The sequence below is a fragment of the Zea mays genome, chromosome 9 (assembly GCF_902167145.1).
Source record: "Zea mays cultivar B73 chromosome 9, Zm-B73-REFERENCE-NAM-5.0, whole genome shotgun sequence".
NCBI classification, from domain to species: domain Eukaryota; kingdom Viridiplantae; phylum Streptophyta; class Magnoliopsida; order Poales; family Poaceae; genus Zea; species Zea mays.
This window is the reverse complement of record NC_050104.1, coordinates 17868003-18011763: the sequence shown is the minus strand read 5'-3', so window position 1 is coordinate 18011763 and position 143761 is coordinate 17868003. Positions and strand designations below refer to the sequence as shown.

At 46.3% G+C, this 143761-nt stretch overlaps 7 protein-coding genes across 12 annotated transcripts; 4 read left to right on the top strand and 3 right to left on the bottom strand.

Annotated features, from left to right (window-relative positions):
- The first annotated feature begins 43149 nt into the window (after positions 1–43149).
- Positions 43150–43769, top strand: LOC542132 (cl4939_2(660)). Its single transcript, NM_001111763.2, has one exon. The coding sequence runs from the start codon at positions 43230–43232 to the stop codon at positions 43590–43592; it is 363 nt and encodes a 120-aa protein (NP_001105233.1). The 5' UTR covers positions 43150–43229; the 3' UTR covers positions 43593–43769.
- A 764-nt stretch (positions 43770–44533) lies between these two features.
- LOC100279167 (uncharacterized) lies at positions 44534–45916 on the top strand. The gene has a single exon (NM_001152195.2). It carries the CDS (start codon positions 44607–44609, stop codon positions 45753–45755), a length of 1149 nt encoding a protein of 382 aa, NP_001145667.1. The 5' UTR covers positions 44534–44606; the 3' UTR covers positions 45756–45916.
- A 568-nt stretch (positions 45917–46484) lies between these two features.
- Positions 46485–49198, bottom strand: LOC103638018 (putative receptor protein kinase ZmPK1). Its single transcript, NM_001354363.1, has one exon. The coding sequence runs from the start codon at positions 49042–49044 to the stop codon at positions 46675–46677; it is 2370 nt and encodes a 789-aa protein (NP_001341292.1). The 5' UTR covers positions 49045–49198; the 3' UTR covers positions 46485–46674.
- A 1930-nt stretch (positions 49199–51128) lies between these two features.
- On the top strand, positions 51129–52988 carry CCOAOMT2 (Caffeoyl-CoA O-methyltransferase 2). 3 transcript variants are annotated; one of them, XM_023300961.2, is made up of 4 exons: positions 51129–51727; positions 51795–51886; positions 51995–52139; positions 52253–52988. In XM_023300961.2, exons 1-4 carry the CDS (start codon positions 51587–51589, stop codon positions 52676–52678), a joined length of 804 nt encoding a protein of 267 aa, XP_023156729.1. In that variant the 5' UTR covers positions 51129–51586; the 3' UTR covers positions 52679–52988. The 3 variants fall into 3 exon arrangements, with proteins under 3 accessions (XP_023156729.1, XP_035818046.1, NP_001337196.1); NM_001350267.1 differs by having other exon boundaries at positions 51496–51727; positions 51807–51886; positions 52253–52905; XM_035962153.1 differs by having other exon boundaries at positions 51807–52139.
- A 945-nt stretch (positions 52989–53933) lies between these two features.
- LOC100281105 (F-box domain containing protein) lies at positions 53934–87674 on the bottom strand. Of its 4 annotated transcripts, XM_035962240.1 has the most exons (6): positions 87316–87674; positions 87067–87213; positions 86826–86961; positions 86037–86135; positions 77848–78071; positions 53934–54221 (listed from the first exon to the last, which is right to left on the bottom strand). In XM_035962240.1, the coding sequence occupies exons 1-5, from the start codon at positions 87651–87653 to the stop codon at positions 77859–77861; spliced, it is 933 nt and encodes a 310-aa protein (XP_035818133.1). In that variant the 5' UTR covers positions 87654–87674; the 3' UTR covers positions 53934–54221; positions 77848–77858. The 4 variants fall into 4 exon arrangements, with proteins under 4 accessions (XP_035818133.1, XP_035818132.1, XP_035818134.1 ...); XM_035962241.1 differs by lacking the exon at positions 53934–54221 and having other exon boundaries at positions 77560–78071; positions 86826–86952; NM_001353133.1 differs by lacking the exon at positions 53934–54221 and having other exon boundaries at positions 77588–78071; positions 87316–87470.
- A 43527-nt stretch (positions 87675–131201) lies between these two features.
- Positions 131202–133476, top strand: LOC103638017 (uncharacterized). The gene has a single exon (XM_008661025.4). The coding sequence runs from the start codon at positions 132483–132485 to the stop codon at positions 133056–133058; it is 576 nt and encodes a 191-aa protein (XP_008659247.1). The 5' UTR covers positions 131202–132482; the 3' UTR covers positions 133059–133476.
- A 1599-nt stretch (positions 133477–135075) lies between these two features.
- LOC107522023 (Auxin-responsive protein IAA29) lies at positions 135076–136212 on the bottom strand. The gene is made up of 4 exons (NM_001322037.1): positions 135861–136212; positions 135544–135734; positions 135258–135414; positions 135076–135159 (listed from the first exon to the last, which is right to left on the bottom strand). Exons 1-4 carry the CDS (start codon positions 136085–136087, stop codon positions 135084–135086), a joined length of 651 nt encoding a protein of 216 aa, NP_001308966.1. The 5' UTR covers positions 136088–136212; the 3' UTR covers positions 135076–135083.
- Between the last annotated feature and the right edge of the window lie 7549 nt (positions 136213–143761).

The window sequence follows — 143761 nt, the reverse complement described above, 5'->3', positions numbered from 1 at the left end:
ATTAAGTCAAAGGTAGACCCCTTTGGATACCAAATCCCGAAACAAGGCGTAGAAACTAAATACCTAAGAATTCGCTTAACGGCCACAAGGTGACACTCCTTGGGGTCGGATTGAAATCTAGCACACATGCATACACTAAGCATAATGTCCGGTCTACTAGCACAAAGATAAAGTAATGAACCTATCATAGACCGGTATGTCTTTTGATCAACGGACTTACCTCCTGTGTTGAGGTCGAGATGTCCGTCAGTCCCCATTGGTGTCTTCATGGGCTTAGCATCCTTCATTCCAAACCTCTTGAGAAGATCTTGGGTATACTTCATTTGGGAGATGAAGGTGTCATCTTTGAGTTGCTTCACTTGGAATCCAAGAAAGTAAGTCAACTCGCCCATCATGGACATCTCGAACTTTTGCATCATAACCCAGCTAAACTCCTCACAAGACTTTGTAAAAAGAGTGGGATCGGCTTTCCCAACCTTGAAAGCATTAGCAATTAGAAAATCTCTAAGGCATTCATACCATGCTCTTGGGGCTTGCTTAAGTCCATAGAGCGCCTTAGAGAGATTATATACATGGTCGGGATACCTGTCATCCTCAAAGTCAGGGGGTTGTTCCACGTATACCTCCTCCTTGATTGGCCCATTGAGGAAAGCGCTCTTCACGTCCATTTGAAACAGCCTAAAGGAATGGTGAGCGGCATAGGCTAATAAAATTTCGAATTGACTCTAGCCTAGCCACAGGAGCAAAAGTCTCCTCGAAATCCAAACCTGCGACTTGAGCATAACCTTTTGCCACAAGTCGAGCCTTGTTTCTTCTCACCACCCCGTGCTCGTCTTTCTTGTTGCGGAACACCCACTTGGTTCCCACAACGTTTTGCTTTGGACGTGGCACCAGGCTCCAGACTTCATTCCTTTTGAAGTTGTTGAGCTCTTCCTGCATGGCCAACATCCAGTCCGGATCCTACAAGGCTTCTTCTACCCTGAAAGGCTCAATAGAAGAGACAAACGAGTAATGCTCACAAAAAGTAGCTAATCGTGAGCGAGTGGTTACTCCCTTGCTGATGTCACTCAAAATTTGATCAACGGGGTGATGTTTTTGGATCGACACTCGGACTTGAGTTGGAGGGATCCGTGGTGCCTCTTCCTCCACAACTTGTTCTTCATGTGCTCCCCCTTGATCATGCCCCTCTTCTTGAGGTACCTGTACATCATCTTGAGTTGGGGGATGCACCAGTGTTGAGTAAGAGGGTTGATCTTGTTCCTGCAGTTCCAGGTCGCACATCTCCTATCGCCATCGTGCGCATTGCGGCCTTCGGAATTTCATCTTCATCTATGTCATCAAGATCAACTTGCTCTCTTGGAGAGCCATTAGTATCATCAAATACAATGTCGCTAGAGACTTCAACTAATCCCGATGATTTGTTGAAGACCCTATACGCCTTTGTATTTTAGTCATATCCTAGTAAAAACCCTTCTACAGCCTTGGAAGCAAATTTAGAATGTCTACCTTCACCAGAATGCAACATTTGCTCCCAAATACACGAAAGTAAGAGACGTTGGGTTTGTTACCGGTAAGGAGTTCGTAGGAGGTCTTCTTGAGGAGGCGATGCAGATAGAGCCGGTTTGTGGTGTGGCAAGCTGTGTTCACAGCTTCCGACCAAAACTGCTCGGGCGTCTTGAACCTCCAAGCATCGTTCTTGCCATGTCGATTAGTGTCCTGTTCTTCCTCTCTACCACACCATTTTGCTATGGTGTGTAGGGAGCGGAGAACTCGTGCTTGATGCCTTCCTCCTCAAGAAACTCTTCTACTTGTAGATTTTTGAACTCGGACCCATTTTCGCTTCTTATCTTCTTCACCTTTAGCTCAAATTCATTTTGAGCTCTCCTTAAGAAGCACTTTAGAGTCCCTTGGGTTTCTGACTTATCCTGTAGAAAGAATACCCAAGTGAAGCAGGAAAAATCATCAACAATTACAAGACCATACTTAGTTCCCCCAATGCTGAGGTTGGCAACGGGTCCGAAGAGATCCATGTGAAGAAGCTCCGGTGGTCTTGATGTAATCATCACATTTTTGCTGTGATGAGTGCTTCCCACCTGTTTCCCTGCCTGACATGCTGCACAAGGTCTGTCTTTCTCAAAACAGACATCGGTTAGTCCTAACACATGATCTCCCTTTAGAAGCTTATGAAGGTTCTTCATCCCAACATGTGCTAGATGGTGATGCCAAAGCCAGCCCATATTCGTCTTAGCTATTAAGCATGCATCTAGATCGGCATTCTCTTTCGAAAAATCAACTAAGTAGAGCTTGTCGTCTAATACACCCTTAAAAGCTAATGAACCATCACTCCTTCTAAAGACAGATACATCTACATTTGTGAATAAACAATTATAACCCATGTTACATAATTGACTCACAGATAACAAATTATACCCGAGCGATTCAACTAAAAACACATTAGAGATAGAATGCTCGGATGTGATGGCTATCTTTCCCAATCCTTTTACCTTGCCTTGGTTCTCATCTCCAAAGATGATCGAATCCTGGGAATCCTTGTTTTTGACGTAGGAGGTGAACATTTTCTTCTCCCTCGTCATGTGGTTCGTGCATCCGCTGTCGATAATCTAGCTTGAGCCCCCGGATGCATAAACCTGCAAGGCAAATTAAGCTTGGGTTTTAGGTACCCAACTCTTGTTGGGTCCTACAAGGTTAGTCACAATAACTTTTGACATCCAAATAAAAGTCTTGTCTCCCTTGCATTTGGATCCCAATTTTCTAGCTACTACTTTTGCATTTTTACATGAAAGTACAAAGGAAGTATCGCAAGTATGGTAAACAGTAGTAGGACCATTGCAAACTCTCCTAGGCGCATGAGACACAACATGATTACGCCTGGGCCTATTTCTACCATAATCATAAGTGGAGCTAGAAGCAATCATAGCATGAGAAGAATGATAACCAGGTAGAACAGCATGATCATAGCATCTATCATTATGAGCATGCCTAGTAAATTTTCTATCATAAATATAAGCATGATTCTTTTGAGAACTACTAGTCATAGGAGCCTTCCCTTTCTCCTTGTTGAGAACGAGAGTCCTTTGGCTTGTTAAGTTCTTGGTTTCCTTTCAAAAACCAAGCCCATCCTTAATTGAGGGGTGTCTACCAACAGTGTAGGCATCCCTAGCAAATTTTAGTTTATCATAATCCATTTTGCAAGTTTTAAGTTGAGCATTAAGACTTGCCACCTCATTGTTTAATTTAGCAATAGAAGCAAGATGTTCATCACAGGCATTAACATCAAAGTCCTTACATCTATTGCAAATAACTACATATTCTACACATGATCTAGTTGCATTTGCTTCCTCTAGTTTAGCATTTAATTCATCATTTAAATCCTTTAGACTAGAGACAGATTCATGACAAGCAGACAACTCAGAGGATAGCATTTCATTTCTTTTAATTTCTAAAGCAAGAGATTTTTGAACACTAACAAATTTATCATGTTCCTCATACAAGATATCTTCTTGCTTTTCTAGTAATCTATCCTTTTCATTAAGGGCATCAATTAATTCGTTAATTTTGTCTAATTTAGCTCTATCTAATCTCTTAAACAAATCAGTGTAATCTACTTCATCATCAGATGATTCCTCATCGCTAGAAGAAGAGTATTTGGGGGTATCTCGAATGTGTACCTTCTTTTCCTTAGCCATAAGGCAAGTATGGCGTTTGAAAGTTGCCTAGAGGGGGGTGAATAGGCAAATCTGAAATTTATAAACTTTAAGCACAACTATAAGTCGGGTTAGCGTTAGAAATAAAACCGAGTCCGAAACAGAGGGCGAAAACAAATCAACCAAGAAATAAGCGAGTGACACATTGATTTGTTTTACCGAGGTTCGGTTCTTGCAAACCTACTCCCCATTGAGGTGGTCACAAAGACCGGGTCTCTTTCAACCCTTTCCCTCTCTCTCAAACGGTCACCTAGACCGAGTGAGCTTTTCTCCTCAATCAAATGGGTCACTTAGACCCCACAAGGACCACCACACAATTGGTGTCTCTTGCTTTGATTACAAGTGTCTTGGGAACAAGAATGGGGAAGAAGAAAAGCGATCCTAGCGACAAGAACTAAAATGAACACGAAAATCTCTCTCTCACTAGTCACTAAGTGTTTGGAGTGATTTTGGACTTGGGAGAGGATTTGATCTCTTGTTTTTGTCTTGGAGTGAAGTCTAGAGATCTTGTATTGAATGCAATTGCTGAAAACTTGGATGCCTTGAATAGAGGTGGTTGGGGGTATTTATAGTCCCAACCACCAAAACAGCCGTTGGGGAGGGCTACTGTCGATGGGCGCACCGGACAGTCCGGTGCGCCACCAGACACTATCCGGTGCGCCAGCCACGTCACCCAATCGTTAGGGTTATGACGGTTTCGACCGTTTGAGCTCTGACATCTTGGTGCCCCGGACAGTCCGGTGCTGCACCGGACAAGAACTGTTCACTGTTCGGTGCGCCTTCTGGTGCCTGCTCTGACTCTGCGCGAATAGTCCACGCACTATAGCGCTTTTGCAGGTGTCCGTTGGAGTCGACCGTTGCGCTGGAGTCGTTCCTCCGCTGGCACACCGGACAGTCCGGTGGTACACCGGACAGTCCGGTGAATTATAGCGGAGTGGCTTTTCCAGAAACCCGAAGGTGAAAGGTTTGAAGTCGATCCACCCTGGTGCACCGGACAATCCGGTGCGCCAGACCAGGGTTCTCTTTGGTTTCTTTTGCTCCTTTCTTTTGAACCCTAACTCGTATCTTTTTATTGGTTTGTGTTGAACCTTTGGCACCTGTAGAACATATAATCTAGAGCAAACTAGTTAGTCCAATTATTTGTGTTGGGCATTTCAACTGCCAAAATCATTTAGGAAATGGTTTAACCCTATTTCCCTTTCAATCTCCCCCTTTTTGGTGATTGATGCCAACACAAACCAAAGCAAATATATAAGTGCATAATTGAACTAGTTTGCATAAGGTAAGTGCAAAGGTTGCTTGGAATTAAACCAATTTATACTTTCATTAGATATGCATGGATTGCTTTCTTTCTTTTAATATTTTGGACCACTTTGCACCACTTGTTTTGTTTTTGCAAATCTTTTTGGAAATTCTTTTCAAAGTCTTTTTGCAAATAGTCAAAGGTATATGAATAAGATTTCGGGGAGCATTTTCAAGATTTGAAATTTTCTCCCCCTGTTTCAAATGCTTTTCCTTTGACTAAACAAAACTCCCCTTTCATGAAATTCTCCTCTTAGTGTTCAAGAGGGTTTTTTACCATTTGAAAGAAGATCAAATATTTTAGATACCAATTTTGAAAAACTCCTCCTTAAAATATAGATACCAATTGAGATAGAATTTCTTAGAGGAATCCTAATTTTAAAGATACCAATTGAAAACTAGATTTCGAATTTTTTTGAAATTGGTGTGGTGGTATGGTCCTTTTGCTTTGGGCTAATACTCTCTCCCCTTTTGACATTAATCACCAAAAACGGAGTCTTTAGAGCCCTTTTACTTTCTCCCCAATTGTATGAGTAATAAGAGTGAAGATTATACCAAAGTGGAGAGCGGTTCGGAGTGACGGTGAAGGGTAAATAATACCGATAGAGTGGAGTGGAAGCCTTGTCTTCGCCGGAGACTCCATTTCCCTTTCAATTTATGACTTAGCATAAGAATTTACTTGAAAACACATTAGTCATAGCACATGAAAGAGATATGGTCAAAGGTACATAAATGAGCTATATGTGCAAAGTATCAATCAAAGTTCCTAGAATCAAGAATGTTGAGCTCATTCCTAAGTTTGGTAAAGGTTTTCTCATCTAATGGTTTGATAAAGATATCGGCTAATTGTTCTTTGGTGCTAACATAAGCAATCTCGATATCCCCCTTTGTTGGTGATCCCTCAAAAAGTGATACCGAATGGCTATGTGCTTAGTGCGGCTGTGCTCAACGGGATTATCCGCCATGCGGATTGCACTCTCATTATCACATAGGAGAGGGACTTTGGTTAATTTTTAGCCATAGTCCCTAAGGGTTTGCCTCATCCAAAGCAATTACGCGCAACAATGGCCTGCGGCAATATACTCGGCTTCGGTGGTAGAAAGAGCTACTGAGTTTTGTTTCTTTGAAGCCCAAGACACCAGGGATCTTCCCAGAAACTGACAAGTCCCTGATGTGCTCTTCCTATCAATTTTACACCCTGCCCAATCAGCATCGGAATAGCCTATTAAATAAAAAGTGGATCCCTTGGGGTACCAAACACCAAACTTAGGTGTATGAACTAAATATCTCAAGATTCTTTTCACGGCCCTAAGGTGAACTTCCTTAGGATCGGCTTGGAACCTTGCACACATGCATACAGAAAGCATAATATCCGGTCGAGATGTACATAAATAGAGTAGAGATCCTATCATCGACCGGTATACCTTTTGATCTACGGATTTACCTACCGTGTCGAGGTCGAGATGCCCATTGGTTCCCATGGGTGTCTTGATGGGCTTGACATCCTTCATTCTAAACTTAGTGAGTATGTCTTGAATGTACTTCGTTTGGCTAATGAAGGTGCCCTCTTGGAGTTGCTTCACTTGAAATCCTAGGAAATACTTCAACTCCCCCATCATAGACATCTCTAATTTTTGAATCATTATCCTACTAAACTCTTCACAAGTAGATTTGTTAGTAGACCCAAACATGATATCTTCAACGTAAATTTGGCATACAAACAAATCATTTGCAATAGTTTTAGTAAAGAGTGTAGGATCGGCTTTACCGACTTTGAAGCCATTAGTGATAAGGAAATCTCTTAGGCATTCATACCATGCTCTTGGGGGCTTGCTTGAGCCTATAAAGCGCCTTAGAGAGTTTGTAAACATGATTAGGGTACTCACTATCTTCAAAGCCGGGAGGTTGCTCAACATAGACCTCTTCCTTGATTGGTCCATTGAGGAAGACACTTTTCACGTCCATTTGGTAAAGCTTAAAGCTATGGTAAGTAGCAAAGGCAAGTAATATACGAATTGACTCAAGCCTAGCTACAGGTGCATAGGTTTCACCGAAATCCAAACCTTCGACTTGTGAATAGCCCTTGGCTAGAAGTCGGGCTTTGTTCCTTGTCACCACACCATGCTCATCTTGCTTGTTGCGGAAGACCCACTTGGTTCCTATAACATTTTGATTAGGATGTGGAACAAGATGCCATACCTCATTTCTCGTGAAGTTGTTGAGTTCCACTTGCATTGCCAGCACCCAATCCGAATCCCTTAATGTGTCTTCCATCCTGTATGGCTCAATAGAAGACACAAAAGAGTAATGTTCACAAAAATGAGCGACACGAGATCGAGTGGTTACCCCCTTATGAATATCTCCGAGGATGGAGTTCATGGGGTGATCTCGTTGTATCGCTTGGTGGACTCTTGGGTGTGGCGGTCTTGGACCCTGATCATCTTCCTTGTCTTGATCATTGACATCTCCCCCTTGATCATTGTCCTCCTCTTGAGGTGGCTCTTCTTGATCTTCATTTTCATTATCTTGAGCTTGATCCTCATTTTGGGTTGGTGGAGATGCTTGCATGGAAGATGACGATTGATCTTGTGCTTGTGGAGGCTCTTCGGATTCCTTAGGGCACACATCCCCAATGGACATGTTCTTTAGTGCGACGCACGGAACCTCTTCATCATCTAGCTCATCAAGATCAACTTGCTCTACTTGAGAGCCATTAGTCTCATCAAACACAATGTCACAAGAAACCTCAACTAATCCAGTGGATTTGTTGAAGACTCTATATGCCCTTGTGTTTGAGTCATAACCAAGTAAAAAGCCTTCTACAGCCTTAGGAGCAAATTTAGATTTTCTACCTCTTTTAACAAGAATAAAATATTTGCTACCAAAGACTCTAAAATATGAAACATTGGGCTTTTTACCGGTTAGGAGTTCATATGATGTCTTCTTGAGGATTCGGTGAAGGAAGAGTCGGTTGATGGAGTAGCAAGCAGTATTGATTGCTTCCGCCCAAAACCGGTCCGAAGTCTTGTACTCATCAAGCATGGTCCTCGCCATGTCAAGTAGAGTTCTATTCTTCCTCTCCACTACACCATTTTGTTGAGGTGTGTATGGAGAAGAGAACTCATGCTTGATGCCCTCTTTCTCAAGAAAGCCTTCAATTTGAGAATTCTTGAACTCCGTCCCGTTGTCGCTTCTTATCTTCTTGATCCTTAATCCGAACTCGTTCTGAGCCCGTCTCAAGAATCTCTTTAAGGTCTCTTGGGTTTGTGGTTTTTCCTGCAAAAAGAACACCCAAGTGAAGCGAGAATAATCATCCACAATTACAAGACAATACTTACTCCCGCTGATGCTTATGTAAGCTATCGGGCCAAATAGATCCATGTGGAGTAGCTCAAGCGGCATGTCGGTCGTCATGATGTTCTTGTGTGGATGGTCAGCACCAACTTGCTTCCCTGCTTGACATGCGCTACAAACCCTGTCTTTCTCAAAATGAACATTGGTTAGTCCCAAAATGTGTTCTCCCTTTAGAAGTTTGTGAAGATTCTTCATTCCAACATGGGCTAGTCGGCGATGCCAGAGCCAACCCATATTAGTCTTAGCAATTAAGCAAGTATCGAGTTCAGCTCTATTGAAATCAACTAAGTATAGCTGACCCTCGAGTACTCCCTTAAATGCTACTGAATCATCACTTCTTCTAAAGACAGTAACACCTAAATCTGTAAAAAGACAGTTGTAGCCCATTTTGCATAATTGAGAACTAAAAGCAAGTTATAATCTAGAGAACCTACAAGAAAAACATTGGAAATAGAATGGTCAGGTGATATAGTAATTTTACCAAGTCCTTTGACCAAACCTTGGTTTCCATCCCCGAATGTGATAGCTCTTTGGGGATCATCTTTTTTCTCGTAGGAGGAGAACATCCTTTTCTCCCCTGTCATGTGATTTGTGCATCCTCTATCAATGATCCAACTTGAGCCCCCGGATGCATAAACCTACAAAACAAGTTTAGGCCTTGTTCTTAGGTACCCAAACGGTCTTGGGTCCTTTCACATTAGAAACAAGCACCTTGGGTACCCAAACACAAGTCTTGGAGCCCTTGTGTTTGCCCCCAACATATTTGGCAACTAATTTGCCTGATTTGTTAGTTAAAACATATGAAGCATCAAGAGTCTTAAATGAAATAATAGATTCATTTGATGCAACAGGATATTTCTTTTTAGGCATTTTAATATGAGTGGTATGCCTAGAACTAGATGTCTCATTCTTATACATAAAAGCATGATGAGAACCAGAATGAGACTTCCTATAATGAATTCTCCTAATTTTATGCTCAGTATAACCAGCAGGATATAAAATGTAACCCTCGTTATCCTGAGGCATGGGAGCCTTACCCTTAACAAAATTAGATAATTTTTTGGGGGCATTAAGCTTGACATTATCTCCCTGTTGGAAGCCAATGCCATCCTTAATGCTAGGGCGTCTCCCATTATAAAGCATGCTACGAGCAAATTTAAATTTTTCATTTTCTAATTCATGCTCGACAATTTTAGTATCTAGTTTAGTTATATGATCATTTTGTTGTTTAATCATAGAAATGTGATCATGGATAGCATCAACATTAATATTTCTACATCTCATGCAAATAGAAACATGATCGCCAGTCGATGTAGAGGGTTTGCAAGCATTTAATTCATGAATCTTAGCATGTAACATGGCATTCTCATTTCTAAGATTAGAAATAGAAACATTGCAAACATTTACATCTTTAGCCTTAGAAATTAGTTTATCATTCTCAATCTTAAGGCTAGACATTGATTCATTCAACTTGTCAATCTTAGCAATCAAACTAGCATTATCATTTTAAAGTTGACAAGAGAATCATCACAAACATTTAATTTCTCAACCTTAGCAATTAATTTGGCATTTTCAATTCTAAGGTTAGAGATAGTGTCATGGCAAATGTTAAGCTCACTAAATAAGTGTTCATTTTTCTCTACTTCCTGAGCATATGCATTTTTTACCTTAACATGTTTTTTATTTTCTTTAATAAGGAATTCCTCTTGGCTATCCAAGAGTTCATCCTTCTCATGATTGGCACCTATCAATGAATTCAATTTTTCCTTTTGTTGCATGTTTAGGTTGGCAAAAAGGGCAAGCAAATTATCCTCATCATCGCTAGAGATATCCTCATCACTAGATGTTGCATATTTAGTGGAGGCTCTAGATTTTACCTTCTTCTTTTTGCCGTCCTTTGCCATGAGGCACTTGTGGCCGACGTTGGGGAAGAGGAGGCCTTTGATGACGGCTAAGTTGGTGGTGTCCTCGTCGGAGGAGGAGTCGGTGGAGCTCTCATCGGAGTCCCATTCCCGACACACGTGGGCATCGCCGCCCTTCTTTTTGTAGTACTTCTTCTTTTCCTTCCTCCTTCCCTTCTTGTCGTCGCCCCTGTCACTATCACTTGATAATGAACATTTAGCAATAAATGACCGGGCTTACCACACTTGTAGCGCACTTTCTTGGAGCGGGGCTTGTAGTCTTTCCCCCTCCTTTGTTTGAGGATTTGGCGAAAACTCTTGATGATGAGCGCCATTTCCTCGTTGTCGAGCTTGGAGGCGTCGATGGGGAGCCTACTTGACGTAGACTCTTCTTTCTTTTCCTCCGTCGCTTTGAATGCGACAGGTTGCACCTCGGGTGTGGAGGTGGCGCCTCGCTCGATGATTTGTTTGGAGCCTTTGATCATCAATTCAAAGCTCACAAACTTTCCTATAACCTCCTCGGGAGACATTAGCTTGTATCTAGGATCACCACGAATTAATTGAACTTGTGTAGGATTAAGAAAAACAAGTGATCTTAGAATAACCTTGACAATTTCATGGTCATCCCATTTTGTGCTCCCGAGGTTGCGCACTTGATTCACCAAGGTCTTGAGCCGCTTGTACGTGGCTTGTGGCCCCTCTCCTTGGTTGAGGACGAACCAACCGAGCTCCCCCTCGATCGTATTTCGCTTGGTGATCTTTGTCACCTCATCCCCTTCGTGCACGGTCTTGAGCACGTCCCAAATCTGTTTGGCACTCTTCAACCCTTGCACCTTATTATACTCCTCTCGACTTAGAGAGGCGAGGAGTATAGTAGTGGCTTGGGAGTTGAAGTGTCGGATTTGGGCAACTTCGTCCGAATCATATCCTTCATCCCCTACGGATGGTACATTCGCTCCAAACTCAATAATGTCCCAAATGCTAGAGTGAAGTGAGGTTAGGTGATGCCTCATTTTATCACTTCACATATAATAATCTTCACCGTCAAAACCGGTGGTTTGCCTAATGGGACGGAAAGTAATGGAGTATGTTTAGAAATGCGAGGATAGCGTAAGGGGATCTTACTAAACTTCTTGCGCTCATGGTGCTTAGAAGTGACGAACAGAGCGTCGGAGCCAGAGGTGGATGGCGACGAAGAGTCGGTCTCGTAGTAGACCACTTTCTTCATCTTCTTCTTCTTCTTGTCGCCACTCCGATGTGACTTGATGCGGGGAGGTGATTCGTCCCTTCCTTTGGCACCGGACTCCTTCAATGGAGCTTTCTCGTGGCTTGTGTTTGTTTCCATCTCCCTCTTGGCGGATCCTCCCGACATCACTTCGAGTGGTTAGACTCTAATGAAGTATCGGCTCTGATACCAATTGAAAGTCGCCTAGAGGGGGTGAATAGGAAAATCTGAAATTTATAAACTTTAAGCACAACTACAAGCTGGGTTAGCGTTAGAAATAAAACCGAGTCCAAAAGAGAGGGCGAAAACAAATCAACCAAGAAATAAGCGAGTGACACGGTGATTTGTTTTACCGAGGTTCGGTTCTTGCAAACCTACTCCCCGTTGAGGTGGTCACAAAGACCGGGTCTCTTTCAACCCTTTCCCTCTCTCAAACGGTCACCTAGACCGAGTGAGCTTTTCTCCTCAATCAAATGGGTCACTTTGACCCCACAAGGACCACCACACAATTGGTGTCTCTTGCTTTGATTACAAGTGTCTTGGGAACAAGAATGGGGAAGAAGAAAAGCGATCCAAGCGACAAGAACTAAAATGAACACGAAAATCTCTCTCTCACTAGTCACTAAGTGTTTGGAGTGATTTTGGACTTGGGAGAGGATTTGATCTCTTGTTTGTGTCTTGGAGTGAAGTCTAGAGCTCTTGTATTGAATGCAACGGCTGACAACTTGGATGCCTTGAATAGAGGTGGTTGGGGGTATTTATAGCCCCAACCACCAAAACAACCGTTGGGGAGGGCTGCTGTCGATGGGCGCATCGGACGGTCCGGTGCGCTAGTCATGTCACCCAACCGTTAGGGTTCTGACGGTTTCGATCGTTGGAGCTCTGACATCTTGGTGCACCGGACAGTCTAGTGCCGCACCGGACGGGTACTGTTCATTGTTCGGTGCGCCTTCTGGCGCCTGCTCTGACTCTATGTAACTGTCCGCGCACTATAGCGCTTTTGCAGGTGTCCGTTGGAGTCGACCGTTGCGCTGGAGTCGTTGCTCCGCTGGCACACCGGACAGTCCGGTGGTACACCGGACAGTCCGGTGAATTATAGCGGAGTGGCTTTTCTAGAAACCCGAAGGTGAAAGGTTTGAAGTCGATCCACCCTGGTGCACCGAACACTGTCTGGTGGCACACCGGACAGTCCGGTGCGCCAGACCAGGGTTCTCTTCGGTTTCCTTTGCTCCTTTCTTTTGAACCCTAACTCGTATCTTTTTATTGGTTTGTGTTGAACCTTTGGCACCCGTAGAACATATAATCTAGAGCAAACTAGTTAGTCCAATTATTTGTGTTGGGCATTTCAACCACCAAAATCATTTAGGAAAAGGTTTGACCCTATTTCCCTTTCAATGTTCATTGGGGAAGAGCGAAGATTTGTCGAAGGCTGAGGCAGCCAATCCTTCATCATCGGAGTCGGATGAAGAGCAGTCAGAATCCCATTCCTTTCCAAGGTGCGCCTCGCCCTTCGCCTTCCTATTGTTCTTCTTCTTCTCCCTCTTCCCGTGCTTTTCTTGTCACTGGTCATTATCATTATCGGGGCATTATGCTATGAAATGACCAGTCTTACCGCATTTGAAGCAGGAGCGCTTTCCCCTTGTTTTATTCTTGTTGGGGTATTCCTTGCGTCCTTTCAAGGTGGTTTTGAAGCACTTGATGATGAGCGCCATTTCGTCCTCGTTGAGCCTGACAACCTCCACTTGTGCTACCTTGCTTGGTAGTGCCTCCCTGCTGCCCGTTGCTTTGAGAGCAACGGGCTGCGGCTCGTAGACGGGTAGTGGACCATTTAGTGCATCGTCCACGTATCGCGCCTCCTTCACCATCATGCGCTTTCTCACAAATTTTCCAAGGATCTCCTCGGGCGTCATCTTGGTGTACCTGGGGTTTTCACAAATAAGGTTGACAAGATGGGGGTCAATAACGGTAAATGACCTGAGCATGAGTCGGACAACGTCATGATCCGTCCATCTGGTGCTCCTGTAGCTTCGGATTTTGTTGACCAGGGTCTTGAGTCTGTTGTAGGTCTATGTTGGCTCCTCTCCCCTGATCATCGCGAACCTCCCCAGCTCGCCTTCCACTAGTTCCATCTTGGTGATCATAGTGGCGTCGTTTCCCTCATGAGATATCTTGAGGGTTTCTTAGATTTGCTTAGCATTGTCCAGGCCACTCACTTTATTATACTCATCCCTGTAAAGTGACGCTAGTAGTAGTAGCTTGGGCATTTTATGAATTTGTTCATTAATAAGCACAGGATTATCCGTACTATCAAAATGCATCCCATTTTCCATAATTTCCCAAATGCTAGGATGGAGAGAAAATAGTTGACTACGCATTTTATGGCTCCAAAATGAGTAATCATCTCCATCAAAGTGTGGGGGTTTTCCAAGAGGAATAGAAAGTAAATGGGCATTCAAATTATACGGAATACGGGAATAATCAAGGAATAGTTTTGATTAACCGTCTTTTCTTGGACGAGGAGTTGTTGTCCCTTGGTGAAGAGGAAGATGCATCGATGTCGTAGTAGATGATCTTCTTGATGTGTCTCTTCTTCTTCTCATCCCTCTTCTTGTGACTCGAGCCTGAGTCAGTGGGTGTCACACCCGGTTTTAGAAGGTAAACCGAATGCGAACCATGTACGTGCCAGGATCAGTTATTCACGTACACAGCGATTACATAAATGACTCATCATAGCACAATGCTTCGAATTACAATAAAGAGTAAGTAATAATATTACAGACTAGAGCCATTTACATAATATAAATCAAAGTACACAGAATCGAAACGTAGCCAACGTAAACAACCCACCACAGGCAGCTGACTGGGGGAGGTCGCTAGCCTAATCCTCGGACTCGTCGAAGTCCTGGAACTCCTGGAGATCCGCCTCGACGACTTCTTCTTTACCTGAGCATAGATTACACCAAAGGCAACCTGGTGTTTTGTGAAAGCAAGGGTGAGTACACATCAACGTACTCAGCAAATGTCCCGTTTGGCTGTAGTGGACTAGCTTTATGCGGGGTTAAGCTCAAGCAGTTGCTTTTAGTTGGTCAGATATTTATTATTAGTGGAAGCCAAGTTTTAGTAATAGCCAACCCGTGAACCATTTCCTCCTCGAGGAACATCATTATCATCATCGAGCCAAAACCATAAATAGAACCATTGTATATTGAACCATCTGTATCTCTAATCAAAGAGGATCCCAAGGCCGCTCTTAACCATGAGCACGGCTGATATATCAGTTTCACTACCCTCTGCAGAGGTCGCACACTTTACCCATGAGCCGTGATTCCCGTTTTGCCCGGGGATCATGACTCCCCATTGATCACTTCCTAGGTGGTCCGGCAGGGTATCACTACGTAGCTTTTACAAAGATTCCCTAGAGGTCATAGCCGCCCGTTAGGTTTCTCCAGTTTGATAAACACAGTACTCCTCCCCGCAGGAGGGTGACTAACAAAAGCAAAACGAAAGGACCTCGGCACCCCGCCTCGGCAGAGCAAGCACTGTGCCTGGACCCCATTAACGGCACGACGGCGAAGCGACTACACCTCTAGTTCCTCTAATTAATTAGCTAAGGGCACCCCATTCCACCCTCATGGTTGCACTGTTATCCCGGGTGGTCTCTCAACGAACAGGTCCTTACGGAGAGGCACTCGAGAAACCGCTCGAGCCCCCTTAAATGTCACAAGTAAATCATCATATCCAGAATAAAACCATAGTATCATCATTGTATCTCATCATGTTCATTGATTAAAGTAAAGCGCTAGCATGAAGCTAACCATAGTAGCCCAAAAGGTAATCAAGGACCAGGTAAATAGAAAGCTAGTAAATCCTTAGGTTGTTCATAGTATGCGGGACAGTGTATTATAAAGTAAATGGGACATAATGGGTCAGAGGACACTTGCCTTCACCAAACAGATGCTCAGGGTCTTCGATCTCGTTGGACTCGAAGAGCTTGATCTCAGGACCGGTGGTTCACCAAATCTTGATCGTCGATTCCTCGAAGCTCGGGAATAGATTGCAATCTATTCGCGACGCGCAGCGAATACGAACAGACATAGACAAACAAACATATACTGGCATAAGAACATTACACCATACAATGGAAACCATTATGAAAACGTGTACTATGAAATAGAGATCGCTTCTACAGTCACGCGAGGAAATAAACACTAAAATCGAAACTATGGTTGAGACGGTATGGTTGTCAGAAGGTTTGCATAATAAACGTGTAATCTATGTTCTAGGCCGATTCTAATTAGTATAGATCGTTTACGGAGGATACTCTAAAGAAATATCTAATGTGGCATTAATTGGGATTGTAATTTGATCGGAAACCACATTTTAAACTGGTCAGATTATATTTATGAACACGATGCATAGGACTCACTATATTTAAACATATACTAAATTTATAAACGACACGACATACGGGTACCACTAAATTATATTGTTTTATATTAATCAGATATTGAATATAACGTCTAAGTCGGCATAATCGCTTAACAGGTTCGATCGAACTATTATTTTAACTAACCGGCGCTAAAGAAGAAATTAATTATTTAACATGAACAATGCGGCAAAACGATTTTATCAAAGCGTCTGAATAGCAATTTATGTGAGCGGCGACGCGAGCGAACAGTGTGAATTCGCACACGCGACGACAAGTGAAACAACCCTGCGGCACGCGCGAAGGAGCACACGGACCGCGCACACGGCAACACGTGACCATGTGACTAACGACGCGCGCGAACAGCGCGCGACAACACGTGAACCATACGCGTGGCGCGATCGCGCGAAGGTATGACGATGACGAGTAAACGGCATGCGAACAACGTGCAACGACTTGCGCGAACAGCACGTGCGCCACAAGAACATCATGCGCGAACATCACACAGATAGTGCGACGACGCGTGATAATCGCTAACAAATAATGTGATTACACTACCAATTATTGAATCGAAATATTTGAGTTGGTATTAATCAAGTTAATGCATAAAGCTATGAATTAGTTTTAGTCAAATGGCTACTTTAATAAACAACGTACAAACCAAAAATTAATTAATTAATTGAACTTATGTCGCGACAAAATAATGTTATTAACACGTAATCGACATGGTTACAAACTTAACGCATCCGAACCAAGTCGAAAATAATTTAGGACGTAAAATATATTAATTGCTTATGATTTGCGAACTTGATTGACGTGATGTAAATCTATTGGCTAGGCAACGGAGCTGCGCAAAGGGTCACATGGGTTACGGTCACAAAAGATCCTGCAGGTCGGATCCTGTGTGGCCACACATGTCTTCAACCTCACGGTTACAGGAAAATGGAGGGGGGATGGGGGAAGTTGCTGCCGCAGAGGGAGGGTGTTGGTCGCGGCCCAGGGCGAGCTCGCCCATGGGAGAAGGACGACGGCCGGCCAGGGAGGAGCTCGGCAAGGGTGGGCTCATGGAAGGGGATTAGCGGTCGCGCCGATGGCCACCATGGATGACCTGGGACTGCTGCTGCCGTGCCCAAGGGAGAAGGGAGAGGGAAGAAGTGGGAGAGGGGCGGCTGGATCTTGAGGGGGCACTGCGAGAGGGAGGTTGGGGCGTGCCCTGGCGCTGGCCGGGCCAGGCTTGGCTGCGTCGCTTGCAGGGATGCCGGGCTGGCCGCGGCTCGCCATGGTCGCCCCCTGCTGAGCATCGCAGGCACTGTGAGGAACGGCGAGGGCTGGGACGCGCGGACGTCGGCCATGGCCTGGGATCATGCTTGAACGAGGAGCTTCGACGAAGTGAGGGCATGAGGCTACGGATGGTTTGGCTGGACGGATTCGTCGGCGATAGGCTTCGAGATAGTGTGTCGCTGGGAAGAGGAGAAAGCTTACGTGCGTCGCCGGGATGAGGAGCATGCTCGGGTGATCTGGGTCTCGGGAAATCGGAGGCAATTTGGCAATGGGAAACAAGAAGAGGGATGCCTGCGTACCTGGTAACAGCTGCCCTCCACGCCTGCGTTCTGGATCTGGGCGAGACGAGGGGTTATGCGATGACGGGTGGATTTATATATAAAAAAACGGGCACATGAGATGGTTGCTCAATTCGTCGCAAATTGCGTCGCGACCGAGCGGAAAATACAATTGCGCGAGACAGTGTAGGACAGAGACTGACTTATGCGGGTTAGACCAAATTAGACGAAGGCGACCAGAGCTGGCATGTGGACCTAAAATGACGAGGATAGCCGACGCGGGCAGCATGCTGTTCGCGAGAAGACGTGATTCGGTGATCTCGCGAAAAAGGTAGGAGGTTTGGAGCAGGTTCGACGAGAGGAAGAAATATATATATTATCGTGTTTCCAAGATTTTTGTAGTTTTCGCAAATACAAAAATTTAGGTACTTAATTAATAATTAGAGAGACTGAAATTCATATTAATACTCGAAGGAACGTTTCGAAGGTTCCTGAAAGCCTTCAGAAACAAGATCAAGATTATTCGATGTAGTTTTGAAAAACCTTTACACTCATAAACACTTTGCAACGACTTGAATGCAATAATCAAAGTTTCTCTAGGATTTTATTTTACTACGCCAAAAACTCACATATAAATATATAATAAAATAACTCTCCATTATTTTGAAACAACAAAGAGAGAAGAAAAGCAAGTGATTTAGAGGGTAACACCTGAATTTGGTGGATATTAGAAAAGAAATTTTATACCCCCAAATTCAGGGTGTTACAAATCTAACCCCCTTAACAGGAATCTCGCCCCGAGATTCAAGAAGAAGATAGCAAGAAAAACAAGGTCGGTTCATGGGTGGTTCACTACTTTTTTTGAGTTAACTTTGACTCTGCTAGTTTAACTTGCGGACTGGTTGCTTTGACCTTTAGATGCTTGAGACCGATGGATGCAATTCTTGAGGATCTCTTAGACCTGTGGGTTAGGACCCCACACACGCTTCCGCTGCGCCACTTTGATCTTGTTGGCTGATGTTGATCGCATTGTCTTCATTGGGGTTAGCGGCTAACCCCCTTAATAGGAGTGTTGATATGCACTTGGTGAAGATGCTGCCGACTCTGATCTTGACTGATTTGGAGGAGTTGGAGGTTGCCAAATGGACAGGTGCAAGAGGAAAGAATAGCGAGAAAAGGTAGGTATAGACGGATTAGAGAGAGCAGGGGGAGAACCCAAATACTTAACTCTATGGCATTCACCTAGTAAACAGATTCCATTGTGGACCAAGGGCCACAACACACCAACACTCATCACGAAGAAGCAAATCAGTCATAACACAAAGACAAACAACACAAGCATACAACAACAAACATCTCGTTGCTATACGTAACTTTTAATTAAATGGTGGTCTTTCCTTACCAAGGGGAAACTATTCTAAGGCCATCGAAAGGCAAGGGGAATAATAAGAAATGTATGATAGGGGCATGAGCATAATAAAGGATGGAGCTAAAGCAAGGATTGGAACCGACAGGGAGAGAATGCAACCAAGGTCAGGATAGGTAAAACACAATTCTCAAATCGAGATGGGAAAGATGATGAGTCAAATGGTAGGCATAATATAAGCATCATGGAAAGATCTAGATATTACAAAGGTAAGGGTGATATCGAGCAAAAGCTAATACTTGCAACGCGACAGAGGAAAAGGGAAAGAAAAAGAGCGGGATGGGTAAGACATCACTCTTGAAATGAAATTGGAGAGGCGGCCTTAAAATGCAGGTACAAGATAAGCATCAAGGTAACGATCGAGGGATGACAAGGGTTAAGGTGATAATGAACAAACACACAATAAAAGATGTATTTTAGACAAGACTTGCAAGGTGTCAAAGAAGGGGGAGCAGTCAATGGTGAAATAGATTAGGCATTATCCTTGAACAGTGATGGAAAAGAGAGGGCTTCAAAGGGTAGGTTCAAGGTAAGCAGGAAGGCAAGGGCATAGATATCACGAGGGTTTTAAAGGTAATAACGGACAAGGATGTATGAGAGGAGGTAAATAGGCATAAGACGGAGGATATAAGTACCATAAATAAAGAAGTTAAGACCGGACCATCAAATGGAAAAGGAGAGGGTACGTCGAAGGGCCAGATAGGTGAATTGTCGCTCTCAAATTGAGGTGGAAGAGAGGAGATTTTTGAAGAGTATTAATAAAGATGAGTATCAAGGCAAGATCGATGGATGACAAGGTGATGGTGGTAGCAAATAAAAACACCGCAAAGGATGGAATTAACACAAAACTTGTAAGGCGACAAGAAGTGAGAAGAAATCAAGGGAGAGATAGGTAACTCGCAACTCTCAAACTTTCTCAAAATAAAGGAGAGGATTTTAAAGGATAAGTTTAAGGTAAGCATTTAGGTAGATGACATAAATATCGCAAGGGTCAAAGGCAATAACAGACAAGAGTATAGGAGAAAAGGTGAAGGCATATAAGAGCTAGTGGTATAAGTACAATAAAGAATGGAGGTATGTCATGGCTTACACGCGGTAAAGAATAGGATATTGCCAAGGATGAGATAAGTAAAACACCGTTCTCAAATTGGGATAGGAGATTGGAGATTTTAGATAACAAAAAATAATGTAATCACCAAGGTAAGATTGAGAGATGGGATAGGTGGATGCAGTAACAAACAAAAGCACAGCAAAGGACGAAGTTACAAACTCGCAAGCCAAAGAAGAGGATGTGACCAAGGTAAAGATAGGTAAAGTATAGCTCTCAGAATAAGACGGGAGAGAGGTGATTTTAAAGGGCAGGTATGAGACAAACATCAAGTAAGATATAGAGGTGTCAAAGGTTAAGGTGATAATAATGAAAAGCACAAGGATAGAGTTCAGGCAAGACTCGCTAGGTGGCGAAGTGGAGAAAACAGTCAAGGGTAAGATAGGTAAGGTTGCAACAGAATGGTTGAAGTAAAGAAAATTAATTACCAAGTGGAGTTACAAGGAGACAACAAGATTACCAAGGATATGCAAAATAAAATGACCGCTCATGGATCATGAAGAAACAAAGGTGGTCAAGGGCATATTAACTGAAGTGTTTATAAACAAACATTAGGGTATAAAGATAAGCAGATCTAGAAAGACAAGAGTATGCAATACCCTAAGGGTACAGGCATACCAGGACAAGGGAATAGAAAAGGCAAAGGATAACAATCTTAACAACGGAATAAGAAGGGATTTCAGAGGACAAGAAATTCATGGACATATAAACTGGAATGTTTAAATAGACAATAGAGTTTTCAGAGGTAAGTATTTGAAACAAGAGTATTGAAGAATCTAGGGGTACAATCATGTCAATACCAAGGGAATAGGGATGGTCAAATGGTAGCACTTTAATACTGGAAGAGGATAGAATCCCAAAATACAAAGGCTATGGTCAGGGGTCATCTACAAAGATGTCGCAAGCACAAGGGTGAGATCAGATCTAATAGAATGAATGAGTAAAGCATTGATGATACTGGAATAAAATACATTTAGCAAGGTGATATATAGAATCATAACGTAGAATTAGTCGAGGTGACTAATATTTTGAAGCAGAATCAAGGATGAGGTGAAGTAATAATCAATAAGTCCTTAAAACGGCCAATGCTACTCTAGGCTAGCGGTCCTACAGTCAGCACGGCTTTGATACCACTTATGTCACACCCGGTTTTAGAAGGTAAACCGAATGCGAACCATGTACGTGCCAGGATCAGTTATTCACGTACACAGCGATTACATAAATGACTCATCATAGCACAATGCTTCGAATTACAATAAAGAGTAAGTAATAATATTACAGACTAGAGCCATTTACATAATATAAATCAAAGTACACAGAATCGAAACGTAGCCAACGTAAACAACCCACCACAGGCAGCTGACTGGGGGAGGTCGCTAGCCTAATCCTCGGACTCGTCGAAGTCCTGGAACTCCTGGAGATCCGCCTCGACGACTTCTTCTTTACCTGAGCATAGATTACACCAAAGGCAACCTGGTGTTTTGTGAAAGCAAGGGTGAGTACACATCAACGTACTCAGCAAATGTCCCGTTTGGCTGTAGTGGACTAGCTTTATGCGGGGTTAAGCTCAAGCAGTTGCTTTTAGTTGGTCAGATATTTATTATTAGTGGAAGCCAAGTTTTAGTAATAGCCAACCCGTGAACCATTTCCTCCTCGAGGAACATCATTATCATCATCGAGCCAAAACCATAAATAGAACCATTGTATATTGAACCATCTGTATCTCTAATCAAAGAGGATCCCAAGGCCGCTCTTAACCGTGAGCACGGCTGATATATCAGTTTCACTACCCTCTGCAGAGGTCGCACACTTTACCCATGAGCCGTGATTCCCATTTTGCCCGGGGATCATGACTCCCCATTGATCACTTCCTAGGTGGTCCGGCAGGGTATCACTACGTAGCTTTTACAAAGATTCCCTAGAGGTCATAGCCGCCCGTTAGGTTTCTCCAGTTTGATAAACACAGTACTCCTCCCTGCAGGAGGGTGACTAACAAAAGCAAAACGAAAGGACCTCGGCACCCCGCCTCGGCAGAGCAAGCACTGTGCCTGGACCCCATTAACGGCACGACGGCGAAGCGACTACACCTCTAGTTCCTCTAATTAATTAGCTAAGGGCACCCCATTCCACCCTCATGGTTGCACTATTATCCCGGGTGGTCTCTCAACGAACAGGTCCTTACGGAGAGGCACTCGAGAAACCGCTCGAGCCCCCTTAAATGTCACAAGTAAATCATCATATCCAGAATAAAACCATAGTATCATCATTGTATCTCATCATGTTCATTGATTAAAGTAAAGCGCTAGCATGAAGCTAACCATAGTAGCCCAAAAGGTAATCAAGGACCAGGTAAATAGAAAGCTAGTAAATCCTTAGGTTGTTCATAGTATGCGGGACAGTGTATTATAAAGTAAATGGGACATAATGGGTCAGAGGACACTTGCCTTCACCAAACAGATGCTCAGGGTCTTCGATCTCATTGGACTCGAAGAGCTTGATCTCAGGACCGGTGGTTCACCAAATCTTGATCGTCGATTCCTCGAAGCTCGGGAATAGATTGCAATCTATTCGCGACGCGCAGCGAATACGAACAGACATAGACAAACAAACATATACTGGCATAAGAACATTACACCATACAATGGAAACCATTATGAAAACGTGTACTATGAAATAGAGATCGCTTCTACAGTCACGCGAGGAAATAAACACTAAAATCGAAACTATGGTTGAGACGGTATGGTTGTCAGAAGGTTTGCATAATAAACGTGTAATCTATGTTCTAGGCCGATTCTAATTAGTATAGATCGTTTACGGAGGATACTCTAAAGAAATATCTAATGTGGCATTAATTGGGATTGTAATTTGATCGGAAACCACATTTTAAACTGGTCAGATTATATTTATGAACACGATGCATAGGACTCACTATATTTAAACATATACTAAATTTATAAACGACACGACATACGGGTACCACTAAATTATATTGTTTTATATTAATCAGATATTGAATATAACGTCTAAGTCGGCATAATCGCTTAACAGGTTCGATCGAACTATTATTTTAACTAACCGGCGCTAAAGAAGAAATTAATTATTTAACATGAACAATGCGGCAAAACGATTTTATCAAAGCGTCTGAATAGCAATTTATGTGAGCGGCGACGCGAGCGAACAGTGTGAATTCGCACACGCGACGACAAGTGAAACAACCCTGCGGCACGCGCGAAGGAGCACACGGACCGCGAACACGGCAACACGTGACCATGTGACTAACGACGCGCGCGAACAGCGCGCGACAACACGTGAACCATACTCGTGGCGCGATCGCGCGAAGGTATGACGATGACGAGTAAACGACATGCGAACAACGTGCAACGACTTGCGCGAACAGCACGTGCGCCACAAGAACATCATGCGCGAACATCACACAGATAGTGCGACGACGCGTGATAATCGCTAACAAATAATGTGATTACACTACCAATTATTGAATCGAAATATTTGAGTTGGTATTAATCAAGTTAATGCATAAAGCTATGAATTAGTTTTAGTCAAATGGCTACTTTAATAAACAACGTACAAACCAAAAATTAATTAATTAATTGAACTTATGTCGCGACAAAATAATGTTATTAACACGTAATCGACATGGTTACAAACTTAACGCATCCGAACCAAGTCGAAAATAATTTAGGACGTAAAATATATTAATTGCTTATGATTTGCGAACTTGATTGACGTGATGTAAATCTATTGGCTAGGCAACGGAGCTGCGCAAAGGGTCACATGGGTTACGGTCACAAAAGATCCTGCAGGTCGGATCCTGTGTGGCCACACATGTCTTCAACCTCACGGTTACAGGAAAATGGAGGGGGGATGGGGGAAGTTGCTGCCGCAGAGGGAGGGTGTTGGTCGCGGCCCAGGGCGAGCTCGCCCATGGGAGAAGGACGACGGCCGGCCAGGGAGGAGCTCGGCAAGGGTGGGCTCATGGAAGGGGATTAGCGGTCGCGCCGATGGCCACCATGGATGACCTGGGACTGCTGCTGCCGTGCCCAAGGGAGAAGGGAGAGGGAAGAAGTGGGAGAGGGGTGGCTGGATCTTGAGGGGGCACTGCGAGAGGGAGGTTGGGGCGTGCCCTGGCGCTGGCCGGGCCAGGCTTGGCTGCGTCGCTTGCAGGGATGCCGGGCTGGCCGCGGCTCGCCATGGTCGCCCCCTGCTGAGCATCGCAGGCACTGTGAGGAACGGCGAGGGCTGGGACGCGCGGACGTCGGCCATGGCCTGGGATCATGCTTGAACGAGGAGCTTCGACGAAGTGAGGGCATGAGGCTACGGATGGTTTGGCTGGACGGATTCGTCGGCGATAGGCTTCGAGATAGTGTGTCGCTGGGAAGAGGAGAAAGCTTACGTGCGTCGCCGGGATGAGGAGCATGCTCGGGTGATCTGGGTCTCGGGAAATCGGAGGCAATTTGGCAATGGGAAACAAGAAGAGGGATGCCTGCGTACCTGGTAACAGCTGCCCTCCACGCCTGCGTTCTGGATCTGGGCGAGACGAGGGGTTATGCGATGACGGGTGGATTTATATATAAAAAAACAGGCACATGAGATGGTTGCTCAATTCGTCGCAAATTGCGTCGCGACCGAGCGGAAAATACAATTGCGCGAGACAGTGTAGGACAGAGACTGACTTATGCGGGTTAGACCAAATTAGACGAAGGCGACCAGAGCTGGCATGTGGACCTAAAATGACGAGGATAGCCGACGCGGGCAGCATGCTGTTCGCGAGAAGACGTGATTCGGTGATCTCGCGAAAAAGGTAGGAGGTTTGGAACAGGTTCGACGAGAGGAAGAAATATATATATTATCGTGTTTCCAAGATTTTTGTAGTTTTCGCAAATACAAAAATTTAGGTACTTAATTAATAATTAGAGAGACTGAAATTCATATTAATACTCGAAGGAACGTTTCGAAGGTTCCTGAAAGCCTTCAGAAACAAGATCAAGATTATTCGATGTAGTTTTGAAAAACCTTTACACTCATAAACACTTTGCAACGACTTGAATGCAATAATCAAAGTTTCTCTAGGATTTTATTTTACTACGCCAAAAACTCACATATAAATATATAATAAAATAACTCTCCATTATTTTGAAACAACAAAGAGAGAAGAAAAGCAAGTGATTTAGAGGGTAACACCTGAATTTGGTGGATATTAGAAAAGAAATTTTATACCCCCAAATTCAGGGTGTTACAGTGGGCTTGTCGTCTCTTGGCTCATTGAAGATGGACTCCTTTTCCTTGTCGTTGACCACCATCCCCTTTCCCTTAGGATCCATCTCTTCGGGCGGTTAGTCCCTTAGATGAAGAGTATGGCTCCGATACCAATTGAGAGCACCTAGAGGGGGATGAATAGGTGATCCTGTAAAATCAAACACTAAATAGCCACAAACTTGATTATTAAAGTGTTAGTGTAACCAAGTGGCTATGGACTGAGCTCGTGCGAACAAAACAATCATAGAAAAGTAACACACGAGACATGCGATTTTTATCCCGTGGTTCGGCCAAGTAACACTTGCCTACTTCCACGTTGTGCCATCCCTATGGACGAGGGTTGCACTCAACCCCTTTCAAGTGATCCATTGATCGACTTGAATACCACAGTCTTTTATCTTGAGTATTCTTCCCATTTGCGAGGAATCTCCACAAGTTTGAGCCTCTCGCCCTTACAAAGTTATGATCACAAAGAAAGCACAAGAGTAAGGATGGGAGTGCAACACACGCAAGACCCAAATCCGCAGCACACACACGCACACAAGTGAAGAGGTGAGCACACAAACACAGCTCAAGGAGTTTACAACTCGAACAGTGCTCAAATCTCAAGAACGATTATCTGATTGCCTGAATGCATAATATAGGTGTCTTAGGATGTCTCTTGTAAGCTTGGTGGTCTGCTCCATGCTCCTAGGGGTCTCTTTTTATCCCTAAGGCAGCTAGGAGCCGTTGGACATCAATTTGGTAGGCAATTCTTGCCTTCTCTCGAGTGGTGCACCGGACAGTCCGGTGCACCACCGGACAACCACTGTAGCAGTCCGGTGCTCAATTTCCTTCCATACCGGGTGCAACCGACCGTTGGTCCATGGGACCGGTTGGCGCACCGGACGCACTGGACAGTCCGGTGTGCCCAACCGACCGTTGGCGCGGACCACATGTCACGCGTTGATCGCGCGAACGATCGTTGGCTGCTGGCGCCGTTGACTCACTGGACAGTCCGGTGAATTATAGCCACGTCGCCTTTCTCTTTTCCCGAGAGCAGCCGGTTCACTGTTGACCAGTCTGGGGCACCGGACACTGTCCGATGCACCACCGTACAGTCCGGTGTGCTAGACCCGAGCTGGTGTTGGTTGTACTTTGCCAACTCTTCTCCAATACAAATCTTCTTTTCTTGGCACTGTTTCTAGCACTTAGATAGCCATGTTAGTATTCAAAAACAATTCACTAAGTCTAGAAACATACCTTGTTCTTGATTTCACACTTCTCACTCATTTGGCACATAAGAACTTACTCAATGTGTGTTGGACATCTAATCACCAGAATACTTATAGAAATGGTCCAAGGGCACATTTCCCTTTCAGGCACATCTGAGAATGTATTGATGGTCGTGTTTGACAGAGGTCCCTTTGGCTCAGTTCCCATGACCCGAACGTGGTTTGGTGATAGTCTACCTTGTCGTGCTGACATTGCTCATTGGTACTGGGTCAGTGCCCCTTTCCCCTGTGGGTCTGCTTGCCAGAAGGTTGCTCGCCAAGTGGATGTACAATGACTCCGCCTCACCATGTTGCTCGGTAGACGGGTTGGTCGACAACTCCGCCTCACCGACTTGCTCGGCAGGCAGGTTGGTTGTCAACTCTGCCTCGCCGATTTGCTCGACGGGCGGGTTGGTCGGTCGTCTTCGGGAGGCCTTTTGGGCCACCTCGCCGAGTTACTAGGCAGGCGGGCTGGTCGATTAGTGGGTCGTCTTTGGGAGGCCTTTTGGGCCTTCTTCGGGCACCCGAATCCTAGGTACCCGACACCATGCATAGTTTATTGTTAGGCTAATATCCTTATGTTGTAATGAGAGCAAAACATTAAGCCAATACATCACAATAAATGATAACAATTTATGACAAAATAAAATGATTAAAACTACATTTAGCATAATGGTTCATACATTAGTAGAGAATAGACTTGTGTCTTTTTAGTCCTTGACATAGTTAGACCCAAGACTAATGGAGCTTTAGTATTGGTTGGAGCCACCAACTAGGGCTAAAATCTTCGGTCCAACAACCAACATCACAAACTTTTGTAGGAGGGTCTTTAGTCCTAGTTGGTGGATCTAACCATAACAAGAGGTTGACCTTGAGTCCCGGGCACCGCCACCAAATGGGACTAAATATCAATGTTGTATATATAGCTTCCTCGGTGCCCTAACTGAAAGGGAAATAGGCTCACACATTTTCCTAATTGATTTTGGTGGTTGAATTGCCCAACACAAATAATTGGACTAACTAGTTTGCTCTAGATTATAAGTTCTACAGGTGCCAAAGGTTCAACACAAACCAATAAAAGTCCAAGAAAGGGTTAAAAAAAGAGCAAAAAGACAACCGAAGGCTGCCCTGGTCTGGCGCACAGGATTGTCATGTGTGCCACCGGACAGTGTCCGGTGCACCAGGGAGATCAACTCCAAACTTGCCACCTTCGGGAATTCTGGGAGCCACTCCGCTATAATTCACCGGACTGTTCGGTGTAGCACCGAACTGTCCGGTGTGCCAGCGGAGCAACGGCTAACTGTGCCAACGGTCGTCTGCAAAAGTCTATAGTGAACAGTGCAACTACGCACGCAGAAGTCAGAGCAGGCGCCAGAAGGCGCACCGGACAGTGAACAGGACCTGTCCGGTGCACCACCGGACTATCCGGTGGCCCACATGTCAAAAGCTCCAACGGTCGAACCCTAACAGTTGGGTGCATGGCTGGCGCACCGGACAGTGTCCGGTGGTGCACTGGACAGTCCGGTGCGCCCATCGACATCAGAGTTCCCCAATGGCTATTTTGGTGGTTCGGGCTATAAATACCCCCCAACCACCACTCTTCAAGGCAATCCAAGCATTCACTACTCCTCATTCAATACAAGAGCAATACACAACACTCCAAGACACAAATCAAAGCCTCCAATCAAATCAAAGTCCACAATTCAACTCTAGTTTTTAGGACTTGTGAGAAGATCGACTTGTGTTCTTTTGTTGTTCTTGTTGCTTGGTTGGCTTTCTTCTTTCTCTCATTCTTACTCTCAAAGCCTTGTAAGCAAAGCAAGAGACACCAATTGTGTGGTGGTCCTTGCAGGGTCTAAGTGACCCAGGAAATCAAGGAAGGAAGCTCACTCGGTCTAAGTGACCGTTTGAGAGAGGGAAAGGGTTGAAAGAGACCCGGTCTTTGTGACCACCTCAACGGGGAGTAGGTTTGCAAGAACTGAACCTCGGTAAAACAAATCACCGTGTCATCCGCTCTTATTCGTTTGTGATTTGTTTTCGCCCTCTCTTTCGGACTCGATTATATTTCTAACGCTAACCCCGGCTTGTAGTTATGCTTAAACTTTATAAATTTTAGATTTGCCTATTCACCCCCCTCTAGGCGACTTTCACTAACCCTATTAACACTTGTCGCTTTATTCTCAGTCTCTTTCTCTGTTCTTGCTTTATACTATTTTTAGAAGGTCTTTGTCCTCCATCCATTCTAGGTTATAGTGGTTGGTAACCTCATGCTCTCGTATTTTACTGCTAACTAGTCAAGTGCCCGTGTGTTGCAACGGCAAACAAAATATTCAAAAAAAATATTAGTGCACAACGATTACATAAAAACAAATACCACATATTAACGATCTCAATCTTATAAATTCTCTGGCAACAACCAATACATAATTTCAAGGGGCCAGGTCACGGGGAGGGTCCAGGAGGCGGTGTGGGGAGGAAGGTTGGGGACGAAGATGGTGTAGGCCCGAAGGGAGGCGGGACAGAGAAATGCGTTGGACAATGGGTTGGTTTGTAGAATTTCAGGGGGTATTTGTAAAAGTAATCCATATTATTGGTAGCTACTATCCAAATTACTGCTTTTGTTTATATGAACATTTTAGTAATCTAAAGCGATGAATACATTCGTAGTAAATACAGGTTAGCAACATGAAATATTTTGTGGTTCACATAAGAGCAGGAGATAACCTCAACCAAAACGCCATGTGTTTCTATTTTCTAACCAACAGGAGCTCTGTACATCACAAAAAAATATTACATAAATGAATTTCTATCAAGACGATAAGGAGTATCACTAAATCTCTGCAACAAATAGCATCATGTGTTAAATTCACCAACTCACTGTAACTTTTCTTTTGAAGAAGTAATTGAGAATAGTGAAAGTCACCTAGAGGGGGGTGAATAGGCAAATCTGAAATTTATAAAGTTTAAGCACAACTACTTAGACCGAGTGAGCTTCTCTTCTCAATCAAACGGGACACTTAGTCCCCACAAGGACCACCACACAATTGGTGTCTCTTGCTTTGATTACAATGATCTTGGGAACAAGAAATGGGGAAGAAGAAAAGCGATCCAAGCGCAAGAGCTCAAAAGAACACGGCAAAACTCTCTCTTCTAGTCACTATTGCTTTGAGTGGAATTGGGACTTGGAGAGATTTTGATTCACTATATTTGTGTCTTGTATTGAATGCACTAGCTCTTGTATTGAATATGTTGGCTGAAAACTTGGATGCTCTAAAGTGTTGGTGATTGGGGGTATTTATAGCCCCAACCACCAAAGTGGCCGTTGGGGAAGGCTGCTGTCGAAGGGCGTACCGGCCAGCCCGGTGCACCACCGGACACTATCCGGTGCGCTAGCCACGTCACCCAACCGTTAGGGTTCGACCGTTGGAGCTTCTGACAAGTGGGCCACCGAACAGTCCGGTGGTGCACCAGATAGGTACTGTTCACTGTCCGGTGTGCCATCTAGCGCCTGCTCTGACTCTGCGCGCGCAGTCGGCACTGTTCACTGTTCACTGTAGCTGTTGCAGACAACCGTTGGCGCAGGTAGCCGTTGCTCCGCATGGCACATCGGACAGTCCGGTGCTACACCGGACAGTCCGGTGAATTATAGCGGAGTGGCTCCCAGAATTCCCGAAGGTGACAAGTTCGGAGTTGATCTCCCTGGTGCACCGGACAGTCCAGTGCGCCAGACCAGGGCTGCCTTCGGTTGTCTTTTGATCTTTTTATTTGAACCCTTTCTTGGACTTTTTATTGGTTTGTGTTGAACCTTTGGCACCTGTAGAACTTATAATCTAGAGCAAACTAGTTAGTCCAATTATTTGTGTTGGACAATTCAACCACCAAAATCAATTAGGAAAAGGTGTGAGCCTATTTCCCTTTCAATCTCCCCCTTTTTGGTGATTGATGCCAACACAAACCAAAGCAAATATATAAGTGCAGAATTGAACTAGTTTGCAAAAGGTAAGTGCAAGGGTTACTTGGAATTAAACCAATATACATTTTTATAATATATGCATGGATGTTTTCTTCTAATTTAACATTTTGGACCATGCTTGCGCCACATGTTTTGTTTTTGCAAACTCTTTTGGAAATTCTTTTCAAAGTCTTTTTGCAAATAGTCAAAGGTAAATGAATAAGATTTTGAGAAGCATTTTCAATATTTGAAATTTTCTCCCCCTGTTTCAAATGCTTTTCCTTTGACTAAACAAAACTCCCCCTCAATGAAATTCTCCTCTTAGTGTTCAAGAGGGGTTTAGATATTAGTTTTGAAAGGGGTCATACCAATTTGAAATTATATAACAAAATAAGATACCAATTGAAAAACCTTCTTTTAATACAAATTTGAAAGACTACATTTGTGAAATTGGTGGTGGTGCGGTACTTTTGCTTTGGGCTAATACTTTCTCCCCCTTTGGCATGAATCGCCAAAAACGGATACTTGTGAGTGAAATATAAGCCCTTGTTCAAACATTCTCCCCCTTTGGTAAACAATATATGAGTGAAGATTATACCAAATTGGAGAGCGTTGCGGAGTGACGGCAAATGATGAATAACATGATGGAGTGGAGTGGAAGCCTTGGCTTCGCCGAAGAACTCCATTTCCCTTTCAATCTATGACTTAGCATATAATACACTTGAAAACCACATTAGTCATAGTACATGAAAGAGATATGATCAACTGTATTGAAATGAGCTAGGTGTGCAAAATATCAATCAAAATTCCTAGAATCAAGAATGTTTAGCTCATGCCTAAGTTTGGTAAAAGTTTTCTCATCTAGTGGCTTGGTACAGAATTTTGTTTCTTAGAAGCCCAAGACACTAGAGATCTTCCCAAGAACTGGCAAGTCCCTGATGTGTTCTTTCTATCAATCTTACACCCTGCCCAATCAGCATCTGAATATCCAATTAAATCAAAAGTGGATCCCCTGGGGTACCAAAGGCCAAACTTAGGAGTATAAGCTAAATATCTCAAGATTCGTTTTACGACCTTAAGGTGAACTTCCTTAGGATCGGCTTGGAATCTTGCACACATGCATACGGAAAGCATTATATCCGGTCGAGATGCACATAAATAGAGTAAAGATCATATCATCGACCGGTATACCTTTTGATCTACGGATTTACCTCCCGTGTCGAGGTCGAGATGCCCATTAGTTCCCATGGGTGTTTTGATGGGCTTGGCATCCTTCATCCCAAACTTTGTGAGTATGTCTTGAATATACTTGGTTTGGATGATGAAGGTGCCCTCTTGGAGTTGTTTCACTTGAAATCCTAAGAAGTACTTCAACTCCCCCATCATAGACATCTCGAATTTTTGAATCATGATCTTACTAAACTCTTCACAAGTAGATTTGTTAGTAGACCCAAATATGATATCATCAACATAAATTTGGCATATAAACAAATCTTTTGCAATTGTTTTAGTAAAGAGAGTAGAATCGGCTTTTTCGACCTTGAAGCCATTAGCGATAAGAAAATCTCTTAGGCATTCATACCATGCTCTTGGGGCTTGCTTGAGCCCATAAAGCACCTTAGAGAGTTTGTAAACATGGTTAGGGTACTCACTATCTTCAAAGCCGGGAGGTTGCTCAACATAGACATCTTCCTTGATTGGTCCATTGAGGAAGGCACTTTTTACGTCCATTTGATAAAGCTTAAAGCCATGGTAAGTAGCATAGACAAGTAATATTCGAATTGACTCAAGCCTAGCTACGGGTGCATAGGTTTCACCGAAATCCAAACCTTCGACTTGTGAAAATCCCTTGGCCACAAGTCGGGCTTTGTTCCTTGTCACCACACCATGCTCATCTTGTTTGTTGCGGAAGACCCACTTGGTTCCTACAACATTTTGGTTAGGACGTGGAACTAAATGTCATACCTCATTCCTCGTGAAGTTGTTGAGTTCCTCTTGCATTGCCAACACCCAATCCGAATCCCTTAATGCGTCTTTCACCCTGTACGGCTCAATAGACGACACAAAGGAGTAATGTTCACAAAAATGAGCAACACGAGATCGAGTGGTTACCCCCTTTTGAATATCGTTGAGGATGGAGTTCACATGGTGATCTCGTTGTATTGCTTGGTGGACTCTTGGGTGTGGTGGTCTTGGACCATCATCATCTTCCTTGTCTAGATCATGGGCATCTCCCCCTTGATCATTGTCCCCTTCTTGAGGTGGCTCATCTTCTTGATCTTCATTTTCATACTCTTGAGCTTGATCCTCATCTTGAGTTGGTGGAGATGCTTGCATGGAGGAAGATGGTTGATCTTGTGCTTGTGGAGGCTCTTCGGATTCCTTAGGACACACATCCCCAATGGACATGTTCCTTAGCGCGACGCACGGAGCCTCTTCATCATCTAGCTCATCAAGATCAACTTGCTCTACTTGAGAGCCGTTAGTCTCATCAAACACAATGTCACAAGAAACTTCAACTAGTCCAGTGGACTTGTTAAAGAATCTATATGCCCTTGTGTTTGAATCATAACCAAGTAAAAAGCCTTCTACAGCCTTAGGAGCAAATTTAGATTTTCTACCTCTTTTAACAAGAATAAAACATTTGCTACCAAAGACTCTAAATTATGAAACATTAGGCTTTTTATCGGTTAGGAGTTCATATGATGTCTTCTTGAGGATTCGGTGAAGGTAGAGACGGTTGATGGCGTAGCAAGCGGTGTTGATTGCTTCCACCCAAAACCGGTCTGAATTCTTGTATTCATCAAGCAGGTCCTCGCCATGTCAAGTAGAGTTCTATTCTTCCTCTCCACTACACCATTTTGTTGTGGTGTGTAGGGAGAAGAGAACTCATGCTTGATGCCCTCATCCTCAAGGAAGCCTTCTATTTGTGAGTTCTTGAACTCCGTCCCGTTGTTGCTTCTAATCTTTTTGATCCTTAAGCCGAACTCATTTTGAGCTCGTCTCAAGAATCCCTTTAAGGTCTCTTGGGTTTGTGATTTTTCCTGCAAAAAGAACACCCAAGTGAAGCGAGAATAATCATCCCAAATAACTAGACAGTATTTACTCCCGCCGATGCTTATGTAAGCGATCGGGCCGAATAGGTCCATGTGGAGTAACTCGAGTGGCCTGTCAGTCGTCATGATGTTCTTGTGTGGATGATTAACACCAACTTGCTTTCCTGCTTGACATGCACTACAAATCATGTCTTTCTCAAAATGAACATTTGTTAGTCCCAAAATGTGCTCTTCCTTTAGAAGCTTATGAAGATTCTTCATCCCAACTTGGGCTAGTCGGCGGTGCCAGAGCCAACCCATGTTAGTCTTAGCAATTAAGCAAGTGTCGAGTTCAGCTCTATTAAAATCAACTAAGTATAGCTGACCCTCTAACACTCCCTTAAATGCTACTGAATCATCACTTCTTCTAAAGACAGTAACACCTATATCCGTATAAAGACAGTTATAGCCCATTTTACATAATTGAGAAACGGAAAGCAAATTATAATCTAAAGAATCTACAAGAAAAACATTGGAAATAGAATGGTCAGGAGATATAGCAATTTTACCAAGTCCTTTGACCAAACCTTGATTTCCATCCCCGAATGCGATAGCTCTTTGAGGATCATGGTTTTTCTCGTAGGAGGAGAACATCCTTTTCTCCCCAATCATGTGGTTTGTGCACCCGCTATCAATTATCCAACTTGAGCCCCCAGATGCATAAACCTACAAAACAAATTTAGGCCTTGTTCTTAGGTACCCAAACGGTCTTGGGTCCTTTCACATTAGAAACAAGCACCTTGGGTACCCAAACACAAGTCTTTGAGCTCTTGTGTTTGGCCCCAACATATTTGGCAACTACTTTGCCTGATTTGTTAGTTAAAACATATGATGCATCAAAAGTCTTAAATGAAATGTTAGGTTCATTTTATGCAATAGGAGTTTTCTTATTAGGCAATTTGACATGAGTGGACTGCCTAGAACTAGATGCCTCACTCTTATACATAAAAGCATGATGAGAGCCAGAGTGAGACTTCCTAGACTGAATTCTCCTAATTTTGTGTTCAGGATAACCGGCAGGGTATAAAATGTAACCCTCGTTATCCTGAACCATGGGAGCTTTGCCCTTAACAAAGTTAGATAATTTCTTAGGGGCATTAAGCTTGACATTGTCACCCTGTTGGAAGCCAATGCCATCCTTAATGCTAGGGTGTCTCCCACTATAAAGCATACTACGAGCAAATTTAAATTTTTCATTTTCTAAGTCATACTCATTAATTTTAGCACTAAGTTGAGCTATGTGATCATTTTGTTGTTTAATTAAAGCTAGGTGATCATGAATAGCATCAACATTAATATCTCTACATCTAGTGCAAATAGTAACATGCTCAACGTTAGATGTAGAGGGTTTGCAAGTATTTAATTCAACAATCTTAGCATGTAAAATAGCATTCTCATCTCTAAGATTGGAAATAGAAACATTGCAAACATTTAAATCTTTAGCCTTAGCAATTAATTTTTCATTCTCAATTTTAAGGCTAGAGAGGGATGCATTCAATTTATCAATCTTAGTGATCAAACTATCATTATCATTTCTAAGACTAACAATTGAATCATCACAAACATCTAACTTCTCAACCTTAGCAATTAGTTTGGCATTTTTCATTTCTAAGGTTTGAGATAACATCATGGCAAGTACTTAGCTCACTAATTTTTCTATGATAGCGTAAGCATTTTTAACCTTAACATGCTTCTTATTTTCTTTGATAAGGAAGTCCTCTTGGGTATCCAAGAGTTCATCCTTCTCATGAATAGCTCCTATCAATTCATTTAATTTCTCCTTTTGTTGCATGTTGAGGTTGGCAAAAAGGGCAAGTAAATTATCCTCATCATCACTAGAGCTTTCCTCATCACTAGATGTCGCGTATTTAGTGGAGGCTCTAGATTTTACCTTCTTTTTGTCGTCCCTTGCCATGAGGCACTTGTGACCGACGTTGGGGAAGAGGAGACCCTTGGTGACGGCGCTGTTTGCGGCGTCCTCGTCGGAGGAGGAGTAGGTGGAGCTCTCATCGGAGTCCCACTCCGGTAAACATGGGCATCGCCGCCCTTCTTCTTGTAATACTTCTTCTTCTCCTTCCTTCTTCCCTTCTTGTCTTTGAGCTCTTGTGTTTGGCCCCAACATATTTGGCAACTACTTTGCCTGATTTGTTAGTTAAAACATATGATGCATCAAAAGTCTTAAATGAAATGTTAGGTTCATTTTATGCAATAGGAGTTTTCTTATTAGGCAATTTGACTTGAGTGGACTGCCTAGAACTAGATGCCTCACTCTTATACATAAAAGCATGATGAGAGCCAGAGTGAGACTTCCTAGACTGAATTCTCCTAATTTTGTGTTCAGGATAACCGGCAGGGTATAAAATGTAACCCTCGTTATCCTGAACCATGGGAGCTTTGCCCTTAACAAAGTTAGATAATTTCTTAGGGGCATTAAGCTTGACATTGTCACCCTGTTGGAAGCCAATGCCATCCTTAATGCTAGGGTGTCTCCCACTATAAAGCATACTACGAGCAAATTTAAATTTTTCATTTTCTAAGTCATACTCATTAATTTTAGCACTAAGTTGAGCTATGTGATCATTTTGTTGTTTAATTAAAGCTAGGTGATCATGAATAACATCAACATTAATATCTCTACATCTAGTGCAAATAGTAACATGCTCAACGTTAGATGTAGAGGGTTTGCAAGTATTTAATTCAACAATCTTAGCATGTAAAATAGCATTCTCATCTCTAAGATTGGAAATAGAAACATTGCAAACATTTAAATCTTTAGCCTTAGCAATTAATTTTTCATTCTCAATTTTAAGGCTAGAGAGGGATGCATTCAATTTATCAATCTTAGTGATCAAACTATCATTATCATTTCTAAGACTAACAATTGAATCATCACAAACATCTAACTTCTCAACCTTAGCAATTAGTTTGGCATTTTTCATTTCTAAGGTTTGAGATAACATCATGGCAAGTACTTAGCTCACTAATTTTTCTATGATAGCGTAAGCATTTTTAACCTTAACATGCTTCTTATTTTCTTTGATAAGGAAGTCCTCTTGGGTATCCAAGAGTTCATCCTTCTCATGAATAGCTCCTATCAATTCATTTAATTTCTCCTTTTGTTGCATGTTGAGGTTGGCAAAAAGGGCAAGTAAATTATCCTCATCATCACTAGAGCTTTCCTCATCACTAGATGTCGCGTATTTAGTGGAGGCTCTAGATTTTACCTTCTTTTTGTCGTCCCTTGCCATGAGGCACTTGTGACCGACGTTGGGGAAGAGGAGACCCTTGGTGACGGCGCTGTTTGCGGCGTCCTAGTCGGAGGAGGAGTAGGTGGAGCTCTCATCGGAGTCCCACTCCGGTAAACATGGGCATCGCCGCCCTTCTTCTTGTAATACTTCTTCTTCTCCTTCCTTCTTCCCTTCTTGTCGTCGCCCCTGTCACTATCACTTGATAATGGACATTTAGCAATGAAATGACCGGACTTACCACATTTGTACCATACTTTCTTGGAACGAGGCTTGTAATCTTTCCCCTTCCTTTGCTTGAGGATTTGGCGAAAGCTTTTGATGATTAAAGCCATCTCCTCATTGTCGAGCTTGGAGGCATCGATGGGAAGCCTACTTGATGTAGACTCTTCCTTCTTCTCCTCCGTCGCTTTGAAGGCGACGGGTTGCACCTCGGGTGTGGAGGTGGCGCCTCGCTCTATGATTTATTTGGAGCCTTTGATCATGAGTTCAAAGCTCACAAACTTCCCTATCACTTCCTCGGGAGACATTAGTTTATATCTTGGATCACCACGAATTAATTGTACTTGAGTAGGGTTAAGAAAAACGAGTGATCTAAGAATAACCTTGACCATTTCATGGTCATCCCATTGGTGCTCCCGAGGTTGCGCACTTGGTTCACCAAGGTCTTGAGCCGGTTGTACATGGCTTGTGGCTCCTCCCCTTGGTGAAGCATGAATCGACTGAGCTCCCCTCGATCGTCTCCCGCTTGGTGATCTTGGTCACCTCATCTCCTTCGTGCGCGGTCTTGAGCACGTCCCAAATTTCTTTGGCACTCTTCAACCCTTGCACCTTGTTATACTCCTCTCGACTTAGAGAGGCGAGGAGTATAGTGGTGGCTTGGGAGTTGAAATGCCGGATTTGGGCTACCTCGTTCGAATCCTAGCCTTCATCCCCCACGGATGGTTCTTGTGCGCCAAATTTAACAATGTCCTAAATACTAGCGTGGAGTGAGGTTAGATGGTGCCTCATTTTATCACTCCACATACAATAATCTTCACCGTCAAAAACCGGTGGTTTGCCTAATGGGACGGAAAGTAAAGGAGTGCGTTTGGAAATGCGAGGATAGCGTAAGGGGATCTTACTAAACTTCTTGCGCTCATGGCGCTTAGAAGTGACGGACGGCGCGTCGGAGCCGGAGGTGGAAGGAGACGAAGAATCGGTCTCGTAGTAGACCACTTTCTTCATTTTCTTCTTCTTGTCGCCACTCCGGTGCGACTTGACACGGGGAGGTGATTCCTCCCTCTTCTTGTTGTCGGACTCCCCCGATGGAGCCTTCCTGTGGCTTGTGGCGGGCTTCTCACCGGTCACCATCTCCTTCTTGGCGTGAGCTTCCGACATAACTTCGAGTGGTTAGGCTCTTAATGAAGTACCGGGCTCCGATACCAATTGAAAGTCACCTAGAGGGGGGGTGAATAAGCAAATCTGAAATTTATAAAGTTTAAGCACAACTACAAGCCGGGGTTAGCGTTAGAAATATAATCGAGTCCGAAAGAGAGGGCGAAAACAAATCACAGGCGAATAAGAGCGGATGACACGGTGATTTGTTTTAACGAGGCTCGTTTCTTGAAAACCTACTCCCCGTTGAGGTGGTCACAAAGACCGGGTCTTTTTCAACCCTTTCCCTCTCTCAAACGATCACTTAGACCGAGTGAGCTTCTCTTCTCAATCAAACGGGACACTTAGTCCCCACAAGGACCACCACACAATTGGTGTATCTTGCTTTGATTACAATGATCTTGGGAACAAGAAATGGGAAGAAGAAAAGCGATCCAAGCGCAAGAGCTCAAAAGAACACGACAAAACTCTCTCTTCTAGTCACTATTGCTTTGAGTGGAATTGGGACTTGGAGAGATTTTGATTCACTCTATTTGTGTCTTGTATTGAATGCACTAGCTCTTGTATTGAATGTGTTGGCTGAAAACTTGGATGCTCTGAAGTGTTGGTGGTTGGGGGTATTTATAGCCCCAACCAGCAAAGTGGACGTTGGGGAAGGCTGCTGTCAAAGGGCGCACCGGACAGTCCGGTGCACCACCGGACACTGTCCGGTGCACCAGCCACGTCACCCAACTGTTAGGGTTCGACCGTTGGAGCTTCTGACAAGTGGGCCACCGGACAGTCTGGTGGTGCACCGGACATGTATTGTTCACTGTCCGGTGCGCCATCTGGCGCTTGCTCTGACTCTGCGCGCGCAGTCGGCACTGTTCACTGTTCACTGTAGCTGTTGCAGACGACCGTTGGCACAGGTAGCCGTTGCTCCGCATGGCACACCGGACAGTTTGGTGCTACACCGGACAGTCCGGTGAATTATAGCGGAGTGGCTCCCAGAATTCCCGAAGGTGGCAAGTTCGGAGTTGATCTCCCTGGTGCACCGGACACTGTCCGGTGGCACACCGGACAGTTCGGTGCGCCAGACCAGGGCTGCCTTCGGTTGTCTTTTGCTCTTTTTATTTGAACCCTTTCTTGGACTTTTTATTGGTTTGTGTTGAACCTTTGGCACCTGTAGAACTTATAATCTAGAGCAAACTAGTTAGTCCAATTATTTGTGTTGGACAATTCAACCACCAAAATCAATTAGGAAAAGGTGTGAGCCTATTTCCCTTTCAAATAGCATCAAGCCACATACGGTTGTAGTAAAAAAGTAGATGCTCCTTCCAAAAATTGAAGCAAGCAAAAACAAGGGGAAAAGCAAAAATATCTGGATAGCAATAAACAAAAAATATTTATGCACATGTAGCTTCACCAGATCGATGAACAACCACAATTAGCAAGGTACTAGAACCAATTTCACATGAAAATAGAAGGAGCCACAATCACGTTTAAGTTAGTTGGAGACTCACCAGACGGTATGTTGTGAGGCATGGGTTCTCAAGAACAGGATGTTGGAAGTGCTGCTGCTCCAGCTCGTGGCTACCATGGGCAAGCTGCATAAGGATGACAGGACGGTGGTTGGGAACGCATGCGAGAGAGGATGCGAACGTGATAAGGTTGGCGTATGCATCGAACGCTGGCCAGCGATGGTGGAGGGCGCGATAAGGCTGTTGGGTGAGCACAAAATGCGTAGACAGTGGGGGGCGAGAATGGCGATCATGGCATGCACGGACACGATTAGAGCAGACGCGGCATGAACGGAGCATGGCGTGGATTTCGGGAGGTCGCGGTTGGAGCGTTCGCGGGCGAGGATGGCGGTCGCGGTTGGAGCGCCCGTGATTACGGGTGGGTTCATGGCGAGCGGACGGGTTGCGAGATTTCTGGAGCACTCGGGCTGGTTGAAAGCTCCACGGTAATGGAGGCGTGGGGAGGGAGGTCGCGATGAGGCGATGGGCGGAGCAACAAAGTGGGGAAGGAGGTCACGGGGAGATCCGGACGAGCAGAGGCGGCGTGTGGAGGGAGGGCACGGGGAGGCGGCGTGTGGAGGGGTGTTTGGGACAGTCGTCTTTTTTGCTTTTTGGCCCTTTTGGGGAAAGTTTTTCACAAGTAAGCCTTTTTCAATTTTAATTCAGAAAATGGACCCTTACCTCGGTGCCATCACTATTGGCGTCGACGTTACACGTCTTGGCGCCAATATAAATGGTGTCAAGGCATCACTCCGGAGCGTCGTTGTGGCGCCTACTTGGTAGGGGTCGGCGCCGTCACTATTGGCACCTGAAAGTCGCCTAGAGGGGGTGAATAGGCGAAACCTGAAATTTACAAACTTTAAACACACACTAAGGCCGGGGTTAGCGTTAGAATTAAATCTGAGTGCGGAAGATTGTATCTCTTGCTGAGTTGCTCAAATTGATGTGTATAACTTTGGGAGCAAACTTAAATCAATATTAGCAAGGAAACTTTAGAGAGAGGAAAGACAGGAAAACAAATCAAGTGAAGATCAATGCAAGTGAACACGATGATTTGTTTTACCAAGGTTTGGTTCCAAAGAACCTAGTCCCCATTGAGGAGGCCACAAAGTCCGGGTCTATTCCAACCCTTTCCCTCTCTCAATCGGTCACACAGACCGGTCAAGGTTTCTCCTTAATCACTTGGGTCACTAAGACCTCGCAAGGATCACCACACACTTAGGTGTCTCTTGCTAGCTTTACAAAGCACTTAGAAGAATGAGAATAGAAAGGAGAAAGCAATCCAAGTAACAAGAGCAACAAAAGAACACAAAACACCCTCTCTCAAGTCACTAAGCAATTGAGTTGATTTTGAGGCTTGGAGGGGATTTGATCTTTGGAATGTGTCTTGGAGTGAATGCTATTGCTATTGTATTGAATGTGAACTTCTCAAAACTTGGATGGCTTGAATGGAGGTGGGTGGGGGTATTTATAGCCTCCAACCACTTTCTAGCCGTTGGCTGAGTTTGCTGTCGATGGGCACACCGGACAGTCCGGCGGTGCCCCGGACAGGTACTGTTCACTATCCGATGTGTGCTACGTCAGCACGCCGTTGGGGTTTGGAGTGGCTTGACCGTTGAAGTCTTCTGTTCTCTTGCGGCACCGGACAGTCGGGTGGAACACTAGACATGTCTGGTGTGTTCTGACTTCGCAGCTTGACATCTGACTTCTGCACTGTGCGCTTTTACTGTTCACACAGTCGACCGTTGAGCGCCAGGTTACCGTTGCTCCGTTGGCTCATCGGACATGTCCAGTGCACACCGGACAGTCCGATGAATTATAGCGGAGCTTGGAAAAACCCGAGAGTGGCATGTTCGAGTGGTGCTCGGCCTAGGGCACTGGACACTGTCCGGTGCGCCACTGGCAGCACACTCTCAAGTCTTTGCTCCAAACTTTGTTGGGTCCCTAACTTAATTTCTTTCTTGGTTTGTGTTAAACCTTATGCATCTGAGATAAAAAGACATCTTGGCAAACTAATTAGTCGACGTGGTTTGTGATGGACGTCAACCACTAAAATCGATTATAGGAAATGATTAAGTCATTTCCCTTACAGCACCAACCCCTGCCACCCGCAAACGGTCGCTTAGCCCTTGCGTTCGTGCGTTAGTAGCCCTCCTAATAATGGTGGACGTGTAGGATAAGTCGTCCTTGCACTCATGGACGTCTAGGATAAGTCTTAAGCGCTTCATGGAGTTATTTCCCGTTCCTCCATGTCAGTAACCTAAAAAGAAAACATGTAGAATTGCAAGTACCTATCAGTTGGCATGTAGCTGAAATGAAAACTCGTAACACTACGGCTATGACCTGGAGCACGTACGTGCGTATGATTGCTGGAGACGACAGAAAATGGGAGCTGTTTAGAAACTGTTGTAAATAGAAACTGTGTGCCAATATTTGTATATGTTTTATATATATATATATATACATATACATAAGGATTAAACTGAAGTCTACAGAAAGTTCGAATTCCTCAATAATCCATTGTGCTTTAGTGTGAAAAAATAGATCGTGCACATACCAACAGCTTAATGTGGATATTAGTTTGTGTTTTCGAGATCAAATAAGTGATTAAGCACGTCCATCAAACAATACATATGCACATCATCAAGTCACTTGTTCAAATAAAAATATTTTCTTTGTTTAGCACAAATAATCATAAGTTGTGTTGGTTAGAGACATGAGCTTTAATATTCGCGGTTGTTGGTTCAAACCCTAGTAGACTCATGTTTTCGTTGGTGTGTCCATTTATTTTGTACATAGGACCAGGCACGGGCGACGACCCCTGCCACATAAGCGCTCGACGCTCGCTACGGAGCGATACCTCGACGGAATTCAAACTGAAAAGGGCATACTTGTGAAAAACTTTCTCAAAAGGGTCAAAAGGCAAAAAAAATACGGTTGGGAACGACTGCGTGGGGAGGGAGGTCGACCAAGATGGTGTGGGCCTAGAGGAAGGCGGGATGCAGAATTCAAACTAAAAAGGGCATACTTGAGAAAAACTTTCTCAAAAAGGGTCAAAAAAGCAAAAATGGGAAATGAGTGGAACAAAAGTGAAAGTGATTTACTATTTATAGTTTTTTAAAAGGAAGTAAGTAGAGAGCTAATGAGGAGTGCATGCTTTTGCTTTTCTTCTCTTTTCTTTTACGAGAGGACTGCATGCCATGCCTTTATTTTGAACTTTTTTGTTAGAAGAAAAGAATCAGGCCCACCGAGCTCAGACCTATTTATAGTAGTTGTGTACACGTGTTGGTCTTTGAACAACCGACCGAGGTTTTTTCGAGGAACAAAAATAAGTCAGCCAGCGATATCTGTGGCACGCCGTACACCAATGTCCAACTTCCTTGCCTCCTCCATCGTCCATAAATATGTGCCCGACTACAACACCGATCTCCCCACACAGACACAACACACACATCCGTGAAAGAAACAAGCACATAGAAACAAATACATCGCTAGCTCGCCACCAACAATGGCCTCAAGGTACTCTATCCTGCTTGCCACAACGGCACTGGCTATGTTGTTCGCATTCGGTTCGTGCACCACCCCACTCACCTTCCAGGTCGGCAAGGGCTCCAAGCCTGGCCACCTGGTTCTCACCCCTAACATTGCCACCATCTCTGACGTGGAGATCAAGGAGCATGGCGGCGACGATTTCTCCTTTACACTCAAGGAGGGCCCAGCTGGCACTTGGACGCTCGACACCAAGGCCCCGCTCAAGTACCCCCTCTGCATCCGCTTTGCTACCAAGTCTGGCGGCTACCGTATCGCCGATGATGTCATCCCCGCCGATTTCAAGGCTGGCACCACCTACAAGACCACTCTCAGCATCTAATCAGCCTCTGATAAGTGATGACGAATAATATTTCGAAAGAGCTCATCTAGTCCACGTGCCAACGAGCCAATATTTAAATTTTTTCTATGGTTATTTTGTGGCACAACACCATCTCTTCCTGTGCCTTGTTGTGTTGGTTGATTTTATTACATGAATTGAAATACACTGCTTATTTAAGATTCTTTTGGGTGAAATATATTGTTCCGGTCTATTTTCGTTATTGAGATGGTTGTACATTTGATTTTCCAACGTTTTGATACTTATAAAATGCTTTTTTTGTTGTTTCTATGTCCGGATCAATAAAGTTCGTTTTATCGGTTTTAACATGTAATGAATCATGTACCACTGTTTATGCTAGTTTTCAGTAAAAAATGTCGGCTATATACCCATGCATTTTGGTGAGAAACTTCTATTACTTCCCTTATATATTTTTTCTTTCTAAAAATTAGTTCCTTCGATTTTTTGTGAAGATAATTTCTTTATGAAAAATTCATAGACTTTAACTTTCGGTATTGGCGAAAACAACCATTCATACTCATTTTGTGTCAAAAATAATAGCCGTATAATTATGAATCTTTAGGTCATCTCCAGCAGGTCGTGCAAAGTATTGTTTTGCACTATAAATTATATTGTTTGTAGAGTTGAGTTGAGAGACTCATGTACATATTTCCGTACCAGAAATCAATTTTCTATCAGAAATTTGTTTTTTTATCATAGTCCTGTGTCTGAACTCGGACGCTGCAGGAAAAGTGGGCCATGCGGATACGCGATGGCCGATGGATATGTGGATTCCTCCAGGCCCAAGGCCGGAACCGTGGAACGCCAAGTAGGAGCACGACAGCAAAAGGTAAAAAAAAAAAAAAAATGAAAAGCGACCTTGCACGGAAGCGGCATCGATGGGTGTCGTCGCATCACTCGATCGCCTACGAAATCCTCTCGTATTTCGCCACACCGACGGCTCAACCACTCCCGCACCACCAGCAGCAGCACCATGCGCCCCCGCCTCTCCCCTCCATGACGACCCCGCTCCCCCTCCTCCTCACAGCTCACTCGGCCGCCGCGCTCCTCGTCCTCCTCGGCCCCACCGCCCGCTCGCGCAAGCGCCTGCGCCGCGACGAGGCCAGCTCCGCCTCGGACTCCGAAGCGACCGACCCCGACCCCGACCCCGACCCCGACCCTGACCCGGCCCCGGAGCAGGAGGCGCCACCGCCGGCGCCCTTGCCTCTGCCGCCCACGAGCCTGGACGACTACCCGCTCGCGTTCCGGGTCTCGGCGCCCACCTTCCACTTCCTCTCGGGCCTCCTCGAGCCGCTCCTCTCCCACCCCTCCTCCCTCCCGTCCCCCGTGCTCCTCGCGCTCGCCCTCGCCCGCCTCGCGTCGGGTCTGCCCTACCCTGCGCTCGCGGAGCTCTTCGGCGTCCCGCCCTCCGCCCCCCGCGCCGCCTCCCGCCGCCTCCGCCGGGTGCTCCTCGCCAACTTCCGCTTCTGGCTCGCCTTCCCCTCCGACCCAACCGGCGCCTATTCCGCCCCGCTCCCCTCCTGCCGCGGCGCGCTCTGCTGCGCGCGCTTCGCCGGCCCTACCGGCCCGCTCGCCACCCAGCTCGTGGCGGGCGCCTCCTCCCGCGTGCTCTCCCTCACCGCGGGATTCCGCGGCGACCGCACAGACCTCGAGGTGCTCAGGCTGTCCTCGTTGTACCAGGAGGCCGAGCACGGCAAGTTGCTCGACTCCCAGCAGTACTTGGTTGGGGATGGGGGTGGGTACCCGCTGCTGCCCTGGCTCATGGTGCCTTTCCCAGGGCCACTGGTGCCTGGCTCCCCGGAGGCGGAGTTCAATGCTGCGCACAGGGCAATGTGCCGCCCCGTGCGGCGTGTTATCCGGAGCTTGATGGGGTGGGGAGCCATCGCTAGGCTCCACGAGGAGGAAAGCTCTCGAGCAGCTGTGGCGTGCATTGGGACATGTGCGATGCTTCACAATGTGCTGTTGTCCAGGGAGGATTACTCTGCATTGGCGCCGGATGTTGAGGAGGCAGACAGTGATTTGGGGGGACTGCACAGCCAAAGAGATGACGCTGGTGCCGGAGCAGGACTCGAGATCGATGGCCGTGCATTGGCGTTGCGGAGCGCATTGGCAGCAACAACGAGGGACCTGCGAGCGCCTGACTAGCCATGGTGATTCTTTCACAATTTCTGTCATTGTCGATTCTTTTTAATCATATGTAGATTGTATAGTGGTGAACATTTTGATTCAATTGGATTCATCACCCTTCAGTTAGTTGATTGCTCAATGAATAAAGTAAGAAAGAAATTAGACTGTCACTTGACACATATTTCGAGCGTTGACTCAATATGACTGTATGCACTCATCTAGTTGAAATCCAACCCTGATCATTTCTACACCAAATACCGATGCAAGTGGATACATTTTGTGTAGAACAAATTATATAAATATGTATACTTACACATCTTTCGAGTGTTCACTCATTATGAGTACATGCACTTATCTAGTATTCTGGTTCTTGAAATCCAACTCTAAGCATTCTACACCAAATAGCAGTGCAAGTGAATGCATGTGTAGAACAAATTCTATAAATATGTATACTGAAGCTCCAAGTGGGCTGAATGCTGAGGTCATTGTTTACAAGTCGTCTCACTAATCATGATTAATCGTCCTAGTTGGTCGCGCGTGATCGACTAGGGGTATCGACACGATTAGCTTGATCAGAAAGCTAATCGTCCGAGACGACCAGATTAGTTGCGCTGTTTTTTTTGCCTGTTTAACCGGGCCTACATGTGGGCAGTTGGACTTGCAATTTGGTCTGTTAGGGTTAGAATAGGAGTACCAGTGCACCCAAAAACGCCAGCAAGCACCTGCCTTAAAGCTGCGCTTTCAGAGTTGGAGCCCTGCCTGCCAAACAGGCTCTTATTAGGCTCTCTTAAGGATTTTGGATGCACTTTATTAAAGTTGCGCGCATGACATGACTCCATTTCACTATTCTGTGCTACAACACAAAACTATTGTTTTTTTCACTTGTCCAGTCTCACAGTATGCACATCAGATTGGTAAAAGGAAAATCTAAGCAACATTATTCCACTAGTGAAAGCAAAGTTTTGAGGATATGGTCCATGCTAGGTCTTTTGGTCCTCTCCTCTTCCACGCATGACACTGCTATCTCTAACATCGTGGCTGCTTGTAAGTAGTTGAATTCTCCATTCAGTCTGCAGTCAACAAATTCCATGAGCCATGATGGATCTTTGGCTGCCAATTTCTCTTTAAGAATCTCAGCAGAGCATCGAATAGACATTTCCTCCACCCCCTCGCCTTCAATTACCCAACTGGAAACCCGAACCCCTTTCACTAACTCGAGGAGCACTACACCATAGCTGTAAACATCAGCCTTCCCTGTTATTGGAAGATTTAGAGCCCACTCTGGTGCAATGTACCCTCTAGTCCCATGCACCCTTGACAGCATCTGTGCTCCTGTTCCTCGACTTAGTAATTTAACCAATCCAAAATCTGCAATTTTTGGTTCAAATTCTTTATCTAACAGTATGTTCTCTGGTTCGACATCACAGTGCACAATCCATTCATGATGGAGATATGCCAGTCCTTTTGCCACTCCAAGTGCGATATTGTACCTTTGGCTCCATTGGAGCACATAAGTTAAGTCCTGATAATCAACCAGATATCTGTCTAATGAACCATTTTCAACAAACTCGGAAACCAATAGCTTGTGAGTTTGCTCAGCACAAAACCCCCAAATTCTTACCAGATTCATATGATATATTCTTCCAATGATGCTGAGCTCAGATCTGAACTCTTGTTCTCCTTGCATCATATCACTTAGCTTCTTCACTGCGACCTCCCTTCCATCATCAAGGACTCCCTTGTAAACTGCTCCTGATGTGCCACTTCCGAGCTCTTCTTGGAAACTCTTGGTTGCCCTCTGTAACTCCTTGTAGCTGAACCTTCGGAACTGACTGGAAATGATCATGTAACCTTCGTCCATAATTTCTGGTCTTCTCTCCCATTTGTAAACAATCCAACTACCAACTATGATTAAGATCACTTCAATAACGAGCAATGTCAATGCAGAAGATAGAAAGTATCCAAACTTGAAACTGGAATTGGCACCCACGAACATTTGTGATAAGGGGTATGCTTCCTTTTCAGTAACTTTGCAAGCATGTCTTAATCCAGGAGCCAATTCTGGTGAAGACCATACTGCCTCTTGAGTTTTCAGATAGATATCATTGTAAGGATCTGGGAAGTCCCTGCCATTGAAAAGAAAGGCCTTTGGATAACATTCGCCTGTTCCCTTCCGGTAACCAAAAGCTTGGCAGTCCGTATCGTTCAAGCACATGTTCCTGCACATCAACCATGGCACCAGTTTGGAATAGTTTAAGTCATAGCCCCATAAGTCTGTTCCGGTAAGCTTCCTAAATGAAAAGGGTGTGGTATTAGTCTTGCGCCTGCACCCTTTGCTCCAGTCACTTGGTTCAACCATCTCAAATCCTTCAAGGCAAGAACATGACTCTAGCTCTGGTCTGTATCTGCACAGGCTGTTTGCTCCACACAGTCCATGTATTTTGCACAGTTGAGGGAATGCCATCCAAGAGACTGACCAATTGCCACTGGTCATGTTTAGGCTATACAACCTAAGGTTACCGTCATAGTCTAGGGTCAATCTCCTCATCGTCTCATCACCAAGATCAGAAGCTTCAAACTTAAGCTGGTCACTTGCCACAAACCGTCCTGTCTGGTCAAGAACCCCATACCTGGTACTATTATAGGTAGTCCTACCATTATCCCATGGCATGTGGAATGGATCTGGCCAATATATGCTACTAGTCTCAGGACCGTTGTAAATAAGAGTTAGGATATTGTTAGTGGCGAAGTAGAAGGCATAGAAACCTGAATAGAGCAAACCCCTAGCAGAAGCAGATACCAACCTAGTATCTCTAGTCATCGGCTGCCATGGTAGAAGTGTATCAGTTGGTGAGTCGAAGCTTCTCCAGAGGTGACGCCCATCTGTATCCATGACAACAAGGTTGCCGCTATCGAGAAGCATCGCACGATCACTGCCGGACGCGGTTGTGTTGGTGCTCCATATGACCATGCCATTATAGTCCACAAGGATCAAGGCCCCCTTCTTGTGGAAGATGAGCCTGGAGCCCCTGCCATTGAGTGGCGCATCACGGTTAGCCGTCCAGGAGACAGTCTTGCCAGATGCCCACGAGAACCAGATAGAAAAGGTGAAGGCGTTGGTGGCCACCTTGTAGAAGCCGCAGGTGAAGGCACCATTGGGCGACACTAGGATGGGGGTGGTTACATCCTGGGTGGAGATGGAGGAGCCTCTAGCAAGGTAGCTGTGGTCGTATGCAGCAGAAACAGAGGATAACGATACAAGGAAAGAGACAAGTGTGGTGAGAATGCAGAGGTCTCTCATGGCCATGGCTGCTTGGCAAAGATGCACAGAGGAAAGATGGGTGGGTCACTTATAGCGCATGTGTTGATCAAGAGTGCCCTGGCGGTTGGGTGGCATCTAATCTTTGACTTTCTGTGGCGTGTACGTGAGTACCAGTTAGCTGGGAATGGGGACATCTATCTCTGACTTTCTGTAGGGGACGGCAAGGCCGAATGTAGCAGACGGTTGACTATGTGATCCCAGTTCAGGACGTCTTTGAAACTTGTTTCTCTATTGAAAGTCTAAATTCTTCAGTACCCATTCTGTAGCCGCCATACAGAATTTGTCAAAATGTTTGTTTTTGCGGTTCTTCCATAATCCATACAGTGACATTGCCGTAGTATATCTGTCGTTTCTCGTTTCTTAGCCTTGCAAACATTCTTTTGTAATCAGAAGGATTCTTGGCACAATCTCAGAAGTTACGATGCATTTAATGTTGCAGACAGTTTACTTCATGCGTGAACATGAACTTCAGCAAATAGCCAACATAGACCGGAATCTTTTTTATTGGACCTTGCTTAATCTTCCTAGGTATGACACCGTCTACTACGTAGTATGTGTACCTTGAATTGACAAAGGCTAGACAAAGAATGAGCAGGTCTACAGTTGTGACCTTTTACTATGGCCAGGATTGGGACTTCACCAATGCCTCAGTGACCGATGTATTGAATTCAGCCTTTGCTTTCAATGTTGCAGACAGTTACTCCCCCGCATAAACTTCTCTGCATCGAGCAATTAGACAACAAAGGCAGGAATCTTGTTTCTATTGAATATTGCATAATCTTCCTAGGTATGACATTGTCTACGTAGTATGTCTGTGTACCTGAGTTGGACAAAGTCTAGACAAAGAATGACAGGTCTACACGCGATCGAGTAAAAGTGCTAGTGCAGGAGATAGGCATTCAGCGGAGTAAAAGTGGAAGGAGTTGGTTAGTTGAAGAATGACAGGCCCTTTCAAGTAAAAGTCTTCATCTAACAGCATGTTCTATGGTTTGAGATACAGCGGTCCTTTTGCTACCCCGATCGAGTGGTATGTTGTATCTATGGATCCATGGTAGTGCAGTGCAGGAGATAGGCATTCACTATCGCGCCTCATCCGTCCTCATTAGCCACTCCTTCCACTTGGTGCTGGTGCTGCTGCCGGCCGGATCACTTTCTTCATCAATTGTACATCCTTGGCTACTTAGCCACAGCCACGGCCATGGCGAAAACATTGGTATCAGATAAAGAGAGTCGTCGTCGTCGTTGGTTCCTCTTCTCTCCAGTTGACTAGCTAGTCGCTTTAAATAGTCAGTAGGACTTTGGCATTCTCAGTAGTCTGCATTAAGTCAGCGCGGACTTTCTTGGTAGAACGCTGGCGAATCTGCTACTGCTCATGTCACTCGTACGAATAAATCAACCCAGCCTGCCTCGCCGTTGCTTGCTTGCTTGCTGCAGCCTGCAGCTCTAGCTAGGCCTGCTGCTGTCCTGCACCGACCCGCCCTCCACGGCATCGGCCCGGCCTGGCCCGGCCCGGCCCCGCCCGCAAAGTGGCAGCCCGTACCAGGTGTCGCTCTTGGGCCGTGTTGTTGCCGTCCAACCAAGCAAGGCAAGCGTGTAGATAGATAAGAAGATAGCGTGAGTGAGTGGCATCCAGACATCCAGTACGTTAGCCTGGCTTACGTTACGGACACGGGCGTGGCGCCTTTGTCGTGCTGCGCACCCGCCAGCCAGCAGCCATCCAGCAGGGCCTCCGTTTGTCCGTCTCCTCTCTCTACAGGCTGTTCGTGCCCCCAAGCAAGCACTACGCGCGCGAAAAAAAATAAAAAAAAAAGGCACGTCATCTGGATCTCTTGCTCTAGCTCACTCAACCTCACCAAAATGTGCAGGCTGCTCCGACTCCGAGAACAGGACGGTCATGCCGCGCGCACCGGTTTCCCTTCCCATGCCGCTACCACCTCCCGACTCCCGAGTCACGACTGGGGGACCACCCGATGGACGATGATTGATGCACTGAAAGCAAGAGTGGGTTGGTGGTGGACCGTGGCAGTCTACCAAATGTCGCTGCTCTCCCCGCCCGGCCGGAACGAGGAAGGAAGGCGACCACCACTCCACGCCGGTCGTGCCAGGTCGGCAGTCAGAGTCAGCCGCGCCTGCGCGCGTCCCTTTCCCACCAACCCCTCTCCCTCCCCGCACTCGACAGCCACGGCCGCGACGGCGTCCGCGTGCACCGGACACCACGGCCAGACCCGAGGCCACACAGCCCTCTGACCAAACGCACGGATCCGGCCAGCCACCCACCCCGCCCCCCTAGCGGCCGCCACCCACCCGTGCGCGCGGCGCACCAAGGCCTGGCCCGGCAGTGGCAGCCAGGCTCTCACACGCCTCGCCTAGTCGCCTTGCCGCCGCGCGTTATATAAGAGCCGCCCCGGCAGGCACGGTCGGTCAATCCAGCAATACCCGACGCGCAAGCCAGTGCCGCACCCAGACCAGATCTCCGCGACATATCAGTCGTTCGTCCAGCTAACTGCACTGCACTGCACTGCACGCAATGGCCACCACGGCGACCGAGGCGGCCAAGGCTGCACCGGCGCAGGAGCAGCAGGCCAACGGCAACGGCAACGGCGAGCAGAAGACGCGCCACTCCGAGGTCGGCCACAAGAGCCTGCTCAAGAGCGACGACCTGTACCAGGTAAACAAGCTGAGCGCAATGAGTGGCTGAATCTGACCGGGATCTGAGTCTCTGACCGCGGGGGAAGAATGATCCGCAGTACATCCTGGACACGAGCGTGTACCCGCGGGAGCCGGAGAGCATGAAGGAGCTGCGCGAGATCACCGCCAAGCACCCATGGTATGTCCCGCTAGCTTTTCGCCCTGTCGTACGTGGTGGATTCGAGTGTGTGGGCCTGCTGGACGTGGACAGACCGAGATCTGAGAACGAACGTGGCGTGGCGTGCAGGAACCTGATGACCACCTCCGCCGACGAGGGCCAGTTCCTCAACATGCTCATCAAGCTCATCGGCGCCAAGAAGACCATGGAGATCGGCGTCTACACCGGCTACTCGCTCCTCGCCACCGCGCTCGCACTCCCGGAGGACGGCACGGTCGGTGCCCTTTCTCTCTTTCTCTCTCTCTCTCTTTCCCAGATCTGCCACCCACCCAGACCAAGGATCTTTACCCCTCTCTGTCTCTCTCTCTGTTGCTCGTCCCCCCGCAGATCTTGGCCATGGACATCAACCGCGAGAACTACGAGCTAGGCCTTCCCTGCATCAACAAGGCCGGCGTGGGCCACAAGATCGACTTCCGCGAGGGCCCCGCGCTCCCCGTCCTGGACGACCTCGTGGCGGACAAGGAGCAGCACGGGTCGTTCGACTTCGCCTTCGTGGACGCCGACAAGGACAACTACCTCAGCTACCACGAGCGGCTCCTGAAGCTGGTGAGGCCCGGCGGCCTCATCGGCTACGACAACACGCTGTGGAACGGCTCCGTCGTGCTCCCCGACGACGCGCCCATGCGCAAGTACATCCGCTTCTACCGCGACTTCGTCCTCGCCCTCAACAGCGCGCTCGCCGCCGACGACCGCGTCGAGATCTGCCAGCTCCCCGTCGGCGACGGCGTCACGCTCTGCCGCCGCGTCAAGTGAAAAAAAGAAGAAGAAGAAAAAAAACATAATACCCTGCGTTCCTGCTGCCCCGGCTGTCTGGCCCCCACTACTGCCACCGACGGCGGCGCCGAACCCCCGTTCCAATCATCATATCGTAGACGACGCGCAGCATTAAACTATCAATCACCGGATCTGGCTCTTTCTTGGCCCTGTACTGTACTATTAATGTTCCGTTCTTGTTTTTTTATTCGGAATTGTCGCCGTTTCAGTATACGTAAATCTCGAGGTCGATAATACAGTAATACTACCAATTTAACTGTATACTCCTACCGTCTGGATGGTTTTGTTTTGTTTTGTTTCGTTCTCCCTGCGCGTGTCGAAATTCCGATTTCGAATTATTTGGTCAAAACCCAAGCTGTCAAATTCGGTCGATGCTTCCACCACATGTTTTTGACAGAGATGGCAGGCAACCCTCGCATCGCGCATGTTCACCGACAGCGACGCCCCACCTCCGTACAGATATTTTGCTCGTATATAGCATCTGTGCCCTGCCGAACGACAAGAATATTGTGGACGACAGATCAGAACCTTCTGTGTCAGAGCTATCTCCATTCTCAAGTTGATAGTTGAGTGCCCATGTGGTCAGTGGCCTGCGGGCATGTGCTCATTGTGGACCACCCTGCCGGTAAGTGGCGTGGGCGTGCAAGGAAATCAAACCCGTCTCACTATCGAACCGGTTGCCCAAGTTAATTAGGAAGAGGCCGAACGCCCCAACCGGTTGCCGGAGTTGGGTCCGCGTCCCCGTCGAGTCACGGCCGGGGTGGGTGAACGGTTGGTGAACACCTTGAACCTCATCTAGCTCGGTGCAAAGTAGGTCTACTTGCAGCGGTTTTCGTTTTTAAAAAAAAAAATAACTAAATACTAGAAGAGATCCTAAGTACCACGAAGACTAGTAAACCACATGCAGTTTTTTTTTTGGTTAGGTCACCATCAAATATGTTGGGCGGCGTTTAAGTCGTCCCGTGAATGAAAAAGCTCACCAGCCAGCAGTCTTGAGTCTGAGATATGTTTGCAGGCACGGTGGCCGTACAGTTCATTTTATGGTTTATTGTGTGCTAACATGTACAGGAGATATATAGAATCACGATGACGTATCTGTATTTTTTTAACAACAAACAATATGCCAACACGAACACACCACACGTGTGTGTGTTCATGGGGAAATCCAGTGACGATGCATGGGCTCATGGCAAGCCACACATGGATGATGGATCATGTTAGCAACACAATCACAGAGACTGGAATCTGTTTTTGGATCAATTGGTGGTGGTAGGATTTTACTCCGATCAGGGTTCAACACAGGCGTATGAGGATCCGGACAGGCAACAAGCCAGCCGCCGCCAACAGGTATGTTCCAGTCTGCCGTTCACTTATTACAGACAAGTATTTATGTGCTACAGTAATAGACCTAGTTCACCCATGGGCCTCCAACGTACTTGACATTGGGCTTCTTGGTGCGTTTGCTTCTCTGCGCTTTGGCTGCAGCCTGGTCGTCGATCTCCAGTGGCACTGTCTTCTGGGCCTTGGTGACATCCCTTCCCCCTTTAGAAACAGCTTGACCCCAAGCTGGAGCGTACGGGAACGCTTGCTTGATAGCTTCTTCATCCTCCCATGTAGCAAGTGATTCTGGCCATTCTGACCATTTCACTAGTACCTGCGATATCACCTTGGAGCCCTTCTTGGTTAGCCGTGAATCAATCACCTGTTCAGGTACCTGTAGCTCATGTGACATATCAGGTAACTCCGCACATAAAGGAACATGTTTGCCTAACACAGGTTTCAGTTGTGATACATGAAACACAGGGTGGATGGCGCTGCCTGGCGGAAGTTGCAACTCGTATGCCACCTGGTTAACCTTCTTCACAACCTCATAAGGTCCAAAATACCGAAAGGACAGCTTGTGGTTCATTCTTGCCGTGACTGATTGTTGGCAGTATGGTTGGAGCTTCAGAAACACCCAATCTCCCACTTCAAAGTTTCTCTCCACTCGTTTCTTATCAGCCTGCTTCTTCATGCGATCCTGGGCTCTCTGTAAGTGCATTTTCACTTGCTGCATTGCTTGGGCTCTCTGTAAGTGCATTTTCACTTGCTGCATTGCTTGCTGCCTGGTTTGGAGCAAATCCTGCAGATCTGGTACTGAACATTGGTCAGCTGATATCAGTCCAAGCTGTGAAGGAGTATGACCATAAAGAACTTCAAACGGTGATTTTCCCAGCGCGGTGTGATAACATGTATTATACCAGAATTCTGCTAGGGATATCCAGGAATACCATTGTCGGGGACAGGATTGCACAAAGCACCGCAGATAAGTCTCCAGACACTGGTTCACCCGTTCCGTCTGTCCATCAGACTGCGGGTGGTAAGCACTGCTCATACACAATTTGGTGCCTGCCAAAGTGAATAGTTCACGCCACAACTTGCTGGTAAAAACAGGGTCTCGATCTGAGATGATAGAGGATGGTAAACCATGCAAACGATAGACCTCCTTCAGATATAGCTTGGCCACTGACAGAGCAGAAAATGGGTGGGCCAAAGCTAGAAAATGGGCATATTTTGAAAATTTATCAACCACTACCATGATACAATTGTAGTGATGGGAAATAGGTAAACCAGATATAAAATCCAGACTTACTACCTGCCATGCCTGCTCTGGTATAGGTAATGGCATCAATAAACCAGGATAGCGACCTCTTTCCGCCTTGGCCTGCTGGCAGATTAGACAGGTTTGGACAAAGGTCATCACTGCTTGTTTCATTCCTGGCCAGCTGAAATGAGCCTTTATGCGTCTGTACGTAACTGGAAATCCCGAGTGACCACCCACTGCGCTGTCATGTAATGCAGCCATCACTTTATGTTGCATAGATTGGTTTGCACCCAGCCACACCCGATCCTTGTACATTATGATCCCTCCTTTGTAGGTGAAGTCTCCCACAGCCTCCCCAGCAGTCATTCGTCTTAATAAGTTTGTGGCATTTTCATCAGCATCATACCCCGCCCTCACTTCTTCTAGCCATCTAGGTACCACTGTCGATACTGATATGCTATGCAACTGTTGAGAGCACCTAGAGGGGGGGGTGAATAAGTGATCCTGTAAAACTTCAAAACTTAAGCCACAAAAACTTGTTAAGTGTTAGCACAATTATGGCCAAGTGGCTAGAGAGGAGTTAAAACACAATAACCACAAGAAAGCAATCACAGAGTTGACACGGTGGTTATCCCGTGGTTCGGCCAAGTACAAAACTTGCCTACTCCACGTTGTGGCGTCCCAACGGACGAGAGTTGCACTCAACTCCTCTCAAGTGATCCAATGATCAACTTGAATACCACGATGTTTTTCTTTCCTTTGATCTTTTCCCGTTTGCGAGGAATCTCCACAACTTGGAGTCTCTCGCCCTTACAATTGAGTTCACAAAGAATCACGGAGCAAGGGAGGGAATGAGCAACGCACACAAGACTTCAAAAGATCAGAGCAACACGCACACAAGCAGCAAATAAGAGCTCGCAACACAACTCAAAGAGTACACAACTCCACAAGAGCTCTATATGCTATCACAATGAATCGAATGCGCTAGATCAATGTCTTGGTGCTTAGAAAGGTTGTAGGAATGCTTGGTGTTCTCCTCCATGCGCCTAGGGGTCCCTTTTATAGCCCCAAGGCAGCTAGGAGCCGTTGAGAACACATCTGGAAGGCTATCTTTGCCTTCTGTCTCGTGGCGCACCGGACAGTCCGGTGCACACCGGACACTGTCCGGTGCCCGATTTGTTTCCATAAACAGCGCATCCGACCGTTGCTGTCTGAGTCAGATCTGCGCACCGTTGGCGCACCGGACATGTCCGGTGCACACCGGACAGTCCGGTGTACCTTTCTGACCGTTGGCTCGGCCAAGTGTCGCGCGCCGATCGCGCGGCCGACCGTTGGCCTGGCCGACCGTTGGCTCACCGGACAGTCCGGTGCACACCGGACAGTCCGGTGAATTTTAGCCGAAGTCGCCGGAGAAAAACCCGAGAGCGGCTGGTTTGCTCCACGCTGGTCTGGCGCACCGGACACTGTCCGGTGCACACCGGACAGTCCGGTGCCCCAGCCCGAAACAGCCTTTGGCTGTACACAGCCACTCTCCACTTCTTTTCCTTTCTTCTTCTTCCTGTTTCTAACACTTAGACAAGATATTAGTACACAAAACCAATGAACTAAGGCTTAGAAACATACCTTTACTTGTGATTTGCACTTTGTTCAACCATGGGCACATTTTCACATTTAAGCACTTGTGTTTGCACTCAATCACCAAAATACTTAGAAATGGCCCAAAGGCACATTTCCCTTTCAATCTCCCCCTTTTTGGTGATTTATGCCAACACAACATAAAGCAACTAGAACAAGTGCAAAATCACTTCAAATAAAAACTAACTTTGAGTTTTATCCAATTTTGGCATATATGGATCATCTTTTGCCACCACTTGGTTTGTTTTTGCAACTCAAACTCAAATCTCTATCTCTAAGTCAAACACACATGTTGAAGCATAAAGAGAGTCATTTCAAAAGAGATTGATCAAAGATTTCAAAAACTCCCCCTAAATCCCATAATCAATACTTCTCCCCACAAGAAGCCAACATTTTATAAGAGAGACAATAAGAGACACTAAAAGCTTTTGACAAAAACAAAAACTCTATTCTACTATTTTCAAAATCTCTCAAGTGGTAGCTGATCCATTTATTGCTTTGGCCTTTATTTTCTCCCCCTTTGGCATCAAGCACCAAAACGGGATCAATCTTGGCCCTTTAACCCCATTGCCTCACCAAAATCTTCAATTAAGAATACAAAGGCAATAAGATTGCATGAGATGAACTTGGAATTAGTTACCCTCTCATCGGAGTGCAGTGGAAGTCTTTCATGGTCCAAGTCCACCTTTTCCCTTTCAATCCTCCTTCGAGACTAAATCATCAAACTCAAGCACATGGTTAGTCTCAAAGGGTCAAGTTGTAACACATCTCCCCCTAAACATGTGCAACACTTTGCAACGGACTTGTGAGGTCCAGGGAGTGTTTGTACAACTTGAGCACCATAATAAGCAACAATATGCAGAAAAGAACATGATCAAAAGCATAAGTACATGTATGCTACAATTCAATCCAGGTTCCGCGAATCTATGACATTTAGCTCACTACGCAACCTGCAAAAGGTCTTCTCATCTAGAGGCTTAGTGAAGATATCGGCTAGCTGGTTCTCGGTGCTAACATGAAACACTTCGATATCTCCCTTTTGCTGGTGGTCTCTCAAAAAGTGATGCCGGATGTCTATGTGCTTTGTGCGGCTGTGCTCAACAGGATTCTCCGCCATGCGGATAGCACTCTCATTGTCACATAGGAGTGGGACTTTGCTCAGATTGTAGCCAAAGTCCCGGAGGGTTTGCCTCATCCAAAGTAGTTGCGCGCAACACTGTCCTGCGGCAACATACTCGGCCTCAGCGGTGGATAGGGCAACGGAAGTTTGTTTCTTAGAATTCCATGACACAAGGGACCTTCCTAAGAACTGGCACGTCCCCGATGTACTCTTCCTATCGACCTTACATCCAGCATAGTCGGAGTCTGAGTATCCAACTAAGTCAAAGGTAGACCCCTTTGGATACCAGAGCCCGAAGCAAGGCGTAGCAACCAAATATCTAAGAATTCGCTTCACCGCCACTAAGTGACATTCCTTAGGATCGGATTGAAATCTAGCACACATGCATACGCTAAGCATAATATCCGGTCTACTAGCACATAAATAAAGCAAAGAACCTATCATGGACCGGTATGCTTTTTGATCAACGGACTTACCTCCTTTGTTGAGGTCGGTGTGTCCGTCGGTCCCCATCGGAGTCTTTGCGGGCTTGGCGTCCTTCATCCCAAACCGCTTTAGCAGATCTTGCGTGTACTTCGTTTGGGAGATGAAGGTGCCGTCCTTGAGTTGCTTCACTTGGAACCCAAGGAAGTAGTTCAACTCGCCCATCATCGACATCTCGAATTTCTGCGTCATCACCCTGCTAAACTCTTCACAAGACTTTTGGTTAGTAGAACCAAATATTATGTCATCGACATAAATTTGGCACACAAACAAATCACCATCACATGTCTTTGTAAAAAGAGTTGGATCGGCTTTCCCAACCTTGAAAGCATTAACAATTAAAAAGTCTCTAAGGCATTCATACCATGCTCTTGGGGCTTGCTTAAGTCCATAGAGCGCCTTAGAGAGCTTACATACATGGTCGGGGTACCGTTCATCCTTGAAGCCAGGGGGTTGCTCCACGTACACCTCCTCCTTGATTGGCCCGTTGAGGAAAGCGCTCTTCACATCCATTTGGTACAACCTGAAAGAATGGTGAGCGGCATATGCTAGCAAGATACGAATGGACTCTAGCCTAGCCACAGGAGCGAAAGTCTCCTCAAAGTCCAAACCTGCGACTTGGGCATAACCTTTTGCCACAAGTCGAGCCTTGTTTCTCGTCACCACCCCGTGCTCGTCCTGTTTGTTGCGGAACACCCACTTGGTTCCCACAACATTTTGCTTGGGACGAGGCACCAGTGTCCAAACTTCATTGCGCTTGAAGTTGTTTAGCTCCTCTTGCATGGCCAACACCCAGTCCGGATCTAGCAAGGCCTCCTCTACCCTGAAAGGCTCTGATAGTCGCCTAGAGGGGGGGTGAATAGGGCGAAACTGAAATTTACAAATATAAACACAACTACAAGACGGGTTAGCGTTAGAAATATAAACGAGTCCGCGAGAGAGGGCGCAAAACAAATCGCGAGCGAATAATGAAGTGTGACACACGGATTTGTTTTACCGAGGTTCGGTTCTCTCAAACCTACTCCCCGTTGAGGAGGCCACAAAGGCCGGGTCTCTTTCAACCCTTCCCTCTCTCAAACGGTCCCTCGGACCGAGTGAGCTTCTCTTCTTAAATCAAAGCCGGGAACAAAACTTCCCTGCAAGGGCCACCACACAATTGGTGCCTCTTGCCTTGATTACAATGGAGTTTTGATCACAAGAACAAGTGAGAAAGAAAAGAAGCAATCCAAGCGCAAGAGCTCAAATGAACACGACAAATCACTCTCACTAGTCACTAGGGTTTTGTGTGGAATTGGAGAGGATTTGATCTCTTTGAATGTGTCTAGAATTGAATGCCTAGCTCTTGTAGTAGTTGGGAAGTGGAAAAACTTGGATGCAATGAATGGTGGGGTGGTTGGGGTATTTATAGCCCCAACCACCAAAAGTGGCCGTTGGAAGGCTGTCTGTTCGATGGCGCACCGGACAGTCCGGTGCACACCGGACAGTCCGGTGCCCCCTGCCACGTCATCACTGCCGTTGGATTCTGACCGTTGGAGCTTCTGACTTGTGGGCCCGCCTGGGTGTCCGGTGCACACCGGACAGGTACTGTTTGATGTCCGGTGCACCGGTATGGGCGTGCCTGACGTCTGCGCGCGCTGCGCGCGCATTAAATGCACCGCAGGGAGCCGTTGGCGCCGCAGGGAGCCGTTGCTCCGCTGGCACACCGGACAGTCCGGTGCACACCGGACAGTCCGGTGAATTTTAGCGGAGCGGCTGCCGCGCGAACCCGAGGCTGACGAGTTCCGAAGACCGCGCTTCCTTGGAGCACCGGACATGTCCGGTGCACACCGGACAGTCCGGTGATTTATAGCGCGCCGGCTTCCAAGAAATCCCGAGGGCGAAGAGTTTGAGTCTGAGTCCCCTGGTGCACCGGACAGGTACTGTTTACTGTCCGGTGGCTCACCGGACAGTCCGGTGCGCCAGACCAGGGGTGCCTTCGGTTGCCTCATTGCTCCTTTGTTGAATCCAATACTTGGTCTTTTTATTGACTGAATGTGAACCTTTTACACCTGTATAATCTACATACTCTGGCAAGCTAGTTAGTCCAATTATTTGTGTTGGGCAATTCAACCACCAAAATTATTTAGGAACTAGGTGTAGGCCTAATTCCCTTTCAATCTCCCCCTTTTTGGTGATTGATGCCAACACAAACCAAAGCAAATATAGAAGTGCATAATTGAACTAGTTTGCATAATGTAAGTGTAAAAGTTGCTTGGAATTGAGCCAATAAAACTACTTACAAGATATGCATGGAATGTTTCTTTCTTATTTAACATTTTGGACCACGTTTGCACCACATGTTTTGTTTTTGCAAATCCTTTTGTAAATCCATTTCAAAGATCTTTTGCAAATAGTCAAAGGTAAATGAATAAGAGTTTGCAAAAGCATTTTCAAGATTTGAAATTTTCTCCCCCTGTTTCAAATGCTCTTCCTTTGACTAAACAAGACTCCCCCTAAAAGAGATCCACCTCTTAGTGTTCAAGAGGGTTTTGATATACCATTTTTGAAATACTACTTTCTCCCCCTTTTGAACACAATAGGATACCCATTGATAAATACTTTTGGAAAGCACTAAGTTTTTGAAATTGGTGGTGGTGCGGTCCTTTTGCTTTGGGCTCATTTCTCCCCCTTTTTGGCATGAATCGCCAAAAACGGAATCATTAGAGCCCTCTAAGTAATTTCTTCCCCTTTGGTCATAAGTAAATGAGTTAAGATTATACCAAAGACGAAGTCCTTTTCTTTGATGCTCATTTCTCCCCCAAAGAATAGAGAGATGGTTGGAGTGATGGCGAAGGATGAGTTACGGAGTGGAAGCCTTTGTCTTCGCCGAAGACTCCAATTTCCTTTCAATATACCTATGACTTGGTTTGAAATAGACTTGAAAACACATTAGTCATAGCATATAAAAGAGATATGATCAAAGGTATTCAAATGAGCTATGTGTGCAAGCTAGCAAAAGAAATTTCTAGAATCAAGAATATTGAGCTCATGCCTAAGTCTGGTAAAAGATTGTTCATCAAGTGGCTTGGTAAAGATATCGGCTAATTGATCTTTAGTATTAATGTAAGAAATCTCGATATCCCCCTTTTGTTGGTGATCCCTAAGAAAATGATATCGAATGGCTATGTGCTTAGTGCGGCTATGCTCGACGGGATTGTCGGCCATTTTGATTGCACTCTCATTATCACATAGCAAAGGGACTTTGGTTAGTTTGTAACCGTAGTCCCGCAGGGTTTGCCTCATCCAAAGTAATTGCGCGCAACAATGTCCTGCGGCAATATACTCGGCTTCGGCGGTGGAAAGAGCGACCGAATTTTGCTTCTTTGAAGCCCAAGACACCAAGGATCTTCCCAAGAACTGGCAAGTCCCCGATGTGCTCTTCCTATTAATTTTACACCCCGCCCAATCGGCATCCGAATAACCAATCAAATCAAATGTGGATCCCCGAGGGTACCAAAGCCCAAACTTAGGTGTATAAGCCAAATATCTCAAGATTCGTTTTACGGCCGTAAGGTGGGATTCCTTAGGGTCGGATTGGAATCTTGCACACATGCAAACGGAAAGCATAATGTCCGGTCGAGATGCACATAAATAAAGCAATGAACCAATCATCGACCGGTATACCTTTTGATCCACGGACTTACCTCCCGTGTCGAGGTCGAGATGCCCATTTGTTCCCATGGGTGTTTTGATGGGCTTGGCATCCTTCATTCCAAACTTGCTTAGGATGTCTTGAGTGTACTTTGTTTGGCTGATGAAGGTGCCCTCTTGGAGTTGCTTCACTTGAAATCCTAGAAAATACTTCAACTCCCCCATCATAGACATCTCGAATTTCTGTGTCATGATCCTACTAAACTCTTCACATGTAGACTCGTTAGTAGACCCAAATATAATATCATCAACATAAATTTGGCATACAAACAAGTCATTTTCAAGAGTGTTAGTAAAGAGTGTAGGATCGGCCTTGCCGACTTTGAAGCCATTAGCAATAAGGAAATCTCTAAGGCATTCATACCATGCTCTTGGGGCTTGCTTGAGCCCATAAAGCGCCTTAGAGAGCCTATAGACATGGTTAGGGTACTCACTGTCTTCAAAGCCGGGAGGTTGCTCAACATAGACCTCTTCCTTGATCGGTCCGTTGAGGAAGGCACTTTTCACGTCCATTTGATAGAGCTTAAAGCCATGGTAAGTAGCATAGGCCAATAATATGCGAATTGACTCAAGCCTAGCTACGGGTGCATAGGTTTCACCGAAATCCAAACCTTCGACTTGTGAATACCCTTTGGCCACGAGTCGAGCTTTGTTCCTTGTCACCACACCATGCTCATCTTGCTTGTTGCGGAAGACCCATTTGGTTCCTACAACATTTTGGTTAGGACGTGGAACTAAATGCCATACCTCATTTCTAGTGAAGTTGTTGAGCTCCTCTTGCATCGCCATCACCCAATCCGAATCTTGAAGTGCTTCCTCCACCCTGTGTGGCTCAATAGAGGAAACAAAAGAGTAATGCTCACAAAAATTTGCAACCCGAGATCGAGTAGTTACCCCTTTATGAATGTCGCCGAGGATGGTGTCGACGGGGTGATCTCGTTGGATTGCTTGGTGGACTCTTGGGTGTGGCGGTCTTTGCTCTTCATCCTCCTTGTCTTGATCATTTGCATCTCCCCCTTGATCATTGCCATTATCTTGAGGTGGCTCATCTTCTTGATTTTGTCCTTCATCAACTTGAGCTTCATCCTCATTTTCAGTTGGTGGAGATGCTTGCGTGGAGGAGGACGGTTGATCTTGTGCATGTGGAGGCTCTTCGGATTCCTTTGGACACACATCCCCAATGGACATGTTCCTTAGCGCTATGCATGGAGCCTGTTCTTCACCTATCTCATCAAGATCAACTTGCTCTACTTGAGAGCCGTTAGTTTCATCAAACACAACGTCACATGAGACTTCAACTAGTCCAGTGGACTTGTTAAAGACTCTATATGCCCTTGTGTTTGAGTCATATCCTAGTAAAAAGCCTTCTACAGTTTTAGGTGCAAATTTGGATTTTCTATCTCTTTTAACAAGAATAAAGCATTTGCTACCAAAAACTCTAAAGTAAGAAATGTTGGGCTTTTTACCGGTTAGGAGTTCATACGATGTCTTCTTGAGGATTCGGTGAAGATATAACCGATTGATGGCGTAGCAGGCGGTGTTGACCGCTTCGGCCCAAAACCGGTCCGGTGTCTTGTACTCATCAAGCATGGTTCTTGCCATGTCCAATAGAGTTCGATTCTTTCTCTCCACTACACCATTTTGTTGTGGCGTGTAGGGAGAGGAGAACTCATGCTTGATGCCCTCCTCCTCAAGGAAGCCTTCAATTTGTGAGTTCTTGAACTCCGTCCCGTTGTCGCTTCTTATCTTCTTGATCCTTAAGCCGAACTCATTTTGAGCCCGTCTCAAGAATCCCTTTAAGGTCTCTTGGGTTTGAGATTTTTCCTGTAAAAAGAATACCCAAGTGAAGCGAGAATAATCATCCACAATAACAAGACAATACTTACTCCCGCCGATGCTTATGTAAGCAATCGGGCCGAATAGATCCATGTGGAGTAGCTCAAGCGGCCTGTCGGTCGTCATGATGTTCTTGTGTGGATGATGGACTCCAACTTGCTTCCCTGCCTGACATGCGCTACAAATCCTGTCTTTCTCAAAATGAACATTTGTTAATCCTAAAATGTGTTCTCCCTTTAGAAGCTTATGAAGATTCTTCATCCCAACATGGGCTAGTCGGCGGTGCCAGAGCCAACCCAAGTTAGTCTTAGCAATTAAGCATGTGTCGAGTTCAGCTCTATCAAAATCTACCAAGTATAGCTGACCCTCTAACACACCCTTAAATGCTATTGAATCATCACTTCTTCTAAAGACAGTGACACCTATATCAGTAAAAAGACAGTTGTAGCCCATTTGACATAATTGAGAAACAGAAAGCAAGTTGTAATCTAAAGAGTCAACAAGAAAAACATTGGAAATAGTATGGTCAGGTGATATAGCAATTTTACCCAAACCTTTGACCAAACCTTGATTTCCGTCCCCGAATGTGATAGCTCGTTGGGAATCTTGGTTTTTCTCATATGAGGAGAACATCCTTTTCTCCCCGGTCATGTGGTTTGTGCACCCGCTGTCGAGTATCCAACTTGAGCCCCCGGATGCATAAACCTACAAAACAATTTTAGTTCTTGACTTTAGGTACCCAAACGGTTTTGGGTCCTTTGGCATTAGAAACAAGAACTTTGGGTACCCAAACACAAGTCTTGGAGCCCTTGTGTTTGCCCCCAACAAATTTGGCAACTACCTTGCCGGATTTGCTAGTAAGCACATAAGATGCATCAAAAGTTTTAAATGAAATGGCATGATCATTTGATGCATTAGGAGTTTTCTTTCTAGGCAACGTGGCACGGGTTGGTTGCCTAGAGCTAGATGTCTCACCCTTATACATAAAAGCATGATTAGGGCCAGAGTGAGACTTCCTAGAATGAATTTTCCTAATTTTGTTATCGGGATAACCGGCAGGGTACAAAATGTAGCCCTCGTTATCCTGAGGCATGGGAGCCTTGCCCTTAACAAAGTTGGACAATCTCTTAGGGGGGGCACTAATTTTGACATTGTCTCCCCTTTGGAAGCCAATGCCATCCTTAATGCCCGGGCGTCTCCCATTATAAAGCATGCTACGAGCAAATTTAAATTTCTCATTTTCTAAGTTGTGCTCGGCAATTTTAGCATCTAGTTTTGCTATATGATCATTTTGTTGTTTAATTAAAGCCATATGATCATGAATAGCATCAATATCAACATTTCTACACCTAGTACAGATAGTGACATGTTCAATGGTAGATGTAGATGTTTTGCAAGAATTAAGTTCAACAATCTTAGCACGAAGTATATCATTCTTATCTCTAAGATCGGCAATTGTATCTTTGCAAACATCAAAATCTTGGGCCTTAGCAATCAAATTTTCATTCTCTAATCTAAGGCTAGCAAGAGAAATGTTCAATTCTTCAATCCTAGCAAGCAAATCATCATTATTATCTCTAGGAGTGGAAATTGAAACATTACAAACATGAGAATCAACCTTAGCATTTAAACTAGCATTTTCATGTCTAAGGTTGTCAATCATTTCTCGGCAAGTGCTTAGCTCACTAGATAATTTTTCACATTTTTCTACTTCTAGAGCATAAGCCTTTTTAACCTTAACATGTTTTTTGTTTTCTTTAATTAGACAATCCTCTTGGGAATCCAAAAGGTCATCCTTTTCATGAATAGCACTAACCAATTCATTTAATTTTTCCTTTTGAGCTATGTTAAGGTTGGCAAAAAGGGAACGCAAATTATCTTCCTCATCACTAGCATTGTCATCACTAGAGGATTCATATTTAGTGGAGGATTTAGATTTAACCTTCTTTTTGCCGTCCTTTGCCATGAGGCACTTGTGGCCGACGTTGGGGAAGAGGAGTCCCTTGGTGACGGCGATGTTGGCGGCGTCCTCGTCGTCGGAGGAGTCGCTTGAGCTTTCGTCGGAATCCCATTCCCGACAAACATGGGCATCGCCGCCCTTCTTCTTGTAGTACCTTTTCTTCTCCTTTCTTCTCCCCTTCTTGTCGTCGCCTCGGTCACTGTCACTAGATATAGGACATTTAGCAATAAAATGACCGGGCTTACCACACTTGTAGCAAACCTTCTTGGAGCGGGACTTGTAGTCCTTCCCCCTCCTTTGCTTGAGGATTTGGCGGAAGCTCTTGATGACGAGCGCCATTTCCTCATTGTCGAGCTTGGAGGCGTCTATTGGTTGTCTGCTTGGTGTAGACTCCTCCTTCTTCTCCTCCGTTGCCTTGAATGCAACGGGTTGGGCTTCGGATGGGTCGCCAAGCTCGTTGATTTTCCTCGAGCCTTCTATCATGCACTCAAAACTTACAAAATGCCCGATAACTTCCTCGGGGGTCATTTTAGTATATCTAGGATTACCACGAATCAATTGAACTTGAGTGGGATTAAGAAAAATGAGAGATCTTAAAATAACATTTACCACTTCGTGGTCATCCCACTTCTTGCTCCCGAGGTTGCGCACTTGGTTCACCAAAGTCTTGAGCCGGTTGTACATATGTTGTGGCTCCTCCCCTTTGCGAAGCCGGAACCGACCGAGCTCCCCCTCGATCGTTTCTCGCTTGGTGATCTTGGTGAGCTCATCTCCTTCGTGCGCGGTTTTGAGCACATCCCAAATCTCCTTAGCGCTCTTCAACCCTTGTACTTTGTTATACTCCTCTCTACTTAGAGAGGCGAGGAGTATTGTCGTTGCTTGAGAGTTGAAGTGCTCGATTTGGGCCACCTCATCCTCATCATAGTTATCATCCCCTACCGACGGTACCTGTGCACCAAACTCAACAACATCCCATATACTTTTGTGGAGCGAGATTAGATGAAATCGCATTAAATCGCTCCACCTAGCGTAATCTTCACCATCAAAAGTTGGTGGTTTGCCTAATGGGACGGAAAGTAAAGGTGTATGTTTGGAAATGCGAGGGTAGTGTAGGGGGATCTTACTATACTTCTTGCGCTCTTGGCGCTTAGAAGTGACGGAGGGCGCATCGGAGTCGGAGGTCGATGTTGATGAAGTGTCGGTCTCGTAGTAGACCACCTTCCTCATCCTCTTGTGCTTGTCGCCTTTCCGATGCGGCTTGTGGGAAGAAGATTTTTCCTTCTTCTCTTTGTGGTGAGAAGAAGTTTTCTTCTCCTTCCCTTTGTTGGAGGAGCTCTTCTTCTTCTCCCTCCTTTTGGTGCGGGACTCTTCCGATGAAGTGCTCCCGTGGCTTGTAGTGGGCTTTTCGCCGGTCTCCATCTCCTTCTTGGCGTGATCTCCTGACATCACTTCGAGCGGTTAGGCTCTAATGAAGCACCGGGCTCTGATACCAATTGATAGTCGCCTAGAGGGGGGGTGAATAGGGCGAAACTGAAATTTACAAATATAAACACAACTACAAGACGGGTTAGCGTTAGAAATATAAACGAGTCCGCGAGAGAGGGCGCAAAACAAATCGCGAGCGAATAATGAAGTGTGACACACGGATTTGTTTTACCGAGGTTCGGTTCTCTCAAACCTACTCCCCGTTGAGGAGGCCACAAAGGCCGGGTCTCTTTCAACCCTTCCCTCTCTCAAACGGTCCCTCGGACCGAGTGAGCTTCTCTTCTTAAATCAAAGCCGGGAACAAAACTTCCCTGCAAGGGCCACCACACAATTGGTGCCTCTTGCCTTGATTACAATGGAGTTTTGATCACAAGAACAAGTGAGAAAGAAAAGAAGCAATCCAAGCGCAAGAGCTCAAATGAACACGGCAAATCACTCTCACTAGTCACTAGGGTTTTGTGTGGAATTGGAGAGGATTTGATCTCTTTGAATGTGTCTAGAATTGAATGCCTAGCTCTTGTAGTAGTTGGGAAGTGGAAAAACTTGGATGCAATGAATGGTGGGGTGGTTGGGGTATTTATAGCCCCAACCACCAAAAGTGGTCGTTGGAAGGCTGTCTGTTCGATGGCGCACCGGACAGTCCGGTGCACACCGGACAGTCCGGTGCCCCCTGCCACGTCATCACGGCCGTTGGATTCTGACCGTTGGAGCTTCTGACTTGTGGGCCCGCCTGGGTGTCCGGTGCACACCGGACAGGTACTGTTTGATGTCCGGTGCACCGGTATGGGCGTGCCTGACGTCTGCGCGCGCTGCGCGCGCATTAAATGCACCGCAGGGAGCCGTTGGCGCCGCAGGGAGCCGTTGCTCCGCTGGCACACCGGACAGTCCGGTGCACACCGGACAGTCCGGTGAATTTTAGCGGAGCGGCTGCCGCGCGAACCCGAGGCTGACGAGTTCCGAAGACCGCGCTTCCTTGGAGCACCGGACATGTCCGGTGCACACCGGACAGTCCGGTGATTTATAGCGCGCCGGCTTCCAAGAAATCCCGAGGGCGAAGAGTTTGAGTCTGAGTCCCCTGGTGCACCGGACAGGTACTGTTTACTGTCCGGTGGCTCACCGGACAGTCCGGTGCGCCAGACCAGGGGTGCCTTCGGTTGCCTCATTGCTCCTTTGTTGAATCCAATACTTGGTCTTTTTATTGACTGAATGTGAACCTTTTACACCTGTATAATCTACATACTCTGGCAAGCTAGTTAGTCCAATTATTTGTGTTGGGCAATTCAACCACCAAAATTATTTAGGAACTAGGTGTAGGCCTAATTCCCTTTCAGGCTCAAAAGAAGAGACAAAGGAGTAATGCTCACAAAAATTAACTAATCGAGATCGAGTAGTTACTCCCTTGCTAATGTCACCCAGAATTTGATCGACGGGATGATCCCTTTGAATCATTGCTCGAACTTGGGTTGGAGGTGCCGGTTGCGCTTCTTCCTCCATCACATGATCATCTTGTGCTCCCCCTTGATCAAGCGCCTCCACTTGAGGTACCTGTTCGTCACCTTCGGTTGGGGGATGCACCATAGTTGAGGAAGAAGGATGATCTTGTTCATCTTGTTCCTGTGGCCGTACTTCTCCAATCGCCATGGTCCGTATAGCGGCCGTCGGAACATCTTCTTCATCTACATCATCACAATCAACAACTTGCTCTCTTGGAGAGCCATTAGTCTCATCAAATACAACGTCGCTAGAGACTTCAACCAAACCCGATGATTTGTTGAAGACTCTATACGCCTTTGTATTTGAGTCATAACCTAATAAAAACCCTTCTACAGCTTTGGGAGCAAACTTAGAATTTCTACCCTTCTTCACTAGAATGTAGCACTTGCTCCCAAATACACGAAAGTACGATACATTGGGTTTGTTACCGGTTAGAAGTTCATACGACGTCTTCTTGAGGAGGCGGTGAAGGTAGACCCTGTTGATGGCGTGGCAAGCCGTGTTCACGGCTTCCGACCAAAAACGCTCGGGGGTCTTGAACTCTCCAAGCATAGTCCTCGCCATGTCGATTAGCGTCCTGTTCTTCCTCTCTACCACACCATTTTGTTGTGGTGTGTAGGGAGCGGAGAACTCGTGCTTGATCCCTTCCTCCTCAAGAAATTCCTCCACTTGAAGGTTCTTGAATTCAGACCCGTTGTCGCTCCTTATCTTCTTCACCTTGAGCTCAAACTCATTTTGAGCTCTCCTGAGGAAGCGCTTGAGGGTCCCTTGGGTTTCAGACTTATCCTGCAAAAAGAACACCCAAGTGAAGCGGGAAAAATCATCAACAATAACTAAACCATACTTACTCCCTCCTATGCTCAGATAGGCGACGGGTCCAAAAAGGTCCATATGCAGCATCTCCAAGGGTCTTGATGTCGTCATCACATTTTTGGTGTGATGAGAGCCTCCCACCTGTTTCCCTGCTTGACAAGCTGCACAAGGTCTATCTTTTTCGAAATGCACGTTAGTCAAACCTATCACGTGTTCTCCCTTTAGAAGCTTGTGAAGGTTCTTCATCCCCACATGTGCTAAGCGGCGATGCCACAGCCAGCCCATGCTAGTCTTAGCTATTAAGCATGCATCTAGACCGGCCTCTTCTTTTGCAAAATCAACTAAATAAAGTTTGCCGTCTAATACACCCTTAAAAGCTAGTGAACCATCACTTCTTCTAAAGACAGACACATCTACATTTGTAAATAGACAGTTATATCCCATATGACATAATTGACTAACAGATAGTAAATTATATCCAAGACTCTCTACTAAAAATACATTAGAGATAGAATGCTCATTAGAAATTGCAATTTTACCTAATCCTTTTACCTTGCCTTGATTCCCATCACCGAATATAATTGAATCTTGGGAATCCTTATTCTTGACGTAGGAAGTGAACATCTTCTTCTCCCCCGTCATATGGTTTGTGCATCCGCTATCAATAATCCAGCTTGAACCCCCGGATGCATAAACCTGCAAGGCAAATTTAGGCTTGGGTTTTAGGTACCCAACTCATGTTGGGTCCTACAAGGTTAGTGCAAATATCCTTAGGGACCCAAATGCAAGTTTTGTCTCCCTTGCATTTTGCCCCTAATTTCCTAGCAATTACCTTCTTACCCTTTCTACAAATAGCAAAGGGAGCATTGCAAGCATAATAAATGGTAGAAGGTTTGTTTACAACTTTTCTAGGAACATGAGCAAAGTTTCTCCTAGGCATATGCACAACATGAGAACTAGAAGCAGTCATAGCATAAGAATCATAAGCATGTGAATCAAAATCATTATAAGCATTTCTAGCATGTCTCCTATCATGATATAAAAAGGCATGGTTCCTTTTAGCACTAGTAGCCATAGGAGCCTTCCCTTTCTCCTTAGTGGGAGTGGGAGCCTTATGGCTTGTTAAGTTCTTGACTTCCCTCTTGAAGCCAAGTCCATCCTTAATTGAGGGGTGTCTACCAACCGTGTAGGCATCCCTAGCAAATTTTAGTTTATCAAAATTACTTTTGCTAGTCTCAAGTTGAGCATTAAGACTAGCTAATTCATCATTAAGCTTGGAAATTGAAACTAGGTGTTCACTACAAGCATCAATGTCTATATCCTTACACCTAGTGCAAATTTCAACATTTTCAACACAAGAGTTGGATTTATTTGCTTCTACTAGTTTAGCATTTAAATCATCGTTTATGCTCTTTAAGTTAGAAATAGAATCATGGCATGTTGACACTTCACAAGCAAGCATTTCATTTCTCTTAATTTCTAATGCAAGGGATTTTTGAGCCTCTACAAACTTATCATGTTCTTCATATAACAAATCCTCTTGCTTTTCTAAAAGTATATTCTTTTCATTCAAGGCATCAATTAATTCATTAATTTTGTCTATCTTAGATCTATCTAAGCCCTTGAACAAACATGAATAATCTACTTCATCCTCATCACTAGATTCGTCCTCACTTGAAGAAGCATAGGTAGTGTTGCGAGTACATACCTTCTTCTCCCTTGCCATAAGGCATGTGTGACGCTCGTTGGGGAAGAGGGTTGATTTGTTGAAGGCGGTGGCGGCGAGTCCTTCATTGTCGGAGTCGGAAGAGGAGCAATCCGAGTCCCACTCCTTGCCTAGATGCGCCTCGCCCTTTGCCTTCTTGTAGTGCTTCTTCTTTTCCCTCTTGTTTCCTTTTTCCTGGTCACTATCATTATCGGGGCAGTTAGCGATAAAATGACCAATCTTACCGCATTTGAAGCATGAACGCTTCCCCTTCGTCTTGGTCTTGCTTGGCTGCCCTTTGTGACCTTTTAGCACTGTCTTGAAGCGCTTAATGATGAGGGCCATCTCCTCATTATTTAGCCCGGCCGCCTCAACTTGCGCCACCTTGCTTGGTAGCGCCTCCTTGCTCCTTGTTGCCTTGAGAGCAATGGGTTGAGGCTCATGGATAGGACCGTTTAATGCGTCGTCCACGTATCTTGCCTCCTTGATCATCATTCGCCCGCTTACGAACTTCCCAAGAACTTCTTCGGGCGACATTTTGGTGTACCTGGGATTCTCACGAATATTATTCACCAAATGAGGATCAAGTACGGTAAAGGACCTTAGCATTAGGCGGACGACGTCGTGGTCCGTCCATCGCGTGCTTCCATAGCTTCTTATCTTGTTGACAAGGGTTTTGAGCCGGTTGTATGTTTGAGTTGGCTCCTCGCCCCTTATCATCGCGAACCGTCCAAGCTCGCCCTCCACCAACTCCATTTTGGTGAGCAAGGTAGCGTCATTTCCCTCATGAGAGATCTTGAGGGTATCCCAGATTTGCTTGGCGTTATCCAAGCCACTCACCTTGTTATATTCATCCCTGCACAATGAAGCTAGAAGAACAGTAGTAGCTTGTGCATTCTTATGGATTTGCTCATTAATGAATATAGGACTATCTGAACTATTAAAGTGCATTCCACTATCTACAATCTCCCATATACTAGGATGGAGAGAGAATAGGTGACTACGCATTTTGTGGCTCCAAAATCCGTAGTCCTCTCCATCAAAGTGTGGGGGCTTGCCGAGTGGAATGGAAAGCAAATGTGAATTTGAACTTTGCGGAATACGAGAGTAGTCAAAGGAAAAGTTAGAATTAACCGGTTTCCTTTGTTCGTAGTCGTTGTGGTCGTCGTCCTTTTGGGAAGAAGTAGACTCATCACTGTCGTCGTAGTAGACGATCTCCTTGATGCGCCTTGTCTTCTTCTTCTTTCCTTCCTTCCGTCTATGACCCGAGCCAGAGTCGTTAGGCTTGTCATCTTTGGGCTCGTTGACGAAGGACTCCTTCTCCTTATCGTTGATCACGATTCCCTTCCCCTTAGGATCCATCTCTTCGGGTGGTTAGTCCCTTTCTTGAAGAGAACGGCTCTGATACCAATTGAGAGCACCTAGAGGGGGGGTGAATAGGTGATCCTGTAAAACTTCAAAACTTAAGCCACAAAAACTTGTTAAGTGTTAGCACAATTATGGCCAAGTGGCTAGAGAGGAGTTAAAACACAATAACCACAAGAAAGCAATCACAGAGTTGACACGGTGGTTATCCCGTGGTTCGGCCAAGTACAAAACTTGCCTACTCCACGTTGTGGCGTCCCAACGGACGAGAGTTGCACTCAACTCCTCTCAAGTGATCCAATGATCAACTTGAATACCACGGTGTTTTTCTTTCCTTTGATCTTTTCCCGTTTGCGAGGAATCTCCACAACTTGGAGTCTCTCGCCCTTACAATTGAGTTCACAAAGAATCACGGAGCAAGGGAGGGAATGAGCAACGCACACAAGACTTCAAAAGATCAGAGCAACACGCACACAAGCAGCAAATAAGAGCTCGCAACACAACTCAAAGAGTACACAACTCCACAAGAGCTCTATATGCTATCACAATGAATCGAATGCGCTAGATCAATGTCTTGGTGCTTAGAAAGGTTGTAGGAATGCTTGGTGTTCTCCTCCATGCGCCTAGGGGTCCCTTTTATAGCCCCAAGGCAGCTAGGAGCCGTTGAGAACACATCTGGAAGGCTATCTTTGCCTTCTGTCTCGTGGCGCACCGGACAGTCCGGTGCACACCGGACACTGTCCGGTGCCCGATTTGTTTCCATAAACAGCGCATCCGACCGTTGCTGTCTGAGTCAGATCTGCGCACCGTTGGCGCACCGGACATGTCCGGTGCACACCGGACAGTCCGGTGTACCTTTCTGACCGTTGGCTCGGCCACGTGTCGCGCGCCGATCGCGCGGCCGACCGTTGGCCTGGCCGACCGTTGGCTCACCGGACAGTTCGGTGCACACCGGACAGTCCGGTGAATTTTAGCCGAAGTCGCCGGAGAAAAACCCGAGAGCGGCTGGTTTGCTCCACGCTGGTCTGGCGCACCGGACACTGTCCGGTGCACACCGGACAGTCCAGTGCCCCAGCCCGAAACAGCCTTTGGCTGTACACAGCCACTCTCCACTTCTTTTCCTTTCTTCTTCTTCCTGTTTCTAACACTTAGACAAGATATTAGTACACAAAACCAATGAACTAAGGCTTAGAAACATACCTTTACTTGTGATTTGCACTTTGTTCAACCATGGGCACATTTTCACATTTAAGCACTTGTGTTTGCACTCAATCACCAAAATACTTAGAAATGGCCCAAAGGCACATTTCCCTTTCAACTGTGCATATGGTTCATCTTCTGTAAAGTTCGGACGGCGAGATAGAGCGTCGGCTACCTTATTTTCCACTCCTTTCTTGTACACAATTCGGAACTGCAAGCCCAGCAGTTTGGTGAGGGCCTTTTGTTGAAGCGGAGTAGATATCCGTTGGTCATCCAAGTGAGTCAAGCTCTTTTGGTCTGTTTTGATCACAAATTCACCGTTCTGGAGATACGGTCGCCAATGCTCAACAGCAAATAGAATAGCCAAACATTCTTTCTCGTAGGTCGACAAGCCCAAATTCTTAGGACCTAGTGCTTTGCTAATATAAGCAATGGGATGTCCCTGCTGTTGTAACACAGCTCCAATTCCGAGTCCACTGGCATCGGTTTCAATAGTGAATGTATTGGTAAAATCTGGCAAGGCTAACACTGGTGCCTGGGAAAGTGCCATCTTCAATGTATCGAATGATCTCTGGGCTTGATCATCCCAAAGGAAGACGGTATCTTTTTTTAATAAATTTGTTAGAGGCTTGCTGATGATTCCAAATTGAGCCACAAACTTCCTATAATACCCTGTCATTCCTAGGAAGCTGCGCACATCCTTGACACAGGTGGGTCGTGGCCATTCCAATATGATCTTTACCTTGTTCGGATCGGTTGCCACTCCTGTTGAGCTGATAACATGGCCCAGAAATTCCAGTTTCTCCTGTCCGAACAAGCATTTAGATAACTTCAATTTCAATTGATGTTGTCTCAGCAATTTAAAAACCTGTTCCAGATGCTCCACATGCTCTTCCAAACCTCGGCTATACACCAGCACATCATCAAGAAAGACCACCACACATTTCCTCAACAAAGTAGACAATACTTTGTTCATAAAATCCTGAAAGGTAGCTGGTGCCCCTGTTAGACCAAATGGCATTACTCTGTATTCAAAGTGCCCGTGGTGTGTTTGAAATGCCGTTTTATATTCCTCACCCTCTTTGATGCGTATCTGGTGGTACCCGGATCGATGATCTAACTTGGTAAAAATGGTTGACCCACTTAGCTCATCCGTGATTTCATCAAATAATGGCATCGGGTACCGATTCTTGACGGTATAGGTGTTTAACCGTCGATAATCCACACACATTCGCCATTCTCCATCTTTCTTCTTGACCAGGAGGACAGGGGAGGCAAACGGGCTTGAACTGGGCTGAATGATTCCGTTCTCTAACATCTCCTTCACCTGTTTCTCGATTTCAGACTTTTGCTGTGGGGTATACCGATAGGGCCTCAACCGAAATGGAAGTGCACCCGGTATTAGAGGGATAGAGTGATCGATGGACCTTTTTTGGTGGCAATGCCTTTGGTTTCTGGAACAGGTCCTGATAACGACCCACCAGTTGTTCAATCACCGGGGGTATTCCTGAATTGTCAGTCTGGGTTGCCACTCGGATTTCCAGCAGCTGTTCCACAACGTCCCGTTTGACCAACCCTCTAAGTTGTGTACTTGATAGCTGCCTGCAACTTCCCAGTTGAGGTTTGAGTCCTTGCAGAAGAACTTCCTTTCCATTATGTAAAAACTTCATCCATTTTTCAGCCCAATGCACAGCCATAGGACTGTACCCTTCTAACCAGTCCATTCCCAATATCATGTCGTATCCACTGAGTGGCAACACCTTCAAATCCATGTGAAATGTTATTCCCCCACAGAGCCACTTGCAATTAGGAACCCAATGCTTACTCCACAATATCCTTCCATCTGCTACCTTCACCCGAATTGGCCTTGGTAATTTTTGCACCGGTGATATTGTTCCCATTAGCTTGTTGCTCATGAAACTTCCAGAGCTACCCGAGTCCACTAGAATTAACACCTGTTGTCCACAAACAGATGCTAGCAGCCGAATTGTTCGATTGCCTTCGCCTCCACTAACCGCTGCTGCAGATATAGCTAGAATCTCTGCGTCTTCCTCGTTTTCATAAGTATTTTCCAACTCCTCATTGCCGTCACTTTCTTCAGTTGCCTGTGCCATAGCCCACATCTCCTCCACCACATGTAATGGGACATTGGCAGAACACCGATGACTCTGACCCCACCTTTCCCCACACTTGAAGCACAGACCCTTAGCCCTCCTGTAGGCCTTCAGTGCCGACAATTTACCGTCATCTGTTCTCGGGTTCATGGTGGTCCCACCTCGGCGGTCATTTGTGGATTGAGCATTCCGACCACCGTTTACATTTGAATTAGATCCCGGCACCGGACTGAATCTTCCGGTTGGTTTGGAAAATCCTCCACCCTCCATCCTCCGACTCTCCTTGCTTCCCGTGCAGATCAGCACATCCTCCTGCAATAGAGCAAGGGAGCAAGCAGTATCCAAGTCTGACGGACGCTGAATAAGAATTACAGATTTAATCTCATCCTTAAGCCCATCAATGAATCTAGCAGTGATCATGGAAGATGTAAGCTGATTTTCGTGTGCTAAAAGCTGGTGCATTAAGATATCAAACTGCTCTACATAGTCCACTACAGAGGTGATCTGTTTAATGTGATAGAATTGTCTTATCAGCAGATTATGTTGATCCCTCCCGAAACGTGTGACTAAGTGGGTACAAAACTCCTCCCAGTTCATCTCCCTGATTTTATCTTCCATGGACTGAACCCAGAACACGGCAGGACCTTCAAAGTACATGATCGACATCCTAATCCATCGCTCCCTAGGCACCAGATAAAATTCGAAATAGGTCTCACTTCTATGCTTCCAGAGCTTAGGGTTTGAACCATCAAACAAAGGAAAATTCATGCTAGGTCCTACAGACCCTAGACCAGACCCTTGAGACCACTCTCCCATAGACTGACGCCCTTCCGATTCCCAGCGAAACTGATGTGGAGTATTGCTTGGAACCGTACCTTTGACCGGAGGGGGTGTTCGGACCTCATCGGTCCTGGCACCCGGTCTCCGGTATGGTTCATCCTTGCGGTGGCCTGTTTGCCCGTGCATCGCCTCTGTGGAGGAAAAACCAAGATGAGCGGCTCCCGATGCACCATCCGCCTGATGATGCTCGCGCGCAGTCGGAGGTACGAATTGATCCACCTTGGCTTGAATCGCCGCGAGCGCCTCCCCGATCTGCGACACCTTGTGCTCCACTTCCGGGTGCCACTTCTGGAATTCACCTTGCTCCATCAGCACACTTCGCACCGTCGTTTCCATCCCACTCATTGACACCTTCATCTCCTCCATCCTTCGATGGGTCTCCCGGTTGCCTTCCTCAATCCGAGCAAGGATCTGAGACATCGGGTCATCTCCTTTCGGTGGCGCCATCTCTTCTCCCTTGGTCTGCAACCTCGTCCGGTATCCGTGGGGCGGATCCAGATTTGGCTCTGGTACCAGATGTTAGCAACACAATCACAGAGACTGGAATCTGTTTTTGGATCAATTGGTGGTGGTAGGATTTTACTCCGATCAGGGTTCAACACAGGCGTATGAGGATCCGGACAGGCAACAAGCCAGCCGCCGCCAACAGGTATGTTCCAGTCTGCCGTTCACTTATTACAGACAAGTATTTATGTGCTACAGTAATAGACCTAGTTCACCCATGGGCCTCCAACGTACTTGGCATTGGGCTTCTTGGTGCGTTTGCTTCTCTGCGCTTTGGCTGCAGCCTGGTCGTCGATCTCCAGTGGCACTGTCTTCTGGGCCTTGTGACAGATCAGGAGACCTGCACCCCGGCGTTGAGGTTGAGGTTGAGGATGCGTGCGGTGGACCTGATCTCCAGGGCGGGGCTGATGGAGAGCAGGCCCACCAAGCTCTCCGGCGGGACCCGCATCCCGCCCACGTTGATGCACTCCAGCCGCCGGCACTTGTTCACCAGCGCCACCAGCCCGCCCTCCGTCACGTGGCGGCAGCTCCACAGGATGATGCTCTGCCACATCACATGCACGGAAAATAAAATAAACACACATGCGTGCAGGTCAGGTCAACGACTCCGCCGCCCATCCAGCTCGCGGTTTTCTCGTTCGATCCAAGTCTTTTTCTATCTATGTGCCACTGCCACCAGCACGTGCCACACAGGCTGAGCTGGGCCTCATGGGCCAGTACTCGACTGGGCCCCGTGGGTTTGGATCTTTTGCTCTTGCTTGCCCTTCTTGGGCCTTTCCCAGTGTATATATAGTAGGAAAAAGGAATACGAGTGTCTCAAAACAGGATCGGATCCTGCCAAAAAAACGGACAGGACAATTGCAACTCCTGGATCGGGTTTAGCCTGTATAAACAAGTCAAGTCGTGTTTGGTTGTCTGTATAAACAAGTCAAGTCGTGTCTGATAAATTTGTTTGTTACCGCATATTGTCGATTTATATGTTATGTTTGAGGTCTCATTTCTATTAAACGTAGACAACGTAGAAAATATTTTATCTTTGTTTTTCCCATCGACTTTAGTACATCTGCCAATCTTCTATCTAAAGCATCTTCAACAGTAAACCCCAAAACGGAGTCCTAAAATTTGAAATAGGACCGTATTTAGAATGTTTAGAGTCTCAAAACAAATGTTTACTCTAACAGTCAGGCCTTAAATAAGTAAGTGGAATGATGATAGGGCTTCAGTATATTTAGGACCTGAGAGACTGAACCTTATAATCGTTTGATGAAATTATATAAAATAGGGTCGCTGTTAGAAAAGTGTTTTATGATTTTAAGCTCTATATTTAAAATACCACCATGTTTAGAGCCTCTCTTAGAGATGCTCTAATACAAAAAAAAAATGTTGTGCGTGCAATTAATTGTGCATTGACATGCTTTGAGAGCACCGTGCAAGATATAAGAGTCCATGCAGACAATTAGATATGTATAAATAAATATATATATATATATATATTGAACAGGCCTGGATACGAACTAATACAGTCAACGATAACACCTAGAAATATCAAATACGAAAATGGGCCAAACAAACAGTTATAAGAGGCCTAGAAATATCAAGATATAAGAGGCCTGCATTTTGATTTAGTGGGACTTTTGTCCTAACTAGAAACTGAATTTTGATTTAGTGGAACTTTTGTCCTAAGTAACAACTGGCTTTTGATTTCGTGGATCTTTTTGTCCTTGACCTAACTAGCAGTTGGATTTTGAGCCACCGGATATTTTATTCTCCAAAACAAGGATTCAATAATCAGCATATCTGCCAACGACATAACTCCAATCAACAACCTATTAGGACTGACTGAAAGCTAACTCTGAATGGATAAGTATGATTTAGAATTTGCTGAATGGATAAACTTGTGTGTTTGAATGTACTTGTCAGCAACAAGCCAGCGTCGGAACATGAAGATGGTGTCGAGCACGGTAACGAGCAGCGTCAAGCGCGGAAGCGTCGTCCGAACGCCAAGTTTTGTGGGCCGCAGTGGGCCTTGTAATGGTTGCTGTCGGCTGTATGGGCCTGAAACGGGTGGAAACGGTGGAATGTTGCCGAACGCTGAATCGTACTTATGCGCGTGTCGCGAAGGACAGAAAGCTTATCGCCGCCATCTACTTTCTCCTTGCCCGCTTCTCCTTCCCCTCTTCTCTCTTCCAGAAACCTCCGCCGCTAGCACTTCGATAACACTTGGTATCGGACAAGTTCGACCTGGAGGATCTACCGCCTGTACCTGGTCGCCGTCCTCGCTCGACGACGTCGGCGGCGACGGACGCAGCGATGCAGCGGGTGCTGGATCAGCTCGCCCACATGCAGCGGGCGCTGGATCAACTCGCCCCGATGGAGGCGCGGCTACCTGAAGCGATGACCGGCCGCTGCAACGACCTCGAGCGACGCATCGCGGACTCCGAGCAGAAATCCGAGGCACGATTCATCTCTCTCGAGATGGATCAAGCTCAGCTCGAGGGTTGGCGCCCCGGAGTCGAAAAGCGTCTCGACAACATCGCTCTGGAGCTCAATCGCGCCAACAAGTTCATGGAGCGCGGAACCCTGGAGGCTGACTTCACCAAGCCGGGGTTGATTCCGTCTTCGTCGTCGGCGTTCTGGCGCCCACCTGCCGGAGTCTCCATCGCCGACGGGCCAGATGGCCACCGCCTACCACACAACCACCGGGATGGTGGGTTTGAGAGAGCTCCTCTCCAAACCCACGACCCGGTCAAGGGTACGTTCCCCGATCCATTCCTGCATAGTTCTGGTACTGGGGGCGACATTCTCAGGGATCAGGACGGGGGTGGTCACAGGGATGGTGGTTCGGGTGGCTGCGGTAATCTGCCCTGTCTGAACTTCCCCTCATTCGACGGCGATAACCCGCAGCTCTGGAAAACATTATGTGAAAATTATTTCGATATGTATGAAGTCGCTCCTAACATGTGGATACGGGTAGCTACCATGCACTTCTCGGGTCGTGCCAAGGGCTGGTTGCAGTCGGTCGGCCGCCGCGTTCCATTCTGGTCGTGGTCGGAATTTTGTGGCCACATTCATAATAGATTCGGGCGGGATCAACATGAATCGTTGATTCGTCAGTTGTTTCACATCAGGCAGTCGGGTTCAGTGGCCGATTACGTTGAACGGTTTTCTATACTAGTTGATCACCTGTCTGCTTACCAAGAACACACTGATCCTTTGTATTATACTATGCGCTTTATTGATGGATTACATGATGACATTAAATCCGTAATCATGGTGCAACGACCTTCTACTCTGGATACTGCCTGCTCCCTTGCCTTGGTGCAGGAAGAAGCCTTGGCGTCGGGACGTGGACGTCGATCTAATGTTGCCAATCTTCGGTCCACGCCGAGGGTGGAGCCGGCAACTGCAACGATGCCCAAGTGGGATCAACCAGCTGATCACATCAAGCCCGGTTCAACTGATGACAAGCTGACTGCACTGCGTCGTTTCAGGCGTGCTCGTGGCTTGTGTGAAAAGTGTGCTGAGAAGTGGAGTCCGGGACACAAATGTGTGGCTGCTGCTCATCTCCACGCTCTGGAAGAGGTGTGGGATTTGTTGATACCTGAAGAACCGGATCCACCCGACCCTAAATATGATACTTCTCCTGATGAAGAACAACTGTTCATGTCAGTTTCTCGGGTTGCTTGGACTGGTTCGAATTCCGTGCGTACACTGAAGTTTCAGGGATTTCTTCAGGGTCACCCAATGCTCATCTTAGTGGACAGTGGCAGTTCTCATTCCTTCTTGCATACTAAATTTCAGACAATGCTCACCAATGTCCAGCTTGTTCCAATCCAATTACAAGTTCGTGTGGCCAGTGGGGAAATTCTACACTGTCAGTACAAGATACAGCAGCTTCAGTGGCAGTTACAAGGGTGTACTTTCCAGACAGATGTTACACTTCTTCCTATACCATGTTACGACATGATCATTGGAATGGACTGGCTTCAAGCTTTTAGTCCCATGCGTGTTCATTGGACCCAACAGTGGTTATCTATACCATACCAGGGAGCTACTGTGACTTTACATGGTCAGTCTGCTGTTATTCCTGAGTGCACTGTGATTGAAGTGTTGATGGTATCTCCCACTGTTTCAGATACAACTCAATCTATGATTCATCCTCAAGTGCAGTCTCTTTTACAGCAATTTGAGTCAGTGTTTGCCGACCCCACTGGACTGCCACCCACTCGAGAGTGTGATCACACTATTCCCTTAGTGGATGGAGCCCAACCGGTGGTTGTGAAAGCCTATCGGTACCCTCCTCAACTGAAGGATGAAATTGAACGGCAGATCGCCGACATGCTGCAACAAGGTGTCATCCAAAAGAGTTTCAGTTCTTTCGCCTCCCCGGTTTTGTTGGTGAAGAAAAAGGACAACACATGGAGGTTTTGTGTTGACTACCGATACCTGAATGCCCTCACTGTGAAAAGTAAATACCCAGTTCCTGTTTTCGACCAACTGATGGACGAGTTGTCTCATGCTTGTTGGTTCAGCAAGTTGGATCTTAAAGCGGGATATCACCAAATTTTGTTGAAAGCCGGTGAAGAATACAAGACGGCCTTCCAAACTCACATTGGTCACTTTGAGTTCCGTGTGATGGCTTTTGGTCTCACGGGGGCCCCAAACACATTTTTAGAAGCAATGAACTCCACTCTTAAACCAGTGTTGAGGAGATGTGCTCTCGTTTTCTTCGATGACATATTGATCTATAGTTCCACGTTTGAGGACCACTTGCTGCATCTAGCTGAAGTATTGGGGTTGCTGCTTAAGGATCATTGGAAGGTCAAGCTGTCGAAGTGTGATTTTGCGCAACAGCAAATCTCTTATCTCGGGCATATCATCAGTGCTCAAGGCGTTTCAACTGATCCTGCTAAAATTCAGGCAATAGAACAATGGCCTGTGCCCACTTCTGCAAAAGAGTTACGCAGTTTTCTAGGCCTGGCCGGTTTCTACAGGAAATTCGTGCGCAACTTCGGCATGATCAGTCGACCTCTCTTTAATCTTTTGAAGAAGAACTCAGTGTTTGTGTGGACTATCGACCACCAACAGGCTTTTCAAGTGCTCAAAACTGCCCTGATGACAGCTCCGGTACTGGCGTTACCGGATTTTTCCAAACCATTCAGTATCCACACAGATGCCTGCCAGTATGGTGTGGGAGCCATATTGATGCAGCAAGACCATCCTCTGGCCTTCCTCAGCCGTGCCTTAGGTCCCAAGAATCAGGGCCTCTCCACATATGAGAAGGAGTATATGGCCATTCTGCTCGCAGTCACTCAATGGAGGTCATACCTGCAATTGGCCGAGTTCATCATATACACCGATCACAGCAGCCTTACACAGTTGAATGAGCAAAGATTACATACGCCATGGCAACAAAAAGTATATACCAAGTTGATTGGTCTTCAATACAAGATTGTGTACCGGAAGGGCTCTGATAATACTGCAGCCGATGCTCTCTCTCGGTTACCTCAACAGACAGCTGATTGTCGGGCCATTTCTCAGTGTTCTCCAACCTGGTTACAGGATGTGATCGACGGTTATGCTAACGATCCAGCAACACAGAAGCTCTTGACCAGTTTATGTGTGCAGTCAGATGCCTCGCGTCCATTCCAATTGCAGCAAGGTGTGATTCGGTACAAAGGCAAGGTTTGGTTAGCTGGAAATTCAGAGTTGCAGCAAAAAGTGATCCATGCAATGCATGATTCAGCCATTGGGGGCCATTCTGGTATACCTGCCACATACAGTCGATTGAAGCAACTATTCTATTGGCCGGGCATGAAAACTGCTGTGCAAGAATACGTGAGGTCCTGCACAATTTGTCAACAAGCAAAGCCGGAACGTGTTCGGTATCCAGGGCTACTCCAACCCTTGCCAGTGCCACCTCAGGCATGGCACACAATCTCCCTCGACTTCATTGAAGGTTTGCCTCGTTCAGCCAATGCAAATTGTATTTTGGTGGTCGTCGACAAGTTTTCAAAATATGGTCACTTCCTGTTGCTGTCGCACCCATTCACTGCTGCTCGGGTGGCACGTGTTTTCTTGGACAACATCTATAAACTGCATGGAATGCCTACTAACATTATCTCCGATCGCGATCGTATTTTCACCAGTGCTTTCTGGCAGAGCTTATTTCAGTTGGCCGACACCAAGTTATGCATGTCTTCAGCTTACCATCCTCAATCGGACGGACAAACCGAGCGGCTCAATCAGTGCTTAGAGACATTTCTTCGCTGCTTCGTGCATACTTGTCCCTCCAAGTGGTCCCTTTGGATTGCAGTGGCCGAATACTGGTATAACACAACTGCTCATTCTGCCATTGGACGTTCACCTTTTGAGGTTTTGTATGGATATTCACTGAAGCATTTTGGGTTGTCCACTGATACTGTCTCGCCAGTGCCTGAGCTAGGCGAGTGGCTGAAAGAACGCGAAGTCATGACCAAAGTGATTCAACTGCATTTGCAGCGAGCATGTGACAGGATGAAGCGTCAGGCAGACAAGCACAGATCCGAGCGAGTTTTTGCAGTGGGTGATTCAGTCTATCTCAAGTTACAACCGTATATACAGTCCTCCGTCGCTGTCCGCTCCAACAACAAGCTCTCCTTCCGTTTTTTTGGACCATACAAGATATTGGAGCGAATTGGCTCTGTCGCGTACCGTCTTCAGTTGCCTGCTTCCAGCTCAGTTCACCCGGTTTTTCACGTCTCACAGCTGAAGCTGGCTTTGGGTCGTAATCATGTTCTCGTTCCTGATTTACCTACTGATACACATGCAGTCCAGGTGCCTGTCCGGGTTCTCCAACGTCGCATGATCGACCGTGGTGGGGAGCACATCGCCCAGGTCAAAGTCTGCTGGTCTGGAATGGAGCCGGAGCTTGCTACGTGGGAAGATGCCGACGCTCTTCGAGCCAGATTTCCTGCGGCACCAGCTTGGGGGCAAGCTGGTCCTCAAGAGTGGGGGAATGTCAGCAACAAGCCAGCGTCGGAACATGAAGATGGTGTCGAGCACGGTAACGAGCAGTGTCAAGCGCGGAAGCGTCGTCCGAACGCCAAGTTTTGTGGGCCGCAGTGGGCCTTGTAATGGTTGCCGTCGGCTGTATGGGCCTGAAACGGGTGGAAACGGTGGAATGTTGCCGAACGCTGAATCGTACTTATGCGCGTGTCGCGAAGGAGAACGCAAGAAAAGAACAGAAAGCTTATCGCCGCCATCTACTTTCTCCTTGCCCGCTTCTCCTTCCCCTCTTCTCTCTTCCAGAAACCTCCGCCGCTAGCACTTCGATAACAGTACTAGATCAAATAGTTAGCTGCTAAAATTAGCTGAAAACATCAAACAATCTAGCTAATAATCCAAACAATTTAGCTAAAAGTTCAGCTATTAGCTACTTTTAGCAAATTAGCTAATACTTCCTCCGTCGCAAAATATAATCCGTTTTAGACTAAATGTACATTCAATAATTAACCTATGAATGTAGTTATATATGAATATAGTTTGTAGGTATGTCTATATTTATTATTATTTATTTGAATGTTGACGGAAAAAAAGATGGCTAGAAAAAAACTATATTTTGGAACGGAGGGAGTAGTTAGCTATCTAATTTTAGCTAGATTTTTTTTAGTAAACTAACTATTAGTTTTAGGCCATGTTTGGTTTCAATTAGTCTTAGGACTAAATTTAGTCCTAGGACTAAACTTTAGTCCCTACTTGTTTGATTCTAGGGACTAAATAGATTCTAAAGTCATTAAATACATTGTCCACAAGACTCAAATGCCCTTGGAATACACTCATGTGGGCTTTTAGTCTCTTTTAGCACCTATGTGAAGGACTAAAGACTAAATCATTTTATTCCATATTTTAGTCCTAGTGTTTGGCAAAAAAGGGACTAAATGAGACTAAAAACTAGAGACTAATCTTTAGTCCCTCTAACCAAACATGCCCTTAGTGCGTTCAAACATCTTTTACGGGCGGTGACAAGGGAAGGTATATCTTTGGATGCTGTCAAAATGCTATTTAAGACTATGAGCCTACATTTGTGTGCTGTATCAGCCAGGGATGGCCCGAAAGGCACTGTGCACGGCAAACGGCAGTACGGTGATCGTGCTCATGCCTGCAGATTGTAGCAGCCTCGGTCACCTCAAACTGCACGGGTGCACGACAAGTATCTGCCCAGCTGATTGGCACCCCCCCCCTCCCCGGGCCTAAGTTTAATGAATCGCTGTTCTATGACAGGGCCATCAGACCAAGTCTCCATTGATCTGCTCCACGTTTTTCCTTTCATCGTTATTCATTAACCCGCTTATTTCAAAGCACCATAGGAATGGCATGGCAACACAAGTAGCTATTTAGACCTTGCCATGAACTGAAGTGCTTGAGATTCAGAAGACCTTATCGGTTTTATTGTTTGCGTAAACATGAGACCTTGCCATGAACTGAAGTACTTGAGATTCAGAAGAAGAAAAAAACAATAGAGGCACACCTTAAGATTTGCGCAGCTGTTTGCGACTGCGTAGAGGGATTCATCTGTGATGAACGTTCCACCGATATTGAGGTGCTGCAGAGAATAAGCCCTCGAAACCTGTAGGGAGGTTTGACAAACAGTTGTCATGAATAATTCTAACATGGAAGTAGTAGTAGTAAGTATTATGGACAGAATTGCCAGGCAACTTTTGCCTTGCTGTGGATAATTCTAACATGTCTTTCAGAAAGACTAATACACAGGTACAGGCAAAGAAAAAAAGTTGAGAAAACGTGAAGGTAAGTTATAATGCCAACTAATGCCTTAAAGGACACGATTAGTGGTGTGGGTCAGATTGTCAACATACGTTCTTCTCACCGATAATGACAAGCAAAATATTTTTGATTTAAAAATGTTGGCAAACATGCAAAATTCTGAATGTTATATTACCATTCTGAGAGCAACAACCTAGTAGTCTAACACACGGGTACATGACAAGTGAATTTTTTTTTAATAAAACTATGCGTAGATGATGAGAAAGCAAAAAATGACAAGCTATGCAATTGTAAGTGGCAAGTTTTTCTTCAGCACAAGTCAACATCCAACCAAGTAACATCAGAGATTCAATGCCCAAAAAAATTGTGTTCCTACACTTGAAAGAATCGTGACAATTAAAACAGCGAAAACATTTCCCTTCATGTTTTTTTTTGGAGAAGCGGGTGGAGCAAAGCTATTGACTTCATCACTTTAATCTGGAAAATAGATGAAAAGGCGGCATCTACAAGCTAACCGGAAGCTTCCAGTTCTCACCAGACGGACCACGCCCTTATCGGTGATCCCGGCCAATCCCCAGAGCGATATGGACGTCAGGTTGCCGACGCAATCCGCGGACGAAATCTTGATGAGGCCATCGTCGGTGATTCGGCAGCCCCAGCAGCTTCGTGAACTCCAACAACGGGCAGACAGACAGCGTTAGGAAGAACGGGTTGAACTTTCTGGTGAGCGGCCGGAGCGAGAGATGGGGCATGGGATGGGGGGCCGGTGAACTCACATGTCGAGGTCGCGGAGGTTGACGGCGGCGCGGACGAGGCGCGCGGCGGTGTCGTCGCCGGTGCGCTGGCCCGCGAAGCTCAGCCGCCGCCGCGACGCCAGCGACCGCTCCACCGCCCAGCGCCACCTCCGGCTCACTCCCCCCGCCCTGACGTCGGCGCGGCAAGGCAACAGAGCAGCAGAGCGGGTCCAGGTGACAAACTTGTAGCACAGAACAGCAGCGAGATGAGGGGGGTGCCGTCGTACGTACATGGACAGGTCGCGGAAGGGCGACAGGAGGGAGAGGATGTGAGCGAGGAGGTCGACGGGGAGCCGCTCGATGTCCGCCTCCACCGCGCCGTCGTGCTGGCGCTGCTTCTCCGGGTCCATCTCTCTCCTCCGCGGCTCCGCCTCCTCCCTATCTCGCCGCGCGCAGAAGCTGGGAAAGGCGCGGCGCGGACGCCTCCTTGTAGGCGTCAGGTCGCCACCTTGGCACCACCGATGCGTGCAGCGCGACGCGACACCAGTGGACGCGGGCGCCGCGGCATGGATGGAATCGGGCTGCGCGGGGGGCCAAGTGAGCCGATTATGTGGACACCGTCGCGCCATCCCGCGACAAATTAAATTGCTTCGGCTGGACTTCGACCCGTCGGGATGCTACGTCCAACTGTTACGAAAAGCGTCCCTCGGGCCTGGGTCAAACCTGCAGCGGCTGGGATACGCTATAAGTTAACCCAGAAGAAAAAAAAATGTAAGGATGGGCTCAGCGCGTGTATATGGACGTTTTGCAGTTTAAACTACTAGAATAAAGTTTGAAATAAAGAGTATAATAGGAAGTTAGATAGGCTGTTTGCTGAAAACCGTGTAAGGTGGAGTACCAAAGTCCGCGCTTAGCTCCCAGTGGTTTAAACTTGTTTCAGACAGCTCTTTTTACACACTTTTTATAAAAACACCTATTTTTAGGATTTTTAAACCAGTGACCAGGATCACTACTTAGTTTTACTCCTCTCTAGGAGATGTAGGGGAGCCACAGAGAGTATGTCGAATATGCACCGGTATACAAAAACCAGCGGCAAGTAGTGTATATACACTACACAATAATATATATGTTGTATATGTAAAAACATAAAAGGAAAAACATATCTGGACGCCATGATGAGATGACGGGGACCCATTAAGTGACGCGGCCTAGTGCTGCAAGGCCTAGATTAGTCGGGCTAAGATAGCACGAAAAATAGTCGGGTCGTGCCTTATCGGGCCAGATGGGTTGAAATAAAGCTCAGCACGGCCCTAAAGCACGACGGGCTTCCGTCGGGCCGTGCTGGCCCAGACACGGCACGCAACCAGTATAGTCTCCATTGAAGAATACATTTGACAAACTCTGCTAACTTCCAACTGCAGCCGGTGATCCTCTTCAGCCCCTTCTACTTAATCTCCCTACCGACCATAGACACACTCTGCTAACTTCCTGATGCAGAGTATACATTTGACAGAAGAATGTAGGAAGATGTGTCCTTTGTGTTAAGTAACCCTAGTTAGGGTTATGTGGGCAAATATCTGCTTTGCCCCTGAGGGGTCTCACATCTCTATATAAGGAACATGTACACCCCCTCATAATACAGAGATCAGAAAGAGGCCAGAGGCCCAACCCTATATCCAGTGTCTCGTGTGTTTCCTCTGTCGTGCTTATGGGAAGGGAGACGGGTCTTCTACAGCTTCTTGCGCCTCTACTGCTGACGGGGGAAGGAAGCGGATCTGGTGATCCGTTGTGACGTAGTTCTCAACACGTTATTAGCACGCTCTACCTCGACGTTGCTGCGGATCCGATCGACATCAACTCTCCATCAAGCCGGCAGGTCCCTCGGCCTAGCCGAACTGTCCTACGCGACAGGCTTCGTTTTGTTTGTCGAACCAGGAATCACGGTATGAAATTTTGAGTGGATCTGCGATTTACTCTTCATCGCGTATATCACCTGCGAGCCCGTGTGCTTGTTGCCCGTCAGATTCGGCGGCGGCTCGGCCGCCCTCAAGCCCCAGCGCGCAGATCCTCCATGCGGCGACTGCTGGTGGAATAGCGGCAGTGTTGGCTGGTAGCGAGGAAAAGGGTGATGACGTGCAATCTGTTGCATGGTTGAGATAAAAAAACGTGCATGTGTATGGCCCCATGCATGTTTCCGTTATTTATTTAGTCACTCATTCATTTATCAGAACAAAAAATGCAGCTAAGAAGCATCGTTAACATCTGGCGTTATAGATGTTTATGCATTTTTAAGCCGTGAATTCCTGTGCACAGCGCATTAGCTTCTTGAGACTATTGTTGATACTAAATTATTTCTTGTCGCAAATAATTAGTAGAAAAATATATGCTTAAATACGAGAAAATATCTTTTTTACGCCTCATATGTTATGTTCATACATTAATTCTGGTGTCTTATTTTTTCTGCATTAATATTATTTCATGTGCTAAATAATTAGCAGAAAATTATTAAAACATATGTGAAGGATATACTGAGAATATTTAAATCGCTCTGAATTGCGTTGCGTTGAGTTTTCAGACTTACGATGAGCGATTAAATTGTATAGTGGGTACTCAGACACGTCGAACAGACTACGTTATTAATCGACCGAGTTATGACATTGGCTGAGCACTGGCTGCGCCCTGGCAACACGACGCAGTATTTGTGTCGTACGAACTTGGTTGCGTCATTTGATTGCTATGTCACACTCTCACTTAATCGGACCACTCTCGTTGAGTCGGACCGCCATCATCGAGTCACACATTTTTCGCACGCCCTGTAGGCATTGTTTGTCTGTCGTGATCATCGAGCCACACTTGCGCCTGTTGCGCAAGTTTCATGGACTTGTCATGTACCCCAACTACCAAGCCACAACTGCATCTGTTGAGCTGGTTACGAAGGTTTGATGTGTTGTCGTTGCCCTGATGGTCGCACACGCGTTGACGCCAGATACACTAGAGCTTGTACTCGTGTGGATTGTGGTGGGTTGTTCAAGCCCCTGAAGTCACATCATAACGCAACCTTTGTAAACAATTTTGTTTGACTCTATATTTTATTTGATTGTGTTGTGTGGCATCATATATTTATATATATCGCCAAGTGGCCATAACAACTATATCAAGCTCTATAGTGCTTAAAAAATCTGGGAAATTAAATTAAATTACAATGAAACACAGATAAGTTAACTTTGCTCTCTCCTCATGCATAAAAGTTTTACCCGAAGTAACCCCAAGATATATAATGCATGAAATCCTTTTTGGCATAGAAGACATCACAAATTGGGATTCTATTAGTAAGCAAAATGCCTTACCAAATGATTTAAGACTATAAATCTCAGCCATACATTGCTCAACCAGATGTTAGCACATTGCTCTCTTTTTCGCTAAATGACATGAAGCAAACTATGAGATAAAAGGACATGTAATCGCCAGCAACACGAAGTTGCGAGTATACCTGTAACGCCCCGAATTTTGCAGTTGAATTTTTTCTTTTCTTTACTCGCCAAATTCGGGCGTTACCTTTTCTTTTTCTTTTTGCCCTCGCTAGACCTTGACTTTTTCCAAAGCTAGCGGGATTCGGTTTGGAATTCCCGTGTAAAGAAAAACTCAAAAAAATACTTTATGTTGTTTGATGCACCATGCCGAGCTATGCATTCTTTGATTGTTTGAAAGTGCAAATGCATTCATCTAGGAAGATCGGATTTCGAAAACAGGGAAATAATCTTTTCTTTTTCTTTCTCTTTCTTTCTCTCTCCCTCTTCCCCTTTCCCTCTCTCCCGCGCCATGGGCTCCTTGGCCGGCCCAAGCCCCCTGCGCGCCCCCCTCTTGGGCCTTGGCAGGCCCAGCCGCCCCCCCCCACCTCCCCTTTTTTTCCCCAATTCCCTCTCCCTCTCTCTCTCCCTCTCATTTTCCCTCTCTCTCCCTAAGCCGCCGCCCCTACCCCTCTGCCCTAACCGCCGCCGCCCCCTGCTCGGCCGCCGCCCTCGCCGTCGGCCGCCCATCGCCGGTGAGCCCCCCCCCCCTTTTTCCCTCTCCTCCCTCCCTCTCCCCTCTCCCCTCCTCCCTCCCCTTGGCAGCCCAACCGCCCGGCCACCCCTGGCCGCGCCCCTGGCCACCCCCAGCCCAGCCGCCGGCCGCGCCCTGGCCCCAGCCGCGCCTGGCCAGCCTCGGCCGCGCCCTGGCCGGCCCCGGCCGCGCCCAGCCGCGCCCCCGGCCGCGCCCAGCCGCGCCCCCGGCCCGCCCTGGCCGCGCCCTTGGCCGCCCCTGGCCCCTGGCCGCCCGCCAGCCGCCCCCTGCCCGCTGGTTCGGCCGCGCCCCTGGCCGGCCCAGCCGCTCGCCCAGCCGGCCGGTTCAACCGCCCTAGGGCCGGTTCAACCGCCCCCCCTGTTTTTTTATTTTTTTTATTTTTTTTATTTTATTTTATTTACTTTCTGTGATCATAATTACCTTATTTTGGGTAGACTAATCATGGTTCATGCTATGGAAATGAGAAGTTTAATTTAGAATTTCGTTGCGCTAGTTGATTCATTTAGTTAATTGTTTATCCCGTGCAATGTTAATCAACTTAAAATGATTAGGTTCCCACTAGTGCATATAACAGAATTCTTTTGTTAGGAACCTATTGAAACTAGAGTGCATAATTTAACTAATCATTAGTGCATAAACTTTAACCCCCCTGCGAGACCCTTTTCCCGTTTCATTCTAACCATAACAAATGCAATGTCAAATGTCATACTTGATGCATATTCGCTTTATTTGTTCCCTTGTATGGTGTACTGTTCTTTTGTATTAAATATGTGGATGGATGTATGTATGTTTGCGCTCGCATAGAGAACGATCCGGTCGAAGAGCCCGAGGAATTCGCAGGAGAAGCCCCTGAGCAGCAGTCGGTTGGTGGAGGCAAGTGTCCTTTGACCTATCTCTGTCCTAATCATTCTTTAATTCACCTCCCGCATCACACATTTATACCTAAGGATTGACTAGCTTTTTGTTATCCATGTCCTTGTTTACCTATTTGGGTCGGATTATTACTGCTTAGTTTGATGCTATTGCTCAACTTTAATCAATGAACATGATGTGGTTATCTATGATACGCTGTTTTCCCGTTCTTATTTATGATTATACTTGTGGCATTTAAGGGGACTCGAGCGGTTTCTCGAGTGCCTCTCCGTAAGGACCTGTTCAATGGATGACCGCCCGGGAAAACAGTGCAACCATGAGGGTGGAATGGGGTGCCCTTAGCTGAATAATTAGAGGATCCGGGGTGTAGTTCGCTTCGCCGTCGTGCCGTCAATGGGGCTCGGTGTATGCGGCTCGCTCTGCCAAGGTTGATTTGTCCCTTGGGGAGGAGTGCGGTACATTTAGGAAACCTAACGGGTGGCTACAGCCCCGGGGAATCTTTGTAAAGGCTTCGTAGTGAATCCTTGGCCATTCACCTCGGGAGTGAATAAGGGTCTTGCAAGCCCGGGCCAGAGAGGGAATCACGGCTTGTGGGTAAAGTGCACAACCTCTGCAGAGTGTTTGAAAACTGATATATCAGCCGTGCTCGCGGTTATGAGCGGCCAAGGGAGCTCCAGAGATTAGTGATACTTGATCAGAGATACTTTGGTACAGGTGACAATGAGATTGATGGTTCTGATTACGATTATGGTATTGGTAAGTGGTATTCTTTCCGTTTGGAAAGGATACATTGGGCTAATAACTTGGGTTAATGTTAAAACCTGGCTTTCTACTAGTAAGTAATAACCTGACCAACTAAAAGCAACTGCTTGACTTATCCCCATATAAAGCTAGTCCACTACAGCCAAACAGGATACTTGCTGAGTATGTTGATGTGTACTCACCCTTGCTCTACACACCAAACCCCCCCCAGGTTGTCAGCATTGCAACCACTGCTCAGGCGAAGATGAAGCTGTGGAAGGAGACTTCCAGGAGTTCCAAGACTACGACGAGTTCTAGGTGTGGGTTAGCGGCAACCCCCCAGTCGGCTGCCTGTGAAGGCCGCGTTATCTACATTTCTTTTCCGCACTTTGATTTATTGTAAGAACTATATGGACGTCTCAGACGTATGATGTAATCGACTATTTCCCTTATTAATACTATTTTGAGCACTGTGTGATGATGTCCATATTATGTAACTGCTGTGTACGTGAATAACTGATCCTGGCACGTACATGGTTCGCATTCGGTTTGCCTTCTAAAACCAGGTGTGACAATACCGAGAGGTTATGCTAAGATTTTTTTCACTATGTTGGTGTGAAAACCATAGTGTGTTCCCGTCGAACCACTTTACTCGTTATATCTAGGACCTCTATGCTTGTGTCACATACATCTCTCAGAATTGTAAATACTTATAGTCACTGAATTGACTCGGGATAGTCCTTTGACAAGTTTGGTATACACTGTAAGCTAAATGGTAAAGGTCGGTCCTGAATGGACACATACCTGGAGTTTATGTAGCCGAACTACACTGAATTCCACCCTTTGGCATGCTTACCATTATCTACCTCCGATCTACCAGAAGTGAGAAGAGTAGACAAATAACTATGAAATCCCACATCACCACAGAGCTTGAAGCTAAATTAGACATTAACATGTCCTTGGTCCTCGGAGCCAGAAGAGTCATATGTCTTGACCACTAGACTACTAGTGATGATAATTTGAGATAGAAATATAAAGATCTTATGGAGACCTATTGTATTCTCCCTAGTCCTAATGACTCCTTCGTATGAGAGTAGTACTATCTGTTGTTGAAGACGAATCCTAGGCGGATACTAGTCTTGTTTTCGTTCTTGCCAAGCAGTTATCATCATTTGTTTCATGAAAAGCTAGTTATATGGTGATTTTTCCCAGATAAAAATGAATTCTTGGCCTTGCCTGTTCTATTCCAAAGCTTCTCTTTTTGTCGAACAACGAAGAGATCGAAATAATGCTTTATAGAACAAAATGGTATATAATATGAGGAGAAATGTTTGCCCTGCTGGCAGCATCACAATTTATTAACTATTGTTATAAATTCCCTCTCAAAATTATAATACCTAAAATGTTGCATAAATCGATACCCAATTTCAGAACGGTATGAATAATTGGGTAAACCATGGGCAATAATAAAATGAGTTGGACTATACATCTCTGCATATAAAAATCTTTGCTTGGCAGCATTGGTCTGATGTCGTGCACTTTACTATCAATATAAACACACATTTTCCTATGTGCCTCAAAGCACAATGCAACCAGTGAATGTCCTTGTGAGTGCTAAACCTTGATGGTCATTTTACTTGTTGACCTGAAGTCAACTAATGGCTCCAAACGACGAATGGTATGCATGAGCCCCTGAAGGACCCTTATGGATAAAAATAGTGTTGTGCATGTTAGTCTAAATATTAATGATTGACTGTGTATTTGGTGATAAAAACAATAAGTTTGCAGAATTGTAACCATGAAGCAACTTGTTGTTGCATGTCTCGCTGGATGTTGAGACTAACCCTTCATGTTGAAGGACAAATATGTAGTATTCATGCCACTACATTAATCTAAGTCCAAAGCTCACTGCATAAAACCCCTATCTGTAATGTGCGTAAGATTTTCCAAATAAATCAACACAATAGCATACATTGACCACAACTGGATGATTGTGGTTGGGGATTTTATATGTATACTTTTAGAACATCTCGGCATTAGGGGGAGGAATGCCCATATAGTGTAATGCCTCAATATTCTATTAAACGCACAAAAGCCAAACTGAACCTGTCGTTCGGTGTGTACTCCTGTGTATATGGAGTTTGCCAGAAATCGTTGAGGAGTAATCATATTGGTCTAAATGCTTCTACCTGATGTAGATGTGGATATACCCGGGATTAATATAATATCCACATTTGACTTATTGGCATTTGATCTATTCTCGGGGACGCCTGCGAATATGATCCGTTGGTCTTAGTCAAAGCATATATTCTAATTGCAGATTCATGTGGTCTGTAATAACTCTCCTTCAATGAACTCGCCCTGCTAGTGAGTTGCCTCACGAAGAGGTTCATCATGATGATGAAATTCCTAGTAATGCGCGCAATATCATTGTGCTAGGAATACGGAACAATGGATCTTTTGTTTTTGGAAAATGACGAAGATCATTATTAAATATGGGATACAAATGTGTCGACACCTATCTTGTCCCTCTAGATTGCAAATGGATCCAAAACAAAGTCCTAGGCATGAGTGCTTTAAGCTCTCTTATCAGGTCATTGATAAATGCAATCGAGGCTGAACCAATACACGCAAAATGAAAGTCACGAGCTTGAAGTTCGAACATTTATGGGCATTGTTGAAATAATGTGTGGTGAATGCGATGGTTCAAGTGGTCTTGTGAGAGACCCATCCCACGTATGTGTTGAATAAACATTGTTCTGCTATGTAATATATCTGGCAAATGGCATGAATTAAAATATGCAGTTAATAGGATTCTGAAGATCCATCATGAGATCCTAGGAGGACTCATATCTTTGAATTATAAATATGCATCATATAAATCTCATACCGAATAATACATTCCTGATGAATGATCACTGAAAGTCGCCTAGAGGGGGGTGAATAGGGCGAAACTGAAATTCTCAAAAATAATCACAACTACAAGCCGGGTTAGCGTTAGAAATATAATCGAGTCCGCGAGAGAGGGCCCAAAACAAATCGCAAGCGAATAATAAAGTGAGACACGCGGATTTGTTTTACCGAGGTTCGGTTCTCTCAAACCTACTCCCCGTTGAGGAGGCCACAAAGGCCGGGTCTCTTTCAACCCTTCCCTCTCTCAAACGTTCCCTTGGACCGTGTGAGCTTCTCTTCTCAAATCACTTGGGAATCAAGCTTCCCGCAAGGGCCACCACACGATTGGTGCCTCTTGCCTCAATTACAAGTGAGTGTTTGATCACAAGAAAGAATGCGAAAGAAAAGAAGCGATCCAAGCGCAAGAGCTCAAATGAACACTACAAATCACTCTCTCTAATCACTAATGCTTTGTGTGGAGTTGGGAGAGGATTTGATCTCTTTTGGTGTGCTTTGTAATGAATGCTAGCTCTTGTATAGTGGTTGGAAGCTGGAAAACTTGGATGCTATGAATGGTGGGGTGGTTGGGGTATTTATAGCCCCAACCACCAAACTTGACCATTGGTGGAGCTGTCTGTTTGATGGCGCACCGGACAGTCCGGTGCACACCGGACATGTCCGGTGCCCCAGCCACGTCACCAGTTCCGTTGGATTCCGACCGTTGGAGCTTCTGACTTGTGGGCCTGCCTGGATGTCCGGTGCACACCGGACATGTACTGTTTACTGTCCGGTGTGCCAGTATGGGCACGCCTGACCTCTGCGCGCGCTGCCCGCGCATTTAATGCTCCGCAGGTAGCCGTTTGCGCGGAGAAGCCGTTGCTCCGGAGTTGCACCGGACAGTCCGGTGTACACCGGACATGTCCGGTGAATTATAGCGGACTAGCCGTTGGAGATTCCCGAAGCTGGTGAGTTCCTGAGGCCGCTCTTCCTTGGCGCACCGGACACTGTCCGGTGTACACCGGACAGTCCGGTGAATTATAGCGCGAGTGCCTCTGAAAATTCCCGAAGGTGACGAGTTCGAGTTGGAGTCCTCTGGTGCACCGGACATGTCCGGTGGTGCACCGGACACTGTCCGGTGGCACACCGGACAGTCCGGTGTGCCAGACCAGAGGTGCCTTCGGTTGGCCCTTTGCTCTTTTGTTGAACCCAACTCTCGGTCTTTTTATTGGCTAAGTGTGAACCTTTAGCACCTGTATAACTTATACACTAGAACAAACTAGTTAGTCCAATTATTTGTGTTGGGCAATTCAACCACCAAAATTATTTAGGAACTAGGTGTAAGCCTAATTCCCTTTCAATCTCCCCCTTTTTGGTGATTGATGCCAACACAAACCAAAGCAATATAGAGATGCATAATTGAACTAGTTTGCAAAAGGTTGCTTGGAATTGAGCCAATATAAATACTTACAAGATATGCATGGATTGTTTCTTTTATTTTTAACATTTTGGACCACGCTTGCACCACATGTTTTGTTTTTGCAAACTCTTTTGTAAATCCTTTTCAAAGTTCTTTTGCAAATAGTCAAGGGTAAATGAGTAAGATTTTGCAAAGCATTTTCAAGATTTGAAATTTTCTCCCCCTGTTTCAAATGCTTTTCCTTTGACTAAACAAAACTCCCCTAAATGAGATCCTCCTCTTAGTGTTCAAGAGGGTTTTGATATATCATTTTTGAAATACTACTTTCTCCCCCTTTTGAACACAATGGGATACCAATTGAAGAATATTCTTTGAAAAACTAAGTTTTTGAAATTGGTGGTGGTGTGCGGTCCTTTTGCTTTGGGCTCATACTCTCTCCCCCTTTGGCATGAATTGCCAAAAACGGAATCATTAGAGCCCTCGAAGTAATTTCTTCCCCTTTGGTCATAAACAAATGAGTTAAGATTATACCAAAGATGAAGTCCTTTTGCTCTCTCCCCCAAAGATGGAGAGTGGCTTGGAGCGACGGCGAAGGATGAGTTACGGAGTGGAAGCCTTTGTCTTCGCCGAAGACTCCAATTCCCTTTCAATATACCTATGACTTGGTTTGAAATAGACTTGAAAACACATTAGTCATAGCATATAAAAGAGATATGATCAAAAGTATATAAATGAGCTATGTGTGCAATCTAGCAAAAGAAGTTGCGTGAATCAAGAATATTGAGCTCATGCCTAAGTTTGGTAAAAGTTTGTTCATCAAGAGGCTTGGTAAAGATATCGGCTAATTGATCTTTAGTGTTAATGTAAGAAATCTCGATATCCCCCTTTTGTTGGTGATCCCTAAGAAAATGATACCGGATGGCTATGTGTTTAGTGCGGCTATGCTCGACAGGATTGTCGGCCATTTTGATTGCACTCTCATTATCACATAGCAAAGGGACTTTGGTTAATTTGTAACCGTAGTCCCGCAGGGTTTGCCTCATCCAAAGTAGTTGCGCGCAACAATGACCTGCGGCAATGTACTCGGCTTCGGCGGTGGAAAGAGCGACCGAATTTTGCTTCTTTGAAGCCCAAGACACCAAGGATCTTCCCAAGAACTGGCAAGTCCCTGATGTGCTCTTTCTATTAATCTTACACCCTGCCCAGTTGGCATCCGAATAACCAATTAAATCAAAAGTGGATCCCCGAGGGTACCAAAGCCCAAACTTAGGAGTATAAGCCAAATATCTCAAGATTCGTTTTACGGCCGTAAGGTGGGATTCCTTAGGGTCGGATTGGAATCTTGCACACATGCAAACAGAAAGCATAATGTCCAGTCGAGACACACATAAATAAAGCAATGAACCAATCATCGACTGGTATACCTTTTGATCCACGGACTTACCTCCCGTGTCGAGGTCGAGATGCCCATTTGTTCCCATGGGAGTCTTGATGGGCTTGGCATCCTTCATTCCAAACTTGGTTAGAATGTCTTGAGTGTACTTCGTTTGACAAATGAAGGTGCCCTCTTGGAGTTGCTTGACTTGAAATCCTAGAAAATACTTCAACTCCCCCATCATAGACATCTCGAATTTTTGTGTCATGATCCTACTAAATTCTTCACAAGTAGATTCGTTAGTAGACCCAAATATGATATCATCAACATAAATTTGGCATACAAACAAATCATTGTCAAGAGTTTTAGTGAACAAAGTAGGATCGGCCTTGCCGACTTTGAAGCCATTAGCAAAAAGGAAATCTCTAAGGCATTCATACCATGCTCTTGGGGCTTGCTTGAGCCCATAAAGCGCCTTAGAGAGCTTATAGACATGGTTAGGGTACTCACTATCTTCAAAGCCGGGAGGTTGCTCAACATAGACCTCTTCCTTGATTGGTCCATTGAGGAAGGCACTTTTCACGTCCATTTGATAAAGCTTAAAGCCATGGTAAGTAGCATAGGCCAATAATATGCGAATTGACTCAAGCCTAGCTACGGGTGCATAGGTTTCACCGAAATCCAAACCTTCGACTTGGGAGTATCCCTTGGCCACAAGTCGAGCTTTGTTCCTTGTCACCACACCATGCTCGTCTTGCTTGTTGCGGAAGACCCATTTGGTTCCTACAACATTTTGATTAGGACGTGGAACCAAATGCCATACCTCATTCCTAGTGAAGTTGTTGAGCTCCTCTTGCATCGCCACCACCCAATCCGAATCTTGGAGTGCTTCCTCTACCCTGTGTGGCTCAATAGAGGAAACAAAAGAGTAATGCTCACAAAATTGTGCAACACGAGATCTAGTGGTTACCCCCTTATGGATGTCGTCGAGGATGGTATCAACGGGGTGATCTCGTTGGATTGCTTGGTGGACTCTTGGGTGTGGCGGCCTTTGCTCTTCATCCTCCTTGTCTTGATCATTTGCATCTCCCCCTTGATCATTGCCATCATCTTGAGGTGGCTCGTTTGCTTGATCTTCTACTTCATCAACTTGAGCTTCATCCTCATTTTGAGTTGGTGGAGATGCTTGAGTGGAGGAGGATGGTTGATCTTGTGCATTTGGAGGCTCTTCGGATTCCTTAGGACACACATCCCCAATGGACATATTTCTTAGCGCGATGCATGGAGCCTCTTCAATACCTATCTCATCAAGATCAAATTGCTCTACTTGAGAGCCGTTAGTTTCATCAAACACAACGTCACATGAGACTTCAACTAGTCCAGTGGACTTGTTAAAGACCCTATATGCCCTTGTGTTTGAGTCATAACCAAGTAAAAAGCCTTCTACAGTTTTAGGAGCAAATTTAGATTTTCTACCTCTTTTGACAAGAATAAAGCATTTGCTACCAAAAACTCTAAAATATGAAATGTTGGGCTTTTTACCGGTTAGGAGTTCATAGGATGTCTTCTTGAGGATTCGGTGAAGATATAACCGGTTGATGGCGTAGCAGGCGGTGTTGACTGCCTCGGCCCAAAACCGATCCGAAGTCTTGTACTCATCAAGCATGGTCCTTGCCATGTCCAATAGAGTTCGATTCTTCCTCTCCACTACACCATTTTGTTGTGGGGTGTAGGGAGAAGAGAACTCATGCTTGATGTCCTCCTTCTCAAGAAAGCCTTCGATTTGAGAGTTCTTGAACTCCGTTCCGTTGTCGCTTCTTATTTTCTTGATCCTTAAGCCGAACTCATTTTGAGCCCGTCTCAAGAATCCTTTTAAGGTCTCTTGGGTTTGAGATTTTTCCTGTAAAAATAATACCCAAGTGAAGCGAGAATAATCATCCACTATTACAAGACAATACTTACTCCCGCCGATGCTTATGTAAGCAATCAGACCGAATAGATCCATGTGGAGTAGCTCAAGCGGCCTGTCGGTCGTCATGATGTTCTTGTGTGGATGATGGGCTCCAACTTGCTTCCCTGCCTGGCATGCGCTACAAATCCTGTCTTTCTCAAAATGAACATTTGTTAACCCTAAAATGTGTTCTCCCTTTAGAAGGTTATGAAGACTCTTCATCCCAACATGGGCTAGTCGGCGGTGCCAGAGCCAACCCATGTTAGTCTTAGCAATTAAGCAAGTGTCGAGTTCAGCTTTATCAAAATCTACCAAGTATAGCTGACCCTCTAACACTCCCTTAAATGCTATTGAATCATCACTTCTTCTAAAGACAGTGACACCTACATCAGTGAATAGACAGTTGTAGCCCATTTGACATAATTGTGAAACGGAAAGCAAGTTGTAATCTAAAGAATCTACAAGAAAAACATTGGAAATAGAATGGTCAGGAGATATAGCAATTTTACCAAGACCTTTGACCAAACCTTGATTTCCATCCCCGAATGTGATAGCTCGTTGGGGATCTTGGTTTTTCTCATATGAGGAGAACATCTTTTTCTCCCCTGTCATGTGGTTTGTGCACCCGCTGTCGAGTATCCAACTTGAGCCCCCGGATGCATAAACCTACAAAACAATTTTAGTTCTTGACTTTAGGTACCCAAACGGTTTTGGGTCCTTTGGCATTAGAAACAAGAACTTTGGGTACCCAAACACAAGTCTTTGACCCCTTGTGTTTGCCCCCAACAAACTTGGCAACTACCTTGCCGGATTTGTTAGTAAGCACATAAGAAGCATCAAAAGTTTTAAATGAAATAGTATGATCATTTGATGCATTAGGAGTTTTCTTTCTAGGCAACTTGGCACGGGTTGGTTGCCTAGAGCTAGATGTCTCACCCTTATACATAAAAGCATGATTAGGGCCAGAGTGAGACTTCCTAGAATGAATTTTCCTAATTTTGCTCTCAGGATAACCGGCAGGGTATAAAATGTAACCCTCGTTATCCTGAGGCATGGGAGCCTTGCCCTTAACAAAGTTAGACAAGTTCTTAGGGGGAGCATTAAGTTTGACATTGTCTCCCCTTTGGAAGCCAATGCCATCCTTAATGCCAGGGCGTCTCCCATTATAGAGCATACTTCTAGCAAATTTAAACTTTTCATTTTCTAAGTTATGCTCGGCAATTTTAGCATCTAATAATGCTATATGATCATTTTGTTGTTTGATTAAAGCCATGTGATCATGAATAGCATTGATATCAACATCTCTACATCTAGTACAAATAGAAGTGTGCTCAACGGTAGATGTAGAGGGTTTGCAAGATTTTAGTTCTACAACCTTAGCATGTAGTATATCATTCTCATTTCTAAGGTTAGAAATAGTAACATTGCAAACATCAAAATCTTTAGCCTTAGCAATCAAATTTTCATTTTCTAATCTAAGGCTAGCAAGAGAATCATTTAATTCCTTAATCTTAGCAAGCAAATCATCATTATTATTTCTAAGATTGGGAATTGAAGCATTACAAACAATGGAATCAACCTTAGTTAACAAATTAGCATTTTCATTTCTAAGGTTGTCTATTGTCTCATGGCAAGTGCTTAGCTCACTAGATAATTTTTCACATTTTTCTACCTCTAGAGCATAAGCATTTTTAACCTTAACATGCTTTTTATTTTCCTTGATTAGGAAGTCCTCTTGGGAGTCCAAGAGGTCATCATTTTCATGGATGGCACTAATTAGCTCATTTAGTTTTTCCTTTTGTTCCATGTTAAGGTTGGCAAAAAGAACGCGCAAGTTATCCTCCTCATTGCTAGCATCATCCTCATCACTAGAGGTTTCATATTTAGTGGAGGATCTTGATTTTACCTTCTTCCTTTTGCCGTCCTTTGCCATGAGGCACTTGTGGCCGACGTTGGGGAAGAGAAGTCCCTTGGTGACGGCGATGTTGGCGGCGTCCTCGTCGGAGGAGGAGTCGGTGGAGCTCTCGTCGGAGTCCCACTCGCGGCACACGTGGGCATCGCCGCCCCTCTTCTTGTGGTACCTCTTCTTTTCTTTCCTCTTTCCCTTCTTGTCGTTATCCCTGTCACTGTCACTTGATAATGGACATTTAGCGATAAAGTGATCGGGCTTACCACACTTGTAGCAAACCTTCTTCGAACGGGATTTGTAATCCTTCCCCTTCCGTTGCTTGAGGATTTGGCGAAAACTTTTGATGATTAAAGCCATCTCCTCATTGTCGAGCTTGGAGGCGTCAATTGGTTGTCTACTCGGTGTAGACTCCTCCTTCTTCTCCTCCGTCGCCTTAAGTGCCATCGGTTGTGCTTCGGACGTGGAGGGTTCATCAAGCTCGTTGATCTTCTTGGAGCCCTTGATCATACATTCAAAGCTCACAAAATTCCCGATAACTTCCTCGGGGGTCATTTGAGTATATCTAGGATTACCACGAATTAATTGAACTTGAGTGGGGTTAAGGAAAATGAGTGATCTAAGAATAACCTTAACCACCTCGTGGTCATCCCACTTCTTGCTCCCGAGGTTGCGCACTTGGTTTACCAAAGTCTTGAGCCGATTGTACATGTCTTGTGGCTCTTCCCCTTGGCGAAGTCGAAAGCGACCGAGCTCCCCCTCGATCGTTTCTCGCTTGGTGATCTTTGTTAGTTCATCACCCTCGTGTGCGGTCTTGCGGAGGTCCCAAATCTCCTTTGCATTCTTTAACCCTTGCACCTTGTTGTATTCTTCCTTGCTTAGAGAGGCGAGGAGTATGGTTGTAGCTTGAGAGTTGAAGTGCTCAATTTGGGCCACCTCGTCCTCATCATAATCCTTATCCCCTACGGATGGTACCTGTGCTCCAAACTCAACAACATTCCATATACTTTTGTGGAGTGAGGTTAGATGAAATTTCATTAAATCACTCCACCTAGCATAATCTTCACCGTCAAAGGTTGGTGGTTTGCCTAATGGAACGGAAAGTAATGGATTATGTCTAGATGTACGAGGATAGTGTAAGGGGATCTTACTAAACTTCTTACGCTCTTGGCGTTTAGAAGTTACGGAGGGCGCATTGGAGTCGGAGGTCGATGTTGATGAAGTGTCGGTCTCGTAGTAGACCACTTTCCTCATCCTCTTGTGCTTGTCCCCACTCCCATGTGGCTTGTGAGAGGAAGATCTCTCCTTCTTCTCTTTGTGGTGAGAAGAAGATTTCTTCTCCTTCCCTTTGTTGGAGGAGCTCTTCTTCTTCTCCTTCCTCTTGGTGCGGGACTCTTCCGATGAAGTGCTCCCGTGGCTTGTAGTGGGCTTTTCGCCGGTCTCCATCTCCTTCTTGGCGTGATCTCCCGACATCACTTTGAGCGGTTAGGCTCTAATGAAGCACCGGGCTTTGATACCAATTGAAAGTCGCCTAGAGGGGGGGTGAATAGGGCGAAACTGAAATTCTCAAAAATAATCACAACTACAAGTCGGGTTAGCGTTAGAAATATAATCGAGTCCGCGAGAGAGGGCGCAAAACAAATCGCAAGCGAATAACAAAGTGAGACACGCGGATTTGTTTTACCGAGGTTCGGTTCTCTCAAACCTACTCCCCGTTGAGGAGGCCACAAAGGCCGGGTCTCTTTCAACCCTTCCCTCTCTCAAACGTTCCCTTGGACCGAGTGAGCTTCTCTTCTCAAATCACTTGGGAATCAAGCTTCCCGCAAGGGCCACCACACGATTGGTGCCTCTTGCCTCAATTACAAGTGACTGTTTGATCACAAGAAAGAATGCGAAAGAAAAGAAGCGATCCAAGCGCAAGAGCTCAAATGAACACTACAAATCACTCTCTCTAATCACTAATGCTTTGTGTGGAGTTGGGAGAGGATTTGATCTCTTTTGGTGTGCTTTGTAATGAATGCTAGCTCTTGTATAGTGGTTGGAAGCTGGAAAACTTGGATGCTATGAATGGTGGGGTGGTTGGGGTATTTATAGCCCCAACCACCAAACTTGACCGTTGGTGGAGCTGTCTGTTCGATGGCGCACCGGACAGTCCGGTGCACACCGAACATGTCCGGTGCCCCAGCCACGTCACCAGTTCCGTTGGATTCCGACCGTTGGAGCTTCTGACTTGTGGGCCTGCCTGGATGTCTGGTGCACACCGGACATGTACTGTTTACTGTCCGGTGTGCCAGTATGAGCACGCCTGACCTCTGCGCGCGCTGCCCGCGCATTTAATGCTCCGCAGGTAGCCGTTTGCGCGGAGAAGCCGTTGCTTCGGAGTTGCACCGGACAGTCCGGTGTACACCGGACATGTCCGGTGAATTATAGCGGACTAGCCGTTGGAGATTCCCGAAGCTGGCGAGTTCCTGAGGCCGCTCTTCCTTGGCGCACCGGACACTGTCCGGTGTACACCGGACAGTCCGGTGAATTATAGCGCGAGTGCCTCTGAAAATTCCCGAAGGTGGCGAGTTCGAGTTGGAGTCCTCTGATGCACCGGACATGTCCGGTGGTGCACCGGACACTGTCCGGTGGCACACCGGACAGTCCGGTGTGCCAGACCAGAGGTGCCTTCGGTTGGCCCTTTGCTCTTTTGTTGAACCCAACTCTCGGTCTTTTTATTGGCTAAGTGTGAACCTTTAGCACCTGTATAACTTATACACTAGAACAAACTAGTTAGTCCAATTATTTGTGTTGGGCAATTCAACCACCAAAATTATTTAGGAACTAGGTGTAAGCCTAATTCCCTTTCAATCACTCTCCTATGTAGGGAGAATATCTCGTAGTTGAGATTATCGTTCCCAGATGGAACCTATCCAGAAGAAACAAAGTCTGTGTTGAACACCAAAGTTTGATAATCCCTATAAAAGGATAAAGACCCATACAGACCCGAAAAAGAATAAGATGAGGTACCAAAGGACTTGAAGTTCACCAAATAAGCACATGTGCATTCCATGAGTTCTACTCATGGTAATTTCCACTAGATGTGGAATTACAGTATCCTCTAAAGCCCTGATGGCAGAAACCTATAAGGTTTAGGTGTTACTGGCAAAATATCCTCATTGTGCCAGAATGACAGACTATAATGATGTATCTGATCGATGAAAAATCTCTGATGGATTACGATCTTAGATGAACTTTTGTGACACCATCATAGATGTTGCAATGGATGAACGCCTCGAGCGATGTGTCATATTTAGAATATGTACTATTGCAACTATATTATCCCCTAAGTCCTATTGAAGGACATGTTATTTGCTTTGCACAACTATGTATAATTGTGGTGTAAGATAGAAAATGATAGCACCCCAACCTCATTCATTCTCGTTATTCCAGATGAACAATGAGACATATATTTTGAAGAATATGCTTGAGTTATGAGGGATAACGACTTTAACATATGTCATCATCAGGGGAAGCGAATGATTATATTGATCACAACCGTGAGACAATAAATGTCATATTCTATGCCCTGAAGGCGTGAGCTTGATGATCAATATGTGAACCTTTATGGAACTTTCTATCAAATATATAGATCTAGTCGATCGAACACCATCAGACAAAGTGGCTTATTTATATTGATACGTGCACTTACCTCGTATATCCTAGAAGTGAGTAGAGGTAAAGTTCCTGAAATAGTCCTTGCAAGGATATGCAATCCGTTTGCTAAATCTTTATGTGCATTGTTGGGGGCCTTCGGCTTCCGAAGGTCCTCTAAAACATGATTTAACAATATTTCTGGAGTAAAGTACATTGACAGGTATCTTCGGACTCGGATCAGATCCATGGTACGAAGAAGCACAAAGAACACGAAGGTTGGCGCAGAGCCGAAGCTGTGTGTAGAAGAGCTTCGGAATAGCGGCGGAAAAGGAAACCGACTTAAAGATGAAAAACCAGATTGGACCTCGAAGAATTATCATAGAGTTATTGATAAATGTGAGGGGCATTAATGTAATTTTACATGGGCTGCGTCCCGTGCCTATAAATAGATGAACAGTGATCCTGTACTGTTCACGCTGAGTTGGCATTGGCTTTTGCGTCACACTTGTAATTTTACCTTCTCACGAGCTGAAGCATTTGAGAACAAGTCCCCAACATTGGCGCCCACCTCCGGTGAACTCACTTCCATTTCTTGACTTTTGAACAACTTCGGCAAGCATCACCTTCGTCATGCCGCCGAAAAAAGCTTCAGCGATAGGGGCTGGTACTTTACAGCCACTGGATCCCAATCAGGATGTCCTTTCTCTCAGAGAGGCCCGAAGCCAGAAGAGGAAGGCTGTTAGTCCAACACTTCCGGAGGATGACCTGGATCAGGAGATCCAAAACCTGGAGATCCTTCAGCAACAGGTGCTACGCAAGAAGGAGAAGATGGCTCGTCTAGCTGATCTTCAGAGACAGATAGACGAAGCTTCTGAAGAGGTTCGTCATCTTGTTCAAGATGATCAAAGCCGAAGGCCTCCACGCAGAGAGCTTCATCAGGAAGGATTTCACAATGAGGACGACTGGTATGAAGATTTCCATCATGGAAACTTTGCTTTTGATGATGCTTCTCCTCTCTCAACAGAATTGCAGGCTACACCATGGCCCCAGTCCTACAAGCCACCACAGCTCCCCATGTATGACGGTCATACAGACCCCAAGCAATTCCTGATGAGCTACGAAGCAACCATATCTTCGTATGGTGGCAATACGGCAGTCATGGCAAAATCTTTTGTCATGGCCGTCAGGAGTGTTGCTCAGACTTGGTACTCCTCTCTTCGGCCAGGGACAATCACTTCTTGGCATAAATTGAAGGATATGCTGATAACTAGCTTTCAAGGGTTTCAGACGAAGCCAGTCACCGCTTAGGCTCTCTTCCAGTGTACCCAGGACCATGAAGAGTATCTTCAGGCGTATGTCCGAAGGTTTCTGCGCCTGAGGGCACAGGCACCGACAGTGCCCAATGAAATTGTCATTGAGGCCATGATTAAGGGGCTTCGGCCGGGACCGTCAGCGCAGTACTTTGCCAGGAAGCCACCACAAACGTTGGAGAAGCTGCTCCAGAAGATGGACGAATACATTCGAGCTGACAATGACTTCCGCCAAAGAAGGGAGGAAGCATTCAGGTTCTCTGAAATGACCAGGGGCTTCGGAGGAAGATTTCACCCGAGGCATGTTAGGTCAATCCATAACTCTGCTCAAACTGATGATCGAGGGAGCCAGCAGCAAAGGCCACAACACTCTTCACAAGCTTCAGCCCAACAGCAGAGTTCTTTTCGGCCGCCTGCGCCGAGGGGCAGAGGCGCCAGGGGCTTCGGGGGAAGGTTTGGAGACCAGCCAAGAAAAATATATTGCCTATTCTGTGGTGAAGACAAGGGCCATACTACCAGGATGTGCCATGTTACCATCCAGAAGCAGAAGGAAATAGCGCAAGCAGCAGCACAACAGAGTCAACCGAAGCAGGTCATGCATACTGCTTCGTATCACTCACCTTATATTCCAGAGTATGTAGGCAATCACCCTGCAGCTTCTGTTGCTTCGGCGAGTCAATCCCAAGCATCCTGGCAGCAACCTCCACCGCCACCGCCGACCCAGTGAGGGCAACAGCCAGAAGGGAGTCAGCACAATCATCTTCAGAGGGATTTCAGAGAGGAATCCGAAGCTCGCACAGTCAACAGCACTGTGCCAGAATCGAAGCACATTTATTGACAAATATCCTACCTCAACAGCAGTTCTTTTGCATTTTCTACATTCACTATTCCCCTTTTGTCAATAAGAAACAATTACGAAGCGTTTTAATGTCTTTCGTTGAATTTCAATTCCTTGTAATATTTTCGTCTTTTACCATAATAAAGATATGTTTTTTCCATAGGCTCGAGTTGCCGAAGCATACGAACTTATACTGATTTGGAGGACCTTTGAATTATCAAAAATTTGATCTAACGGACACAGTACAAATTGTTCGAAACAGTAAAAAGTCGTTCCTAAGGGAGCGCAGTGTAAGTTTTCTAAACTTACAGCGAAAAATAAACGCTGATTCCGCTGAAAGTAAAAGGCGAAGAAGCTCCTAAGGGAGGCTTACAGCGAAAAATAAACGCTGATTCCGCTGAAAGTAAAAGGCGAAGAAGCTCCTAAGGGAGGCTTACAGCGAAAAGTCAGTGCTGATGTATAGTGTGTGTTTTATTACAGGGATATGTATCTGCGGCATAAAAATTATTTTGCATAACATAACATCATCACATCATTTTTGCATAACATGAGCATCATACAACATGATGCATCTAGAACAAGAAGGGGATACAATGTTAATCTTTGGAACATATTTTGGAAAAGAGAAAATCGTGCTAAGGCACAAGATGAATCAAAGTAAAGAGAAGCTTCGGAGGATAGTTCACGAAGCTTGGATGTTTTTATCAGAGAAGTAAACAAATTCTTGTGATATAGAAAAGATTTTCTTCACGAAGCATGAAAAGAAGGGAAGGTGTTTTTTTTCGCCGAAGGCTCAAAAAATGGTATGTACGCAAAGTTTCATGCATCGTAAAGAATTAAATTATAAATAGATTATATGTTACATTAAAAGTTACAATATATTACACATCTTATATTCCAAATGTTTCTACAATAACGATTTAATCCTCCTTGAGAACTATCTCTGCAGCTTCGTTCAAAAGTCGGTTGACAACCTTATCCATAATGTCTTCAGCCATTTTTCTAATTTCATCGTCCCCCTTCGGGTGGGGACCCGGAGATGCCTCGGCAGGTTCTGAGGGAAGAAAAGATATGGCTATATTACCATTACAAGCCGAGAACAGAGTCTGGAATTAAAAATTACAGCATGATAAAAACCACTAATTAATACCTATGTGCCCTTCGGGCTCTGTACTTTTCTCGGCAGCTTCCGCTACTTTTCTAGCATCGTGGATGCCTTTATCACTCCTTTGAATAATTTCTTGTGCCAATTCTCGGCCGCCGTTATCCCAGATATCAGTAAAGAATTTCCCGCTGACCATGCTTGCTTCGGGTGAGGGGTCTGTAATGTCTTCAGTAGACAAAGAAGCTTCGGACTGCGCTAAGGATTTTACATGTTCACAGCCTTTCTTCTCCAAAACAGTAGCAATCCCTCTAGCACCCGAGAAAGCGCAGATGTCGCCGCGGCTGTTCAGAATTTCCTCGAAGGCCTCTGCTTCGTGGCTGATCCATTCCATTGGACCTTCGGGATCGCCTCTCGAAAAATTCTCTTCGCTGGAGAATGCACCAACACTGGCGAAGCTGGATTTTATTTTCTTGACGCACTCTATGGATTTAACATAGTATTTTCTCTGGGATGCCCGAAGCTCTTTAACGCTTATCTCCAAATGATTGGCCAATTGGTCACTAAGCTCTCGTTTTGTCTCTTCAAGTATACGTTCTTCTTTAGCTCTAGCTAGCTGTTTTTGAAGATCTTTAATTTCACGTTTTTGAGCTTCGGTCTGGACCTTTGAAGCAGCTTCGTCCTTTTTTACCTTGTCTACCAATGTAAGCAGAATTTTATCTTTTTCCAGAGCTTCGTTCCTCAGTTTAATAACTTCTGATCGTAGATTGTTGAACGCAATTTCATAGCTCTCGTCTTCGGCACTCTTTTGTGCCCTCAGTGCGTTGCTTAGAATTAAACCCTATATGAAAAAGAGTTTGTATAAGAATAAAAGAATGAGTTACGAATTATAAAATTTACAAATGCCTAATTCCCATACCTTCAGGCTATTATACGCAAGACTGTCCGCGAGATCTTCTTTCGTCATAGCGCATAAGCCAGCTTCGAGCTTTGGAAACCCCATACTTCTAGCCATCTCCCGACAGACGGACAATTCTTTGTTGTCCGGGAGGCAATATAGGAAATCTTCTTCGTTCGTCCCATTGAACACTAGAGCCCCCTTCGGATATTTCAGTTCTTTGGCATAGTGGTTAGCTTCAAAAGCTTCTTCTTCCGATAACTTTTTCTCCGAAGCATGACGCACAATATAATCGTATATTTTGGAAGTTGCTTCGGGGGCAGCAGTATCAATTTCTTCGACCAAACTAGGCTCTGACATTTTCATTTCTTCAGTTGATCTTGCAGTTTTTGCTTCTTCTGCTTCTGAAGGTATTACCTTGGTTGATTCTGAAGGCCCAGTTCCAACTTCAGTCTGTTGCTTCGGAGCCTCAGCAACGGATATTTCAGCAAGCGCCTCAGAAGTCTCAACAGTCTTCTTTGGGGTTGTGCTTGGAAGTTTAATTGTTTCCAAAACATCCAATACGTTAACCATTCTCTTTCTTCTTGGGGTCACTGTTGGCCCCTTTTTGATTTTTGATGGTGCTTCTTCCATCTTTTCTGTTGATGGTGCTTCGGCCAACTCTTTGGTTTCTGGTAACAGAGTCTGTGGCTCCTCCAATTCTTTTGTTGTTGGCGCTTTGGCCAACTCTGTGGATCCTGGCAGTAGAGTTGATCTCTTAGCTTCGGGAGCCGTAGATGTTGCGCTGCCGAATTCAGGCACTGTGGCCAGTTCAATGTAGCGTGGCCGGTGTGTGAGAACTTTCACCCTTTTTCTCTTCGGTGCTGGCTCGCTAGGACCAGCTGAAGCGGTTTCTTTTGCAGAAGCTGTACCTTTCCTTTTCTGCCCCCGCACTGGATAATGGTAGTCGGGGTACACGAACCCAATTGCATCAAAAGCTCGGTTCAACCTTTTCTTCCTTCGGCCTCCGAAGGCTGCTGACATTGCAGTATCTTCGGCCTTCGAATATATCCCAAGCAATTCATCACTTAAAGTCTCAATGCTCTTTAACCAATCATCATCGGGTTCAACGAATTTGTCTCCATACTTGAATGTATACTTCAGCCTGACTAGCCCACTTTCGTCAGTTTCTCTAACAGTCTCTTTCGCCATTTCCCAATTATTTGCAAGAGGCCATACTCTGAAGGCAATGTGTTCTTGTACCAAATCCCTTGTCCCGATAAAAGAGCAGACTACGCCGAAGGCCCATTAGCATTCTTCGGCTGCTTCATCCATTTCTACCTTCGGTTTCCGGAGTCCGAAGCGCTGCCAGATGGGGCGCATGATGATATCCTTAATATCTTCTCGAACCTTCAAATCATTTTTTACATAGAACCATTCTTTCATCCATTCTCCGGGCCATCTCTTCCGAAAGGTGGGCACGGGACAGCTTGATCCAGAGCGAGCACCGAAGCTGTAGCAGCCAAAGTTATTATGATATTGCTCTTTGCCCCAGGGTTTTGTTTCGTATAACAATTCATGAACATTGCAAAAACTTTTTGCACTTGGCTCTAGGCCCTGACTCTTCACAGCCCAGACGAAGATTCCCATTCTTATTATTGCTTCAGGGGTAAGTTGATGAAGGTAAACCTGATATGTTTTCAGAACTTCTACCACGAATCTGCTTAAAGGGAATCGTAGCCCAGCTTTTAAAAAGCTTCGGAAGATAACGACTTCATCATCTTCAGGGGCCGGCACAGTTCTTTCTCCGGCATCTGCTCTCACAACAGACATATCCCGAAAGTATCTCCCCTTCATGTTTTCAAGGTGATTTTGCCCGATAGTTGATTTCCCGAAGACTGAATGGCTTGGTCGCCATGGCCGATCTTCGGAATCTTCACCCCCACTATCTGCATCGTAACTGTCACTCTCACCAGTATCTTCAGATAAACCTTCTAAAGTCTCCCTTGTAATCTTCTCCGTATTCGTCTTCGCCATTGACTCAAGAAAACCTAGATGCATCTCTTCAGAAAGGCTCAGCTTCATTTCGGCAGTAACCTTCTTCTCTTCAGACATTCCGGCAGCAACCTTCTTCTCCTCAGACATTCCTTCGGAATTCTTGTCTCTCGCCTCCGAAGCTTGAAACTAGGGAGGCAACCAAATTTTTTGTAGGCAGAAAACTATTTGAGCAGGAAAAACAGATGGCAAGAGAGTGTGCCGAATAAATTGTGGCAAGCCCGTATTTATAAACCTATTATATCGAAGACTGGAGGGCCCCATTTGCTATTCTAGCAAAAGGAAGGTGTTTTTTCGGACCTTCGGCTCATAGCCTTCATCCATTTCGCAATCTGAATTTATCATTCTAACAAATTAATATTGCGAGGGGCTATTGTTGGGGGCCTTCGGCTTCCGAAGGTCCTCTAAAACATGATTTAACAATATTTCTAGAGTAAAGTACATTGACATGTATCTTCGGACTCGGATCAGATCCACGGTACGAAGAAGCACAAAGAACACGAAGGTTGGCGCAAAGCCGAAGCTGTGTGTAGAAGAGCTTCGGAATAGCGGCGGAAAAGGAAACCGACTTAAAGATGAAAAACCAGATTGGACCTCGAAGAATTATCATAGAGTTATTGATAAATGTGAGGGGCATTAATGTAATTTTACATGGGCTGCGTCCCGTGCCTATAAATAGATGAACAGTGATCCTGTACTGTTCACGCTGAGTTGGCATTGGCTTTTGCGTCACACTTGTAATTTTACCTTCTCACGAGCTGAAGCATTTGAGAACAAGTCCCCAACATGCATATACTTCTAGAAGAAGATGTTTTGCCTTATTGATACGGTTTTGCAAGGATCAGGGGGAGCACATTTCTAAAGTTAGCCCTTGTAGAAGATTCGATAGAATCTAGATCCCAAAGGATCGAAATCTGTCCCGATGACAGTTGTTGTACTCTTTTTCCCTTGGTGAGTTTTCTTGAAGTTTATCACATGAGGTTTTTAACGAGGCAACAAAGTGCAAATGCAATTTGTATCACCATGCACTCTTTCTCAATATTTTTCCCACTGGGTTTTTCGGAGTTTTAACGAGGCATATGTTGGTCGCGGTATTCGCCCAAGGGGGAGTGTTAAGTAACCCTAGTTAGGGTTATGTGGGCAAATACCTGCTTTGCCCCTGAGAGGTCTCACATCTCTATATAAGGAACATATACACCCCCTCATAATACAGAGATCAGAAAGAGGCCAGAGGCCCAAACCTATATCCAGTGTTTCGTGTGTTTCCTCTGTCGTGCTTATGAGAAGGGAGACGGGTCTTCTACAGCTTCTTACGCCTCTACTGCTGACGGGGGAAGGGAGCGGATCTGGTGATCCGTGGTGACGTAGTTCTCAACACTTTGGATCCAATGCATGAATGCGCTTTGCAACGCTCTCAGCCAGCTTGTTGTTCCAGTTAATCTGACAGCCCCCTAACAAGACAATATATCTGGTGCACATGGAACATTGGTGCACATGGTGCACATATTAAATCATTACCACTCATTTTAGATCTAACGTCTCTAGTTGTTTGGTACATTTTACTAAGGACACCCTCCAACGTGGTGGTGTGTAGTGGTGGAAGGTGTTATTTGTAAATTGAATAATCAACTAGAGACGTTAGATCTAAAATGAGTGGTGATGATTTAATATATGCACCATGTGCACCAGTCTTCTATGTGCACCAGATATGTCCTCCCTAACAAAGCCTTCCAGAACCCAATGCCTGGCTCGCTACAAGTCATCATCAACTAGACCAATGCCTGGCTCCTCTCGCTACGGAGTGCAGCCGTGCAGGTAGGAAGCCAGGAAGCGGACGCTGCGGTTGCGCTCCCGCAGACCCGCAAGGTCTCCTCAGCTGCGGACGCTGCGAAGCATGGGCGGCTGGGCGTGCTGTGCTCTCCTTGAGGCCTCGACTCCGGCTCCGAGTCCGACCTCCATGCTGCGTCCTCCCTGGGAGGCCGAGACGGACGAGGTCGAGATCCACAGCGAGATCCGAATGGATGGCAGCGGCCGGCGAAGGGAAGTGGGAGAAAATGGGTGCGGTGTGCGTGACTGCGTCTGCGGTGATGAGTGAGACGGCCTGCGTGGGTGTGTGACTGCGTCTTCGGCTGGACCGTCCTGTTTTCGTGCCGGACCGGCACGAACCCGGCCCACAGTGACGTGCCGGGCCTTGTAGCACGACGGGCCGACATTTAGAACACGACCCAGCCCGCAATTCGTGTCGTGCTAACCCGAATTTAAATCAGTCGTGTCGGGCCATGCTTTGTTACATTTTTCACGGGCCGTGCTCGGGCCGGCCCATTAGGCACGGCCCAGACTTTCAGGACTAACGTGACCTGAGCGTACTCCGACTCTGTATATTATGTTTTAATTTTCTAATGTAATCTCGATTGGGGAGAATGGAACCATGGAGGATCACGCCGCATCGTCAACTCATCGCCGCCTAATTTAACCAGTGAGTCGGTGGTCACGTCGTGCCAACCTAGCCCTAGTGTCCTATCGCATGCCACTCTTCTCACTCGTTAATATGGAATATAGCAGAATGTAGCGGTTGAGGCATGATGGTTGGTGTAGTTTTCTAAAGAAGGTCCCTTCTTTTTGTATTACATATGGTGTCGAAGTTCTATAGATGGTGCTGATGTACCTTATGAAAAATCAGCAAGGTATGCCCATACTCGAAACCAAACAAATGATGGTCATTTTGGAGAGAAGCATACATTGGTGTTATTGATCAAATTAGTCAAGGGTTTGATAATCGATTTGATGAGATTAATATGGAGCTATTGTCTTGTATGTCATCCTTTAGTCCTTTCCCACTCCTTTGCTTCTTTTGATGTAAAAAAGGTATGTAGATTGGGTGAATTTTATCCTAATGACATCTCCAACAACAATTTGCTACAACTAGAATTGCAACTTGATAATTATATTGATGACATGCAACGAGACGAATGCTTCCAAGGTCTAGACAATATTGTTGATCTCTTAGTTAAGCTTGTTGGAACAAAGAGGCACAAAGTGTATGATATGGTGTACTTGTTTCTCAAATTGGTATTGCTTTTATCGATGGCAATTGCTTTTAAAGGTATTTTCCGCATTGGTTATAGTGAAACCAAAATCAAGGAATAAGCTAGGTGCTACTGTTTTGGATGATTGTCTACTCATATTTATTCTGCGGGATATTTTCCAAGTTGATGAAGATGGTATATATGTGACATTCATGTCATTGAGAAAGTGGATGATCAACCAGTAATATTGTAAGTCTCTTCTATATCTATATTTTTGAGTATTTGTATTTCTTTTGAACAATTTGTATTAAGATTTATTGTATTAAGATTTATCGTCATACTGTATATGGTCTTACCAAATTAAAATATGGTTTTATCAAATTCTAAATGTTTTACCAAATTATATAAAGACGTTTTTTTTTTGCATCACATACCACTTGGACAAATTCTAGGCCCGTCCCTGTCTGGGACTGGGAGGCCTATCTAGTTCAGCACTTAATTCAAGCTGTGCTCGAGACGGGCTCCAGAAATTCTAGTAGATAGTGTACTCGAAAGCAAAAAAGGAAACCCTATCCATGCTGTGTGTTTCTCGTAAGGACGACGAATCTTGCCACGGATTATCGTATCCTCTTGAGGCGCAGAGGTGCCAGACAACGTTGGATCGACGACCACGATTTGGAAACTGAGAACACTGACCATAACGCTGGACAAAAAAAATGTGGCACAAATTTTGGCATGGTTAAGTACACACCATTTTCTGTAGTGAAGATACATGTTCTACGACCGGTACGAGAAGATCAGACTCCTCGTTCGTTCTCACGGTGCATGGATGAGACTTGCATGGTGGAAAAAAAGTTCCAAACATGGGCCATGAATTCATGGCATAACTTCTTTCCACGCCCATCTGCCTCAGGCTTCGGGCCCAAGCAGGGGCTATGTGCCTCTGTCAGCTGGCTCATAGCGGTAATCACAGAATAAACTCTTCGCCAGCCAGAGAGGGTTCTTTCTTTGGCAAATATGCCCACTGTATTATGATCACCGGCTGCTACCATGATAAAAATAAAACCTTGGCATAGCAATTCGTGTCAGGGGCATGGTTGGTAAAGTTTCAGCGATCGTATATGATCTTTCCACGCCTATCTGCTTCTTTGTGTGAGATTAGTTCCCCAGTGTACTCACCAAGTTGTTCATGTTTGTTAACACTATCCTGAGTGCTAGTTTGGGTACTCTAGTAATGAAAGGGATTAGAGTGGATTGAGATGTATTATGAGAGTTTTTGATCTATTGGGGATTTATACACTCTCCAATCCCTCCAAACCACTTCAATACTAGAGTACCCAAACTAGGCCTGAAGGTTTATGAAAAAAAAACAGACAAGACAGCTAGCATACAGGGAATGTGGGAGCAGAATAGAACAGATGAATGAATAGTTTCACCCTTAGGAATAATGCTCTAGCTCTAATTTATTTAGTGTACTAGCTTTCTTTCAATTTAGTAGTTTGGTAAAATGATTGTATTAAACATAATAAGCTAATTGCTATCAAGAGACAAAACTCAATTATAATCTACACAAGGCTGAATAGACAAGTACAGATATAATTTCAAGAATATGTAAACTACACAGGCCACGGGACGACACAAGGTTTGTTTGCTTGCGGATATGGGCATATGGCAAGTTCAAACTTAGATGATTCCTGTGCCAACTTGCATCACACACCAAACTCACGATAAAGACGTTGTAAGAATCATTGTAGAGAGGCACTTCAAGAAGTCAGAATTTTATTATTGATGTTTTTATTATGAATCTATCTCAAGGTATGAGCAAAAGAGCCTCTCGTAATAATAATTGGAGCCGATAACAATCACCAATATCGGTCGGTCAACGATCTTCTGCTGCCTCTAAGCCAGGACAACAATATCTAGGTGGAACAAAAATCTTGCAACTCAATATGGTCACTAGAGCCACTAGATGCAACATTCAATACAAAATCACTAAGGTCCGTTTGTGTTGACACCTTTTTCGGGTGCCAAACACTCAACAAGAACCGGCGGCGGTGCTCTCTGCACAGGCGCGGACGGTCCGCGGCACAGGGCCGGACGGTCCGCGACCTGGAGCAGGGGCAAAGGTTCCCTGCCTGACGGTCGGACGGTCCGCGCCTACAGGCCGGACGGTCCGCGCGTGCGCAGGGGGTGACGAAGGTCGCCGGCGGCGCCTGGATCTCGCTCCCGGGAGGAACCCCGTCGGGGAGGAGAGATCCAAGTGTCGTCTAGGCTCGACAGACCGACCTAGACTCCTCTAATCGACGTAGAGTCGAAGAGAGGCGGAGAATTTGGAGATTGAGAGGCTAAACTAGAACTAGACTAGAACTATTCCTAATGCGTAAGGTAAAAACGAGAAATAGACTTGATTTGTTCGATTGATGGGGGTTCAATCGGCCGTAGCCCTTCATCTATATAAAGGGGGAGGTCTGGATCCGCTTCCAACTGATTTCCGAGTTAATCCCGTGGTTTTAGGTAACCAATCCCGCGAGAAACTAGGAACCCTAACTGATTCTGCGCACGCGCGGACCGTCCGCGCCACCACCGCGGACAGTCCGGACCGCGGACCGTCCGGCCTCAGGGCCGGACCGTCCGCGAGACACATTTGGTGTCCAACATATGCCCCCTGCCTTTTGGTGAAGGTTGACGAACCAAAAGCATATGAACTAAACCTGATGTAAGTCACCGGCTTTTCAATATTGAGATCATTTAATAAAGCATCAATGTATAACGGCCGTTTCAGATTTTATCTTTCTCAGCCATGAGTCCATGACCGTTTGATCACTGAATCAAAAGGAATAGAATGGAGGTGCCCCCAGTATGGATAGACAAAGGGATTATACATGTACCATGGATTCATCATCGTACTATTCCATGTTTGAACAGGATAATATACTGACAATGAGTAAACGGGTGGAAAGTACCCTGGTCTCATAGGATGAATAGGCGATGCTTGTTGTGTCGCCTTTCGGGCCGTTTTGTTTACCCGTTTCATTTTAGTAGGTGACCGAGGTTTCTTCGTTGACCGATCACGTAGAACGGTCTTCTCGCTAGTATTCTTGGAGAGCAACTGATCAACAGTAGAGTCAGCTTTGATCAGTCGACCATTTGTGCTTCGCCGTTGTGTCTCCTTCCCTTTTAAGGTTTTGTGTGGAGGCTGACACCTTTGGGCATAGGCGGACTGTCCGGCAGAGTTAGCCGAACCATCTGTCTGAACACCGGACCGTCCGCACGTAGGTGCCAGATCGTCCGTGATGCTCAGGACAGGCTGTCGTGCTTGACTCATTAATTGTGCCTGCCCCCCGGTGCCTCCGGACTTTTTAGCCTTATCATCCGGAGCCTTTCGAACAATCTCCTTTTGTGATATATTCGACGTGCGAGGACTACCAATGATGATGTCTTTGCTTTTGCCTTTATCGGCCATTTCGGGCCGAACTAAGATCTTTTTGCATGTGATATCTATTGTATTAACAGGAAATGGTTGTGTGTCCACTTGCATTTCCTGAAAAGCTAATCGGCCCTCATTTATGGCCGATTGTACCTGTCGACGAAAAACATTACAGTCATTGGTGGCATGAGAAAAAGAATTATGCCACTTACAATAAGCACGTCTCTTTAATTCATCTATAGGAGGGATAGTATGAGTTAATTTAATGTTGCCATTTTTAAGTAACTCATCAAATATCTTATCGCATTTGGCAACATTAAAGGTAAATTTAATCTCTTCTTGCCGATTCTTTTGAACCGGCTGTAAGGAAGAACATGCTGAAGATTTGGCCTTTGTTGGCCAAATAAACTCAGCGGTATATACATCTGCGGATTCATCATCTGAACTATCACGCTCTATTAGATGTATAGTACGGGCGGTCGATTTTGATGTCTCTTTAAATCGGCTTTCACAGGCTAAAGCCCGCTGATGTAGTTGGGCTATCGAAAAGAACTGGGTCCCATCTAATTTGTCTCTTAAGTAGGATAGCAACCCATTAAAAGCTAACCCTGCTAGCTCTTTGTCTGCGACATGGATCCGAAAGCATCGGTTTCTAGTGTCCCGGAACCTCCGGATATAATCATTAACCGATTCTTCGCGTCCTTGTCGAACTGAAGCTAAGTCAGCTAGTCCTAATTCATATTCCCCGGCAAAGAAATGTTCATGAAATTTACTTTCTAACTCATTCCAGGAATTAATGGAATTAGGAGGCAGGGCGGCGTACCATGCAAAAGCGGTACCAGTAAGGGATAGAGAAAATAACCGAACACGAAATGCTTCTCCATCGGCCAATTCACCTAGGTGTGCTAGGAACTGGCCTATGTGTTCGTGTGTGCTCCTCCCATTCTCACCAGAAAGCTTGGAAAATTCTGGTATCCTTGCCCCTTGTGGATATGGGACAGTGTCAAACCGGTGATTATACGGCTTTTGGTATGATTGCCCTACTCTGGCTACACTAACTCCGAACTTATCTCGAAATAGTTCAGTCATCTCTTCCCTAATTTTTTCCATTGCACCCGGTGGCAGACCACCGGATCCTGGGCTATGGGGCTCATTTGGTCGGGTATTAGTATACCGACCTTCTTGCCGTGACCGATCGATAGTGTTGATCGGTCTGTGGTTGTATGGTACGTTATGGTTTAAATATGTAGAGGGCGAAACATACTGCTGCTGTGGTGTGTAATAATTTGGTGCATGGTGTGCAACAACAGGTTCTGCGTATGCATATCCAGCTTGCCCGGTGGTAAATCCGAACTGACCGGTTGCGTTCGCCATTATCGGGACGCCATGTGGTAGTCCTGGTGCGGGCCCGGACTGTCCGGCAGGGAAAGCCGGACGGTCCGCATAAGGGTCGGACGGTCCGGGCAGAAGCTCGGACGGTTCGACCGCGTCCAGGGTCACCGGTCTGCCAAGCAGGGACGGCGGTGGTGAGAGCACCTAGAGAGGGGGTGAATAGGTGATCCTGTGAAACTTAAACTTATAGCCACAAAAACTTGTTAAGTGTTAGCACAATAATCGCCAAGTGGCTAGAGATGAGTCTCAACAAATCACAATACCACAAAAGATCAACACAGAGAAAACACAGTGGTTTATCCCGTGGTTCGGCCAAGTACAAAACTTGCCTACTCCACGTTGTGGCGTCCCAACGGACGAGAGTTGCACTCAACTCCTCTCAAGTGATCCAATGATCAACTTGAATACCACAGTGTTATGCTTTTCCTTTCAGTATCCCGTTTGCGAGGAATCTCCACAACTTGGAGTCTCTCGCCCTTACACTTGAGATTCACAAAGAAATACGTAGTAAGGGAGGGAAGCAACACACACAAATCCACAGCAAAATGCGCACACACACGGCCAAGAATCGAGCTCAAAAGACTATCTCAAAGTTCTCACTAGAACAGAGCTCGAATCACTGAGAATGACAAACGGATGTGCAAAGACTGAGTGTGGATGATCAAGAATGCTCTAAGGTTGCTTGGTGTACTCCTCCATGCGCCTAGGGGTCCCTTTTATAGCCCCAAGGCAGCTAGGAGCCGTTGAGAGCAATTCTGGAAGGCTGATCTTGCCTTCTGTCATCGGGCGCACCGGACAGTCCGGTGCACACCGGACACTGTCCGGTGCCCGATTTCTTTCCTTAAACGGCCCAGTCGACCGTTGCAGATCTGGGAGCCGTTGGCGCACCGGACAGTCCGGTGCACACCGGACAGTCCGGTGCACACCGGACAGTCCGGTGCCCCCTTCCGACCGTTGGCTCGGCCACGTGTTGCGCGCGGATTCCGCGGCCGACCGTTGGCCCGGCCGACCGTTGGCTCACCGGACAGTCCGGTGCACGCCGGACAGTCCGGTGAATTTTAGCCGTACGCCGTCGGCGAATTCCCGAGAGCGGCCACTTCGCTCGAGGCAGCCTGGCGCACCGGACACTGTCCGGTGCACCACCGGACAGTCCGGTGCTCCAGACCGAACAGCTTTTTGGCTGTACACAGCCAACTTTTCTCTGACTCGATTTCTCCTGTTTCAAGCACTTAGACACAATACATTAGTCTTCAAAACAATGTACTAAGGCTTAGAAACATACCTTTACTCTTGATTTGCACTTTGTCCATCCATGGGTATAGATTCACATTTAAGCACCTGTGTTGGCACTCAATCACCAAAATACTTAGAAATGGCCCAAGGGCACATTTCCCTTTCAATCTCCCCCTTTTTGGTGATTTATGCCAACACAACATAAAGCAACTAGAACAAGTGCAATATCACTTCAAATAAAAACTCAAATTTATTTTGATTCAATTTGGCATATATGGATCATCCTTTGCCACCACTTGGTTTGTTTTTGCAAATCAAACTCAAATCTCTATCTCTAAGTCAAACACACATGTTGAAGCATAAAGAGAGTCATTCCAAAAGAGATTGATCAAAGATTTCAAAAACTCCCCCTATTTCCCATAATCAATACTTCTCCCCACAAGAAGCCAACTTTTGACAAGAGAGACAACAAAAGAGTTTTGAAAAAGCTCTATTCTACTATTTTCAAAATCTCTATTTTCAAAATCTCTCAAGTGGTAGCTGATCCATTTATCGCTTTGGCCTTTATTTTCTCCCCCTTTGGCATCAAGCACCAAAACGGGATCAATCTTGGCCCCAGAACCCCATTGCCTCACCAAAAATCTTCAATAAGAATACAAAGGCAATAAGAGTACATGAAATGAACTTGGAATAAGTTACCCTCTCATCAGAGTGCAGTGGAAGTCTTTCATGGTCCAAGTCCACCTTTTCCCTTTTAATTCTCCTTTGAGACTAAAACAAGCAAACTCAAGCATACGGTTAGTCTCAAAGGGTCAAGTTGTAACACATCTCCCCCTAAAACTGTGCATCACTTTGCAACGGACTTGTGAGGTCCAGGGAGTGTTTGTACAACTTGAGCACCACATTAAGCAACAAAATGCAGAATGAACATGATCAAAGGCATAAACACATGTATGCTACAATTCAATCCAAGTTCCGCGAATCTAAGACATTAAGCTCACTACGCAACCTGCAAAAGGTCTTATCATCTAGAGGCTTGGTAAAGATATCGGCTAGCTGGTTCTCGGTGCTAACATGAAACACTTCGATATCTCCCTTTTGCTGGTGGTCTCTCAAAAAGTGATGTCGGATGTCTATGTGCTTTGTGCGGTTGTGTTCAACAGGATTTTCCGCCATGCGGATAGCACTCTCATTATCACATAGGAGTGGGATTTTGCTCAGATTGTAGCCAAAGTCCCGGAGGGTTTGCCTCATCCAAAGTAGTTGCGCGCAACACTGTCCTGCGGCAACATACTCGGCCTCAGCGGTGGATAGGGCAACGGAGGTTTGTTTCTTAGAGTTCCACGACACCAGGGACCTTCCTAAGAATTGGCACGTCCCTGATGTACTCTTCCTATCGACCTTACATCCAGCATAGTCGGAATCTGAGTATCCAACCAAGTCAAAGGTAGACCCCTTTGGATACCAGAGCCCGAAGCAAGGCGTAGCAACCAAATATCTAAGAATTCGCTTCACCGCCACTAAGTGACACTCCTTAGGATCGGATTGAAATCTAGCACACATGCATACGCTAAGCATAATATCCGGTCTACTAGCACATAAATAAAGTAAAGACCCTATCATTGACCGGTATGCTTTTTGATCAATGGACTTACCTCCTTTGTTGAGGTCGGTGTGTCCGTCGGTTCCCATCGGAGTCTTTGCGAGCTTGGCATCCTTCATCCCAAACCGCTTTAGCAGATCTTGCGTGTACTTCGTTTGGGAGATGAAGGTGTCGTCCTTGAGTTGCTTCACTTGGAACCCAAGGAAGTAGTTCAACTCGCCCATCATCGACATCTCGAATTTTTGCGTCATCACCCTGCTAAACTCTTCACAAGACTTTTGGTTAGTAGAACCAAATATTATGTCATCGACATAAATTTGGCACACAAACAAATCACCATCACATGTCTTAGTAAAGAGAGTTGGATCGGCTTTCCCAACCTTGAAAGCATTAACAATTAGAAAGTCTCTAAGGCATTCATACCATGCTCTTGGGGCTTGCTTAAGTCCATAGAGCGCCTTAGAGAGCTTACACACGTGGTCGGGGTACCGTTCATCCTCGAAGCCAGGGGGTTGCTCCACGTACACCTCCTCCTTGATCGGCCCGTTGAGGAAAGCGCTCTTCACATACATTTGGTACAACCTGAAAGAATGGTGAGCGGCATATGCTAGCAAGATGCGAATTGACTCTAGCCTAGCCACAGGAGCAAACGTCTCCTCAAAGTCCAAACCTGCGACTTGGGCATAACCTTTTGCCACAAGTCGAGCCTTGTTCCTCGTCACCACCCCGTGCTCGTCCTGTTTGTTGCGGAACACCCACTTGGTTCCCACAACATTTTGCTTGGGACGAGGCACCAGTGTCCAAACTTCATTGCGCTTGAAGTTGTTGAGTTCCTCCTGCATGGCTAACACCCAGTCCGGATCTAGCAAGGCCTCTTCTACCCTGAAAGGCTCAATAGAAGAGACAAAGGAGTAATGCTCACAAAAATTAACTAATCGAGATCGAGTAGTTACTCCCTTGCTAATATCACCCAGAATTAGGTCGACGGGATGATCCCTTTGAATCATCGCTCGAACTTGGGTTGGAGGTGCCGGTTGTGCTTCTTCCTCCATCACGTGATCATCTTGTGCTCCCCCTTGATCACACGCCTCCTTTTGATGAACCTGTTCATCGTCTTGAGTTGGGGGATGCACCGTTGTTGAGGAAGAAGGTTGATCTCGTTCATCTTGTTCCTGTGGCCGCACTTCTCCAATCGCCATGGTTCGTATAGCGGCTGTCGGAACATCTTCTTCATCTACATCATCACAATCAACAACTTGCTCTCTTGGAGAGCCATTAGTCTCATCAAATACAACGTCGCTAGAGACTTCAACCAAACCCGATGATTTGTTGAAGACTCTATACGCCTTTGTATTTGAGTCATAACCTAACAAAAACCCTTCTACAGCTTTGGGAGCAAACTTAGAATTTCTACCCTTCTTCACTAGAATGTAGCATTTGCTCCCAAATACACGAAAGTAAGATACATTGGGTTTGTTACCGGTTAGAAGCTCATAGGACGTCTTCTTGAGGAGGCGATGAAGGTAGACCCTGTTGATGGCGTGGCAAGCCGTGTTCACGGCTTCCGACCAGAAACACTCGGGGGTCTTGAATTCTCCAAGCATCGTCCTCGCCATATCGATTAGCGTCCTGTTCTTCCTCTCTACCACACCATTTTGCTGTGGTGTGTAGGGAGCGGAGAACTCGTGCTTGATCTCTTCCTCCTCAAGGAACTCCTCCACTTGAAGGTTCTTGAACTCGGACCCGTTGTCGCTTCTTATCTTCTTCACCTTGAGCTCAAACTCATTTTGAGCTCTCCTGAGGAAGCGCTTGAGGGTCCCTTGGGTTTCAGACTTATCCTGCAAAAAGAATACCCAAGTGAAGCGGGAAAAGTCATCAACAATAACTAAACCATACTTACTTCCTCCTATGCTCAGATAGGCGACGGGTCCGAAGAGGTCCATATGTAGCAACTCCAGGGGTCTTGATGTTGTCATCACATTTTTGGTGTGATGAGAGCCTCCCACCTGTTTCCCTGCTTGACAAGCTGCACAAGGTCTATCTTTTTCGAAATGAACATTGGTTAGACCTATCACGTGTTCTCCCTTTAGAAGCTTGTGGAGGTTCTTCATCCCCACATGTGCTAAGCGGCGATGCCACAGCCAGCCCATGCAAGTCTTAGCCATTAAGCATGCATCTAGACCGGCCTCTTCTTTTGCAAAATCAACTAAATAAAGTTTGCCGTCTAATACACCCTTAAAAGCTAGTGAACCATCACTTCTTCTAAAGACAGACACATCTACATTTGTAAATAGACAGTTATACCCCATGTTGCATAATTGACTAACAGATAGCAAATTATATCCAAGAGACTCTACTAAAAACACATTAGATATGGAGTGCTCATTAGAAATTGCAATTTTACCTAACCCTTTTACCTTGCCTTGATTCCCATCACCGAATATAATTGAATCTTGGGAATCCTTATTCTTGACGTAGGAGGTGAACATCTTCTTCTCCCCCGTCATATGGTTTGTGCATCCGCTATCAATAATCCAGCTTGAACCCCCGGATGCATAAACCTGCAAGGCAAATTTAGGCTTGGGACTTAGGTACCCAACTCTTGTTGGGTCCTACTAGGTTAGTCACAATTTCCTTAGGGACCCAAATGCAAGTTTTATCACCCTTGCATTTTGCCCCTAACTTTCTAGCAATTACCTTTCTATCCTTTCTACAAATTGCAAAGGAAGCATTCAAAGCATGATATATTGTAGAAGGCTCATTAACTTTCCTAGGAATATTAACAACATTCCTTCTACCAACATTTCTATCATGCACATATGAAGAACTAGAAGCAAACATAGCATGAGAAAAATCATCGTAAGCATTATAATTCCTATAAGCATTTCTAGTTTGTCTCCTATCATGATACAAAAAGGCATGGTTCTTTTTAGCACTAGTAGCCATAGGGGCCTTCCCTTTCTCCTTAGCGGGAATGGGAGCCTTATGGCTTGTTAAGTTCTTGGCTTCCCTCTTGAAGCCAAGTCCATCCTTAATTGAGGGATGTCTACCAATCGTATAGGCATCCCTTGCAAATTTTAATTTATCAAATTCGCTTTTGCTAGTCTTAAGTTGGGCATTAAGACTAGCCACTTCATCATTCAATTTAGAAATTGAAACTAGGTGTTCACTACAAGCATCAACATTAAAATCTTTACACCTAGTGCAAACCATAACATGTTCTACACAAGAGTTAGATTTACTAGCCACTTTTAGTTTAGCATTTAAATCATTATTAACACCTTTTAAAGTAGCAATGGTATCATGACAAGAAGATAATTCACCAGAAAGCACTTCATTTCTTTTAATTTCTAGAGCAAGGGAAGTTTATGCACTAACAAATTTATCATGCTCCTCATATAAAAGATCCTCTTGTTTTTCTAGTAATCTATTCTTATCATTCAAAGCATCAATCAACTCATTAATCTTATTAATTTTAGATCTATCTAATCCCTTGAATAAGCATGAGTAATCTATCTCATCATCATCACTAGACTCATCCTCACTTGAAGAAGCATAAGTACTAGTATCATGAGTGCTTACTTTCTTCTCCCTTGCCATGAGGCAAGTGTGACGCTCGTTGGGGAAGAGGGATGACTTGTTGAAGGCGGTGGCGGCGAGTCCTTCATTGTCAGAGTCGGAGGAGGAGCAATCCGAATCCCACTCCTTTCCTATATGTGCCTCGCCCTTGGCCTTCTTGTAATGCTTCTTCTTCTCCCTTTTGTTCCCCTTTTCCTGGTCACTTTCATTATCGGGACAGTTAGCAATGAAATGACCAATCTTACCACATTTGAAGCACGAGCGCTTCTCCTTTGTCTTGGTCTTGCTTGGCTGTCCCTTGCGACCTTTAAGCGCCGTCTTGAAGCGCTTAATGATGAGGGCCATCTCCTCATTATTGAGCCCGGCCGCCTCAACTTGCGCCACCTTGCTTGGTAGTGCCTCCTTACTCCTCGTTGCCTTGAGAGCGATGGGTTGAGGCTCATGAGTAGGACCGTTCAACGCGTCGTCCACGTATCTCGCCTCCTTGATCATCATTCTCCCGCTTACAAACTTCCCTAGAACTTCTTCGGGCGACATCTTGGTGTACCTAGGATTTTCACGAATATTGTTCACCAAATGAGGATCAAGAACGGTAAATGACCTTAGCATTAGGCGGACGACGTCGTGGTCTGTCCATCGCGTGCTCCCGTAGCTCTTTATTTTGTTGATAATGGTCTTGAGCCGGTTGTATGTTTGAGTTGGCTCCTCGCCCCTTATCATTGCGAATCGTCCAAGCTCGCCCTCCACCAACTCCATCTTGGTGAGCAAGGTGACATCATTCCCCTCATGAGAGATCTTGAGGGTGTCCCAGATCTGCTTGGCATTGTCCAAGCCGCTCACCTTATGGTACTCGTCCCTGCACAAAGAGGCTAGCAACACAGTAGTAGCTTGTGCATTTTTATGAATTTGTTCATTAATAAACATGGGACTATCCGTACTATCAAAGTGCATTCCATTTTCTACAATCTCCCATATGCTAGGATGGAGAGAGAACAAGTGACTACGCATTTTGTGACTCCAAAATCCGTAGTCCTCTCCATCAAAATGAGGAGGTTTACCAAGTGGAATAGATAATAAATGAGCATTAGTACTTTGAGGAATACGAGAGTAATCAAAAGAAAAGTTCGAATTGACCGGTTTCTTTCTCTCGTATTCGTTGTGGTCGTCGTCCTTTTGGGAGGAAGTAGACTCATCGCTGTCGTAGTAGACGATCTCCTTGATGCGTCTTGTCTTCTTCTTCTTCCCATCTTTGCGTCTGTGGCCCGAGCCCGAGTCATTTGACTTGTCATCCCTTGGCTCGTTGACGAAGGACTCCTTCTCCTTGTCGTTGATCACGATTCCCTTCCCTTTAGGATCCATCTCTTCGGGCGGTTAGTCCCTTTGTGAAGAGAACGGTTCTGATACCAATTGAGAGCACCTAGAGGGGGGGTGAATAGGTGATCCTGTGAAACTTAAACTTATAGCCACAAAAACTTGTTAAGTGTTAGCACAATAATCGCCAAGTGGTAGAGATGAGTCTCAACAAATCACAATACCACAAAAGATCAACACAGAGAAGACACAGTGGTTTATCCCGTGGTTCGGCCAAGTACAAAACTTGCCTACTCCACGTTGTGGCGTCCCAACGGACGAGAGTTGCACTCAACTCCTCTCAAGTGATCCAATGATCAACTTGAATACCACAGTGTTATGCTTTTCCTTTCAGTATCCCGTTTGCGAGGAATCTCCACAACTTGGAGTCTCTCTCCCTTACACTTGAGATTCACAAAGAAATACGTAGTAAGGGAGGGAAGCAACACACACAAATCCACAGCAAAATGCGCACACACACGGCCAAGAATCGAGCTCAAAAGACTATTTCAAAGTTCTCACTAGAACAGAGCTCGAATCACTGAGAATGACAAACGGATGCGCAAAGACTGAGTGTGGATGATCAAGAATGCTCTAAGGTTGCTTGGTGTACTCCTCCATGCGCCTAGGGGTCCCTTTTATAGCCCCAAGGCAGCTAGGAGCCGTTGAGAGCAATTCTGGAAGGCTGATCTTGCCTTCTGTCATCGGGCGCACCGGACAGTCCGGTGCACACCGGACACTGTCCGGTGCCCGATTTCTTTCCTTAAACGGCCCAGTCGACCGTTGCAGATCTGGGAGCCGTTGGCGCACCGGACAGTCCGGTGCACACCGGACAGTCCGGTGCACACCGGACAGTCCGGTGCCCCCTTCCGACCGTTGGCTCGGCCACGTGTTGCGCGCGGATTCCGCGGCCGACCGTTGGCTCACCGGACAGTCCGGTGCACGCCGGACAGTCCGGTGAATTTTAGCCGTACGCCGTCGGCGAATTCCCGAGAGCGGCCACTTCGCTCGAGGCAGCCTGGCGCACCGGACACTGTCCGGTGCACCACCGGACAGTCCGGTGCTCCAGACCGAACAGCTTTTTGGCTGTACACAGCCAACTTTTCTCTGACTCGATTTCTCCTGTTTCAAGCACTTAGACACAATACATTAGTCTTCAAAACAATGTACTAAGGCTTAGAAACATACCTTTACTCTTGATTTGCACTTTGTCCATCCATGGGTATAGATTCACATTTAAGCACCTGTGTTGGCACTCAATCACCAAAATACTTAGAAATGGCCCAAGGGCACATTTCCCTTTCAGGTGGTCCTAGGGCGGCCCCAGACTGTCCGGCAGAGCAAGCCGGACGGTCTACATATGGGCCGGACGGTCCGGGCAGAAGCTCGGACGGTCCGACCGTGTTCATGGGTGCCGATCTACCAAGCAGGGATGGCGGTGGTGGTACTTGTCCTGTATATGAGTTCATTGGCATACCATATAATGGCTGGGGCTGCAAATCCCCATTTGTTGCCGATGTATTAGCCATAGATATCCTGTTACTAGTCTCATATGATGGAAAACTAGGAGCAACAGACTTCTCCAACGTACGCGTTAATTTTCTAATTGACTCTTCTAACCCTACAATCTGTTGTTTCATTTGATCCTGCTGCTGATCTACATACTGTTTAATAAATTGGATGTCGTCGGGTTTACTTACGTTGGGGACTTGAAGCGAAGATAGAAGAGATGCGACGTCGGTCTCTCCATGTTTGACAACTTTCTGGTGGCGATCCACCGTGTATTGTGATAAGAATTTCTCCCTCGCTTGACGCATGTAGTCCTCGTATTGCTGTTGCTCATCGGCCGTCAGACTTTCAACAGCCGGCTTCAGGATATTGTCCGGGGAGATATCAGTGTGATCTTTAGAACCGGCCATTTGAGGGCCTGATTTTTAGTAGATCTAAACACCGTCCCCAGCGGAGTCGCCAAAAGTATGTTGACACCTTTTTCGGGTGCCAAACACTCAACAAGAACCGGCGGCGGTGCTCTCTGCACAGGCGCGGATGGTCCGCGGCACAGGGCCGGACGGTCCGCGACCTGGAGCAGGGGCAAAGGTTCCCTGCCTGACGGCCGGACGGTCCGCGCCTACAGGCCGGACGGTCCGCGCGTGCGCAGGGGGTGGCGAAGGTCGCCGGCGGCGCCTGGATCTCGCTCCCGGGAGGGACCCCGTCGGGGAGGAGAGATCCAAGGTGTCGTCTAGGCTCGGCAGGCCGACCTAGACTCCTCTAATCGACGTAGAGTCGAAGAGAGGCGGAGAATTTGGAGATTGAGAGGCTAAACTAGAACTAGACTAGAACTATTCCTAATGCGTAAGGTAAAAACGGGAAATAGACTTGATTTGTTCGATTGATGGGGGTTCAATCGGCCGTAGCCCTTCATCTATATAAAGGGGGAGGTCTGGATCCGCTTCCAACTGATTTCCGAGTTAATCCCGTGGTTTTAGGTAACCAATCCCGCGAGAAACTAGGAACCCTAACTGATTCTGCGCACGCGCGGACCGGCCGCGCCACCACCGCGGACAGTCCGGACCGCGGACCGTCCGGCCTCAGGGCCGGACCGTCCGCGAGACACATTTGGTGTCCAACTGTTTGTTTCTTTTCATTTCGAGGAATTGGAATCTTACTAATGGAATATGTTATTTTTTAGAATATGACATTCCACCACTTTCCAAAGTTATCATATAAGCCTATCTCAAATTCATGGGGTGAGAGATGGAAATTGATTCTATATATTTACATGCTATTTTTCCGATGTACAACTTATAGCACACTCTTATACTTGCTTCGCTATAACATAAATGGAGTATATAACTATCTCGCTTATATGATTTAGGATAATATACAAATATATTATATATATATATAAATATATGAACTTAATTAGTTTTGTCTAAATTATAATTATTAAAATGGAATTCAATTCCACCGAAACAAACGGGACCTAAAAGTTCACTTTCAATCTCAATTTGAACGGATAAAAAACCTAATCTAAGTAGACCTAGACATAACAATTAATTATAATAAGTAATAACCACAGCCAATGATATGTACACGTCTAAATCAGTGACATAAATTAAACACGTGTTTAGAAGCAAGCGTAATCAGTCTATATGAAACAACTTTGTCTGTACACCAAAACCAAATTTGATTTGACCCATATCTATCTAGGCTTGAAAAAATACACCTAAACATAGACCAAATCAACACGTGTAAATCAAAGAGAAGAGGGAGGATAACTTGGTCTTTGTGATCTAATTAAAGATTAAATCTAAGCCTACAAATTTGAAATTAGTACACTAGATAAAGTTGGAAGGGCTACAGAGAAGGAAGAGCGTGATATTTTGGTAATATATAGATGACAATAAACTATAAAATCTAGGTACAAGATGAGTCCGAATTGAACTAGAAGAATATGCATTTTTTTTATTTGAATCTATTATTCTATTGCGGATATGGTGTAGAAAGCTGAACGAACACATTCATAGTTAGAATAGAGATCTTTAAATAAACCTTGTATGAAAACCGTTAAGGGCTAGTTTAAAAACTATATTTTCTCATTGAATTTTTATTTTTTTTAGAAAAATGAACTAATTTTCCTTGGAAAAATAAAAGACTCTAGGAAAATGTAGTTTCTAAACTAATCCTTAAATAAAAAATGGGCTAAGAAAATACTATACAGCAAGTTGCTATATCTTTGTTCTGTCCTCCTTCCGTTGGCGTATCATGTTCTGCACCTATTCCTCTGTACTCTGTACGGGTCCTGTCCGGCTGTGAGGCTGTCCACCAGCCAGACTCCCTGACCCTGCGAAAACACTTCACCTGCTAGTACAAGACGGCAGTCGCGATTTGCAAACGTACGTGATAGGACACTGACACCCCAGTCGCTTGATGCATCCACTGCGTTCTCCTACCAAACCAAACCAAACCAAACCGATCAAGGCAAAGGGGCGGTGAGTCGGTGACCGCCGGCGACACCACGGACGGGGACGGCCGGACCAAACCAAGCGGATGACAACGGCGTCGCGGTAGCCCCCGCCCTGTCGGGCCGTGGGGTCTGCGGGCCCCGCGCTACGCGACACGGGACGCCCCGCTCCGTCAGGCGTCAGTCACCGTCCCGTCCGTCCGTCCGTCCGTCCCCACGGCTTTCTCCCACTCCGCTCGCGGCTCGCGGTCGCACGCAGCGCTTCCCGTATCCGGATCCAGCCGGGGCTGGCTGCCCGCGGCGCCCGCCACGTGGCCGCCGCTCTCCCGCGCATGTCGGCGGGCGCTAGCTGTCCTGTCCTCGTCGGTCGCCGCCCCATCCCGTATCCCGATGCCCGCCCGTCCGGTCGCTGCCCGCCTGGCGGCGCGACACGCGGCACAGCTGACACTGGCGAGGGCGGCCGCCGGCCGGGCTGTTCGGTCGCGGCGGCTGGGGCCTTGGCAGCGCAGGACTCGTTACGGCCGCCGCCGCCGCGGCGGGGTCAGACAGATGCGGTGCACGTAACGTAAGCTGGATACGCACCCCCGGCTGCGCTCACCCACTCGCGCCCGCGAAAAATCCTGCCACGCCCTCCCACCAACTCACGGCCCACGCCACGCTTAACCCCCACCTGGCCGTCCGCTTAATCCCCAAGTATTTATAGACCCCAGCGCTCATAGACGCAAGAGAAAGAGTCAGAGACACACACACACGCAGACGGACGGACCACTAGCAAACAGCAGCGCCCCACGATCAGCACCCCTGCCGCCGGGGCAAACTGCTGCTGCTGCCGATCCGGTCCGGGGGATGGAGAGGGACGCCACAGCCTTCTGCCCGCCGCCCCAGCCCGCCCCGGCTCCGGCGTCGCATGCGGCGGTGCTGGGCGCCGGTGTCGCGGTCGCGGTCGCGCCGGCGGCAGGGAACGGCCGCGGCGGCGGCGGCGGAGGGAAGCAGTACCGCGGCGTCCGGATGCGCAAGTGGGGCAAGTGGGTGGCGGAGATCCGCGAGCCCAACAAGCGGTCGCGGATCTGGCTCGGGTCCTACTCCACCGCCGAGGCCGCCGCGCGCGCCTACGACACGGCCGTCTTCTGCCTGCGCGGCCGCGCCGCGCGGCTCAACTTCCCCGACCAGCTCGACGGCGCGCAGGCGGCGGCGGCGGCGGACAGCACGGAGGGGGCGCGCAGGAACGGGGCCGGGCTCACGGCCGCCGCCATCCGCAAGAAGGCGGCCGAGGTCGGGGCCCGCGTCGACGCGCTCCACTGCGGCGCCGGCGCTGGCCTAGCGGGCGGCGGCGCCTCTCCGCTGCTGCTGTCCCACCGCCGTCGACCCAAGAACCCCGACCTCAACCGGGAGCCCACCCCGGACACCTCGGACGACGAGTAAAGCGGGGCTAGTTTTTGTCGCCGTTCTTCGTCCTCCTCGGTCTACCAGTCCCTACTCCCTAGCTACATAGCTGTAGCAGATAGAGCAAGCAACCAGGTGGACCCAGGAGGCCAGGACACACGGAGGGGCGCGGGAGGTCCCGGTCGCAGCGCAAGGTGTTCGATGGGCTGCGGATGAGCTCCATCCAATAATGGAGTCGCGACGTCGACGTCAGGGCCGGAAGCCTAGCCTATCGTGCGAGCTCTCCCGGTCTCCCCGTAGCAGGGTGACACTGACAGACGGGTGCGTGCGGGCGGGCGGGCGGGCATGTAGCTCAAGCAAGACGGCTATGTACCTCTCAGCCTTGGCATAAAGACGTGTAAAGGAAAACATATATATATACTCCCCGGCAAGCAAGATGTGTTTTTTCACTGACGGATCCGATCTGAATTTGGCCTGCGGTTTCAACAGTATTTTGTCTATATATAATATAAATTGCTGCAGTAGCCTCTTCAACAATATTCCGAACAAGCGTAGGCGCTGTTTGAAACGTTAAAGTTTAAGGAAAGTTTCAGTTTCGGATAGTTTGCTCCTAAACAGGTCTACCTCTCTATCAGTCTATGTGATGGTCTCCGGTTAATCTTGCGTGCTCCTTTACGCCATGCCGGGCCGACCAAATCTGTTTGGCTGAAAGCAGCAGCGGGGTCCGGCTTGTCACCTGCTGGCGGACCCCTAGGCGGCTAGGCTCTCGTCGTGTCACGTGCTGGCGGTGGCGGCAGCCGGCAAAGGAGGCCCGACGGCGACGGGGCACACGCTGCGGTGCCGCGCGGGGATTGGGCGACCTGGCCGGCGCTGTGGACGGACGACGGACACGGAGGACTTGCCGTGCCGTGCGAGGCGTACCTGTCTGTCCCGCCGAAAATGACAGGCGGTGGTGGTAATGTCACTCGTCCGTCCTCATCGTCAGCTGGCCAATGATGTGCGTGTCGGCAAAAATTGATTACGGCGCTGGAGAGCCGCCGCCCTGGCCTGGCCCCTCCCTGGAGGATGGACCTGGACCTGGCTGGAACTGCAGGAGGAGAAGATTCGTGCGGGCTCCGCGGCCGACGACCGGTCGGAGTGCGGCGCCTGGTCCACGGACCACGGCATCGCCATAGGATGTCTCACAAAATTTCTCAGTGCGCGTTTCGTCCAAGTACGTTTTATATTAAAGATAGTCGTTAGGACATGCTACAGTTATAATCTATAAATACAAAACACCTATAAATACAAAACACTGTAGAATTAATAAAAGTTGGTGCAGATTAAAGCAAAGCAAAACGAATAGGCTAGTTATGGGAGAATTCTTTGTTGCCACTCTATATGCAAGCCAGCAGTTCATTGATTGGACCGCGCCCACGTCAGTCCTTGGCGACACGCACAACTCAAAAAAAAAAAAGGAATCACGACACATTTTATGCATTCTGAAACTAGCTTTCTAGTGTACTGTCGCAGAAGAACACTACCCACTACCCAGTGCCGCTGAAACACGATACATTCCTTGCCGATCTGGTCCACTGATCCGCCGGGAGCCGTCCCCGCCGGCCAGGACGCCGGCTTCAGTTGACCACCGGCCTCTGACGTTTCCGAGACACCACGGGGGGTTCGACGGTGGAGTATTGTTTTTGTTTTCTATGCAGTGCTTGGTGCCGCCCACTCCGAAGGTAGCTGTAGCTCCCTCAGCTTTGTTTAGTCCCTGTCGGTGTATTTTGGATGGATACCATGGCACGGGGAGGCGGTATTTTATACCGTGCAGCTTCCGGATTTGTCCGAACCTCACACAAAGTAGGATGTTGTATACTTTAGGTGGCGCCACTGTGTGTCACCTCCAACACCAGAATTAAACGTGGTGACACATCAGCTAATATAAGCAGTGTTCTCGCCATGATCTTAATTAGCTTGAAGTTGAAACTGGCCGGCCGCAAAGCTTAGGAGTGCTATAATACGTGCGTTAGTGCGTTACTGGTGAAGTGGTGATGACCGCCCAGGAGCAGCACTGTACTGCTACTAGCAGTGAGCTAAGCCGTCGCCTGCTGCTGTCCGCGCAAGTATCTTGAGCCGCTTCACTGACTTCACAAAGACCCTGCAATGCAAGGACAAGCAGGACCCTAGTCAACGTCGTTTTAAGTTTGCTGGATAAAAACAACAGTGGTAGTAGTAGTGACTGTGACTGATACTTACTCCCACGGCACATCGTCTCCGACGAGCAACCAGTCCCCTTCCCCGTCCTCGTAGGTCACCACGTAAGGACGATGCAGACGGCGGCGCTCGTGCGAGGCCACCTCTTCCACCACCACCTCCTCCTCCTCCTCCTCGTGATCTGCACCCGCACCCGCACCTGCCAGTGGTTACAGCACAGCAGGAATGCGACCAGGTTCGTTAGCTGCGACCTGCGACCGAGTGGGAGGAGGCTAGGCTACAGCGAGCGAGGGGCACGTCACGTGTCGGGAACTGAAACGCTACGCACCTCGTTGGGTAGCCGAAGGGAACATGCGGCGGAGCGTGCGGAGCAGGTCCTGGTACGAGCCGTGGAGGGACACGTCCACCTTCCGCCCGATGGCCACCCCTTCCATCTTCACCTTCACGTACCCGCCGCCGCCGCCGCTCCTGCGCGCGCACTTCACCGGCGGCCACCCCACCAGCAGCCTCTTCGTCTTCCTGCGTTACACACACACACACACACGGCGGATTTCAATTCGATAACGTATTCGCCTACTACTAGACGACAAGATCTCGGTGTGCGCACACGTGAGGTACAAACAGTGACCACTGCTGCACACTCACTTGGTGTTTGGGTCATGCTGGCCGACGCCGTCGCGGTCACCGCCGCCGCCTCTGTCGCCGTCGTCGTCGTCGCGCAGGAAGAGCGGAAGCGTGGCCTTGTTGGCGGACCCGAACGCCTCGCCGAACACCCTCTTCGTCCCGCGCGCACCCGCCTCGCCGCCGAGGAGACCGGCGGCGAGCGGCTGGCGGTGCCGGGTCGGCAGCGCGAGCCCGAGCTCCAGCTCCATCCGGTCACTTCTCCTTACTTGGTCAGCTTCAGCGGCAGCGCTAGCTCCGCGCGCGCCGCGCTCATATCATATGCCGCGTGGTCACCGCGCAGCTGACACTGACAAAGCGATCCAGCTAGCGTGAGATAAGACTTGGAAGGCACAACGGATGGGAGGGAGAGCAGTAGTAGAGCACAGCGATAGATTGATGACGACGATGGGTATATATATACGTGCAGTGGCCGGCGCGCATGCGGGGTGGGTTGCGCGCGGGGACCGGTCGATCCGGACGGCGCAGCGCAGTCGGCGGCAGTGGGGGGCAGGCAGATGAGAATGAGATGGGAATGAGATGAGATTAGATCTGGGAACGATGGAATAAACAGGGGGCCGACAGGGTGTCGGGTGTCCAGGGGAGGGGACGCAGCCGCCGGCGCGCTGTCAGGGTTGCCGCGCGCGGCCCGGCACTCCGGCCGTGCCGGCCGGGGATTCGTGGGTGGGGGGTTGGTTCTGCCGTTCCGCGACACGGCATGGCTAGTGAGAGCGGCTGCCGGAGATGAAGCACTCTGCCTGCCTGGTGTACCTCGATGTCACAGTTTTCGTCATGCCCACGTACGTACGTATAGACTGCATCGAGGTCTGCACGCACGCATGGGCGCCGCGATTCCCCATGCCTCGGCGCGCCCGCTGCCGGCCGGCTCTGTTCTGGACCGGCCTTGTGGAACAAGCCGCAGTAAATAAACAGATCCTTCAAGTCATGCGCGTACCGGGCCGACACGTAGACGGACTCCGGGCTTGTAAGTTGCAGGGGACAGGATTTCACGGTTGTCAAAAAGTTCGGGCGTTACGGCTCCACTACTGCTAGAAAAAGCAAAAAAAAAAAAAAAATCGAGCGGTGTCGGATGCTGCCCGCATGCATCCTGTGCGCGAGCCCGAGCCGTACGTTTCCTGCGCTGTCGAAGGAGCAGCGCCGTACCGTGCCGTGCCGCACAAGCTACTGCCCGGCACGCAGACACGACGGGATCTCTTCCCTCGGCGGCTGCCGGCCATGATGACCGACGGTGACAGACGACTCGGGTCGGCAGCCGCGCCGGTTACGTGCGTGTGCGTGGCTTGCCGAGCGAGGCTGTTCCGTTCCTCCGCGTCACGTCTGTACGTCGGTTCGACAAGAACGTAATCTGCCAAGGTAATAAAGGTTACCCAGTTTACTACTGCAGAGTACTGTCCGGACCCGTGCTCTGCACTGCATCCGGTCGTCCGTGGAACTGGAACCCTGGTCTGTACGTGCTTCAGTCTTTCGGAGACCACCGGACACGCCGCTGGCACGCAAGTACAATGAACCTCACGCCGATACGTACCTGTCCCCATATCCGGACGAGAAAGACAACAGCACTACTCTCGGACAAGCGGGCCCAAGATAAAATATGATTTAGAGCATACTTTTAAAGACAGCACCAAAAAAATAGATTAACGACATCTAAATTAAACTAAACAGGTGGTCTTATTGTAAAAAATTAGACTCTAATACTTAGAACAACGAAATGAGCGAGGGTCTATACCCTCACGGCGCGACCTCTCCATCGGTGCCTCGGCATCCCGAGTCGATGGGCCTCTGCACGACGTGTTGCGATGTTTGACGCAGATACATTGAACCTTGTCTCGCTGGATCGGTTTTGAAGGATCACAGTAGGCGATCAAAAGAAATTAAATGTCGACCGTTAAAAAAAATATTCTTTGCACGTGATTGGTTTGCTTCTTAAATCTTCACACAATCCTCCTCCACATCACAAAAAACACCCAAATGAGATGCCCTCAAGCGGTTGGATGTTCTCGGTGATGACCGACTAACGCCAAAAGCAAGTGCACGGGCGAAACTCTCTAAAATTTAAAAAATCGAAGTCTCCACTACGATAAAAATGAAGAAAACAGCCCAAATAAAAAAACACTGTAACCAACTAGTGATTACATGCTTTGGAAAGGTTCCTGTGGTATACAAGAACAGAAAAAAATGATCCGCAAAACGAACTCTCTAGGAACTCTGTAATCACTCAAAATGGAGAGTTGCCCATATAAGCGCGACACTGTGTTCCATGAGCGGCAATGTTGTAACGTTGTTGCTCCATGTGTAGCATTACCTCTCCATAGTAGTGCGACTTTATGAGAGGCAATGTCGCACAACATGCTACCAACAACACGAACCAAAAAACTATAAAAGGAAAAAAATGATCCAAACGAACTCCAATTACGTTGAAATTCTGTACACACCTTCACATGGAAGTTTTAAAGTTGTCCATAAAATTTGAGCTCCAAACACTTAAGGTTTCAACTCAGATTAAAAAACGCTTTCAAAACGATGTTTTGTCAAAATCAATCAAGAGGATAGATTTTTGTGCTTGAGTTGAATCTATCCAAACCACTTGATAGGAATGATTCTTGGAGGTCTTCACATTTTTATGTAATCCAAAAGTCCCCAGTAACTTAGATTTAAAAGCCAGCAAAATGTCAAAATAGAGGACACCGAGAAGAGAGAGAAAATCCAAAGTAAGAACTTCAAGAACTCAAAGGATCATAAAAATGGATTTTACTTCACCATGAACCACCGTGGTATGGGTTACACTTCCTATATCTTAAAATGCATAGATAAAAAGTTGTCTACTCAAACATTTGTGGAACTTTATAACAATCTAAAGAAAAAGAAAGCCTGAAAAATCAATACTACAAAGAAGCCAGAGAGTTAGCTAGCTAGGGTAGCTCTCCTCTTATCTATAGAGGTTATTTCACATTCCTAACATACCCCTTGATATTTTAGAGCTAAGTCACCTACTCAGGGACATGTCCGGTGAATTATAGCGGAGCAGCCGCTGCGTTTTCCCGAGGCTGGCGAGTTCCGGAGGCCGCTCTTCCTTGGAGCACCGGACACTGTCCGGTGTACACCGGACAGTCCGGTGAATTATAGCGGAGTGCCTCTGGAAATTCCCGAAGGTGGCAAGTTTAAGTTGGAGTCCTCTGGTGCACCGGACACTGTCCGGTGTACACCGGACAGTCCGGTGCCCCAGACCAGAGGTGCCTTCGGTTGTCCCTTTGCTCCTTTGTTGAATCCAATATTTGATCTTTTTATTGGCTGTAAGGCCCAAAATGTGTATAAAAAAATAAAATAAATATATGAAGAGATAAAATAACAAATTCGGAAATATCAAATTAAACTTGAATACTGAGACTTGAAAACTGAAAACTTTGAAACCAAGAATCATATTTGAAAAGAGGTAATAGAAAAGTTTTCTATTCAACAAAACGGTTATTCATTTCATTGAATGATACGCTATAAGCATTTATTTACATATTTACATAAATATTAAACTTAGATGACCCAAGTCGGGACTAGATTTTTCTTTTAAGTCTAACACATAAAATTCAAGTCTCAGAAAAAATAAATAAATAATAGGGAGCCTTCCTATTTAATTTAATAAATGTTTCCTTCACCAATGTTACATATAGAAGCATAAACAACAAAATAAGATAATGAATAAATATTCTACTTTTGCATTCATACTGGGAATTCTTTGAATGATTTCATATGGTCTAGAAATCAAATTTGAATAAAGTTTGAACTTGTAGTTTGCAATAAAACAGAAAATAGAAACAGGAAATAAATAACAAAAGAAAATAGGAAAATGAAAAGAAAAAGATAAAAGGAAAACTGATAGTGGGCCGCGAAACCCGCTTTTGGCCCATTCGAAGCGTTCACTCCGCGTGGCCCATCTCCCTTCACCTGCCCCGCGCCTAGGTTTCCTCTCGCCGCCGGGTGGGCCCACCATGCGGCTGGGTCTTCTACCTCGCGGCCACAGCGGACGCGGACTCTGCGCTTCAAGCGAATCCTGGGATCTCGGACGCTTGTGCCGAATCAGACGCCGGTCAGTTGGGATCCGCCATAACAATCGGAGCTGGAGCATGCGTCGGACTAATCCTCTTCGCTGGATGCTCGCGCGCATGGCGCGCTCCGTTGACCAACTCCCCCCCCAAAATCGGACTCAGTTCCGGGTATAAGAACCGTGGGCACCGTCACTGTGAAGACCCGACGCATTCCCTCTCCTCTCCAGATTTCCGAAGCGGCCTTTTTCCCTCGCCAAAGCTCCTTCCTTACTGCTCGTTGTGCCATCTTCGACGCACACCACTCGTCATCGACGTCTAGCCGGGCCAGGGTTGTGGCCACACGCTGCACAGTTCCTCGTCGCCGCCGCTCAGGGGCTAGCTCGGTCCATCGTCATCAATCGTTGAGTGCGCAGCTGCGCTCGCCGTACTCCAACTCGCCAGGGGGACTCGCCACCATCTAAGAGTTCCGCGTCTGGTGTTCGGGGCGCGCGGCGAACTGCTCGTCGGATCTTCAAGGCCGCGTCTCACCGTGGGCAGGGAATCCCACTGCTCCGATCTCGGTGAGAATTACTTCTTTAGATTCACTATGTTCCCCGATTCGATTTGCGCTAGTCGGTCGGCGAGTGAGGGTCTTGGGTCACGGGAACGCTATCGCCGGCAATGGCCTCCGCCGTGGGGTCTGGCGGTGAGGCCGTCGGGTCGGCCGGAGACTGGGGGCAAGGCTGTTGGCCGTCTGATCTTAGCGGACGGATGCGATTAGAGGAGAGAGAAGAAGGGCCCCCTGGCCGTCCGATCGCCAGTGGGTGGTTTAGATTGAATTGGAGTATCCCTGTGCGCCAAATAAAATCCGAGCCCTTGGATCGGTGGCGTGCGTCCGGGATCAATTGTGTACGTGGACATCCTACCGACCCTCCGATCTGGATCTGGCGGTCAGTAGTGCGTACCGATTCAGAGGATTGCATAATTTAATCTGGACCGTTCACTTCATATCCTGCGGCCACGATCGGCCCATACCTCTTCGGCGGTGGCTTTTCACAATAGTCCCTGGGTTTTCTCTGTTTAAACCCGCAGTACAGGACCGTAGTAAGTCCATTACAGAGAGGTCCGAAATTTTGTAGAAGTAACCCTGGGTTTCTGTCTAATCATGCGCTCAGTCCAGATATTGGTTATAACAGGGAAACTAATTGAGAAATTGATTTTTAATATAAAAACAAATCCCTAGAACTTGTTTAATTCATAGAAAATTCATGTGATGTCCAAATTAATCCATTCCAATTTCTACAGTTTTATAATATTATTGTTTATCAACTAGTGCCACTGTTTTTACATGAAAGTCAGATTAAATTTATTTCCTAACTAATCTTATATCAAATACATAAAATCTTAGGAAAATCATAACTCTTTCGTTTTAACTCCGATTTGATCCGTTCAAGTTGCGTTAGTCTCGTAGAAATGCGTAGATCATTATTATGTAGTTTATTCTTATGTTTGGTGTGATGTTAATTTTGCCTATACATGTTTGTTTGTATTGCTACGACTAGCAGTGAGGTCACGAGTCATCTGAAGATCATCCTGGTACCTGGAATCTCAAGTCCCAGGCAAGTTGTGCCCTTGATCACTTCTTTTTTTACCCAGCCATGTTCTAATTAATCATAATGATCTGCATAGGTTAATTTTGATGGGACCCAATAGGTTACCTGTTGGGGGCCTTCGGCTTCCGAAGGTCCTCAAAAACATGATTTAACAGTGTTTCTAGAGTGTAATGTGTGAACAGGTACCTTCGGACTTATGTCAAAGAGGGAGAACCTCAAAAGATACGAAGGTTGGCAGTGCCGAAGCTGTGAAGCAGGAAAGCTTCGGCATGTTCGCAGAAAAGGGAACCGACTTAAAGATGAAAAGGCCATTTAGACCTCGATAGATTGCTATGGAATTATCACCAAATGTAAAGGGCATGTATGTAATTTTGTATGGGTTGTATTCCGTGCCTATAAATAGGTGAACAGTGCCCCCGTACTGTTCACGCTGACTTGGCATTTGCTTTTGCGTCACGCTTGTGCTTTTTATCTTCTCTCAGGACCGAAGGTACATTTGTAATCTAAAATCATTTCTATTTTTCCATGTCAATAAAATAGAAATGATTCTATGATGATGCTTATATTATATTTCATGCTTTATATGAATCCTTCGTCATTACTTGTTATGTTCACGAAGGTATGTTTCTTATGACCTTCGTCCGAAGCTCATTATTTCCCGAAGGGACATAATGCTTCGAAGGACGAAGGACTTTAACACTTAACACTTTTTATGTTGCCTTGTTCTTAACTCTTAGCATTTGAGAACAAGTCCCCAACATTGGCGCCCACCTCCGGTGAACTCACTTCCATTTCCTGAGCTTTTCGACACCTTCGGCAAGCATCAGCTTCGTCATGCCGCCGAAGAAGGCTTCAGCACCAGGGGCTGGCACGCTGCAGCCGCTGGACCCCAATCAAGACGTCCTTTCTCTCAGAGAGGCACGAAGCCAGAAGAGGAAGGCTACCAGTCCAACACATCCGGAGGATGATCTAGATCAGGAGATTCAGAATCTGGAAATCCTTCAGCAGCAGGTTCAACGCAGGAAGGAGAAGATGGCCAGGCTAGCTGAACTGCAGAGGCAGATAGATGAAGCCTCTGAAGAAGTTCGTCATCTTGCTCAGGATGAGCAACACCGAAGGCCTCAGCATCAAGACCTTCATCAGGAGGGCTTTCACAACGAAGACGACTGGTATGACAATTTCCATCGTGGGAATTTTGTTTTTGATGATACTTCTCCCCTGTCCGCTGAGTTACAGGCTACACCTTGGCCTCCGTCCTACAAGCCGCCTCAGCTCCCCGTATTTGATGGCCATTCAGACCCGAAGCAGTTCTTGATGAGTTACGAAGCAACAGTGTCTTCGTACGGTGGCAATGCTTCAGTCATGGCCAAATCTTTCGTTATGGCTGTCAGAAGTGTTGCTCAAACCTGGTATTCCTCCCTTCGACCAGGAACGATCACTTCATGGCAGAAGCTGAAGGATTTGTTGTTAACCAGTTTTCAAGGATTTCAGACGAAGCCGGTCACTGCTCAGGCTCTGTTCCAGTGCACTCAGGACCACGAAGAATACCTTCAGGCATATGTCCGAAGGTTTCTGCGTCTAAGGGCACAGGCGCCGACAGTGCCCAATGAGATTGTCATTGAGGCCATGATCAAGGGGCTTCGGCCAGGGCCATCAGCGCAGTATTTTGCCAGGAAGCCACCACAAACGCTGGAGAAGCTGCTCCAGAAGATGGATGAATATATTCGAGCTGACAATGATTTTCGCCAAAGAAGGGAGGAGGCCTTCAGATTTTCTGAGATGACCAGGGGCTTCGGAGGAAGATTCTATCCGAAGCATGTCAGATCAATTCATAATTCCAATCAAAATGATGATAAGGGGAGCCAGCAGCAAAGGCCACAGTACTCCTCACAGACTTCGGGGCAACAGCAAAGCTCCTTTCGACCACCAGCTCCAAGAGGCAGAGGCGCCAGGGGCTTCGGCGGAAGATTCGGGGATCAACCCAGAAGAATATTTTGCTTATTCTGTGGTGAAAACAAAGGTCATACTACCAGGATGTGTCATGTTACCATTCAGAAGCAAAAAGAGATAGCCGAAGCTGCCGCGCAACAGGCTCAGCCGAAGCAGGTCATGCATACTGCTTCGTATCATTCGCCCTACATCCCAGAATATGTGGGCAACCATCCTGTAGTCTCTGCTGCTTCGGCAAGTCAGCCTTCAGCTTCCTGGCAACAGCCCCCGCCTCCACCCCCGTTGC

Excerpts from the sequence above, each read along its gene's own strand:
- LOC542132 (NM_001111763.2), top strand. The coding sequence starts at position 43,230 with ATGGCCTCAAGGTACTCTATCCTGCTTGCCACAACGGCACTGGCTATG.
- LOC100279167 (NM_001152195.2), top strand. The coding sequence starts at position 44,607 with ATGACGACCCCGCTCCCCCTCCTCCTCACAGCTCACTCGGCCGCCGCG.
- LOC103638018 (NM_001354363.1), bottom strand. The coding sequence starts at position 49,044 with ATGGCCATGAGAGACCTCTGCATTCTCACCACACTTGTCTCTTTCCTT.
- CCOAOMT2 (XM_035962153.1), top strand. The coding sequence starts at position 51,587 with ATGGCCACCACGGCGACCGAGGCGGCCAAGGCTGCACCGGCGCAGGAG. Across the intron at positions 51,728-51,806 it reads AGAGCGACGACCTGTACCAG|TACATCCTGGACACGAGCGT; the intron begins GTAAACAAGCTG and ends AATGATCCGCAG. Across the intron at positions 52,140-52,252 it reads CACTCCCGGAGGACGGCACG|ATCTTGGCCATGGACATCAA; the intron begins GTCGGTGCCCTT and ends GTCCCCCCGCAG.
- LOC100281105 (XM_035962239.1), bottom strand. The coding sequence starts at position 77,470 with ATGGCGCCACCGAAAGGAGATGACCCGATGTCTCAGATCCTTGCTCGG.
- LOC103638017 (XM_008661025.4), top strand. The coding sequence starts at position 132,483 with ATGGAGAGGGACGCCACAGCCTTCTGCCCGCCGCCCCAGCCCGCCCCG.
- LOC107522023 (NM_001322037.1), bottom strand. The coding sequence starts at position 136,087 with ATGGAGCTGGAGCTCGGGCTCGCGCTGCCGACCCGGCACCGCCAGCCG. Across the intron at positions 135,735-135,860 it reads CAGCATGACCCAAACACCAA|GAAGACGAAGAGGCTGCTGG; the intron begins GTGAGTGTGCAG and ends TGTGTAACGCAG. Across the intron at positions 135,415-135,543 it reads CCCTTCGGCTACCCAACGAG|GTGCGGGTGCGGGTGCAGAT; the intron begins GTGCGTAGCGTT and ends AACCACTGGCAG.